A 144,179-nucleotide genomic window follows, 5' to 3' on the forward strand; every position below is an offset into this window, starting at 1 on the left:
TCATCCCAAAGTAGATTATTTTTCTGAATTGTTTTTTTATTAACTTGATTTTTAAATTGTCACCATATACTAAAAATCTAATAAATCAGAAATTTCAACATTATTGGATATATTTTAAAGATGTTTTTATATTAATAATATATGTTATGTTTTATTATTATTATTATTATTATTATTATTATTATTATTATTATTATTGAATTAAAAATTTAAAAAAATAAAATAAAGGCCACTGATTCAATGCTTTATTCAAAGTTTTATTATTAATTATTATTATTTATTATTTATTTATTTATTATTATTTTCCCCTTTTTCATTTTTGTAGACTTTTTTAAAAATTCTCTCATATTTTTTGTTCTTTTTCTTTAAAAAAAAAAAAATATATATATATATAAAACTTCCAAAAGAAATAGATTTAATGTGCTATTAAATAATTCAGATTCAGATACACAGAGTTTTTATTCCCTTATTAATGTTAGATCTGAAGAAGGCTTTAGTTTCCCCATTAACATCAGTATAAAACTATTTATTTTTATGATTTTTTTAGTTGCTGCCAATTTGTTTAAATCTGGTTAAATAAGCCATCAGACAGAGAGATATTTTTTATTTCAGAGATAGATAGGATGAAGTGAAAGCAGATATTATGTGTAAATGTTTTACTGGAATTATACATTGGAAGAAAACAATGACACGTGTGTAGACGTGTTTCTTGTACGTTGTGTTAATAAAGGTGAAGGAAACGTGACGTTGTTAAGATGTTCGATTTCAGTTTTTCATTCAGAGCTGATTAAATGATTGTTGTTGTTGTTTGAGTCTCCTAACACTGCTGGGTCGTCGCAGCAGGGGGATGATGCCCACGCAATCTACCGATCACAAAATCCCTGCTCTGTAGTCAGCGGGGTCTTCACTCTAGTTTCAGAAGGCATCCTGATGCCTTTTTTTTCCCCACAACATCATGCTGACGTCCCCTCTGATAGAGAAACATCAGTCATAGTGAACATAATGCTCTACAAATTTCCCTGAACTTGAAAGAGGGATCCCAGCATTGTGATGGTGGTGGTGGTGGTGGTGGTGGTGGTCTCACGCTTCTCAGCTTCGTACCTTCGGGCGAGCCTCAGATGAATCTTTTTATAGCCTCCGACGTGTTCTGAAACTCGCTTGGATAAAAGGTCAAGCCGTGAAGTCAGACTGTCAGCTGTCTGCTTGTATATCTAGCCAGAATATGAGATCATGAAAACATGCACATGTACTTTTTCAACTCACGTTTTTTTGGGAATTTTACATTATGTTACGTTTTATTTGTCTAACACTTTTAACATTTGGACTTAAGTAACATTGAAATGATTTAATGTTCGTTTTATCAAGTAAATATCTGACTCCACTTCGTAACCGGACGAATAAGTGGATGCTGTGACTGACTCCAGCCTGCAGGATCTTAGTGAAGATGTTGGAAGCTAATAGAATTCAAATCTAATTAAAATACAGGCATCAGGAACAAATCGAGTTACACAATTTGGGTTCATATATCCGACATTGATTTGATTGAGCGTTTCCAAAAATGAATAAAATCCAACCTAAACCCGGACTCGAAACTCGGGTCACTGGTGTCTCTGGTGTCGTGAGGCAACATCATCAGATCACATTAATACTACATGAAGTTACTCATTCTACAGTAAAAAATAAAAAAAAAGAGTCAAAACATTAATTTAAAAGTAAAAAAAGAGAAAATAAAATGGCATTAGCTGTACAGAACAGAGGAAAAAAATTAACAAAGTATTAAAGAAATACGGCAGGGCTCAGTGGTAGGTTTCTCGCCTACCGTGTGGAAGGCCCGGGTTCAATTCCCAGCCAGTGGCCAAACCCCAGCCACTAGATGCAATGCTGGTCCCAAGCCTGGATAAAAATGGGAGGGTTGCGTCAGGAAGGGCATCCGGCTTAAAACCTGTGCCAAGTTGTCGTGTGGCGACCCCTCACACACTTAGGGAGCAGCCGAAAGATCAACAACATTAAAAAAAATACGGCATCAGAAAGTGTTACACAACAAGACAACAACTGATGAACTAGTAAAAACTAATGCATTAAAAAACTGACCAGTACTAGTACAACCAATGCAACTGCTTTTACGCAATATTTTAATAAAAACAAAATGGAACATAAATCACAGATGTATAATATGGTGCTTTTTACCAGTTTCTTCTTCTGAAGCCTTTATTAAATAATTATCTTCCTTATAATAGTTTTTTTCCTTTCTGTCTCAGAAATTTGACCCAGGCTTGTTGTTTGTTATACGCCAGGATGCGATAAACCAATCAGTGACTATCGATGTCTTGAAGCAGAACCCTAGAGCGTGAGAATTATACTTGCTTTTAATTAATCGTATGTAAAACAGCTGCCGTGTGAATCGTTTCGGAGCCTCGCCCGTGTATGTCCTACATGTTTGTGTAGCGCAATACCAACATAATCAGTAAAATCGAACCTAAACTCAGACTCGAACCCAGGCTTGCTGGTGTCCCCGGTGTCGTTTGTAACATAATCAGATCACGTTAATAATACTACACAAATCTCGTCATTACATCTGTCCCATTTCTGTAGACACTCACTGAGCACTAACTCTAACTGAGCACTAACTCTATCTGAGCACTAACTCTGTCTGAGCACTAACTCTAACTGAGCACTAACTCTATCTGAGCACTAACTCTAACTGAGCACTAACTCTAACTGAGCACTAACTCTATCTGAGCACTAACTCTAACTGAGCACTAACTCTGTCTGAGCACTAACTCTATCTGAGCACTAACTCTAACTGAGCACTAACTCTAACTGAGCACTAACTCTAACTGAGCACTAACTCTGTCTGAGCACTAACTCTAACTGAGCACTAACTCTAACTGAGCACTAACTCTAACTGAGCACTAACTCTATCTGAGCACTAACTCTATCTGAGCACTAACTCTATCTGAGCACTAACTCTATCTGAGCACTAACTCTATCTGAGCACTAACTCTATCTGAGCACTAACTCTATCTGAGCACTAACTCTAACTGAGCACTAACTCTGTCTGAGCACTAACTCTAACTGAGCACTAACTCTAACTGAGCACTAACTCTGTCTGAGCACTAACTCTAACTGAGCACTAACTCTAACTGAGCACTAACTCTAACTGAGCACTAACTCTAACTGAGCACTAACTCTATCTGAGCACTAACTCTAACTGAGCACTAACTCTATCTGAGCACTAACTCTAACTGAGCACTAACTCTAACTGAGCACTAACTCTAACTGAGCACTAACTCTATCTGAGCACTAACTCTAACTGAGCACTAACTCTATCTGAGCACTAACTCTAACTGAGCACTAACTCTAACTGAGCACTAACTCTATCTGAGCACTAACTCTAACTGAGCACTAACTCTAACTGAGCACTAACTCTATCTGAGCACTAACTCTATCTGAGCACTAACTCTAACTGAGCACTAACTCTAACTGAGCACTAACTCTATCTGAGCACTAACTCTATCTGAGCACTAACTCTATCTGAGCACTAACTCTAACTGAGCACTAACTCTAACTGAGCACTAACTCTATCTGAGCACTAACTCTAACTGAGCACTAACTCTAACTGAGCACTAACTCTGTCTGAGCACTAACTCTAACTGAGCACTAACTCTAACTGAGCACTAACTCTATCTGAGCACTAACTCTAACTGAGCACTAACTCTGTCTGAGCACTAACTCTAACTGAGCACTAACTCTAACTGAGCACTAACTCTGTCTGAGCACTAACTCTAACTGAGCACTAACTCTAACTGAGCACTAACTCTAACTGAGCACTAACTCTGTCTGAGCACTAACTCTAACTGAGCACTAACTCTAACTGAGCACTAACTCTGTCTGAGCACTAACTCTATCTGAGCACTAACTCTAACTGAGCACTAACTCTAACTGAGCACTAACTCTAACTGAGCACTAACTCTATCTGAGCACTAACTCTATCTGAGCACTAACTCTATCTGAGCACTAACTCTAACTGAGCACTAACTCTGTCTGAGCACTAACTCTAACTGAGCACTAACTCTAACTGAGCACTAACTCTAACTGAGCACTAACTCTATCTGAGCACTAACTCTATCTGAGCACTAACTCTATCTGAGCACTAACTCTAACTGAGCACTAACTCTGTCTGAGCACTAACTCTAACTGAGCACTAACTCTAACTGAGCACTAACTCTAACTGAGCACTAACTCTAACTGAGCACTAACTCTATCTGAGCACTAACTCTAACTGAGCACTAACTCTAACTGAGCACTAACTCTAACTGAGCACTAACTCTATCTGAGCACTAACTCTAACTGAGCACTAACTCTAACTGAGCACTAACTCTATCTGAGCACTAACTCTATCTGAGCACTAACTCTAACTGAGCACTAACTCTAACTGAGCACTAACTCTATCTGAGCACTAACTCTATCTGAGCACTAACTCTAACTGAGCACTAACTCTATCTGAGCACTAACTCTATCTGAGCACTAACTCTAACTGAGCACTAACTCTATCTGAGCACTAACTCTAACTGAGCACTAACTCTATCTGAGCACTAACTCTAACTGAGCACTAACTCTAACTGAGCACTAACTCTATCTGAGCACTAACTCTAACTGAGCACTAACTCTAACTGAGCACTAACTCTATCTGAACACTAACTCTAACTGAGCACTAACTCTAACTGAGCACTAACTCTAACTGAGCACTAACTCTAACTGAGCACTAACTCTAACTGAGCACTAACTCTATCTGAGCACTAACTCTAACTGAGCACTAACTCTATCTGAGCACTAACTCTGTCTGAGCACTAACTCTATCTGAGCACTAACTCTAACTGAGCACTAACTCTATCTGAGCACTAACTCTATCCAGCCTTCAGTGTTACAAGTTAATGCTTGAATTACTGAAATCTGTTTCGATCTAAAAACTCCTAGATAGATAAATACTCTCGAGTAGATCAGGTCAGAGTTTTCCAGCATGACACGTAGATCATGACGACGATCGCAACTACAGTGGAATGTTCTAATACAAGAAACAGAGCTCAGCATTGCACGAAACCACCGAACCACCATTTTACATCCAGATTTGTTTAATACTCCAGATGTATGCAAAGTACGCAGGAGAGTGTTCGAACAGGCTTCTGCTTCCTGACTCAAACCCAAAGTCACGAGTCAGTAATGAAGTAGGTTCCTTTGCTTTGCATCCGAACTGCAAGATCCCAGCTTGGACTGTTTAGCTAGAACAGCAAAATCTTCCATCTAAGGAATGTTCTGAATTCAGAAACGCCTGTTTGAAGTTGTTTGGAGAAACAGCTGTTTGGGAACTCCTCCCTGTCCCGAGGAACGTTCTGGTTGCTTGTAAACGAGTCTGACCCTCAGTCCAGTTCCACCAAACCACTACATCTTATAAATCCACTACACAGCAAGAACCAAACATGGCTTCCATCTCCTCCTTGTACATTCCCAGCCGTTGTGTTCCGTAAACCATCTTGTTTGTGTTAGGTTAACAGGAAGCTGATACATTGTGGATGTGAAATCATTTGAGAGAGGCTCTTGAGGATCTCCATGTGACGTGTCCATGGTTCCTCAGCCAGCTTGTGTGCGGGCCTTCCCATGTTTTTGATTTATCTGATTGTTCAGAGCCATCTGGTCTTCTTCATTCTTCTCACAGCACTGGGATGTGGAGGAAAGCCAGCGGAGCGTCTCTGTGCTGGATGTGTACGCTGCGTCAGTTTCTGTCCTCGGTGTCTGGTTCTGATCCGGTGTTGTGTTGTAGGGAACGTCTCAAACATCTCAGAAAGGTTAGGTGAGGTGACGTCCAGACCGCAGGTGGATACCAGGAACTGGGAGACAAGAGACGATATCTAGACGTGCGTGTGTGTGTGTGTATAAACTATATAAGCTAGTACAATAAGATTGTGACCAGAATCAAACTTTTCTGCCCAGAACAAGCTGGACTTTAACGTCTCCGCTTTTAAGAAATCATAAATATGTTTCACCCAAACAACACGGAAATGTTTTTTCATTAAGACAGCTTCTTTTTTATTCTTGTTTAGGTGTATGCAAAGATCCAGTTTCACAAACACAGCTGTAAAAACACCCGATCTGCAGGAAGTTGTCTAAAACCTGCGGTTCTGAGCATCTGATCCTCACGATGCGATCAGGATTACAAATAGTTTCACTCTGTAGTGTAATGGAATCAGTTCTGTTTGTAATCAGCTGGTAAAATCATTTATTAGCGTTATCGTTGTAACATTATTTATTACATTTAACAACTGTAATGCTGCTATTCAGTACAGGAGTTTGTTCCCTTTTTCTACCCATCCCGAGGCATCTAGAGATTGTGTTAGCTCCAGTAGACAGAGGCCAACCCTGCGAGGATCCTGAGGCATCCAGAGATGGATTTGGGATCATGAGGATTTGGGTATTCAAAGCAACCCTATGTGGACGTAAAGGATGACAACAACCTCTTAATTAATGCACACACTAACATTCTACATATGCTGTATCTGCAACACACAACTGACTGTACATAACTGCAGAAAGGACATTGTCCATATCACACTCTCCGGTGTCACCCAAATGAGGATAAGGTTCCCTTTTGAGTCTGGTTCCTCTCAAGGTTTCTTCCTCATACCAAAACTCTAAGGGAGTTTTTCCTTACCACAGTCGCCTCAGGCTCGCTCACTAGGGATGATTTTGTCCATCTAGGACGTTTTTTGTTTCTTATGTTCTGCAAAGCTGCTTTGAGACAATGTTGATTGTTAAAATCGCCATACAAATAAAATCGAATCGAAAATTGAATTGTGTTCAGGGAAACTCCAGAAACATGGTGGATGTACCAGTCACCGTCAGATCTGCTCCTGTTCTCATTTCTCCATCCGAGTGACACACACGTTCATTCTGAATGAGTGAAAGCTGCACCACAACTGCCTGAATGAGCGAAATCCTGATCACCACAATTGCCGCGTACCGATGTTCTGCGGCTTTAATCTAAGGGGATTTTTTTAAACATGTGTTTGGAAAATGAAAAGAGAACCTGCTCTGAGATGAGAGTGAGAGGTCAGGAAAGTGTGGGCTGGTGGGCTGTGATTCACTTCAGTGGCCCTTCACTGGCCTTTCAGTGAAAGTAGTCCAGCATTGCTATGGTATACACACACACACACACACACATTCAGCAGTGAAATCACACCACCACACTAACTGCTATTCTACTCCACCTGGGTTCACCTGCGCCAATGTCATATTCGCCACTCGCTCCTCTGTGAAGGGATGCGACTCTGATACACGGAGAGAGACATCGGGTTTCATCTCCACTGAAAATGTCACAGACTTTCATAAAACACTTTATCATTTATTATTTCATCATGTCATGGAGTTCCAAGTAAGAGAAATTGTCCCTAATATTCCCCGGGACCTTCTTCATTATTAATTTTTTTTTTTTTTTTTTTTTTGGCTGAAGGTCACAACACTCACACTTGACCTTTGCTGAACTTCCTTTAAGAAGTGTGTGTATGATGATGCGGTGTTACCGGCTTTACGCCACACGCTGCGTCGGATTATAACCTGGTTATAATATATTTACCAAAGCAATCATCAAACAAACAAAAACTTTAAACTGAAGATGACTGAAATGTCCATGTTGAGCTGATATTTGTTAAAAAATATTTATTCATATTTACTTTCTGAATAAATCCTTCTTTTTAATTTTTTTTTCTGTTTAATTTTCATCATTTTGACCTTAATGAAGATAAATAAAAGCCTCAGAAATGACTGATGAATGCAAATATTCACAAAAATTTAATTTCTAGTTGATTTTTTTATTATATTTTTATAATATATTTTTATATATTTATTATACTGTATAACTTTATTTTATTATATAACTTTATTTTATTATATAACTATTTTATTTTATTATTTTTATTTTCTTCTTTTTATCAATAATTTCTTAAAATGTAGTTTAAGACAGTAGTAGCAGCGATGTGATCGAGTAAAATTGAACGTTGCTCATAATCTGACATAATAGTTCTCACTCTGTGTGTGTGTGTGTGTGTTCTAAACCTAGGTGCTTTAACCGAGTGCTATGATGAACTGGGTAACCGCTACCAGCTCCCAGTCTACTGCCTCTCTCCGCCCGTCAACATGATCGAGGAAAAGAGCGAGACGGAGACGCCCGAAGCCCCCGAAGCCCCGCCCACCGAAGGACACGAGTGCCAGCTGCGTCTGCGTCTCTCGACGGGTCGTGACCTGCGTCTGGCCGTGCGCTCCGGAGACAGCGTGCTCTTCATGAAGCGCCGTCTGCAGGCTCAGGAAGGTCTCGAGGCATCCAGTCAGCGCTGGTTCTTCTCGGGTCGACCGCTCAGCGACCGCATGAAGCTGCACGAGCTCAACATCTCTAAAGACTACGTGGTGCAGGTGATCGTCAGCCAGCCGCCGCCCGTGGAGAACTGAGGCGCTTCTTCCTGCGGAGACTCTGATAAACATGGGGGAAAGAGTTCTGTGTAGAAGGTCGGAGATCTTACCTGGAGAGGAACGAGGTTCCTGTGAGCACGCTGCTCTAAAGAGCCACAAGCCGTCAGAAGATTCATCAAGTGCTTTCTCTTCCCTTCTTTAGATTGTTTTCTTCTTCTGATGCTTATATGTCTGCAAGGCAGACCTGAAATATGGACGTCTAAATCTCCAAGGCGCTCTGACAGACTTTCCTACAGCCGGACCTCGTCTCGGCTTTTAACGAATCACTTTTTTTTTTTAAATGTTTTTTAATGGAAAACTCTCCTCCTGAACTAGATAGGGAATATACCAATATATAAAAGAAGGAAGTTCTAAATCTTAATTTTTTTTTCTCCTGCTCTTTGGAGTCAGATTGGAGTGCATTTAAACGACTCTGCACTGTAAAACAATCCTAAAGTGATTAGCCGTTTTCCTTTCTTTTTTTTGAGGTTATGCAAAGGGAACTTGTGGTTTTTTTTCCCCTTTGTGTAATAAATCAGCTGTTTGACCTTTTGTCTAAATTTGGGCCCATGTGCTTTGACACGGGGGAAGTGTCTCCGCGCTCCATGCTGTACATCTGTTACCGTAGCGTAGATGAGATGCAAGATGACGAGAATCTGGTCGTTCCGCCAGGTTTCCATGGCACCGTCCTGTCTCTCTCTCTCTCTCTCTCTCTCTCTTTCTCTCGCTATTTTTAAAGCGGTGTAATCACGGACACAGGGGCCGAGGAAGAAAGAGGAAGGGTTGATCGACTGTCTCGGCACCGAAACAGGTGCTATGACGACAGAAAAAGAGACGCTAACGCGGTTCACCTGATTCACTCTGTTTTGTTTAAGAGGAGATAGCGAGAAAAAAATAATGATGGCTTATTTTAATGATACAGAATGCGTTTTTAATTAAAAACGAACGTTTCTACTCCATTGTTTTGTGCTTTCTGGGTTATTCTGATTGTGCTGGGAAATCTTACACGTATGCTCGGGGCCTGCTCATGGATTCGACAGGGGTTCTGCTCTGGTTTTCTAAATAAAGCTGGTTAGCCTTGATCGGAGACAGATCTCTGCTCATTGAAACTCTGTGGTCAGAAAACCGCTTCGTTCATAAAGCAGAACTGAGGGAGTTTCTTTTTAACTGGGCTGAGAGAAACGTGTCATCAGGAAATCGCCTCAAACACGTCAACCTGATACCTGATTCCGAGGACAAAATACTATCCTTAAAACCTTTAGAGCTTATAAGAACCTCAAAACACAAAATATGTATATTTACTCCAAGAATTTAAAGTAGTGTGTTAGATATTGAAACGCATCTTGAGTAGCTTAGTACAGTGCTTGATTTGCATAGGTGTTTTGACATCACCTGGAAGCCCCGCCCCCTACCCATCATTTCACATAAAACGATGTTATGGTTACTAGTCTTATTAGAAAATGTATTTTAATAACATGTAATTTTCTGTTTACTTCACACGTTACTGTGGAGTCACCTGAAAATTCCACCATCCGAATGAGTTTTTCCGTGCTTGTCTCTGCCTACTAAGCATCTCCTGACTACACAGCTGCACTGACCATAGTATTATAAACAGTGGAAAGTTTTCCTGGTTTCAGTTCTGGAATATTAAATTGCTCGTAAACAGTACATCACGCGTACGGAATGATAAACCACTCGTTCTCATACACTTTCACAGACTCATTCATACACAGCAGAATGTTTTGGCTTTTAGAATGTAGGAGGAACCAGGAGAACCCAGAGGAAACCCATGTGTGTAGAGAAAGAACAAACGAAACTGTGGAATCACTGCTGTGACACATACACACACCTTTACATTTTTCCTTTTAACCCGAAAACAAATCTTTCATTGCCTTCTTACGTCATTATTCTTATGTCATCATTACACACACACACACACACACACACACACAGCAGCTTGGTATTTTACAGAGAAAACACAAAACGTCTTTTTCTTCTTATGGAAGACATTATATTCTATAAACAATATTTTATAAACATCTCCTTATTTAAAAAAAATGCAAAAAAATCACCACATCGACGTCTGTAAGAGTAACTCTGTTGAACAACAACCTGCTGTACAAGACCCTGTGTGCTGTCAGAAGCCGTTGCTATGGAAACAATAAAGCATTAATATTAGCGTTCATGTTGGACGAGCCGGATGGAATTACTGCTACTGCTGTGAGAGGAAATTGATGCACACCTTGTGACCAATCAGATTCCAATGTTCACAGCAACACACTGGTTTCGTTCCTTTAAGCAATTTAATTTAAACTCTTAATGAATAAAGGAAAACACCTCCGGATTGGAAACCATGAGCAGTGATGATATTTCCATGATTAAAATATCCTGTGAAATTTTTGTAATATATATATATATATATATACCCTACGGCTGATTATCAGCAGACGCCAATGAACGACGTGTAACAGATGAACGAGGTGTGACAGACGAACGATGTGTAACAGAGGAACGAGGTGTGACGGACGAACGATGTGTAACAGAGGAACGAGGTGTGACGGACGAACGATGTGTAACAGAGGAACGAGGTGTGACAGATGAACGACGTGTAATAGACGAACGATGTGTAACAGACAAACGAGGTGTAACAGGTGAATGCCGCATAACAGATGAACGAGGTATAACAGATGAACAACGAGTAACAGATGAACGACATGTAACAGATAAATGACGTGTAACAATCGAATGACGTGTAACAATCGAACGACGTGTAACAGGCAAACACCTCTTAACAGATAAACGAGGTGTAACAGACAAACGACATGTAACAGACGAATGATGAGTAACAGACAAATTAGTTGTAAGAGATGAATCAACACGTAACAGGCAAATGCCGCATAACAGACGAGTGTGGTGTAACAGACGATTGATGAGTAACAGACAAACGACATGTAACAGATGAACAACGTTTAACAGTCGAGCTAGGGTGTAACAAACAAGCGACTAGTAACAATGTGTAACAGATGAACAATGTGTAACAGGCGAACGCCACGTAATAGATGAACGAGGTGTAACAGACAAACAACGTGTAACAGACAAACGATGAGAAACAGACAAATGAGGTGTAACAGACGAACGAAGCGTAACAGGCGAATGCCGCATAAAAAAAGAGTGAGGTGTAACAGATGAACAACTAATAAGTGGCGAACAATGAGTAACAGACGAACGAGGTGTAAAAGACGAACAATGAGTAACAGACGAACACTGCATAATAGACGAACGAGGTGTAACAGACGAACGATGTGTAATTTAAACCGAATATGAATATGTGTTTGGATTGAGATGTGCACCGAGGGAGGGGGTGGAGTAGGAGGAGGGGCTTAGGGGACGGGATCCTGCAGGGTTTTATTTTATACAGTTTGTTATGAAACGTTGGGTCATCGTTAGTAAACGCCTGGTTCAAAGCTCCACTGGGTTCAGCGAGCAGTAACTACTAGAAGCTAAATAAATTCCAAATAAAAAAAATGAACAAACAGAATTACTAAGCAGATGACCGGCGAGATTAGAGGTGTCTGAGCTGAGACTGAGGAAGACTCCATGCCGTGTTGACAAGCCTGGCATTGACTCTGGCTAGATTTTTTTCTAGGGATCTGATATGGATTTTGCAGGAAAAATATCTAACTTGTCTTAGACGATTGTCCATCTCCAGGAAGAAATTTAAACACTAGAAACTAGAAGCCGAAAAAAAATCTTTTAGCAGCTCAAACCTTATAAATGTACTTCATAAAGTGCCTTTTATCTGAAAAGTGAGTGACGGTCCACCTCATGCACCTTTCCAGGTCAGAGAATGAGGTGAAGATACGATACACTGCTAGAGCCAAGGGGGATATAACGATACAATATCAATATCCTGATAAATCCTTAGTAATGTGGATATTTTAATCCAGACTTGATGAAGTAAAACCTTAAAATTGTGTCAACATGCCATCTTCTTTTCCTCCTCTTTATTAGTGAGTCTTTAGGCACTTTTAGGAGCTCACGTTATCTTAGATGTCATGATACGATTTTCTTGACATATCGGCCGTCTCTCTTATTTTTGGGGTCGTTACATGTATAAGAAAGGTCGCGCTGAAGGAACCGCTGACAAAAAGAGTTCCAGGGATTTCCCTGAGGTTGTCTAAAAGTGTCTGTTGAAGCCCAGAGTTGATGTGAAGACCCCCTGAAAACATGTCATACAGTGATTCTTCCTTCAGCACTTTCACTCCTGCTCTTGTGTAAAAGTAAACAATATTCGTGACTTCCCCTGCTTGTGTGTGTGTGTGTGTGTATTTAATCTAGTCTTCATTTACCTTCTTATGTAATTATTATTGCTTCCTTATTCTGCCGTTTTATCAGACTTTTTTTTGAGTTTTATGACATTTGTGGCTGATTGATTAATGACGGGAAAATGTTTGTGTGGAATTTCACACATGCCAGCTGGACGCAGTGATTTCTGACCCTGTCTTTCCCATCTTCGAGCACAAGCACCAAACAGAGAGCAAACAACCCAAACAAACAGACTTAAGGGCAGGATTGCTTCATCTGTCTTACATACCATTACAAGAAGTAGTAACAATGGTAACAGCCATTAAAACAGAGAACTGATACCATCAAAAGCCTGTGAGACACTTTGAGCATAATAAAATCCAGCGTTCGATAAATCAATAACGGAATTTGTTATTAATAATATACAAAAGAAACTCTTCTTCTAGGCTAAATATCAGACTAAAGTGAGCAGAATCATTGCTTACCATTTATTTCAACAAGGTTTTTCATCTAAAATGCGAATATAGTGTCCCTATGAATATAAAGTACATCATCAGACTCTCTTTATGGTTTTAAAGCCCTAAAGAGACCAAATCGGTATACTTTGAGAATATAGAACTTCTCTCCTGAAGAGCTAGCATCAGTGGGTAAATAAATGTCATAGTGTCATAAAAGTAAGTAGGTCATATGGGTTGAAAATTCCGAACGGCTGAAGGGGTTTGGTTTTTTATTGAAGCTTGTTGTCAATGTTCCTCATTATCTTCTATATTGTTCTGCTCTGGGGATTTTCTCTCTTCTGTCCACCTGCCTATAAATTCTGGTGAGTTCACTCGGCTGTTCATGGTGAGCTCAGGTTTCTGAAACCTCTTCGTGTTTAGACAGAATAAAGCAGAAGGTAGGAAGAAAAAAGGTAGGATTTATGCAATGGAGTTTTTTAATATTGAGCTTCACTGCTCTAAACCTCATATTTTTCTTTTCTGCTCTTTAATACATGACGAATAATTAATTCTGTGTCTGTTTAGATGAATTTGATTTATGTCTTCGCCTTTCATCTGATGCTGCTTCGTGTCGGGGAGAGCAGCACGCTGTGGGTTATCAAGCCTAACGGTGACTACTAGCTTTATTTATTAGATTCGATTTATTAGACTAGATCTATAATCAATTTATAATCAGTAGAAAGCAAGTAGAAAGAATAAAAGTTTTCAGGAAATTGTCAGAATGAGCCATAAATTATTGAAGTTTCAAATTCAGGTTCGATTTCTTGATCATTTAAACCATATTTTAAGTGTAAAACAGTGTAAAAACCTATAAAAAATATATATATATATATATATTTTAAAAAATGACTTCATTAAAATTTACTTTAATAGATAATTTGTTCAAAGTTCTAAAATAATCCATGATGCAGTTTTACTTCAGGTTTAGAAGGATGGCACTGACCATCAAGTTTATTCATCATAATCAGTATAAATATATTTATAGATTAAGATATTATCTTATCCCTGGACTTCGTTCCTTGTTCGTTGCAGTCATTGCTCTGGAAGTCAGCGGAAACCCGATGGAGCAGAAGACCTCGGTGGAGTTGAGCTGTGGAGATCAGTACGAAGATGCTGAGATCCACTGGAGGAAAAATCAACACAACATCCCAGCCAAGGGGAACAGTATTACAGTGAGTATCGAGGCCATGCTGGGAGGAAACTTCACCTGCCACAGTGCCTCAGGAGAACTTCTGAACCACACGCTGGTGCTGGTCAGTCCACTGGACTTTGAGAAGGCCATTCTGCTGCAAAACGAGAATGAAGGTAAATAAAGACGGGAAAAATACACGTTTTTTTGTGTCAAAATCTTCCTCGCTTAGTAAAATGTCAAAATGTTGCAACAAAACAGATTTTTTTATAATTATCTAAAAATGTCTCATCATTCAGTCTCTGTAAGTTTGCTGCACATTCGTTTTGCCAGCAGTTAATCAGAAATAAAATAAATAACTGACTAGCTTTAGATTAGGTTAGGTGCTAGTCTAAACAGGTAATAGCAAATGAAACATGCTATTAAAACAGGCTACTTAAATGAAATTGGTTTAAAGTAGCCATTAGCATGTTTGTAAAGCTTTCCTCTCCACACCTGAGGTAAAATGTTCTTTATTATACACGAGTCATTGTTTACTTTAGCATGGGAAGTTCGGGTTTACCTTCCACACTAGTGATGTTTGTCTGTTTTGTCAATGAATCTTTAAAGTGAACGAATTGTTAACGTTCGCTTCCATTGGTTCAATCATTGAACGAAACAATGGCTTACTGATAACGTTTTTTAAAAAAATCATGTGCGCCACCTAATGGTGTAACGAGGAAACGTGTATAAAGGGTTACTGAACAGATATAAGATTAGCAACAAGCTATAATATTACTACAAGGTTGTTATTATTCCCTCCTGAATATTTAGTGACTCAGTTTCACTCAAATTAGTTTACTTATTAAGTATCATTTCATTCATTCATCTAGAATTCGTCACCTGCATAGCGAGAAACTACAGCGGGCCGTTTCACTGCTCTTGGAAATGGGATCCTGTGAGGAACGGCATGGTGGTGTTTTTCAGAGCGCTCCGGTAAACCAGATTGAGATCGTTAATCAAACTTTGATTGATATTGTTAATCAAACTTGGACTTCATTTTGCGTCCAAGTTAACGATTTTTTCTGCAGGAACTCGAGCGATATTGACTGCTCCCTGGACGAAGATAATGGTGGACTGACCTGTGAGAATCTGCAGTGTCCTTTCTCAGAGGAGGTGACTCGCATTAACCTCACCTTACTGGTCCGAAACCAGTACCGCTTAGAGGAGCACCAGAGGACTTTCTTCATCCATGACATAAGTAAGAGCTCCGTGGCTTGATTTCTTTCTGTTTTCTTTCAGAAAATGTTTAGCATGGTAAGGAACGTCAGGTAAAAGTGTCCTCATGTTGTCATGTCATAGTATTTCCTATCCTGACATTCTTCTTGATTGTGCAGTCAAACCGGAGAAAGTCGACATCATCAAGGCTGAGAACAATGAGTTCCAGTGGGAAGTCCCCAAAACATGGAACCGCCCATGTACGTTCTTCCCGCTGCGATATGAAGTGAAAGTGTTGTCACATCGCAAGGACTGTGATGACGCATCACATGACCATCCAGATGTAAGTGTATCTTCTAGACTATGATGCAATGAGAGGAAATGATCTAACTGAATGATCTAAAAAAACAACAACCCTGATCTTGTCTTAGAGCCTGTACTTGAATGAGACCCATTATAAAGTCTCCAACAAGAAGAGTTACACGTTCTGCGTGAGAGCTCAGGACACCTTCACCAATAAGGTCTGGAGTGACTGGAGCCAGCACAAGTGAGTCCGGTTTCCATTTCTTCCTTCTTTTCTTCTCCATGGATTGATGTTTAGCTCATGTTCACCTCAACCTCTCCAATGAGAGATTTCTACAGTTACCACTATGTACAATGGCGGTGAGCAGAAAAGCATCTCGTCACCAGGTCAGTTCCTGTTCTTAATCTAAGGAGAGGAACCCGGCGGGATCTTCTGCAGTTGCTGCTTATCCACCTTACGAGATGCTTTTCTGCTCAACACGGATGTAAAGACCGATTTATAGATTTAACCTTCCTGATTCTCCTCTGACGTCTCAGAGGTGCAATCTCTTTTTGGCACCAAATCTAGAGAGGAAAGTCCTCCAGACGATCTATGAGATGTGTTTCTGATGGATTTTTTTTATTCGTTGAGGCGCTGCAACACGATTGGCTGAATGGATAATTGGTGTATAGTTTTAAAAAAATCCCTGGTTTATAACATACTCTTTTTTTTTTAATTTAAGGGTCAGCAAACAAAGATCAAAAAAATAAAAGGTGAGAATAAATAATGACAAACAATGTTATTCATTCCTGAAATTATAATAATTATATTTTTTTATTACACCGCATATATCACTTATATACTTTTATGTTTTTCAGGGCAAGAAGAACGATCCCATGATTTTCCATCCTGCTACTTTTGTGCAATAAAGTGATTTTGTTTTATTGCTTTTATACTAAAGCAGTCTGCTAATATTTATTATTTATTAAAGAACGATACATCAGCAACCTCTTTATTTTGCCTTGAAGTTATTGACACATGGTTTGGCTTGTACATCATCCAAACAAGGACAAAGTCTGGGTTTATTTCCAAGCTACAAAGTGGGAAAAAATCACGGCTAACACGAGTTAACGATGTATGCTCAGCGATACAGCTACTCACAAGATCTAAAGTAGAAACTCTTTTAAAGTTGATGGTACTTTGACATGATGTTTTTCGGCATGATGTTCCCGGTTTTTGACATGATGTTCCCGGTTGGAAAATTCTCCAAGTAGGAATTCCAGGGTTGATGAGTCATTGTATTTTTTCTAAGTGGGAAATCGGGAATTTCCAGGTTATGAGATTTAGATAAATGTGTAGATATAGAAGCAGCTGTGAAGGAGTCGTTTCTATGGAAACGGATTATTATACACCAGACATGATGCTGTGTCTGAGTGTCCTTAAAGCTTCTACAGTGGAAAAACTTTGGGTTCTAGATCGAAGACGTATTTAAGAAACGCTCAACATCAGTTTTTATTCCCAGTTTTATTGATATACTGGAACTGGAGTTGCATCATGGACTCATGTCAGTGTTGTTGGAATAAAAATGAGCATAAAACCACCACGAGGTGAACTTCCACAACTTTCATTTTTACTATATACACAAAAACAAAGTAATAAAAAAAAGTCTCAACCCCCCCCAACAAAACAAAAGCAGACTGTTTGTTCTTCTTATTTATTTGATGCCAAAGAAACAAACGAGTAAAAAAAACAGACAGCAGATCAGCAACCAAACACTGAACAGAAGAAACACTATTAACAAATGATTAAACAATCAATAATAAACATATCGATAAACTGTAATGATGTAAAACACTCGAGACACCATATCCTCCAGACTGCTAATGAGAGAGAGAGAGAGAGAGAGAGAGGGAGAGAGAGAGAGACAGAGACAGAGACAGAGAGAAAAAGAGAACGAGAGAGAGAGCAAGACAGAGAATGACAAAGAGAACGAGAGAGAGAGACGGAGAGAGAGAGACGGAGAGAGCAAGACAGAGAATGACAGAAAGAGAATGAGAGAGAGAGAGAGAGAGAGAGAGACAGAGAGAGAAAAAGAGAACGAGAGAGAGAGAGAGAGACAAAGAATGAGAGAGAGAGAGAAAGAGAGCAAGACAGAGAGAGAGAGAGACAGAAAGAGAGAACAAGAGAGAGAGAGACAGAAAAAGAGAGAGCAAGACAAAGAGAGAACGAGAGAGAGAGAGAGAGAGAGAGAGAGAGCTTATTGCATGTTTGTTTTTTGTCATGATTAAGTTTGCTATATTTTTTACTTTCGTTGTGTTTAAGATTGTTTTCCATTTTATTTTTGTGTTTTCCATTTTGTTTCATTTTTTAAGTTTGCTGTCGTTATTTTTCAGTTTTGTTATGTGTTATTCCTCGGATTTTTAAAAATTTTTTTATTTTGTTTTTGGTTTTCTTTGTGTCTGGGTTTTTCGTCATGCGGTCATCATGTTTTTGGTTTTCTTCATGGTGTTTATTTTGTTGTCATGTTTGTAGTGTTGTTTGTTCGCCTTCTTGTTTTCTCGTCACCGTGTTTTCCGTTTTGTTGTCATGTTTGCCCTCGTGTGGGTTCTCACTTTCTGTTTTCTTTTTGGTTCTTTGTGTGTTTTCAACATGACACATGATGGCATGTGAAGCTTTTCCCAGACTTCCACACACACAAGCCCTACACTGTGTGCAATCTTCAGCACACACAAATCTTCAGTTTCTCCTGCAGAGTGGAAGCTGAAGAGAAAAACCTGCTTCAGATATTGTAAGGAGGTGTGAAGAAGATTTGTGGCTGAAATTCTACTGGTATCAAGCAGGACGTTATTATTATTATTATTATTAACAACGGAACAGTTTGTTTTCAGTGAAAACATCAGATCAGAGGATGAAGAAGGGAAGATGGCTCTGCTTGCGCTACACTCGCTGCTTATTTATTCAGCACACAGGGGAACTGTACAGGTGAGTGTTTCAGGTCTTTTTCCTTTCCAAGACGGAGAGAGTGTAGAGGGAGAGAGAGGGGGAGAGAGACAGAGAGGAAGAGAAAGGGGAGGTATTTAGCATCACTTGTTCTTGAGGATAAATGCTCCAGCTGATTCATTGGCTCTGCTTCTTTGAGAGGTACCTGCAGGGGTCAAAGGTAAACATCATCATAATCACCACCACCACCACCATCTTCTTCATCTCCACCACCACCATCATCATTGTAATCTCCATCACCACCTCCATCGTCATTGTAATCTCAGCATCATCACCACCACCATTATCATCCTCATCATCACCGCAATCTCCATCACCACCACCATTATCTTCCTCATCATCATCATTGTAATCTTCATCACCACCACCATAATCTTCATCACTACCACCATTATCATGAATGCATCATCAACATCACAATCAACGTAATCTCCATCACCACCACCATTATCTTCCTCCTCCTCATCATCATCGTAATCTTCATCACCATCACAATCATCGTAATCTTCATCACCACCACCATTATCATTACTGCATCATCACAATCAGCGTAATCTCCATCACCTCCACCATCATCATCGTCACCATCATCACCATCAAAATCATCGTAATCTTCACCACCACCATCATCATCACCATCAAAATCATCGTAATCTTCATCACCACCACCATCATCATCGTCACAATCATCGTAATCTTCACCACCACCATAATCACCATCATCATAATCTTCTTCACCACCACCATTATCATCGTCATCATAATCATCGACATCACAATCAACGTAATCTTCATCACCACCACCATTATCACCATAATAATCTTCATCACCACCATCATCATAATAATCTTCATCACCACCACAATCATCATCACCCTCACCATCATAATCTTCATCACCACCACCATTATCATCGTCATCATAATCATCGACATCACAATCAACGTAATCTTCATCACCACCACCATTATCATCACCATAATAATCTTCATCACCACCATCATAATAATCTTCATCACCACCACAATCATTATCATCACCATCATCTTCATCACCCTCACCATCATAATCTTCATCACCACCACCATCATCATCAAAATCTTCATCACCACCACCATTATCATCACCATCATCATAGTCTTCATCACCACCACTATTATCATCGTCATCATCACCATCACAATCATTGTAATCTTCATCACCACCATCATTATCTTCATTGCATCATCCTCATTATCATCACCATCATCATCTCATCCTCATCACCACCACCACCACCATCATCACAATCATGATCATCACCACCATCACCATCCTTGTCTAATCTAATACATGGTGTGATTTCCATCCAGCAGTTTGTTTGAGGTGTTAGCACCTACCGTTCCCAGTGCTTGTGGTTGAGACCTGAAAAGTCGTCCAGCTTGGCGATTTCCTTCAGATATTGAGACAGTTTGAGAAGCTCCTTGTCTTTCTCACGGTTTAAGTGAGCCTTCATAAACGGTCTAATCTACACACACACACACACACACACACAAGAAGAGCATTATATTTCCGTATCTGATATACTGTACATCAGTGTATGTGTTGAGCTGTGGATCGGCTTCTCGTACCTTCAGTCCATTTTGTGGATTCATGAGAAAGTTCCTTCCGATGTCGTCGAACATGATGGTGTTCTTTCTGTTGTAAAACTCGCTGTACTTTCCCCAGATCACTCCGAGCGGCTTCACCTAAACAGGACAGAAGGACGTGTGAAATGTGAATGTGAACCCTGTGTGAGTGTGAACTCGGCTAAACAGAATCCTGGGGTTGTGTAGTCGGAGGTTCCACACTGCTCCTACTTTCTCCGGGGTTAACACTGAATCCTGGCTCTTCATAATCTGACGTTTCACACTCTACATTCCTAAACCCTGGATTATTCTTCTTCTTATTTGCGTCTCAGCAGTCCTAAATCCAGCACGCGGCCGCTTTAAATAACGGCTCGTCTCACGCTTTTACATCAGTGAGGAAAATCTGTGGCTCTGCACCCGAGCAGATTCTGTTATCTTTCACAGCTTTATCCTCTTTTTTGCTCTTTTCAAGTTTGTCGTCTAAGTGACCAGCCGTTCATTCATCGATGTCCGACTCGCGCTAATTTTTCAGTGTGATGTGTTTCCGCCTCGCTACGCCATGCACTTCCATGATGTTGGGCGTTTTGCCTCCTGACTCTAACTACCGAGCCGTTTTTGTTCAGTGTTGTTCAGCTATGTCCTGGTTTTCACCTGATATGAGGCTGAAGCGTTGTTCAGTGTCTGATTGGGTGTTTGTTGCTAAGCAACAAGCCGTAACATTATAACAGCGCATGGTTTCACACTGTACAGGTTCATTACCGCGATGTGGAGTTTACACTGTAAAAGCTTCAGAGTTACATAAGCTACATCACCTCCACTACGCCTCTCTTAGGTGTGTGAACTGTGATCATGGCTCCACTGTCCAGCATGAATGTGATCTTGTAGTTAGGATTATCGGACACACCCAGCTCCTGGAATAACACACACACACACACACACACACACGTAATTCTGAGATTTCAACAACCTTCCTTTTATCATTCAGGATCTAAGATAATTTTTCTGTTATTCAGGACAAACTTGATGATTATACGCACTTTCATTTTGGCGTCAATCCACTTCATGCTTGTTGCAGCTGGAAAGGAACCAAAGCGATGGCAAAAATGTTCAGTTTGGATTTTTCATCCCTCAAAAATAATTTATTTAAAATAATAAATTATCAGGGTAAGTACTGCTATAAGAGTCAGTGGGAAAAATATCGCTGATCAATCACACCGTGTATATCAGTCACATTTTCTTTCTGTAGCCAGAAAGACTTCATTACCATTGAAACAAACGTTAGAGAAAGAAAATGATAATCAGATGAATTAAGTCGATTAAAAAAGTAAAAGTCGGTATGCGACTAGCTCAACAATCTGAACAGATTTTCAGTGAGTTGCAGTAACAGCTGGACGATGAGAGACAATAAAATATCGATATCATGATAAATTATGTTACAATGCACTTTTCTGAGATATCCTGGATATCAGGAATTATTTTATTTTATTTAATAATGATTTAATATTATTAATATGATAATATTAATAGTGTAATTTTATAAATCATTTTATTTATTAATTGTTGCAAGCAGCAATATTGTTGATTTATTGTAAAATATAAAATAAATAAATTTTATTTCTGCATTCATATATTTAATAAATAATTTTTTTTTAATATAAATGTATAAAATACATTTTAACTCTCTCACTGTTTTGTTTTTTTTTTTTTACACTATTTTGTCTGTAGAATTTCCTTCAAGAATCGTGTTGATATTTTTTTTCATATGTTTCTAAAGTTATGTGAAACTAAACCCTCCAAACATTGTGGAAGTCTTCATCACTCACACCAGATGACAATGTCGTAATCCTCGTACGCAGACGTGAGGAACTCGTGCAGGAACGGCCTCATGAGCTCCTGCCCCGTCTCTGCACACGACTTATGATCTAAAAAGAGAAGAAAGTTTTACAAAGCAACAAACACAATCTCAGAGCTAGATTCATGATTTCTGCAGGATGTTTGCTGCATGATCTACTGCAGCCATTTGCAGAAAATTGATACCATTATATATAGAAATAAAACTCAATAAATGTGTAAGTATATATGTAAGTAAGTATTTAATTACTTGAATAAGACTTAAGTAATTATCTAGGTAATTATGTAAGTATATATAGTTTATGTGCATGTACACCGAGCAGGCATAACATTAACATCCTAATATTTTGTTGTTCCCCCTTTTGCTGCAAAAACAGCCCTGACCTGTCGAAGCATGGACTCCACTAGATACCTGAAGGTGTGCTGTGGTATCTGGCACTGAGATGTTAGCAGCAGATCCTTTAAGTCCTGCAACTTACAAGACTTAAAGGATACTTTTGACAGATACTGACCACTGCAGACCGGGAACACCCCACAAGACCTACAGTGTTGGAGATGCTCTGATCCAGTCGTCTAGCCATAACAATCTGGCCCTTGTCAAACTCGCTCAAATCCTTACGCTTGTCCATTTTTCCTGCTTCTAACACATCATTTGAGGACATCACTTGCTGCTTAATATATCGCACCCACTAACAGGTGCCATGATGAGGAGATCATCAGTGTTATTCACTTCACCTCTCAGTGCTCACAATGTTATGCCTGATCGGTGTACATAAATAAATAAATAAATAAACAAATATGTATGTAAGTAGGTGAGATAGGAGGCAAGATAAATGTTTAATTAGTTTGTATACAAGGATATAAGTTAGTAAGTGTGCGCGTGTATATATGAGTATGCATGTATGCAAATGAGTGTGTAAATAAGATTGTATATACATACGTAAACACTATATAAACAAGTAAGTGTGTACGAATTTAAGTAAGCAAATAGCTTAATGAGCAATTAAGTAAATAGATAGATAGATGGAACAAGCCTATAAACTACACAGGTGTTATCTGTATAATTTACTAAGATCAGAAATGATAAATAAGCTCGACTCGTCCCGTCTCACCGAACAGCGTGTAATCGACGTCTAATACGAGTAACCTCTTCCCCTCTCTGGGCGGGTTTAACTCCTCCACTTTGTACTCTTTGACGCGGCGTGCGATCTTAGCCAGGTTCTCCTCTCTGCGTGAACATGTTTAGGTGTTTATGCAGGAAGACACGGTGAAGCTGTGGCATCACGGCAGATTAACACGCAGGAGATCTGGATGAATAACGCACCTGTTTTCCACCTCGATCACTTCCTCTTCAATATCAAAGTCGTTAATGACATCATCACATTCAGGGGGAGGGGCCAGGACATCTTCCTTCAGAGGGAGAAACAGAGGAGAGAGTGGTTTTTTTGTATTATTCTTTCTTAGTGGAGCATCCAGTAAATTTTTCTTAAATTTTTCTGTTGTAATCAAACTCAACTTTTTCGTCATACAAGGTGTGAAAAATCCTACCAGACTTTCCTCTCTGCTGCCCATCATCATGATCTTGGTGTTGGGTTTAAGCTTCAGCAGGCCGAGCTTCGTACCATCTTCAGCAGGTTTCCCTGTAAACAGTCATCACATCATGTCACTATGCAGACCCTGAGACAGCTCTAACCACTTAATCGTCTCTATGTGACATAAATCTAAAATAATTTGATTTGAATTTTTTTCTTGTATTAACTGATGCTGTCTGGAAGCCCCGCCCCCTTCCCGTTCCCAATTCCCTTCATCTCACACACTCTTGACTAGACTTGCGCAAACAAAATCTATTAGTGTGAAACTAAAATTTCAGCTGACTCAAATTATTTCAGGGCCAAACAGACAATAACAACACTTTCCTGATCTGAAAAGATCACTCGTACAATGAGGCGTCAAATCAACAGTTTATAGTTAACACCTTCAGACACTTCAACTTTGAAATCGTCGATCATGTGGGACATCAGACAACCGATTTGTAACAGAATTACACTGAAAATGCACTGTTTTGTTTGCACAGTATTCAGTGATAGTCTCTGCCTGGTAAGCAGCTCCCGACTGCATGGACAGTAATATTGTTACCCCTTCCCTATTCTCCTTAAACCTGAAATGATCATTTTAGTGGCTTAATTTTGTCTATCAGCTCTCTGTGGGATTAAATAGTTTATCCTGAACGGAAAACATGTCGCTGATGGATGATGCGAGATGGTAGAAGGTGAAATAGATATTATCAGGTGTAAAGTTCATACATATAAGGACTGAATGGATACTAAAGACTGAAGGTATTTGTAAGAGTTTTACCTCTGATCTTCAGGCCCAGCAGTTTCTGCCGTTCGGGCAGGACTCCAGTGAGAGATTTAATGGACTGTTTCAGGTCCAGCACAGTGTCGTCTTCGGACAAAGCGCTGATGGAGTACTCCTGTCCTCCCCACTTTATTATCACCGACAGAGACATGATGGGAAAATCTGTAGAGGAGAAAAACAACAATAAACTCAGCAACTAATCACTGGCTTCAAACACGATTCAGGCATCAAGCAAGCACTGCCCTGTCTCGGGTGTGAACTGATCTGGATATAAATCTAGCTGGAAACATGCATGATGTGTGTTTAATAAAAGTCATGCATTAAAGGGTGAGGAGCTTGTGCACTGGTGCTAAATATCTACATGATGTTCTTATGAGAAACAAGTAAATAATACCGTTTTACAGGATGCTGGGTCACCTTAAAGAGAGGTTTTCACCTGGTAACACAGCAGACTCTCAAATCTGGAACACATATAGTATAAATAATCAAAGCATCACTGAAACCGAGACACTTTTATTTCAGAGTGATGCTTTAACTAGCCAGTTAGTGGGGTGTTTTACGAGCTCTGCTGCATATACATTCACTTTCACATCGAAACATACTATTTTTTTCTGGACACATCGCTATAAGGACAGCAAAGTGATAACGAAATGGAGCTAATTGTCTGTGCATTCACATATATAGTTGCTTGCTAGCTACCGGCTCAATCCTAAACGGCTCACTTTACTATACGAAGGGCACTATAATTGGTGCGGACGCCATGTTTTCATGCTAAAAAAAGGTCTTACGAGGAGTTCAAAGGATGTGATTTGGAACACAACAGCCGCTTACGAGTAACCATTAAAGCGGGAACGTCCCCAGTTTTTTTTAGAATTCATTAGAGACTACGATTTATTATTATTATTATTATTATTATTATTATTATTATTATTATTATTATTATTATTATTTCACTTACATCAAATAGAACCCATTCTGGAGATTTCCATTCTGGAGCATGTTGTTCTTCGCGCTCCGGCTTTCTCCATTTATTCAATGCTACATGAACTCGATACCGCCACCTCCGGCTTGGAGGGGAATTAAAATTCGTTTTGCCCTACGAATGTTTATTTATTTATTAATTAAAACGGCTTCCCTTTCTATTTTTTTCTTATCTCCTGGATTTATAATATATTTCAAATATTTCTATATAGATTTCATTCCATAATTTGCTCCTTTAGTGCTTGGAGAACTTAAAAAACCACGCGTCAGTATTGTGTCATGGATTGTGTTCCGCATTTTAAGTGTGTGTATTTAATGACTTTTATGATATAATGGATATATTTTTTCATTTTATGTGCAAAATCTTGTTCTTTTTTAAATGTTTTTTTATTGTCAATTATACAGTGAATGATTCTTCTTATTAACAATTATTCAAAATTATTTTTAATAAAAAATAAACATATTTCATCATATAAATAATTCTTCTAAAATTATAATTGTGTTCCTTCCTCTCACTTTTTTACAAGCACGCACGCACGCACGCACGCACACACACACACACACACACACACACACACACACACACATATATATATATATATATATATATATATATATATATATATATATAATTTTTTTTTTTTTTTTTTTTTTTTTTTTTTGAGGACTTTAGGCTTGTCGAGTGGTTTCCCATAATTCCTAGCCTGAAGTGAAAGCTGAATTCGAGTTACAGAGAGATCAGTGCGCAACTTTTACTCGCTGGAAGCTGTGTTGTAGCTGCAGATATATTTATATACTTCTGTATATTTTTTCCTCTAAATATGTGTGACCCTGTGGCAGAGTACACGGACCGTCTTCAAAACCAGGTCAGATTTACATTTAAACTCTTGTAGCATTTCTAAAGAAAGACACTATCTGTTTTCTGTATTATAGAGTGTACAAGAGTTTCTGATGAAACACTGGTTACACCCGAAATAACTTCCTCTTCTTTGTACGAGTGCACTACTAAGGATGCAAGGAACGCGCGCGTGTGCACGCTATGTAGTGCTCAACGCGGTGATTTAGCATCGAGCCTTTTGAAGCGCACAACGATGGCAATCGAGCTTCATAACCGTTGGAGTGCTTAATTGTTTTAAAAGGCTTGATATTTCTTTTTCTACATTCGCAGGATATTATTGTTTAATTTACAAACATGGAGAAGTTGCTCAAGCTGAGAAGGCTAACCGATGAGTTAGCTTTCGAAACCAGTTAAAGCATTTCGTACTAGATAGTATGTAAGAATAGTGCTATACTAATAGGGGCTCGTTATGAACGCGTACTACTTAGTACGCTAGTGTGTAGGGTTAGCGGGCTGTACAGCCTCGTGCTTCCTTAGGAAAATAAACCTAATATTGATTAAAATTGATGCTTTTAATATAAAAAATTTATTTATTTTAAGAGTGTACGAATATATATATATTTGTTCGTGATTTTTTAATTTCTTTTAGAAATGACTGTACATAATGTCCTGACTTGAGGTTTGAAGTTAAGCATTAAATGTACAAAAGAGTCGAAAATTATGACACACACACACACACACACACACACACACACACACACACACACACAGAGGTCATATGGGAATGAACTAGAAATGTTTTGGAATATTCATAAACGAACAAAAAAGGAAATGTTCAGCGTCTTCAATATTTAGCGTTTAAGATTTTCATTATAATTATTATTATTATTATGATTTTTCGTTATTTCTAAAATTTCTTAAACTTCTATTGAGGGACGTTTTCACGACGGAGGTGATTCTGAAATCAGTGTAAATATTTCTAAGACTTTTGGACACAGTTGGTAATAAAGTATTAATGAATAATAATGTGCAGGTTAGAATCGGTGTAAGATTCTCCTTCTCTTTTGGTCCTGACAGGAGAAGGAGATTCAGACTCTGCAGGCTGAGGTGGAGAACCTGAATAAGGAAACGGAGTTGACATCACCAGTGCTGGAGGAGCTCAAGGAGGAGAACACCAAGCTGAAGTATCGCCTTAACGTCCTCAAAAAGGTAAGTGCTTTACGCTCTGAACTGTTTTAATTTTGAGGGTGAAGTGTTTGTTTGCTGAACGTATTTTCCAGCACTGTATCGCGACAAGCTTCGCTTCTTGGTTTGGCTGATAAGAAACGAGGACAGGAAAAAAAAACAAGTCTGAGATACTTTCGCTTTTTGTTCAGAGCAGGATGTGGCTTTTTCTGATGCAACAGTTTGTTCATAATACATTATACTCACGCATTCACTCACTCCATAACAAGAATAATAATTATAATGAAGATAAGAAGAATAGCTGTGGTGTTTCTCCCTGTGGAATGCTCCTGGGCTCAGTTATCTTCAAGGATCTACATGTGATTATTCTGTGTAATGTTTTAATCCCTAAATTAAACAAGGCCCTGAAGATCATCAGGATCATGAGTTTATCACATGACTTACGACTAACAGATGAAGAAATTCTGTGTAGGCGTCTGGAGGAAGATGTTTGAAATTCAAGGACCGCTTTAATGGATTGTAAAACCGTATCCCAGTGAGTTTCATGGAAAAGGATCTTAGGTTTTGTTATTCTGATTGCAAATAAATGCAGGGAGTTTAAAGATCTGATGATTCGGATCGATGAGGCCGTTTATGAGGAAGCGATAGAAATGACTATGTTTACTTTGGTGTGTAAGTCACTGAACAGGTTAGTGTGGTAACTCTGATCATTGTAAAAAAAAAAAATTCCCTTTCTATATAATATATAAAAGTAGGTCATGGATGGATGAACGGATACTGGGTCAATTTAAATCGGATCGGATTCAGTGTCTCGAATCGTTGAAATATCGACAAATATTGAAACTGGGAGCGTGAGATTTATCTCTCCTCGTCCTGTATTAGTCTGCATTGTACAAAATGACATAATCTAGTACTGGAGGATTTTTAAAAAAAATTGCTTTACTGTCTTTGCAGAAAGTTTATTTTAGTGAATGGAAACTGATACATTTATGTTGATCTTTGCTGCTTTTCCAGACTATGCAAGAGGAGAACAGCTACAGCAGCAAGAGCATGACCAACATCAACCAGAGGCTTCAGGATATCTTTGGCTGTGCCATCAGTGTGGCTTACCCTGACCTGGAGAACCCGCCGCTCACTGTCGCACCCAGCCAACAGCCCAAGTTTGGAGATTATCAGTGTAACAGTGCCATGGCCATGTCTCAGGTCAGTCACGCGGAACGAAGCATCCGAGAGTGAGCGCTCTAGAGAGAGAGAGAGAGAGAGGGATGTAATGGATGATGATGATTTCTAAAGTTCATGTCAGAACCCTGGTGTTTTAAGTGAGGAAAAAAATAATCCACGATTGTTTAATTAGATAAGTGCCTGAGCAATAAAGTGGCATCATTCCACATCATTTCTCATACGATGCCTATTTTTTGATTAATTAGTTTATGTTTTTGTTCTCTTCCCAGTTGATGAAGGGAAAAGGGCTGAAGGTCAACCCCAGAGAGATCGCCGAGAAGATTTCCCAGAACATTCCAGACAACGAACTGATTGAGAGAACAGAAATCGCCGGACCAGGTGGAGTTAGAAGACGAGATACGAAAATACAAACGTCAGAATTCGATGTAGGGAGTGAAATAACGTTGTGTTGTTGCAGGTTTTATTAACATTCATCTCAAGAAGTCGTTCGTGTCAAAACTTCTGACCAACTTGCTTCTCAACGGGGTTCAGCCTCCAGCTTTAGACAAGAAGAAGAAGGTTTGTTAAAAACGTTACCTGTAACCTCATCTCGTCTAAATTCTCCAGATGGATATATGTTCAACAACACTGATGTGCATAAGTATTCACCCCCTTTAACATTTACATTACAGTCTGATCTGAAATAGACTTAGTAGTCCTGATTTTACACAAACGGGCCCAAAGATATTGACCTGATGAACAAAAGTCAGTATCATTTGCAAAAATATTTCTTTTAGCGCGGTTAAAGTGCTATACGGATCAAATCGGATTGAATCGAACATTTCAGCAAGGTATTTTTACGCCGTTATTTTAATTCTCTGTTTTTTTTTTTTTAAGGTCGTCATCGACTTCTCCTCTCCAAACATTGCCAAAGAGATGCACGTGGGTCACCTGCGCTCCACCATCATAGGGGACAGCATGTGTCGTCTCTTCGAGTATCTAGGCCACGACGTCTTGAGGTCAGTCTCGAACCCGACTCTTTGTGGATGCTGAAGTAGCACACAGAGCCTTATTGGAATTTTTTTTTCCTGTAGGTTGAACCATATTGGAGATTGGGGCACGCAGTTCGGAATGCTCATCGCTCACTTGCAGGACAAGTTCCCCAACTACCTGAGCGTTTCTCCTCCGATTGGAGACCTCCAGGCTTTCTACAAAGTAAGCTGCTCTGGGTTCAATCGTATTTTTCACAGTGAGCTCTTCGGGAATTAACGCATTACAGCATTAGCGCTGTTGTTAAATCCAGAATGAGCATGCTGTAGAAAAAAAAGGTAATAATAATTAATAATAATAATAAAATAATAATTGCATTTAAATATACATTATAATAATAAATATTACTACAAGATTATTAATTATAATAATAACTTATAAAATAATAAATATTATATGTTATGCTTAAAAATATATATTTTTTAAGCTATTTTTTCCCTTTCCTACCTGCATAAAATCTAAACAAATTCCAGTAAATTACATTTTATTCTAAATCTCAATTTGTAGAAATTTGCACTGTACAGTTTGCCTGCAAAAATAGCTGCAGAAATGATCCTTATAAACCATATGTGTGTTAATTACACATATCTAACTCTATAGGAGCTTGCATGGGGTCTCGTTTACATTTCGGTGTTAAAACCTAGAATTGACAGGAAGTTCGTTGAGATTTGATGTATGCAAATGTTCGAAATAAAATAGCAGACGTTTGCTGGATCTGTAGGATAAGTATTCACCACTCAGTACCTGTACAACCAGATTTGGCTGAAATGACAGATGTCTCAACATCAGGTAATTTTTTTGGTAAAATTGCTGAGACTTGACTCTTTGTAGAGTTCATATTTGGTATCAGGACACCACAGAACCTCAAAAAAACACTTAACCCTTTTCCTGGACTTATTTTGATAGCTCCCTAACAAACTCCGGGTCTAATCATTTTACTTCTGATGCTGACTGGTTACACCAGAGCTAAATTATGAACTGAGGGCATGAAGCCTTTATTATCGCCACACATACATTACAGCACACTGGAATTCTTTTCTTCGCATATCCCAGCTGAGGAAGTTGGGGTCAGAGCGCAGGGGCAGCTATGATACAGCGCCCCCTGGAGCACAGAATGTTGAATGTTGGCCTTGCTTAATTGCCCAACAGTGGAGCTTGGTGGTGCTTGGTGGGCTTGAACAACAACTCGCCTTAACCACTTGAGCCAATTATGAGCTTTCTAAGCATTTAAGGTGCTTTAATTTTTAATTCTGTGTTAAAAACTTGGTGTGGAAGCGTGAGGAGGATTTGAGAGAGAATATCGTTATTGTTGTCGTGAACACTAATCCATCTTCTCTCACCTTTTCTGTCTCAGGAGTCTAAGAAGCGCTTCGATGAAGACGAGGAGTTTAAGAAGAGGGCTTATCAGTGTGTCGTCAGGCTGCAGAGCAAAGAACCAGACTTCATCAAAGCCTGGAATCTGATCTGTGACGTTTCTCGTCAAGGTGCGTTCATACCAAACTCCAAACATCGAACCCCCCCCTCCCCCTGCTCCAACATCCGGGACATGCCTCATCTAAGGTTGAGGGGGAAATTTCAAACAATCACATTGCTAGTAGCGGGCATCAGGGCCGCCCCGGAGCTGAGGGAGAGACTCGGACTGTTTGGAATAATTTCATAATTCAGTGTCTGAGTGCTGTTTATCTAAATGGATGGTTGACCTAATACCGTGAGACACCTAACAGCCTCGCGGTGAGATGAGATTTATTATATGCTGCGTCCTCCGTGATTGATTACGGCGCCCGACTGCGAGCATATTAAAAGATGTAGCATTTATTCATCTGTAGCGGGGAATGTAAACAGTGAATAATTTCGTTTCGTCGTTAGCGCTTCTCAGAAATCAAACATCCAGGCGAGCCTTTAGGTTTTTTTTTTTTTCGTTTTAAGAGAGATAGCCGGTTTTCAAGTCCATTTCACACAAAGCTTCAGGGCATCAGGGTTGAAACTAATTACATGGAGGGATGAAAAATTGCTGCTTGGAGGCACAATGAACTCGGACTTGTAGCTCTTTTAGCTCTCTTTATTTTACTCAAGGTGCTACTAAAAGCTTATTGGCCCAGCTGGCTGTTTTATTTTTATTCTGGACGTGTCCACATGCATGTGGAGTGTGTTCACAGAGACACAGTCTTTCTTTATGAGCATATGGGTTTGGGTTTTTTTTTTCCATTTTGGATTTGCAGCAAGTTAAATTATGTCCATATCACAAGGTTATATACAAGCTTAGCTCCGTGTTGAATAAATGGATCTTGTTAAAAACTGAGAAAATGTAATTCAGTGATTCAGAAAGTCGATCCTCTTTCAACCCATTTCGCTTCACAGTCCACAATAAACTCGTCCGAATTCCCCGAATTTAACACGCTGCTCAAAGACCTCTATTAAATCTCCAGAACACATTGTGAAAGACCTTTTAAGGCTAATTCGCTCTGTCCATCCACCGTTTCAGCGTCTCTATCGGACACAGATGTGTCCTAGCAGCAGCAGCATCGACTTCACCCGGATCTGGATTATACTTTCTGAACTCTGAAGGGCAGAGAAGACCAACGGCGTAATTCTATTTCTTGATTAAATCCTTGACAAGCTGGGATTTTGGGGGAACTCTTTCCCGTTAATGCTTTAATCAGACCGAGCGCACAAATAGAGACTTTACCCCGTGAAGGTCAGTGGGTCCGTGTTTGCATTCGTGTGCGCTTTTCCCTGGAGGAAGCGTCAAATCCTGCCTGGAAATCCACAGGCACTCGCTTTGTTAGATTTCCCTAACGTCTGCCTGCTGTAATTAAGCCATACTGTCCCTCGGGGTTGGTTCGATTTATTTATATATTTATTTATTTATTTTTCTCTACTTTTGTTTCCGCAAATGTCTACGACAGAGTTCCAGAAGGTCTACGACTGCCTGGGGATCCATATTCTGGAGCGAGGGGAGTCGTACTACCAGGACATGATGACCGAAGTGGTGAAGGAGTTTGAGATGAAAGGTGAGTGGAAAGGTGATGCTACAGGTGCTGTGTCTGTGTCACGATTTCATCTTTGCATTTACGAGATTACAGACGCCGATGTAAGTATATTCCTTTATATTCCCAACTTTACATCAAATGGCAACTTTGGCTTTTCTATAAATAATAGCTAATCACTGAGAGGTCCTTAAATATCTAATAACCTTAATAAATATCTAATATCGTAAAAAATACGACCTGCTGGAATCTCACTCCTGCTGTGGATCATGTTATTGCTGTCCAGATGCCGGACGTTTTATCGTGTGAGATGATTTGTTCAGTTTATTACAGACGTCCCGGTAATAAACTGATGCAATCCGAATAGGCGGCTTTAGTTGCCATAGCGACAGCGAGTCTGTAGCTGTTTAGCGGTATTGTAAATGTAATGTAAGTTCTAATAGTACGTTATATCTCAGACTTTATGTTGAACGTGTAACTGAAAGGGGTGTGTAGAGAGAGCAGTGGCACCTGGTAACGACTCATAACCGTGTTAAATTCTTACATTCTGCCCAGCATGTTGAAGGAAAAGAGTGTGAAGTTACAGTGTGTGTCCATTAGGGGGCATTGTAGTATTAAGATTCTCCGTCTCTCTTTCTCTTTCTCGCTCTGTCTTTCTCTCATTCTCAGGCCTGGTGGAGATGGATGAGGGCAGGAAGATCATATTCGCCCCTGGTCAATCTGTCCCTTTGACGGTGGTGAAGTCGGACGGCGGCTACACGTACGACACGTCGGACCTCGCCGCCCTGCGCCAGCGCCTCTTCGAAGAGAAGGCCGACATCATCATCTACGTTACAGACAGTGGACAGGTGCGTTCATACCACCTCTCACCTGTCCACTAATGTCCGACCGATCATACCGCCTGGCCGGTCATAAAGCATCGCCAGATCTACTCTACATGTTTTTATTTCTTCCCTGATAGGCTACGCACTTCCAAATAGTGTTTGCAGCGGGCAGGATGATCGGCTGGTACGACCCCAAGGTCACACGTGTGGAACACGCAGGATTCGGAGTGGTTCTGGGAGAGGACAAGTACGTACGCCTTCGGCTGCTGACGTTCAATAAATAGGAAAAATAAAAACTTTGGTAGACGCTTTATTGCCGTGCGGTGTGTTCATATTTCCTTAATGCACTCTTTCCGTGCCACAGGAAGAAATTTAAAACTCGCTCGGGGGACACGGTCAGGCTAATGGACTTGCTGGACGAGGGTTTGAAGAGATCCATGGACAAGCTTAAAGAGAAAGAGAGAGATAAGGTGAGCGCTTCGAGGCACGACGGAGAGGAGAACACGCGCACACACACACGCACACACACACGCACAGGCTTATTCGTTCATCCTCTTTTCTGCTCTTTTCTATCCACACTAAATTCCTCTCACAGCATCCCACTTTACTGCTTAACCTTTCCTCTGCTTTTCCAGCCGTTTGCTCCAAACAATATCGAGACACATCAAATCAAACGAGAACAAAATGCAGACTTGCTGTAGAGCAATCGACTCCTTAAAACCTGCGGCCACTTCTCTAATAACTCCTTCATACCTCTGGGATGCAGTGATGATTTGAGGGAGAAAAAAGTTCCCTATTCTTCTGCCTCCTTGTGGCCTGATCGCTTATATTTACACCTTCCCTGAAGCAAGAACGGTCGTGCAGACAGAGGCTAATTTCTCAATTTTATTTCATGATCTTCTTCAAATAGGGACCACTTTTATTTGTTTATTTATCGATTGATTAATTGATTGACAAGCCCCGAATTTGGTTGATCTCCCACGTAGTAATTAAGACATTATTGTTACATTTCCAGGCAGCTAAGACATAGATCTGTGCTGGCACATGGGGATTTTTGTTTGTTGATTTTTTTCAGTCAAGTCAGGGACTTTTTTATTTTAACATCAGTGCTTCATCGCTTACTCAGCATGAGTGACTTACTCATTCGCTGTATGTTAATTTCTGATTTCTACGGTTTTTTTTCTTCATGTTCCAGGTTCTGACACCGGAGGAGCTAATCAAGGCTCAGCGTGCCGTCGCTTTCGGCTGCATCAAGTACGCCGATTTGTCCCACAACCGCATCAACGACTACGTCTTCTCCTTCGACAAAATGCTGGACGACAGAGGCAACACTGCCGCTTACCTGCTCTACGCCTTCACACGCATCAAGTGAGCATCTCTCTCTCACTCTCTCTCTCTCGCTCTCACTTGCACGGAATCGATGGCTGTAAGCGAGGTGTGCAGCTACATTCATCCTCGAGCTAGCGGGAAAGGAGCAGTCTCACTACGGCTGCTCGATGGACCCTTTACAAATCAATACCTCTCACAGGGAAACTCTCTCCGAGTGTGTGTGTGTGTGTGTGTGTGTGTGTGTGTGTGTGTGTGTGTGGGGAGCTGGATGTGGATGCTGGGTAGTTTGTATAGACAAACATTTCAGATATTTCACTCTAAAATATGGACAGGATTAAGTATTGGCACCCCCAATGTGCTTTCAATGTGTCTATTACATTGACTATTTCCTGGACCGCTGTTTTTTTAAAATAATAATATAACTATACAGAATTACATTTAAATAAAGCATCCTTCACTTCATGTGAAAGAACATTATGAATATTAATGGTGACTGGAGCAGGAACATCATAATATAGATGGAAAAATATTGAAAAATAATTCTAATCTCTATTCCGATCTCCGTTCTCATCAAGTTTATTTGTTGTGTGACCGGCAGGTCCATAACCCGGCTGGCCAACATCGAAGAAGCAGCTCTGCTCAAAGCCGCCGAGGCGTGCGAAATCCTCTTGGAGCACGAGAAGGAATGGAAGCTAGGCAAGTGCATCCTGAAGTTCCCCGAGATCCTGCAGAAGATCCTGGACGACCTGCTGCTGCACACGCTGTGTGACTACCTCTACGAGCTGGCCACCACCTTCACCGAGTTCTACGACAGCTGTTACTGCGTGGAGAAGGATCGTAAGACAGGTGAGGCTCACAGCGTGGCTGTGAAAACCCCAGCGTTAGGTGCTAAAGACAAACCAGATGGACTTAATAGGTTGTTTGGGCTCGATTAGCGGTAGTGGTGTTGCTCCAAGGAATTTTTACTGTGCACACATGCAGGATGTATATTTCCTTATTAGAGGCAGACTCGACACGTGGCTTTGCTTGCACGTGAAGAAATAACTGGAAGGCATCGATGTTGACACGTTAAACACGTTTTACGCCGTCATCGTGATTGTTGTCATTAACTCAAATTCTAATCAGGTCATGTTTGCAGATGTGGTGCTGTACTGAACCCCACCGACGTAACGTCGCGTCAGAACCCCCGGACTCCGGTTCGGCCTTCCTCAACTCCTCTAATTACATTGTCTCATTAAGAGACATTGATGAAACAGGCGCTTTTAATCTAGACGAATGAAAAAAGAGATTAGAAGCACCGCTGAACTGTGACTAGAAATGATTGGAAAAAAAAAAAAGTTGCATTGAAAGTATGGTGATTAGATCTTCTTTGTGAACTTTGTGAAGATGTTAATTAACGCTGGAGTGGAGACTCGATGTAATCTACTCCTCGTGTCACTATAGAACACGGTGCTCAGCGGTCAGATTGTTGTCTAACTCTATAGCGCACCGTATAGAAGAGAATACAGATGAAACCGTTGTGGTGAAGGTATCCGCCTCCTTCACTAGATGGCACCTCAGAGCCAGAACGTAAATCCTGCTGGGCTCTTTTAGTCATCTTGTAAATATTTATTGCTTAATTCATTCAGCAGATTGTACTAATCACTTTGAATGGTATCAGTTGCTGGAAAGAATGTCACGCACGGTTTTTTTTTTCTTTCTCATCTAATTATTAAAAATTATAATTGAATAATTTTTTTTTTTTTTTTTTTGGGAATTTGTTGAGGCAGCGAAGCAGGAACTTACCATTCTTCTTGTTTATTTAGTGACTTTTCTGTGAGGCCGCCTTGCTTACCGTGACTGTTCTTCTTCCACAGGAGAGGTGGTGAAGGTGAACATGTGGAGGATGCTGCTGTGTGAGGCCACGGCTGCCGTCATGGCCAAAGGCTTCGACATATTGGGTCTCACCCCAGTCCAGAGGATGTGACCTTCTGTAATGGATGTCCCGATCATGTAACCTTGCAGCCAGATATTATTAACGTTTATACTTTGAACCAAATAAAACACGATCGGCTTTAACGTGTTTTGGTTGTGTTTCTCATTTATCTCAATCAGAATAGCTTTCCAGAGATTGAGCGATAGACCTGTCAGGTCAGAGCCACCTTTACGATCGTGCAGAGCTGCTCGGTCTTCAGCTTCCCCGTAGAGATGGATGCGAGCGTGGTGAAGGTGATAAATCTAAAAAGGCAGCGCTTATTCGTGTATACAGTTATGTAAGCTTGTATAATTGACCTGACATCCTTTTAACGTCGCAGTGCAGCGCTTACCGCTTACCGCTCATACACACATCAGGAGGAGCAGAATTTTTCTCCGATCCTGTCTGGAAATTTCCAGTTCCAGAAACACTTCCAGTTCCCTTTACTGTCGAATCAATCCATCCTCTTTCATATAATTCTTACAAAACATGCTGAAATTGCCACCACAGCCGCTTGCTCAGGGGCTCACGTGATCAACGGGATTTTTTTTAGCAATCGAATCTTTCCATTTAGAAGGTGACGTAGTGGAGAAATGCAACAAAACAGTATTTTATTATGTACATGCAAGTACAGGTCATTTTACTGTCCGTTTCCAGATGAAAGACATTTACTCTACAGTTCTGGAGTTAAGCATAAAGCTTTCTCCAAGTTTGAACGAATTGTAGATGATTAATGCCGCGCCTCTGCCTGATCATCTGTACGGAGATTAATTAGCCAGATTTCATTTACTTTTTTTAATTCTTTGCTCTTTACGTGTCCTGATAAGTAAGTGTGCGATGCAAATTATAGATTTGAAAAATAAACTAATTACTTTAGTGGAGCTGAAGGTAAATATATCGGGTTGTTCGTTCTTATCTTATTATTAGCTGCAGCTCTTGAATGTTTTTTTTTTTTTTTTGTACGTGAGCGGGTGAGAAAGTATCTTAATGGAGATTAGCTTTAAGGTTGTTGCTATGAAGTATCACTGAAAAACATGAGCAAAGATCAGTCAGCGTTTTTCACCAATGTTCATGGCAAACTGGAAGCCCCGCCCCTTTCGGTATTAATGATGTCATGTCTTATCTTGATTGTTTTTTGTTTTTGTTTTTTTTGTTTTTTTTGCTTTTTTTTAAATCACTTGCTGATGCTAAGCTGTTGACTGGAATAAATGAAGAAAGTTTTATGTCCGTAAATGCGAAATAAAATCTATCAATATATTTTCCACCTAGCTAACGTTTTATTTTTATTTTTATTTTACAAAAATGCCATTTTCTCAGGAGTAAAATGATTAATTTGCCCTGCAGCAAAATGTTGATTTATAAAATTTTAGAAAGTGATTAAAATGATTTTTTTTTTTTATTTCCACTAGCTTCATTTATGATGCTTTAGTGTCCTAGCTCGCTTTGTCCTAGCTTCATTCACATAGAAAAATAATAATCTTAATTCTGAATAATCTTTTAATAATGTATGTGTGTGTTTTTAAATGATGTATTCTACACAGTTGGCTCTGTATGAAAATACGATCTTTATTCAACATTTTACTCCATGCATGTAAACCATCTAATAAACATTTCATTCAAATGCATGAAATTTTTTTTTATATATATATATATATATATGTATTTTTAACAAAGAATGCACTTCAGTAGAGCTAATTAGCTTAACAGGTAGCCTAATGTGGCGTGAAGAAAAACAGAATAAAGCAGCTCGGCCAGTCCGAGGCATCTTTAAAGGTTTAGATACGTTTAAATAATCTCTTCTGTAACATTTAATAAATGGTAAATTATATTAAGTCATCATAAAAAGATTTATAAGTCCATTCAAATAAATCATTTTTAAATATGTACCAATACATATTCATACGGCAGCGGAATTTGTGAAATTTAGTGAAACGTCATTAAAGTTTGTTAGAATATTCTGGATCACATCCCTGCCTTCTCCGGAGTTGTCACAAATGCTTCAGAATAAATATGCGAATATTTGTTATGGTTTCCGTCATGAATCGCTTTGACGAAACCAGTGGCGAATCTTCCCGCTGTAAAATTGTTTAACAAACAAACTTCATAAAGTCCAAATGTGCAATAGTTTTACATTCTGGCAAAATACTACAATAATACTTTTGAACAAGTTTTAAAAGCCCTGATATTTGACCACTTTGATTTGCTCGACTTTATAGAGCGTAGTAAGGCCCGATCGCGACTCTGTTTACTAACAGAAAGTTATTATTGCACCTAGTGGTCAAACAAAGAAACTGCAAGCGAGAAGCGCAAATAAATAGAGGCCAATTGGGGCAAGAATCATGCTGCCCCATGCTCACGATATCAATATATTTATCAGAAGACAGGATAGATAATAACCTGGTTGCCAGGGTTGCATATTTTTATTTTTTTTTTACACCAAGCTGAGCCTCCAAGATTTTATTTAGCGCAAATAATTGATAATAAATCTAAAAATATTCACAAACTACGGTTCTGCAGATGGAGTCGGCCTTTTTCAAATCAAAGTTGTTGTTTTTTAAGGTGTTGTAGATGTACATGTTGCAAAAACCTGGCAACCCAGGTTCATTTCATGGAAACCCACATGCTGTATAGAAAAGTTCTGCTTTACCAAAATCTACCCTCATGAGCCGCAGCCGGCGTTGACCTTTCCACATCACACACCATGGAAGCCCCAAAAAAGCCGATTTTCACACAGCCACCCAGACGTCCTTTCGCAAACCCTTCGCAGCTGTCAGAGACAACATTCGCTGTGTGTTAGCTTGTGAAACGGTCCTTCAAATGGGATACGACATTTCATTACTCTGACACTCTTCCTTGTCAGTCTTGATAAGCCAAGCAGACCGACTGTCCTGGAACATCTCATCCCATCATACGCTTGCTCTTCTTCCTCAACTGGAATCTTCTCTGCATTACAAAAGCTCTGGATGTGTCTCCTTTCTGGATGTGGCTCCTCATACGACGTAATGTTTTTTTTTTGTTTTTGTTTTTGTGGTTTTTGTTTTTTTTTTTACCTCATTTGGCTCCTCTGTGTCCTTTCATAGCTTGGCATCTTTCATCTTGGGCTTAAAGGAGTCTTTAATTGCCACCAGGCTGTGTGAAAGCAGATGCCCACCGACTTTATGGTGCCACTCCAGAGATCGGCCCCTGATAAAGAAAGACAGTTATATTCTGCTCCGTACCGGGACTCTTGTGAGATTTATGGGCCATAAGAGCCTCGCACAAAGACTAGTTTACTTTCAATTTCCTCCTTAGCTAATGAGATCGGCCCCATTAGGCTCACAGACGATGTTAAGCAGACTTAAAAGAAACAAATAAACACTAGAAGCTGCCATTGCCCTAAATGAATGTCGACAAATCTTCTACTTACCGCATTTTTTTGCTTTCGGCTTTAAGAATATGAAGGTTGTGTGGAACTCGCAGGCTTAATGAATTTAACGGTTGTGGTACGGATTAATTTAATTAACAACCAGCGCTGGACCTGACACTTAGTTTCAAGAGTAACGCGTACACTGCAACACAGAGATAAATATATATCTCTTCCTGTACATTCCCAGACCTGCCAGCTAGTCTGTAGACGCCTGTCAAAGCAGCTAGCGCAATATTTTCAAATAATTGCTCCGGGTTTTTTTTCCCCACCATGATAGGACACGAGCCTCAATTTTCTCAACAACGTCTTTTTGGATCGCGTCGTTATGTTTCATTGATTGTACAGAGCCATAGTTTGGAATGAGTTATGCAGTAAACAAATTGATCTCCCGAGAAAATACAGGACGGATTTTTCCTGATCTTGCATTATTTTCGCTCATGGAGATCTGCCAGACTCACCTGGTATCCATGCACCAGAAGTGTGTGAGTCGTGACTTCTTTGTCCCCGTCGCCTCCACCAGGAACATGCAGCACAGTACTTGGGCTGTAACCCCCCGGCTCGGTGCGTCAGCGTGGTCCACTGAAGTGGCTGCTACGAACAGAGGTCCTGATGAAGGATCAGACCTCCACGTCCTGCAGGTAGAGGGGTCAAGAAGTGCAGGACATGAGTGTACTGTGTGTACTGAATAACAGCAGCACTGTCACTGATCTGAGTTACTGAAGTTACTCATCTGGAAAAAAGGGGAAACATTTAAACATGATCTCCTCTTAGAAAAACAAAGCTTTCTAAGATATATGGCTGGTCGTAAAGTGCTGGCTTTAAATGTAAATTGTAAAGTATTTTTGTTTGGTGTTAAAGACCAAGTAGAAATGGAGAAATAATAGGTTAAATAAAAAAGCACAAAAAATATATGTTCATTTTGATATTCTTATGTTCAAAGAGCCCCAGACAGCTAAGGGTTAAAATGTTAAAAACATGCTTATTTCTACTAATAGCCCTGAAATTGCACGATAGTTACTCATTTAATCCTTGTTTAAGGCTCTGAGATTTGGACTTGCATCCTTCTGATCATCAACCCAAACCTTGAACTACTGAGCCATCCCTTTCCAGGACACATTTTAGCCCGCCATGTTTACTAGCTTTTTACTTTGGTGGTGTAAACATCATGAGAAGAAACTAAGCCTGTGATTTTGATGTGATGTGATCTTCTCAACCCTCCTGCTGACGAGGTTTATGTTATTTATTCACTCTTCATCAGTAGTTTTATTTCACTGGGATTTGACCTCACAACCAGAACCTTTAATCACAGAGCCACCTCATCCTGACACACCCTGCTGCTGGATCAGTACCTCAAAAGCAGATGTTGCAGTGGTGGTCGGGTGCCAGCCGCCTGCAGGGTGTACTGGTAGATCTCTGAATCCTTGTCCAAGGTCTCGACCTCGCTGTGCAGGAGCTCGCTCTGCCACTGGTCGTGTTCTCTCAGGACACGATGAAAAACATCTTTCTGTGGAGCGTCCACTTCTACTGTCCCTCTCCACAACGCCAGTGGGTATCCATCCTCCACCTGTAACGTTTCCAAAACTTGAGCGCTCCCACCTCTCTGTGGAACATGTCCGCTCTCTTTGTGCTTTATAATTCCTGACCACTCACCTTTTTAAAAGCCACATCCACATGATCCAAGGTGGAGCAGGTGACCCAGCTTTTGCCCTTCTCCCTCGCTTCCCTCAGGAGCTGCTGGACCGAGATGTCTAGCCGGGCGCGGTCCGCTAGATCGGTCTCAATTGTGTTTAAAGCAGAGCCTCCATCCACAATCCCGTCTTCGGGATTCCTATCCAGCCAGTAATGTGGCAGCTGAAGGAAAATGAAGTTTATTCTGATTAGTGAGTGATATTTAATACAAAAAAAATCTGTAAAATCCTTAACAAATCCATAATAGTATGCAAGCAGGACTAATGATAATCATCTCCTTTACATTTATCAGATGCTCTCATCCACAGCAAATAAAAATGATCTTAAATTAATCACATTCTTTATTCATTTTTCAGCATTACAGATTCAAGCCAAAGGAAAGACAGACTACTTTGCTCTTCTAACATCATAAGATTTTATGTTTAATTAGTATTTTGGAACATGTATAAATTAATGAGCAATCTTCTGGCTGAAGTCTGATATAAAATGAGTCAGGACAAATGTAAAGCTTTTAACACAATCAGGGTACTGTTATAGATAAAAAAAAAAAGTATAAAATCCCTACAAGCAAGAAAGTTTTGAAAGAAAGTTTTCCAAGACGAGGAGTCCAAAAAAAAGAACCCTGAGTCAGTTTTTGTAATCAACACAATATCTCCTTACAAAATAATAAGGCATAACATTATGACTACCTGCCTAATATTGTGTTTGTCCCCCTTTTGCTGCCAAAACAGCCCTGACCTGTTGAAGCATGGACTCCACTAGATCCCTGAAGGTGTGCTGTGGTATCTGGTACCAAGATGTTAGCAGCAGATCTTTTAAGTCCTGTAAGTTGCAAGGTGGGGCCCATGACTTACAGGACTTAAAGGACTTACTAGACTAAACCGTACTTTGATAGAAACTGACCACTGCAAACCGGGAACACCCCACAAGAGCTGCAGTTTTGGAGATGCTCTGATCCAGTCATCTAGCCATCACAATTTGGCCCTCCGTCAAACTCGCTCGAATCCTTACACTTGTCCATTTTTCCTGCTTCTAACACATCAACTCTGAGGACAAAATGTTCACTTGCTGCCTAATATATCCCACCCACTAACAGCTGCCTTCACGTCACCTGTATATATATATATATATACGAATAGCGAATACTTTTGGCAATATAGTGTATATATATATATATATATATATATATATATATATATATATATATATATATATATATATATATATATATATATATACACTATATTGCCAAAAGTATTCGCTCACCCATCCAAATAATCAGAATCAGGTGTTCCAATCACTTCCATGGCCACAGGTGTATAAAATCAAGCACCTAGGCATGCAGACTGTTTTTACAAACATTTGTGAAAGAATGGGTCGCTCTCAGGAGCTCAGTGAATTCCAGCGTGGAACTGTGATAGGATGCCACCTGTGCAACAAATCCAGTCGTGAAATTTCCTCACTCCTAAATATTCCACAGTCAACTGTCAGCTGTATGATAAGAACGTGGAAGTGTTTGGGAACGACAGCAACTCAGCCACGAAGTGGTAGGCCACGTAAACTGACGGAGCGGGGTCAGCGGATGCTGAGGCGCATAGTGCGAAGAGGTCGCCAATTTTCTGCAGAGTCAATCGCTACAGACCTCCAAACTTCATGTGGCCTTCAGATTAGCTCAAGAACAGTGCGCAGAGAGCTTCATGGAATGGGTTTCCATGGCCGAGCAGCTGCATCCAAGCCATACATCACCAAGTGCAATGCAAAGCGTCGGATGCAGTGGTGTAAAGCACGCCGCCACTGGACTCTAGAGCAGTGGAGACGCGTTCTCTGGAGTGACGAATCGCGCTTCTCCATCTGGCAATCTGATGGACGAGTCTGGGTTTGGCGGTTGCCAGGAGAACGGTACTTGTCTGACTGCATTGTGCCAAGTGTAAAGTTTGGTGGAGGGGGGATTATGGTGTGAGGTTGTTTTTCAGGAGCTGGGCTTGGCCCCTTAGTTCCAGTGAAAGGAACTCTGAATGCTTCAGCATACCAAGACATTTTGGACAATTCCATGCTCCCAACTTTGTGGGAACAGTTTGGAGCTGGCCCTTTCCTCTTCCAACATGACTGTGCACCAGTGCACAAAGCAAGGTCCATAAAGACATGGATGACAGAGTCTGGTGTGGATGAACTTGACTGGCCTGCACAGAGTCCTGACCTCAACCCGATAGAACACCTTTGGGATGAATTAGAGCGGAGACTGAGAGCCAGGCCTTCTCGTCCAACATCAGTGTGTGACCTCACAAATGCGCTTCTGGAAGAATGGTCAAAAATTCCCATAAACACACTCCTAAACCTTGTGGACAGCCTTCCCAGAAGAGTTGAAGCTGTTATAGCTGCAAAGGGTGGACCGACGTCATATTGAACCCTATGGATTAGGAATGGGATGTCACTTAAGTTCATATGTGAGTCAAGGCAGGTGAGCGAATACTTTTGGCAATATAGTGTGTATATATATATATATATATATATATATATATATATATATATATATATATATATATATTCACACACAATATTCTGTATATTTAAGCTCATGATTCATCTTTATACTATATATTTACCCCATGGGTGCCTGTAATTCTAGTGTTGACTCTTCCTATCATTCTTTACTTAACAACCCACAGCTCATCATTACATGGATTTCATACGAATATTTGAATGACATTGGCTCGGCTCAATTGAACAGTCTTCATGTTTAATGTACGGCGTTCAGCCTTAAACGTTGTTAATGTACATGTTGGAGACCGACGACCGGAATATCGCTTTTTAATCGAGACTCTTTTCTAACCAAGCAGAGAAAAGTGCAGCGCTGGAGGTGACGTTTTATCTCCACGCCTTCATTACCTTCTATTCAGCGCTGACCGAGGAGATAAGAGAGTAAATCAGCTGCTACTGGAAGAAGTACAGGCAGAGATGTTCTGAAAGCTTCGAATCTACTTTAATAGTTTAGCTTTTGATATGAATTACATTTCTTTCTTTCTTTCTTTCTGTCTTTCTTTCTTTCTTTCTTTCTTTCTTTCTTTCTTTCTTTCTTTCTTTCTTTCTTTCTTTCTGTCATTTAGCTCAATCTCTCATGCATAATAAGAGAGACTGCGGCGTTCCAGAGACCTTGATCTCATGTTTCTGTTTTTTTTGTGATATGTATGATGATCTACATCTATAAAAAAATGATAGAAAGATATATAAGACTGTTGAGTGAGTAGGATCCTCATTGGACATGAAATAAATTTTTCTTTTTTGAAAATGTTATGGAGTACGCAGGAATGACAGATGGTATGCTTATAACGAACTTTAATGTTATTGTACAAAAAATGACATTTATGGACATATTGGACCCACATTTATGCTTTAATATTTACATATTTACAATCTAAATCTAACAGATCAGTACCTGGAACAGTTGTGTACACTCCGTCACCATATGCGCCAGCCCTTGAGTAGCAGCCAGGTTCTCACTCAGATCTCTCTGGTCTGGTCTTCCCAAGCTATACTTCCTTTGACCTGCCCTGTGTTCAAAATACAGACAAAAAAACAAACAAACAGGAAATGTCATAAGTATGCTCCACAGCTCTAATAATTCTAATTAGCATTGTTCCTTCTTTCTGGCTCTGCTGGGAAAGAGAGAAAGAGAGAGAGAGAGATGATATGATAAAAGCTTATTGTTCCCCTTTGGAAATGTTTGATTTGTGCTGCAGGTTCTGGAGATCTTGTCAGGTTTGCATTAAAACAACCTTCAGTCCAATCCTCTTCTATTCCTTGTAACATCACACTTAGTGTGTTTAGTGACTAAAAATATCATTCCATATTATAGTGATCATTTGGGTGGAGTGTGATCATCATAGTGTGATCACCCTCCACCCAAAACCCTCAGCAGGAAGACCGAGCCGGAAAAGAGATTACAGGTTGGACCGCCTGGATGTGTTTACTCTATGGAGCTCTGCCGGTGACGTCATTACGATCTCCACTTCCTCTCTCAGCTCTTATCATGGCCCGTCATCTCCAAACACGGCATGTCTCGTGGGAAGGAAGTGCAAGCATGGTGGACATGGCGAGTGTAATGTGCAGCGTTTCCAGAATTAATTTATATTCATTTGGACCTTTATGAAAAAATTTGGCTTCTGTGTCACCTCAGATTTGATACCTCTGTGAAACAGGAATTCACGGATGATCGAGTTAAGATTCTCATATTTTCAACAGAGATCTTTCCCAAGATTAAATCAGGTTTGAAATCATTCTCTCATTCATTCAGCTGCTGTTCTGAGATGAGATTTACGCTAAAATTTGAAATCTCATTTATCTTGGATAGATTTAAACCAGATGTGGTGTTGCTCATGAGTTAACGCTTAATCATAGAAGTTGGACATTTTAACTGCCCTAAAGTAAGGATTAGGGAAAAGGCAGTTACTTCCTAATTAAAGAAATACAGCTGGCATCTGAGAGAATCGCTAGATTGTTAGACAATGGTCAATTTTTAAAAAATATATATGAAAAAACACAGTAAAGACCTGCTGCTGGTGCTGTCTCTCTTGAGGACGTTGAGATGGAACAGCGATGGAGCCAAACAAACAGCGATATTGGTCGGAGTCATCTGGTTTTCCTCCACACAGGCCACCACTTCATGGAGGAAGAAGAGGAGGCACTGAAGAGCTTCTCGGTTCTCGTCAGGCAGGATGAAGATGGCAGCCTGGACTGCTGCAAACTGCTGATCCTTTGGGAAGTCTGTGGTGGATGAAAGGATGACTCAGTGAAAGAGAAGTGTATTTCGGAAAACCTAATGACGCTCTGTGCAACATTAGATACAGTGCAGATGGGTCTGCTTGGGAATGCCTACACTGGTAGATGTGCAGGAAGCTCTCGCACAGCTTGCTGGAAAAAATGGGTTCGGGTAGGTCTCGGAAATATTGCTTTATCATGTCGGCTACATCAAACGCGGACTGGTCCTCAAAGGAGAAGCCGTCAGGGTCAGCCTCGATCATGTCTCTTAGATACTGGATTCGAGATTTGACCCCAGATTTCCGGAAAAGGCCAACCTGTTGAAAAAATGAAGATGATGTTGATGATAATTGCTTTTAGACTAGTCAAAAGTTTCTTCTTCTAGCATGATCTTTATTATTGGAGGACGTTTCTGAGGACCCCACCTGATCCAGGCATTCAGTCTTAAGGTACTCCATTGCTCTGAGGATGCTCGGGGGCAGCGGTTTCCCTGACCGCTGAACACTCTGAAGCAAAGGGACACCAAACACCTTCCTGTTCTTGTGCTCCGAACCCTTCATCTTCCTGTAGACTTTCGGAACTGTCCTGCGGTGGAAAAACACACGATGTTCAGCTGCTGCATATCAAACATGACTGTAATAAATGACAGGAGAAAATTTTCCTAGTTAGTATTCAAGTCGAGTCTTTTCCTATTGCATAATGTCCTTTGAATCTCGTTTGGAAAGCTTCGCTAAAGCTGGTGAGTGTTCATGTTTGACATTTCATTTGTCTGTTAGAGTGTGCTCTTCTTGACTTCCACTTACTCGAGTGTTTAAAGACATGAGGAAGCTGTTAGGAAAGAAATGAGTTAAACAAATACAGATACAGATGTGAAAATCAAAGTGCAGCAAGATTTTTCTTTCTTGATAGCAAACAGACAGATCCTGTAGCATATGAAGCTTTCAGATTTGTTGTTTGAAGGACAAATAAACATTAAATTAATTAACATTTAGGTTTCATTCATTTCTGCTTAACTCATGAAGGTTTCAGTGAGGCTACTAGTTTGGTATAGTTAGAGAAAGACCAATTAAATGTCTATTTTTAATTACACAACCTGAAAGAAATAATGGTTTGCTTTTTGGATGAATTTGAAAGTATTTTTTTTTAATGATAAATTTCCTTGGTAAAGATTTTTGCTAAGTTCTGATCTGCTCAAAAGCTATACACCTGAAGAGCAGCTTCTTATTATTTGATCCAGATTAAACCAGCTTGAGTCTCCGATTCTAGGAACTAGCCCACCTTTCCATCCAAACAGTAAATTTAGCCATTTTCATCTAATGTGGCTCCCTTTGATATCAGAGCTAGCAAAGCTTTTCATTAGACTTTCCTTTCCATTTCGGCCTAACGCTCTTTAACATCAAACCACACATTTGAATTCAATTAAAAAGACAATATCGGTATCCTCTTCATTCCATTATCCCAATGATGTTCCACTACCGGCTAAACATGGCACAAACATCTCTTGACTTCCTGTGGCTTTGTAAACAGCAACTGATATTGTTCTTTAGAAATTAAAAGAGAGGAAGAAGTCACTGGACTGCAGCAGACAGGACTTATCTAAAATCTAGCATCATACACAGAACTCACTGAGCTGAATACTGAAAGTGTGTGTGTGTGTGTGTGTGTTGTGTATGGATAGGGAACTTAACAAGGTTATTTCTTTTCTACTTAGCCCAATGGTTGTTAAAACTAATAGACCATTACTTTCCCCTCAAAAAGTCAATTACGCTGTCCTTTTTGCCTTAAGCAATCAGTTTTACTCCAGTTTCCGCAAGGAAACTTATAACACTGAATGTTTTATTATTCCTTCATTGTATTTCCATCCATCTTACACCCTTGTGTTTACTTATCAAGCTCAAAAATGCTCACCGAATAGATGATGGATTGTTCTGAAACTTCATGCCGACTGCAATGCGTCGTTTAGACAACCGGCACTTGCATTCATATTCATCATATTCTTCATGTTAATCAAAATCATTAAGGGACAAACTGCTCAGCAGTGGGTCATGACTGTATATTTTGGTGTTTCAGGATGACGTTATTATTAATGACATAGCCTCAAACAAAAAAGTCGAGAGTCTCTCCCGATCCTGTATGCTACGTTCGATCCTGTAGGCTATGATCGGGTGCTTTTTTAACCAGTAACCAGGTAACACTGTTGACAACATACTGTAAAATCATCTGGCATACAATCCATCAGCTTAGAATTAAGGAGCTAGCTATGAAAATGAGACAAATGCAAAAGCCGGAACACGCAGCAGGGTGTAGGGAAAAACCTGAATGTGAAAGGAAAATGGAAAAACAAGTTGTCGGCATATTGACATCCTCAAACGGTGTGTTATCATCAAAAGAATGCAATACCAGCACCGTGAGTAATTCTGTTCCTCGACAGGAAGTGGTATTGATACTTGAGTGATGCTTGAGTCTTAATGAATAATGATGTTTGCAATTTTTATGAGTGTCATCTGTTATTGTTATTGTTTGGTGATATTAACCCTCATGTTCCCAAAGTGAATCACTCTCACTCTGGAGGTCTGGAACAAATGGAAGTAGAAGGATTGGTTACTGTATGTTAGTGTGGTTTTGTGACTGAGTGAACCGGGTTGATCTGAATAGCCTGGTAGTCATGGTAACCAGGTTTGCTATTAGTACTTGAGAAGGAAACAATCAATCCGGAAAGCTCCAGTAGAGCTGAAGGCAACTGCCCTGGAACTATGGTTACATACAGTATAGGTAAATTTGTCTAGTGAATGGTGTGTTTCCATATGTTAATAAAGAATTAACCTCTGAACCCAGTCTACATTTTATTCTTTAGAGTTTCCTGCATTCTTTTTATCTTCCTTTTCTCATCTTACCAGTTCCATCCTTGCTTGCTGAAGGGCGAGTGTTTATCCATGAGGACAGTCAGTCTGAGCAGACTCAGTCTCTGCAGCTTTGAAACACAAGGAGCAAGTTGGGAATCGATGGCTCGGGTAGTGGGGCAAGGTGTTGAGAAGATCTGTTCACTGCACCAGTAAAGTTTCTGAGCACTGAAATATACAAAACCAAACAGTGTTATATGCTATTGCAGTTTAGCACAGCAGATTTTCCAAAAGGTGGTGGTGATTTTGTATCTTACCCAGAGATTTGCACCGTATTTGACAACTCCTGTGAGATTTTGTTGCAATTTTGCTTTGGGCCATTTTGGCCCGTTTCACTCTGCTCTTTGATCTCAAGGTGGATGTCAGTCAGAGAAGATGGGGAAGGAGAGTTGGAATGGGAGAAATCTGAATCACCATCTTCAGGCAGTTTGTCTGTCCATGAAGTGACCAGTTGCTGTAGTCCAGTAATACGTTCCATTACACTATCCAAGGCTGAAAACACATCGTCATCCATAATTTGCAAATGATCTGGGACGTTGTCGTAAATGCTAGCACGATGGTCTTGTACCGCCAGAGGACTGCATGGTGGTTCTTGGTCTTTGGACGGACTGCTTCGACATCTACGCCGATGGTATCCATGAAAGCTTCCGGTCCTCCAGTTGACGGAGGTGTTATCAATGGGTGACGTCACAGTATTGTGCAAAATGGTCGGAAAAGTGCCTGGCTTGTGACCATGTGGAATCTCAAAGATGGTGTTACCATTGAGACCGTGCTGGTTGGGTTGCTCTTGCTCACAGACTTGTTCTTCTGCCTTTGATTGAGTGTTCTGTCTTTTACAGTTACTACGCACCTTGGTGATTGGACTGGGTGTACTGACTGCACTGCTGTTCTCTGAGGGACTACTGCTGGAGCCATATGGTGGTGCACAGGACAGTTGGCTAGATGTCTTATCTGAGAGTCCTGAAAGGCTCAGATGGTGAAGTTCCTCGTGCTTGTCCTGAAGTACAGGACTACCAATGACTAACCGTGGTTTTCCACCTTGGCCGTGGGGCCATAGCGTTGACCCTCGGAGTCTGAGCTTGTCCATCTTGCGAAGAAGGCTCTGACCCTTTTTCAGGGGAGGCTTCTCACGGAAGCGCTCTTCACTGCTGATGTTATGAGGCTCCCCGGGAGATGGAGGTCCACTGTATGAGCTGTCTGGAGACAAATTTTTGGAGGTGAAGGAGCATCTAGAGGAGCTCCGGCTTGTCTCAGGCTCCTCAGAAGTTTTGAGTGTGGTACCACCGCAATCACTGTCTGCGCTGCTTGAGCTGTGCATGGACAGAATCTCATGGTGCTCACTGCTGTCTGATAGAGATGCCTCACAGCTTTCAGACCTTCTCAGTCTTGGGCTGTCCACAGATGGCAGAAAGTCCATACCATCTGTACGTATCCAGCGCCTACTCTTCCGGTCGTAGGACCATTTGGGGCTGATGGCACAGGGCTCCACATCGTCATCAACCACACCCTAGATTACAAAATAACAAATGATCCCAGGACATGTCAGTAGGTCCTTTTTGAGGATAAAGAAAACAATGTTTGTTTCGTGCTGTGAAGATTCATTCTCAACATAAACTCACTCTTCGTTTGTATCTGCTCAGATCCAGCTTCATCTCCATACATTTGTTTAATGTGTTTAGTCTCCTGGGTGCAGAAAAAACATGAATAAATACTAATAATAATTTCTTCCAAATACAATCAAGAAAAAAACATGCACTCACCTGCAGAGAGAGTCTAATGTGTCACTGTCCAGGAAATCATGGTCACTCTTCACCCAGTCTATATCAATAGGAATGTGGCAATCTAGATGCCAAACAGAATTACAAGTGAAAACATTGTTTGCTGTTCATTTGTAAGTGTGTGATTGCTGGAATTTTCCAAATAAATATTTACTTTTGAAAAGCTGTGCATACTGAGGGAAGCCGGCGGCTCGGAGCCAGTCACAAGTCTCCTTTGCTTCGATTTCTGAAGAGAAAAAAAATAAAGTGAGTCATTTCTGATTGCTCTGTTTTCACCTGGCAAACATTAGCGATAGTTTAGAACACGAAAGAATCTTTAACTTTCTTATAAATTCCCATAGATTATTGTTGTTGATGTGGTGCCGGATAACCTAAATCTCGTTCATCTCTCTATTTCATGGTGGACGGAGAACCAGAGAAGCAGCCAGATTACCTCGCCTCATAACTCTGTTCATCTGCCACCCATTTACTTTCACCTTTTCTGATTCTTCCCTAACAGAGCACAGCCAGGAACAGATGGTGGAAACAAATCCTTTCTTCACACTGGCTGGTGAGCCATAAAACCTCAACGCCTGGGGCGCTTTCTGTCTTTCCCATAGGCGACTGGAGGGTCAAGGGAAGACAGCTGGACCGAGAGCTACATAGCGCAGATGGCTCCGTTATGTAAACAGTCGGAGGTTTTTTTTTCTTCTTCTTTTGCAGCTCGCAATGCAAGAGCTGTATGCTGTATGTACAACTATGCTGGATGTGGCTGCTGGGTGTAGCTTCATTCTACGGAGCGGACTTTTTCACCTCAAATGATCTGAACAGCCTTAACAAACAAAAAGGTACAGCTTAGCCCGGGCACAGAAACGGTCAAATACGGAAAGAACAGGGATGTACAGTATATACAGCGTGGGAGTAACTACTGTAGCTATGAGGACAAGCTCCCGTGTTGTGTCTCCAGCATATGAGAATGTCATTGTAGGTTTGTCCAGCAGCATTTTGCTATAACGCTAATGCTTGAGCTTATGCAAAATACGGGCGCTCGTGTGCTCAGTTGTTGGATTGGAATTTACAAACTACCTGTAATGTTGCCAGCCACCTTGAATCACCTTGCTAGATGCCATAACGTTAGCAGGTGTACCCCATATTAACTTCAGGCTACGTCATATTTTTAATGTATTGAAATGCTTTTTCAATAGTCACTGAGGAGAAGTGACTTTGGGCTAAATCTCTCTCTCTCTCTCTCTCTCTCTCTCTCTCTCTCTCTCTCACAAACATACAGTCACTTTGCTTTCATTCTGCACAAAATGTCCTTTTCTGTTTGAGAGGTCAGCTTGGCAAGTACACACAAATTATCCAGCAAAGCAGATAGAACTTTGCTGAGGTACAGAAATGCTGCATGTACAAAAAAAACCCCCAAAAAACAAAGCAAAAAAAAGAACAACATTTTCTCATCCTACAGCAAGATGTTGTAAAATTCTAGTGTAAATATTGCAGTAATGATATTTTAAATATGACAGAAATATAATACAGAATCGCACAACATGACTAATTAGTTGAAACAAGCTCATTTTCAGAGAGCGAGAGAGAGAGAGATGGAAATTATTACTCAATAAATCTTAATAATTAAGGAAACAGTCTGGAGTCAGAGTGGTTTGTGGAGTAATGGAAGTACAACAAAGGATTGTATACACGAAGAGTGTCACGTTTCTGACCTACATGTTTGATCTGCACTGAAATCGCTCGCTGAACCATTTGCAATTGTAAATAATCAAAAACTCTGACTTTGACCCCTCACCCTGGAGGAAGATGTTTTCAGTCCAGTTCTCTTGCGTGCAAATCATATGTGAGATGGTATCACATGTCTCTCCTTTCATACAGCCGCTTCCTTTTCTAAATACTCTGGGCGGCCCTACAGGAAGTCATGCTTTTTTAGGGTTTGGAAGCTGATAACAGTTGTAGCGTGCAGTTCTTCTCCTCCCAGCCTAGAAGCCTTTACATCAAAACTTTCTGAATGGCCAGGGAGGGTCTTGGCTCATGGTGATACGTGCTCCCATGCTGCATGCTCGCTACACATACAAAATAAACAATTCATTAACAGCCATCAGCGGAGGTTCAGCCGACACGCTCAGAGATGTAGACGAGGGGTAACGATCAAGAGTCCATCTTGAAGCCATCTAATAATCAACGCTGTTCTTTGCAGGATCGGAAAAAATGCTACGACTGATTTCATGACTAAGACAATTTAGTGAAGAAGATGCAAAGCAGATGTTTCAATGACAGGGAAGAGAATTCAGAGCTTATATGAGATGTTTTATTTGATGTTTTTAGGATTTGGAGCGGAAACATGAATGAAAGCTCTGTGATCCAAAATTGTGAATTTTCAAAATAATGCTTAGACTCCAAAATAACATGAGAAGGTAAATTCCTGATGTGGTCAACAGCTGATTTTTGCTTGTTTTTATAAATCATCAAGAACTCTGTTTGTAAAAACTGGTCCAGATTTAGGTCTAAAGTGACTCTACCACAATTTGCTAATTTTCATCAAGAACCCTGACCCTCACTAATTGCTGTCGCGACCTTATACTGTATCAAGAACGAGGTTCAATGCGACGTCATAGTGAAGGATAGAAGAAGACAAACATCTTAATTATGGCGACAACTCGTTGGCTCATTGGCTCCTTAATGGTCTGGTGAAAACCCTTGATGTGGCACAGAGGAGTTTTCTTTGAGCTGTATAAATATATAGGACATTTTCCATGCGCTTTGCTTTCCAGCTGTTTCTCCTTCTCCTTTCTCTTTCTACCTCATGTACAATTTGATCAGAGACGAGTGCGATTTGGGTGCAAAACAGCCGCTTTTTGCTCTCGCCAGGTCTGCTAGGTAGAGAAGCATTAGGTCATAGGTGTAATTGCTTGCATGCCCTGTTGATACCGCTGGTTGCTAACAACACTCTCTTGAACAAGCGCCAGTGGTGCTGTGGAGGAGCTCTGGTGCTTCTCATAGCAAAGAAAACAGCCTCAGTGAGGCAGGGTTTCTAATTTATGAAGAATGTATAACATTTATGACGATCACTACACAACACGTCAGCATACACTCGAAGTAAAACAAACTGAGTGTAGTATAAATGCAGCGCAATGGCTCTAGGTATAACTGAAATAATGTTTATTTTTTAAGAATCTTCCCTTGTGTGCATTAAGCCACACATTTATTGGATAAGGATTGAACATTTTTAACCAATTTAAGGAACTCTTTAGGTTTATTAAGTCTTTTAAATTGTTTAAATTGCTTCATTGAGGCATAAAACATTCCAAAGTTCGTACAAGCTCCTCCAGTAAAAAATCAATAATCTGTCTAACATCCATTCTGAAACATTTTCAGAACATTTACATGCATTTGATTCGCCTTTTTAAAATGACTACTGAATTAAATAAAATTGAACAAACACTAGCAAAGACAAACAAAATGTTTCACTTACTTGTAATCAACATAGCTGTAGAGTTAACTCCAAACTCAGTGTGTTGCCAGTTAGAAATAAATTACAGAAGTGTAATAAATAGTTTATAAATAGTCATTAAAAGCATGATACAAATAATGTTCAGTTCACAAAAAGGAGCTAGCTACTTCTCTTTTTCAGACTGATGATATCACTGGGACAGCATTTCCCTTTCAGTGGACTAAACCACTCAGTCACTGAGAGGGTGGTTCCCATGGTGCATCAAAGGCACAGGTTACAGTTGTGTTCGAGCTGCTCAAATATACTTCAGGCCTTCGCTGTCCATGTGTTGTACGTGAGAGTGTATCTGTCCTTTGAAGTGGATTGAAAATGTAACAGCTTATTCATGGGGACTTGTATAGCAGACGTGTCTCTGTTACCCAAGTGTGAGAAAAAACACTTTTTAAATGAGTCGATTTGTATTGAAGCTTGAAAATGAATGAAAATCGCAGAAGAACTGAAAAACGCTGAAATACTGAAACTTGCTAAAGTACTGAAAATTGCTGAAATACTGGAAATTGCTGAAAAACTGAAAATCACTGTAATACTGAAAATTACTGAAATAGTGAGAATCGTTGAAATACTGAAAATGGATGAAATACTAAAAATTGCTAAACTAGTGAAAATTGCTAAAATACTGAAAATCATTGTATTGCTGAAAATCGCTGAAATACAAAAAATCACTAAAATACTGCAGATCGCTCAAGTAGTGAGAATCAGTGAAATACTGAAAATTGCTGAAGTACTGAAAATCGATAAAATTCTGAAAATCACTGAAGTAGTGAGAATCACTAAAATACTGAAAATCGTTTAAAATACTGAAAATCATTGTATTGCTGAAAATTGCTGAAATACTGAAAATCGCTCAAGTAGTGAAAATCACTGAATGTCTGAAATACTGAAAAGTGTAAAATGTTGAAAGCTTGCACAGATTTTTATTTATTTATTTATTCATTCAATTTAGTTTTCCTCTGTTTTTCAGTTTTGTATTGTCGAAATTTTGTAAACGTATCATAAAGGTCGGTCTTTAAAAAATAATATCGCATATATTTTTGTCATCTCGCCCATCTCTAGTAATCCCTGTCCTTCTCCTGACCACTGCTATCTTCCCCAAATCTTTCTATGCTAGGAATCTTTTTTTTTTTTTTTTTCCAGGCAGTTAACTGCCACGTCATTCTGAAGTTAACAACCTATTATTTCTAGATTGACAGATTTCATATGCCATCAGACATCCTCCAGACGCTCTAAGTGCCAAGTTGGCAGTTTGTATTGAAGTTTCCAATCAATCTCCTCTCTACACGCTGACACGACAGGTCAACCTCTGCGACAAATATATCAAACATTTCTTCAGAAAGCTTTTTACGCGTTCATAAATGGATGGAGAGAAGTCCGATGCACTTTTCTGCACTTCTCTTTGAGCCAAACTTCAGGCTTTTGATGTAATCAAACCCCCGAGAGAGCCATTAGTGCTAATGGGATATCAAGGACTCGATCCTAATGAAGCCTCGGAGTCGAAAACTATTAGCTGTGATGGGCTTCGTCGATATCGGTGTGAGAGCGTAAGGGCGGTTCGGACGTTCACCTCGGCTCTGCGGCTGTGCGAGCGGGTCGGATGCGGGTCACGCACGTAGGAGGTTTATATATGCTGAACACGTTCACGTGACTTGCTGTGGAAGCGTCAGTGGCTTTAACGTGAGATCTGCTGTGCTGTGGGTTATTTTGATGGTTGTACTGCAGGATTTTAGGATATTTGATGGAATAAATGTAGGAAGTGATGCACTTTTTTAGTCATTATTGTTTAAATTCTTTCATACCTGCATACAAAGAGAAAGTATCATAAGCTTAGTATCATAAGCAAGAATTTCATAAATTTCCTTCTGTTCTGTCACAGATCTGCTTTCACACATTACATTTTTAAATTTTAGATATATTTTTTCCCCTTTTTTTCTTGTATAGTTAAATTTATTTATTTTATTTTTTTTTTACTGTAATTCTTTTTTTTTTAATGAATTTGAATTTCACTTGAATTTTATCCGGGCCTTAGCAGTACATAAAAAAGCTAAAACTAATCACATACAAACAAAGCTCATTTAATTACTTTTAAAAAAGCATGCTAATTTAACTAAAGTTAAAAAAGCACAAGTTAAAAAAAATAAAAATAAATGAAGGCTAATTTAATCAAATAAAAAAGCATGAATAAAAGATAATTTAATCAAATCGAAATATAAATAATAGCTAATTTATTCAAATTAATCACAAATCCTGATTACCTACAATTACATTTTATTTTTTTCTGGACTGTGAATGATCTTGTGTGTTATATAAACCTGTCGGCGTCTAGCAGAAAGAGACAGGACTCAGACGTTGACAGTGCAGAGCGAACGGAAAACATGACATGAGCACTGGCTCCATCGTGTCCACCAGCGAGTCCCACCCTTATTGTGTGTGAAGTCATTTGGCTTGCAGGACACATCCCTCTCCTGCTTCCTTTTCTCTTTTTCTAACTCTAGTTTTAGCTCGAAATGTTCTGCCTTGTCAGACCTTTAGCCTTTATATCATGCAGAAAAAGCACACAGGAAAAAAAAACAGGAGATATGAGATTTTTGAAGTTTTCTCTAATCCATTTTCTGCAAATTTGATCGGATTGTTCTACTGGCACTTAAACATACTTTATCAACACACTAAACAAAAAAACAAACAAACAAAATCCCACAATAATTTAGTAAGATTAGTCATTTTTAATGCTTAACACTATATTCCTTAGAATGAAATAATTCATTATTTATTTCTTTATTGGTTGGTTTCTTTTAAATGCTTTATAAAATTGTCCTGAAATATTTTTTACACCAATTTGGACGGTTTTGGATCGGTGTACATTTACGTCATTCGATGTCATTACGTCGATTACGTACAGATTAAATACAAACGCTTATTTGATTTTTGCTCCAAAATCAAAGCAGAAGAAGAAGAAGAAGAAGAAGAAGAAGAAGAAGAAGAAGAAGAAGAAGAAGAAGAACAGCAACAACAACAACAAAAAGGCATTGTCATGGTCAGAAAGAACTGATTCAAAACTGAAAGACCTTTGTGTTTTTCTTTGCTTCTTTGTAAACATTTGAAGGCAAAGCAGACTAGCTCATTGTTCTGAAACCTGGGGAACCTTATTATAAAAACAATTATGTATTTATGGAAGTCAGTGGAAAGGCTGCAAGTTATTTTTTGTGACCTCAAAATAAGAAAAGTTGTGTTTCTGAGATGAAGATCAGCATCGTCGTACTATATATTGTTTTTTTTAATGATTCTTCACTAATCCCATCCTTTTTCTGAAGACTTTGATCACTGTTTATGGATGGATAGATAGATAGATAGATAGATAGATAGATAGATAGATAGATAGATAGATAGATAGATAGATAGATAGATAGATAGATAGATAGATAGATAGATAGATAGATAGGCCCAATTCCATTTCACCGTAGCTTAAGCCACGATCCCAAACTGTAGGTCTTTATATGTATTTTTGACAGGAAAAATTTATCGAGGCTCGTTCATTTCATAAAGAACAAGGAGAAAAAAAGATTCATATAATCATGTAAAATTCCATGACCTTTATCAGCCTTGAGGTATGCCTTTGGAGCTGAATTCAGATGTTGTGAGGGAAGGATTGTCCTCTGTAGAAATATCAGGGATTATGTTGCATGATTGTAGCTTTTCCTCTAGAACTGTTCGGAGATTTTGAGCCGTATCATGGCTTCAATTGACTCGGATCCACATTTGGATTTAGAGGCTGCGAAAAACTACAAATCGAGGTCACTTTTAAAAAAAATTCTGTAATGTTTTTATTTTTTTTTTACATTTGGCACTGAACGATGAAAATAGATGACAAAAAACAACATGGACCATTTTATTACACAATATGTGCAAACAATATGTGAGGAAGCTTCTTGGATAAAGTTACATCCTGCTGTCATCCTTTTATTTTTAAACTCTTTTCCCTCCCGCCAGTGGCCAAAAAAAAATGGAATTTGCTCCTGTTTTTCTTGTGTCCATGTTGATGATTGAATGTCTTTGTCATGTCCCTCTCCACAGTGATGGTTAATATGAAGCTCACATGAAAGTAGACACTCAGGACTTTAAGAATTTGTAGTGTTCCATAAATATTTCTGTTTTTAGCTACTAGGCACAATATATTCATAGAAACGTTCCAAAAAAACAAAAACGGTTATTTTTTTCCACAGAAATGTTTATATCTTCAGAGTAAATGATGATATCAACCCTATTTCTGCTCTCTAAGATGCTCCAAGTGCTTATTCATCTAAAAAGTAGCTCATTTCTGATCTTTAACCACTAAAATTGTGTAAGGTTATCCAACAGAGGGAGACGTCTAAAACACACTAAAAGCAGAGTCCTGACTCATTTTATATCAGAATCACAGCCAGAACATCATTCATTTATTTATACTGCATTAAAATGTCCTGTAAGTCAATTAGGCTGGTGTACTGGTAAAAAAAAGGATTTAAATCAGAATCATCTCTCAGCTACAATACACTGTGTTGATTTATGAAAGGAAATTAGCTGGTAGGTTGTTTTAGGATTCTTAGAAAAGGTGCTAAGGCTCTTCTTTCTTGATTTCTGAGTAAAATCTGTGATGTTTCTGAATTACTTGAAACTGAATTAAAAATGAACCTGGCATGAGTATGGAGCTCAAACGTAGGAGGAACCTACGACTAAACCTGACTAAACCTACTGACTGCTTCTGGAATTTTCATCTCCACATTTTTTTAACTCAGAGGCAGACGATTTAATCGGGAGAGTGCAGCATGCTTTACTCCCAGCCCTGCTTATACAATTATGTGGGTGAGTTATGCCGGATTTATTTCAGATGCCCACATCTGTCCTAGCTTTTCAGTGAAGAGAGAGAGAGAGAGAGCGAGAGAGAGAGAGGATGAAAATTCAAAGGCAAGGCAACAGACTAAACAAACAACCAAACGAGACATGATTACAGTGAAGTGTCATAACCTCCTTTAAAGGAAGAGCTCAGCTTTAAAAGAAATTAAACTGCGATGTCAAGTGCCCTGATAGCAGAGGCGGCTCGTTCTGAATAAAATTATAACTCACCATTTTCATCAACAAATCGAAACGAGGAATTGTTTAACCCTTTAATACCAGAGGAATGGAAATGGGACGTTTTCAATCAGTATGAATAACGATGTTCAGGCTGCGAGTGTGATATAAAATGAGTCAGGACTCTGTTGGCTTTCAGTGTGTTTTAGACGTGTTTTTAGCTCTGTTGGATATCCTTACACAGAATTTTAGTAGTTGAGGATCAAATTTGAGCTGCTTTTTAGATGAACAAGCACTTGGAGCATCTCAGAGAGCAGAAATGCATTTGATATCAGCATCTACTTTGTAGAAAACAATAACCGTTTTTATATAATATAATGCCCCTAGTAGGCTAGCGAAAAACAGAAATAATTATGAAACACTACAAAGTCCTGAGTGTCTACTTTTAAATGAGCTTCATATTAACCACCACTGTGGAGTTGGACATGACAAAGACATTCAATCATCAACATGGACACAAGAAAAACAGGAGAAATTCTTGCCCCCTTGTATTGATGTTATACTTGCCACTGGTTTATATAGGACATTTTTTCATCTGGAAATTTTGGAACAAATCCATCGTTATAACTAACAAAATGTCTTCAGATCCATCTCGAATTTCAACTGGAGATGGGACATCATCATCACCATGATGAATTTTTAAGATCGTTTCAGAAAGCATCAGAAGCATACCATGAAAGAGACTTGAATGAAAGTATAGATTTCAAAAAACCCTGGCTTTATGGATGTGACATTTTGGCAGTATGGATGTGACTGGTACCATATATCTGATGTATAAACAATGCTTTTTTCTTGCTGGAGAAGTTAAACATTCTGAAATATAAACGAAAGACATGAGTGAATAGAATTTCCTTGATATTCCATAACATGTATACGTTTTTTGACTTTACTAGCATCCACTGTTTTTACTAAAGGACACTGAGGTTCTGTATGAAGGTGAGAAATTAAAGCGTCTCTGTTTGGTTTCAGCTCACGTTAAAATGTCATTTTGAACGTAATAATATTATGCATATACAGTGTACAGGTATATTTATGATGTAAAACCAGAGAATGACAGGGTGAAATATTGCGCTTGTCAGACGGTGGAGCTGGAATTAATACTGAGCCAAAATAACTGAGTTTTCTGAGAGTTTCAGTCAAAAAAAAAAAAAAAACTTATTTCAGAGCTAAAGTAGTAGCTTTGAGTTCTGAATACTGATGTTTTGGTATTTACTCTATATGCCCAAAGCTGGTATGCAGATTTAGCAAACAGTTCAATCTTTTCTATTTACCTCACAACCAATCAGCATCAATACAGAGCGCAGGGTCAGCCATGATGCAGCACCCCTGGTGCAGGGTGGGTTGGGGGCCTTGCTCAAGGGCCCAACAGTGGTAGCTTGGCGGTGGTGAGGCTTAAACCCTGATCTTCCAGTCAGTAACCCAGAGCCTTAACCACTTGAGCTACCACCACACCACCACGTACTTTTGCCCATATAGAGTACATAAATAACGTCAGATTTGAATTTTCTCATTGTATGGCTAGGTTGTTTTGCTTCTTTTTAGAAATAAATGGTTAAAGTGTGAGTAATTCTGAAATAAGATGAATTCTTATACATTTGGTTTATTTTAATCTTACAATATGAAAGAATAAATAAAAAAATTGGACTCTATTCAGGATATTGTCACTTGTCATTTGTTTGAATTTTGTGTTTGATTTGTTGTGTTCGATTACATTGATTAAAGTGATGTACACCTGGACAATGTGCAATAGTTTTGGCACCTTTGCTGTCTTCACATGTCGTGCGAGTGTTGTGAACTGTAAAGACCTCGGCACTTGGCCCCATGCTTTCCATTGTCTGCACGAGGTTTTCAGCTTGACTGTTTATGTTATATAAAAGGCTCGGAGGGCTATCTAGCCTGACCCGTTTCCTAAGAGACAAAGTGAAGAGCGAAGCGACGCCAGGTCGAGGCGTCATCGGAGGTTCGTGTGTGACAGCAGGACGACGATCTGTCCAAGGGCGTGTTCCTGTGGATGGTGTATTTTTATTTTTGGTGGGTGAAAGTGAACAAATTCAATCTGGCCTTCTGCTCATGAGTCTTAACAAAGCTATTTCCTTTTGCTGGATGAAAACACACACTCCAAGAACCGCCTTCCTGACTTCCTTCCTTCCTTCCTTCCTTCCTTCATCCATCCATCCATCCATCCATGCTGCTGTCGCAACTCCACACCTCAGCAAAGTGGAGCTGATAACGTTAATAACGTTCCACCTTTCTCTCTTGTCCTTTGCAGAGGGCAGAAGAGAGGGGAAATTAAGAGTGGGAGACATATTAAAGCCAGCACTATCGCTATCAAGATAATCCAGATTGCTTGGGGGGCCTGGATACCCTTTTGTTACTCCGTTGTGATGTGGAACGAACAGTTTCTACAGAACTAGAGGTGCTAGCTAATAGTAAGATAGCAGAGCCAGAAGCACTAAATGAGATTCAATTAAGTGTGATTAGAAATCGCTGTAAGGTTTATTGATGATCTGTTCCACTGTACTTCTGGTTTTCACTGAATTTCACCAAATATGATGTTGGATGCACCAGAAAATCTTATGGAATTGTTGTTATCATTTGTTATGATTTCTGACTATTTTGTTATATCTGGAATGTTCACGCCCACTATGAAACGTTTTTGTTTTAATTCAGGTTTGAATATATTATCCATATTATGCTGAAATGTTCAGAGCTAATGCTTGACAGAAAAATTCAAGGAAATACTCCATTCCTGGGATGAGATGTCACTCATAACTTTCATACATTTCATCAACACCCATGTCACAGTAATTTATAGTAGTTACTGTCTAAGAACTGCAGATACCAAATAAACTACCTCCTCCCATTTTTTTTTTTTTTTTTACCAAGAAATGCAGGAAATGTCATTTCTCCTGTTTTTGTTGATTACTAAATGTCTTTGTCTCCAAGCTCTTATGAAAGTAGACTCTCAGGACTTTCAGAAATTCAGGAAGAATTTGTAGTGTTTCATAAGTATTTCTGTTTCTTAAGCTTACTAGGGCCAATTATATTCGTAGAAAAGATCCATAAAAACAAAAACACAAATGATTATATCTTCAGATGATGATATCAAACCCATTTCTGCTCTCTGAGATGCTCCAAGTGCTTGTTCATCTAAAAAGCAGCTCAAATTTGATCTGTAACCACAAAAATGCTGTGTAAGGTTATCCAACAGAGGGAAAAACACACGTCTAAAACACACTGAAAGCCAACAGGAGTCCTGACTCATTTTATATCAGACTCACAGCCTGAACATCATTCGATTCTTTATACTGATCGAAAACGTCCTGTAAGTCAACATTATAAAGGGTTAAGAAACTAGAGATCGAGTAACGCTTTTTTTTTTTTTTTTTTAGGAACCATCACATTACGTTATCCAACTGTTCCCAGCGATAAAGTCTTTGGAAAGCCGGAGTGCGTAATCGTTAACTCTGCCAAGCTCCCACAGTAGAGGAAAGAGTGTTTGTGTTAGGATATCCTCATGCCAACAATGTTTTCTTCACTCTTAAACCGAAAGAAATAGAAGGCGGTAATCTTGGTGTACGTTGCTGAAAAAGTCATAATACTAAACTTCTCCATGTTCCTGTTCTCTCTCCACTCTGCCAAGTCTTATTAATCAATGACTTTTTCGGTTCTTTGGAGCTTCGGAGCAACTTTTCCACTTATCATTATCATTGTGGTTCTTTTCTGTTTTCTTTTTCAGTGTCATGGCCACATCATTATTTTTATGAGTCTGGTAAAAGGCTATAAACTCTAAATAAATGGATCTTTTTTAAGATATTATCATCAGTTCTTCTCATTAACGCCAATAACTGGCTCTGAAAGTAAAACAAGGTGAAGGACGAAAGCGCTTACACGTATTATTGATTTGTTTCATTTAAAAATTTTAGTCACTGTCGACTCGCACGAGTGGAAAAAAACGATATGGACGGTTAGGAAAGTCTATATCGTATGTAAGTCTATGCTAGGAAAGAAAGATATATTTTTTTCTTTTTTTTCTTTATTATTATTAGTATTTATTATTAGTAGTAAAATACTTTTCTTTTTCCAGTAACAATACCAATACCAAAGCCTTGAGTAACAGATACTAGCGATACAAACCAGATATTTTTCTTCGAAAACTTCTTGAAAATTTTTTCATATTTTTTTAAGAAAAACAAAGAAAGAAACAAAACCATAGCTTTCAATTGTACATAGTAAAATGTATGAAAGTTTTAATATAATAAAATGTTCAAACCATATCTACACAGAGAAGTGTTTCTGAATGCATTAAACGGAGCAGACAGGCATCAATTATAAGTTTCAGCCTGGGACATGTGTTACTGAACCCGTAACAAGTTGTATGATGAATTCTAGATATGACTCCAAAACTTTGAGACAGTTGAGAAACTACAACCTGAAACACTACAGCACACTACAACTTGAGACACTACACTACAACCTGAAACACTACACCACACTACAACCTGAGACACTACACTACAACCTGAAACACTACACCACACTACAACTTGAGACACTATACTTCAACCTGAGACAATACAACACAACCCACTACACTACACCACAACCCGCTAGACTACTCTACACCCTGAGACACTACACTATAACCCGAGACTCTACACTACACCCCAAGACACTACACAACCCGAGGCACTACACTACAACCCGCTACACTACACTACAACCTGAGACACTACACTACACAACCCGAGGCACTACACTACAACCCGAGACACTACACTACACAACCCGAGGCACTACACTACAACCTGAGACACTACACTACAACTCGAGACACTACACTACAACCTGAGACACAACACTACAACCCGAGACACTACACTACAATCCGAGACACTACACTACAACTTGAGACACTACACCACAACCCGAGACACTACACTACAACCCGAGACACTACACCACAACCCGAGACACTACACTACAACCCGAGACACTACACTACAACCCGAGACACTACACTACAACTTAAGACACTACACCACAACCCGAGACACTACACCACAAGCCGAGACACTACACTAGAACCTGAGACACTACACTACAACTTAAGACACTACACCACAACCCGAGACACTACACTACAACCCAAGACACTACACTACAACCTGAGACACTACACCACAACCTGAGACACTACACCACAATCTGAGACACTACACTACAACTTGAGACACTACACTACAACTTAAGACACTACACTACAACTTAAGACACTACACCACAACCCGAGACACTACACTACAACCTGAGACACTATACTACAACCTGAGACACTACACCACAACCTGAGACACTACACTACACTACAACCCGAGACACTACACTACAACCTGAGACACTACACTACAACCTGAGACACTACACTACAACCTGAGACACTACACCACAATCTGAGACACTACACTACAACCCTAGACACTACACTACAACCTGAGGTACTACCCTACCCTACACTACTCTACACTACAACCCACTACACTACACTACAACCCTAGACACTACACTACAACCTGAGGCACTACCCTACCCTACAATACCCTACACTACAACCCTAGACACTACACTACAACCTGAGGCACTACCCTACCCTACAATACCCTACACTACAACCCACTACACTACACTACAACCCTAGACACTACACTACAACCTGAGGCACTACCCTACCCTACAATACCCTACACTACAACCCACTACACTACACTACAACCCTAGACACTACACTACAACCTGAGGCACTACACTACAACCTGAGACACTACACTACAACCCGAGGCACTACACTACAATACAACCTGAGACACTACACCACAACCCGAGGCACTACACTACAATACAACCTGAGACACTACACCACAACCCGAGGCACTACACTCACTACACCCCAAGACATTATACTATAACCCCAAGACACTACACTACAACCTGAGACACTACAGCCTGAGAGAATAAACCACAACCTGAGAAGCACATAACAGATGTGTGGAGAATTTCCAAACAGTGTAGAAGAATTTATAAATAATGAGTAAATAAATGTGAGAAACATGTGAAGTGGTGTGCTGTAAATCAAACACCTGACACATTTTATTTTCATAATTATCACACAATTAAGTTTTATATCACATATTAACATTACGGGTGTATTTCTCTGAGTGTGCGGTCAATTTCATTTAACAAAATAATGAAATTTAAAAGATTATCATTACTGGTTGCACTTTGACTCCATCTTTTACTCAATCTGTTTAGAATGACATCATTGTAACTGTAATGGGATTATAATAATTACAGAAGCCGCTCCATTAACCTCTGCGATGAAAATTTACATATCATTGCATTGTAATTGTATAAAACTGCGTTAGATAGAGATGTTTTTCTACTCGTGTTCAACTGAGAGCATCAAGTGACGGTTCAGACCATGCAGTTGTCCTTAATTGCAGATAGAAGCAGATTCTCAACAGTATAGAATAAACAAATATATCTGTAAACAATACAGAAGACAAGAAAAGTGTGGAAATGAAATGAAAGCCTGCCAAATGTGCGTATCGTAGAGAGCGATTTTTGACAAATAAAACTTGATGGCTTGAATCGAGGACAAGCTAACGTTATTAAATAGATACTCATACGCCAAAAAGAAATGCTTACAAGTCTGTTTTTAATCTTGTCATGATTCAATTTCTCTAAATTAAACTGAACACGTTGTATTTCACTGAAAGGCCACTAGAGGGCAGAAAAGACTCTGATTATATAACATGGTATAGGCGATCACAGTTACATAGATAATGAAACAAAACCCCGGGAAATGTGTGTATCTTGTGTTTTATAGGGTTCAGACAACCAAGCATCCAAATAAAACGTACCCGTTTGAATCGATTTATAATAAGGTCATTTTATTAAATTAACAAACGTGTGTATTGTGGCTTTATGGAGTTATGAGAAAGATGAAAAGATGCTTCTTGGTCTCCAGAGAAGCTTTTCAGATTATTCGGCTCCTTACGTAAAAGATTTTTCCTTAAAAAGGAATCGTAAACATCTCTCATTAATCTCTCATAAGGTGTAAATATTTGGCACATCCTGTCCTTTTATACGAGCCGTGGGTCTGGTATGTCGTGTCTTTGATGTTTGTAGGGACACATTCATTAGGAGAAAGACTAACTTTAAAGTGCCTCACGCTACAGGAATGTTTATAGACGTAACACTCGTCAGAGAACACAGCGCTGCCAAAAAATGTCTTTTTCTCTAAACATAATCGACATAATCGCTCTGGGGACGTCTCTGGCCTTCTCTATAATAGGTTGGACATAATGGTCAGATGATGATTTGTGAAGGAACGCTGATGACACGCAGGAAGCGTCGCTCGAACTCCTGTGATCTTGCGCAGCGATATCGCCTTTTATAGCTGCTCGCCTGCAGAGGAAATCCTCGCCTAATTAACCAAGTCCTGCCCTAAGGCCCTTGAGTTAGCACTTTCCGGTTCGGTCCCAAGGAGAACGCAAGACACTGATGAGGAACAGATGGAATATATAAAGGTAGAGGTCAGAGGATCTGGTTAATACACACCGAGAAGGGCACGAGAACACTGAGGATGTGTTTGTATTCTTCTCGTCGCATGTCCTCGTGTCTGATCTTGGTCCTTCACACGTCGGACCTCGTTTATAAATCGTTCTCCTCCCCGATGTACATGTCACTTCCTAAATGTAGGTTTGACAGAGACACAGCTCTTCCTGTAGCTCTATAAACCTTTACCCAAGATGACTGAACATCACTGAAGATCTCCTGGACATTCTTCTTGGTGATTCATAATCCCGTATTGAAATGTTAATGGAGAACCATATTTAAACTGCCAATGTTTTAATATACACTTCGGCCAGATACATTAATTCTTGGCACTATATTTTTTTCTTCTCCTTTCTGAACGTACCTGGACGATGTCCAAGGACGGACTTTGCAGAAACGTGGCTAAATTCGGCTTCCTCGCTGAAGATGATGAAAGGCGTGATTCAGATCGTGACACGATATTTAACACGCTTTTAAGACTCAGAGGGAGTGAGACGGGATTAGAGCGGCTCTCGATGGCTTGCTGTGTTTTACGGAGCTTTAGGGTAAACTTCATGAGTGCGAATGTGCCGATAATTGCGTTGTCATGGTTACGTGTGATAGTAATCCTGACATCTGATATCTTTCTGTTGTGTACGGTATTTACAGTACTTTAATCCACAGAATAGTTTTCTTATTCAGACCGGAGGAACCCAAGCAAAGGCAAACTCCTTAAAGTAAAAATTTAAAACCCCTTTTTGATCAAATGGAATTTATCGGAACTGTCACCTATTAAACATAGAGACACAATGCTAATTTTCTATATTTTGGTTTTAGTACAACAAAGATTTTACTTAAACCTGTTTATATTTTACTGTGTTACAACTACAGATGGCATGATAACCTTTTTCTTTTTTTTCCTTTTCTGATAAAGATAAAGAAACCATGAGTATCAGCTGATATCGTTACTCATCATTACTCGTGTTTTTTCAAAAATGTATGTATTTTTTTAAACTTAAGCTTTAAAAAGTTTTATGTATTTATTTATTTATTATAGATAATAGCATTCTCCTCTGAATATTGCTGAGTTCTCCTGATTTTGTGTTCAGTTCTGCAATCTGATGGTCAGTAGCTGAGGCTGGAGGTCAGATGCTGAGTTTATCGCCCTCTTCCGCCCCCTAGTGGAATAATAAAGTCTTTTAAATTCATTTCTTATACTCTCTTTCTCAGAAACATGGTGAGATCTACGGAGATGCTGCATTATTATCTCTCTCGTCTTATCCCAAAACCTGCTTCTCATCTCAGATACGTATTCATGTGATGTTGAGAAACAAGGACCTGCTTCCAGAACCTCTACACTGTGCTACTGTAATGTGTTGCTTGCTCTCTGAGGAACATTCTTCATTCTGCGTCATCACCAGTAACAGAAAGTGTGAGTGTATGGCTCTTTCTAAAGACTATGTATTTCTACATCTTGTGTTTTGGTACAGTGTGTCAGTGTGACTGAACCCATCAGGGTTAAAGGTGAGATCATTCCCAGACCCAAGCAGCATGAGACCGCCTTCATCTTTATCTCAATTATTCTTTAACCCTTCCCTTTGTTATCTTCCTGCTATTTCTACACACACACACACACACACACACACACTAGGACAGTTAGGTCAGAACATCTGAGAGGATGAGGCCATTCTGAATTGATGCTCCTATTGATAAACATTAGAATCTGAAGATTCTTCAACATCAGAGACCGCAGATCAAAACCAACACGGTTCCTGGATCCTGACTCTGAATGCTGCTGAATTTCTAACACGATGCGGATGGAAGATTTATCGTTTTGCTCCAAAGGATATATCAAATATCAAGACATCTTAAATATCATCACAGAATTTTGTCATGAGAGACTGTGCTTGTTTTCTTTTATGCTTCTTCATTGCAAATACTGTTAGATTTTCGGATCCTTTATACGTTTATAAGACTCTTGAGATGAGATCAGATGCCATACGTTGCAGGAATGGGTTTAATATCACCACCTACTTTGAAGATACAAACATTTGTGTGGAAAACTTTTCTATGAATATATCACCCTTAGTAGGCCAGGGAAAAACAGAAATACTTATGAAACACTACAAATCCTTAAAGTCCTGAGTGTCTACTTTCATATGAGCTTCATATTAACCACCACTGTGGAGTGAGATGTGACAAAGACATTCAATCATCAACATGGACACAAGAAAAACAGGAGCACTGACATTTTTCAGCATTTTTCAGCGTTTGTCCTGTTTACTGTGAAAAAACGTATTTAAGTACAGCACTAATTATAAAAAATTTGGTATACAGTCTGATCACAGCGAGGATCATGTGTGTGTGTTGCTGCTGGTACTGAACCGCAATTGTCTGCTGTCACTCAGATTAGAGGACAGTTGTGTTATTATTCGGAGTCGGATGCGTCCGTCGGGTTGCCATGTGTTTGTAATGATAGCTGAAAGCTTTTGCACAACAGTCACCATCATCATCATTATCACCATCATCATCATCATTATTATTATGTCCAGGGTTGCTGTTTGCAGAGCCACCGCTGGGTCCGAAAATGCGATCTGAACTTTGGGATTAAAGGTGATGTAAAAAAAAAAAACTGATGTGAAAAATGGAATTTATTGTAACCCTGTTATTCTGGCAATATACAAAGTTAATGAAAACATCAAAACACCAAAACATCAGGATCAGAAATGATATTTTTGGGCACGGTGAGCTTTAATGTAGTAGAAAAATGCTAGACCATTGTGGTGTAATGCGTCCGAATACATCTCTTACAACAGAATACTTTCCTTTTACAACAGCAGACCATTGCTCAAGAACCTCTTTCACAACATTGCCCTAGCGAGCTTCAAAATAAGAACCACATTTATACCATTTCTTTCTTAAATTCATCAAATAAATATATTTTATTTGTTGAGTCAGTGCTCCATTTTTATTGACACCATTCCCTGTGTACATTTGGTGATCTCCTTTTCATTTTAAAACTAGTAAGATAAAATAGAATTCAATTAAAAGCAAAATTTTAACATTGTACTTTAATGGGACATGTTTGTCATTATTCCTGATGAATTTTCTCCATCGTTAGCTTTTCTAAAGCTTAATATGTAAATATGTAAAATCTGATCAGATATTACTAGGTGGTTCCAGAAAGTTCTGCAGGACGACTGAGGACCTTAACCTGAAGTGATGTAGCTGAGGCTGGGGAACTCAAGTTCAGGAGGTGAATAAAGTGATGTGTGTTTGTTGTTATAATTTGTGAATTAGTGAAAAATGACTTCCAGAATGCAGTTTTTTCCTCTATATGTCTCTTTATATGCTTCAGTCTTTTCATTAACTCGCTGAAAAGCAAGTGATCAGTTGCAATACATTAATGCCAGACACTTCAGCTCATTAACTAGCGACACTCTGAGACTAAAGCTGATAAAAAAGAAGCTTGAGTTTGTTGTGTCCGAAGAGATGGAACAACTTAGCGATGAAAAAAGCTTCCTGTCGGAACAATTCGACGAGTCTGGCTTTGATGAAAATGTCAAGCTATCCACTGCGATTGAATATCGCTATCTGTTAAAGATCACGGCATTAAAGCGATGCTACACGTGTAAACAGCAGTCAGGTTCGACTCAGTGACAAAAATCTTCTGTTGCCACTTTCCAAAAATGGCAGAGAGAGTCAGAGGAGCGGTTTAGTCATCGGTCAGAAAAGCCGTCCGATCTGCGACTGAGGCTGGTCATGCTAATCCGGGGATCAGAATCATCTCGAGATGGAGTTAATTAGCAAACACTGACTTTGAACAGAGATGTAACACAATGAATGCCTTTGTTTGCAAAATGCTAAAGAATCTGTGTGTTTATTTGTTTGAAGGATAATTGCAGTAAAACATTTACATTTAGCGGCTAATAACGTATTTGTCTGATCATATCCAACTGATGCTAATCTTCAAAACGTCCTCATTTTAAATTCTGTTTAAATACGAATGTGATGGTAGTGCAGCTCACTCTGCCGTTTTATCTCCATAGAGTTATTGCATCTAGTGGTTAAACATGTGAACTGCAAGTGGGAAGTGATAATTAATAGAGGCCCATCGGGGCAGGAATCACTCTGCTCCATGATGAGGGGCGGAGCATGATCTAGCAAGATCTGGTTTTATAGACAAATTACATCGAAGACAGAGGAAGAAGAAGATGATGATGAAGAAGAAGAAGAGACATCTCTCAGATCTAAAGCCTGGGTGTTTTGCGCCGTTCTATTTGCAGCTCTTTCGTGTGGTTATATAAAATTTCTTTAGACATTTTCTTCTCTTATGTTTCTGGAACCTTCTTTGTTTTTCATTGGCTGAAGCTTATTAGGGTGTGGCTTGGGTGAGGTGAGGTGAGAAAGGGGGAGGGGACAGTTTTTAAATGGTTGAGGACAATAGGATATGTAAAACTGCAGGATGAGAGGAATTCATCTGCTCAGGAAGAAGATTTTTGTTTTCAGGCCGGTGAACTTCTGCTTCCATGCACAGGTGAATTTTGTTCCTGTTTCATTTTTGGATGATTTTTTTTGGAATTTTGGAAATATGGCCTTGATTTTCAGACTTGTGTTTGAGAACTGTTTTGGGTTTTGTTGGACATTAAGGGCTGTTTAGTGAAGAATTCAAGTTAAGCCAGACGTTTTGTTGTTGTTTGTATGTCTTTGTGTACCAGCTTTTGATTCTTGAAGGTTTATCTTTTCTATAGAATTTGTTTCTGCCATGTCGGAGTAAATATTACACAGATAAAATCTCACAATTCTGACTTTAATATTATGCAGCTGAAGTAGATTTTCTTTTACCTGCAACTGCAAATTAATATTCAACGGTTTTACAGATTTCTCACACTTCGTTTGATTTCATTATCCACCAAAACCACTGCCAGGTACAGCTCTCCTGTTCGTCCTGGACGAATCCTGCTACATGGAATACTTCAGGTAGGTTATATACAACACAAAACATTTTTTTTTCTCCTCACAAATGTCTGTATCTTCAAAGTGAATAATGATATCAAACCCGTTTCTGCTCTCTGAGATGCTCCAAGTGCATGTTCATCTAAAAAGCAGCTCAAATTTGATCCGTACCACTAAAATTCTGTGTAAGGTTATCCAACAGAGGGAAAAACACACGTCTAAAACACACTGAAAGCCAACAGAGTCCTGACTCGTGTTATATCGATTCTTTATACTGATTGAAAGCTTACTGTAACATGAACCCTAATGTAGTGGTAAAAAAAAAAGTTCATAATAAACGCCGACTGAGAGACAGAATGATGCCACTGTGTGTGATATTAACTTGCAAAAAGGTGGCGTGAAAATAAATCCTAATTACTCTCAAAATCAGTCACAAACAAGAGAGATGTATATCTCACAACTTTCCAGTATGTGACTGAAGCTAGAGGAAGAAGAAAACTAAAAAACAATATAAATTTTGGTGAATAGAGCCAGTTTTTCTGCTTTGTTACAAATATCTGAATTGCTATGAAGCTGATCTGTGATTTGAAGTGGAATTCTCCTTATGATAAACTTAATATTGTGTCTGTTGTCATAATGCAAATGAACTTTTATGAATTGAATTTCTTGATAAAGAACGACACACAATGTCGGACGTTCTGCTGCTTCATTTTAATATATATATATATGTGTATATGTGTGTGTATGTATATATGTATATTATATATATATATATATATATATATATATATATATATATATATATATATATATATATATATATATATATATATATATATATACACATACATACACACACATATACACATTTGTGTGTACACAAGTACATACACAGGCACATACACTATATATATATATAGTTTTCAGCTAAAGAATTTTTTTCGATCCTTTTACAAGCATTACCCTGGTGGTCAAAAACATGTCCATCATCACTGTGTTATACTTTATCTAGGGTTCTTCAAGCTGCCCCTAGCGGTGCGGAAGAGTAGAATTTACATCCTGGATGCATGCACCACTTACTGTATATCACCTTAGACAACCATCAGGGCTCAGAATCAGGAAGCAATTCCATCAAAATAAAAAAAATCAAAAAATCAAATGATTGTCATAACATCTCCAGCACATCCAGGTCCTGTTCATGCACGACTCCATTAATGATAAATCCTGATTAGGTGAGAAATAAAACAGAAAGTGGTTTCTGACAGCTTCAGGAATGAAGCCAGAGACGTTTCCGAACATTTGGTCCTCACAACAATTACTGTTGATTACTTTACACAGCGAGAATGAACAGAAGAAACATTTCATTAAAACAATTTAGGAAGCAATCTGGAAAAAAAAATGGAACTACATGCACAAGGAATTAACGCTCTAAACTAGACTAGAGTGTAGATCAGATGTCTGAGTGTAGAAAAAAATGTCTGTATCAGATGCTGCAACAAGGATAAGGATTAGAACTGGATTTGGTTTTGGAGCTGGGAATGTTTACGTATGAAAGGACAGGTTTGATTTCTGTTGTTGAGAACTGATTTTATTATATTTCTACTTTATTCTTTAAAAAGAGTTTAATTGTGAAGTGCTTTGTTAAATAAAAAAACAGAAGGCTTAATATAAGTTTTAAATGATAGAAGTGTGATTATTATTATTATTATTATTATTATTATTATTATTATTGGCACAACTATTTCAAAAATCATGGCGTCCCCTGGTGGTCTGCTATTACCACTAGCAAGAACAGTCCCTGTCTACAAAATACGGCAGAAAGTCTTTCCTTTCCAACAAGAAATCAAGTGCATTCAGAGAGAGTAAACAAATGGCACAGCAACCCTCGTGGTCACTTCATTTACTGATTAAATGCTCGCCTCATTGTCTAATTTCAATGGCGTAATTGATAGGCTGGTCGAGCTGTTTTTGGAGATCAGAAGAGCATGTTGAAGTTGAAACATTACCCTCCTCTTAAACTTTGTGGAGAGAGTCAATAGGCAGGTCAAGTGTGTCAGGAAAAGCCAATGCCAGACAGAACTTTGGAAGCATTACAACTTATAGTCCTTTAACTTGATTAATAGCAGCTCCTTTGATTTCGTTTTTTTTTTTATTACTTGGTATTGCTCTCCTGTGCCAGAGAGGCACATTTGCCGAGGGAAAACAATCCATCCACTGTTTATATATATATATATATTTACGTTCATAGGAGCATGTTCGTGGAGAGGAAGACTATAACCTTCCATACCATCTCTTCTGCATCCAGGATCATGTTTTATGCCCTAAACCAAAAAAAATTAAAAGAATCAGTTTCTTTTTGCTTCCTTTTGGTCTTCTTGCCAGGTTGAGAGAGAGAAAAGAAGGATTAAACAGAATCAGACCGAGAGAAATAAAAGAAAAAAAAAGTCTTGAATGGGTGAATCAGTTCTTAAAGCATTATTGGGCCTCTCATCTCTTATTCAGGCTGCAGTCACGGTTTTGGCAGGAGGGAACGCTGCCACTGCTGCATGATAGATTCCAGGACTAAACAGAGCCGAATGAAGTTTCAAGGTGAGGAGGATTTTTATTAACTGGAGGACAGGATGGGCTAACTCTGTCGTGATGACGGTTAGCGTTAAAGCTAGTACGGGTGCATATGTGATTCATCCGTCACTGCGATGCGGAAGACTCTGTTTCCAAATAAACCACTGTGTGGTTACTGTGAAGATCATCCTTCTTCCTGTGTGCTTCTTTATTCAGCTGTATTTTTATTTATTTATTTATTCATTTTCGTATGTCTTGGTTTCGTCCAAGTTCTTCTCATATTTCTCAACTTGGCTTCATGCTCTCTCACCACGTGAAATTCACCTACGCAAACAGAGCACCAGGCATCGCATTGCATTACGAGTCTCTCTGACTTTTTCTTCCTTTCTTTTTTTTTTTAGATGCTCTGAGCATCTAGCTGCAGTCTACACTTCATCAGGTTTCACACTGAGAAACTCCATTAGCAGTCTGAAGAAGCATGGCTTCCATCAGAGCCCCGAGACAACGGCTGAAGAATGCTAGCCTCGGGCGCCTGTGCCGGGTCAGTCCTGTTTGTAAACGCAAGATGTTCTAGCTGCGCTGACCACAGAGGAGGCTAGCTACCAGCGTTTCATGGCCTTAGGGTTAATGTACTTCATTATGTCCTGCCAGGATGCGCTCTTTTACGCTTTGGAAGAGAGTTGAAAAGATACAGAGAGGCCAAAAATATTGGGTTGATTTCATTGCGGAACCAAAACGGAACTTTTTGTAAATGAGAGACTGTCAGATAGATAGATAGATAGATAGAGAGAGAGAGAGAGAGAGAGAGAGAGAGATGGGGAGCATCAGTTGAATTACAAAAAGCTCTGCAGCACTGCTAAGTCTGAATTTGTGGCAATTAAGAAGTTTTTACTGTTCTAAACACTTGCTAACAGTTCATTAAACTAAAAATGCCAAATATCAATTTCTCTCTATCAGAACTGGCCACGTTCGATTTATGCTGCATTCAGTTAAAGGCTGTAACTCGTATCTCGACTAGAAAAAAACGACAGTGTTGCTCAATCTTCAGTTCCCACTCAGGAACTTAGGAGGGTTTCATTACCCCTGAGTTCAGCAAGTGACCTTAAATCAACATGGCTGCCTACAGCATGAACTTTTAAAACGAGTTCTGTATTTACAGTATTTACACACATTAGCTGGCTAGATTGTTGCTAGCGAAAAAAAACCCAACACAGAGAGCACGTCATAGCTCGAAGGATGAAAACGACAGAAATTCAGAGCTCGAGGACGTATTTAACAACTCGTCTTTTAATAGCATTTATCTGTTTAAACCTGGATGAATGAAAAAAAAATTTACTTGGCGCTTTGCATAAGTATTTACCCCCTTAACATTCTGAAGCCTGAAATGGTTACATTTGGATTATAGCTGAAAAATCTACACAGAATAGCTCATAATGTCGTAGCAGAAGAAAGCATACATTTGTGTGCTCGTGTAAGAACCAACTCAATTTTCAAATCTCTTCTAGTCTTTTATCGTGCATGGTTGATGCTCCTGGTCTAAACAGTGTTTACTATTTATCTATTTTTGCGAAGATGTAGACAAATACAGCTACAGGAAATCTCAAGGGAACATCCATCCATCCTGCATGAAGAACTTGGAGTCTGTAGAGATGACACATGTCTTTAGAGTGAAGGAGGAACCTGGAGAACCCTTAGGAAACCCTCAATGAGAACATGTGTACTTCTCACACACACACAACTAACAACATTCTAAGAAGTATCTCTAACCCTGGATTTCATAAAAGAATTACATTTTTCATGTTCCACACAAGGAAACAAACATATTGGGGACTAAAAAATACCTTTTATCCAGAGTTTTCAGTGTCTTAATACAGAAGCATCCATCTAACCACGATATCATCAGCTACTCGGCCTGGGGTCTTTCCACTGAGCCGACTTCATGTTTACACACAAGTTCTATTCATCCTGAGCCAACTACAAATTGGATCAGATATGTAAGGTGACCGGTTCCTCCATGTTTACCCACATCTCTCTCTCTCTCTCTCACTCTCTCTCTCCCTGGACAGATTTACACGCCTTCAGGCTTTTCTCCACCATATTACATTCCAGTCAGCTGTTTTATTTTCCCGCCTCCCCTCCTGACCTGCTTACCCAGCACTACTGGGCCCTCAGCTGACCCGAAATGGGAACGCTTCTCGGGCCATTCTGAATCCATCACCATGCCGGCCCAGAGCCTCATTTATTTATTTATTTATTTATTTACTTACTTTTATCTCAGGGAAGTGGAGATACATGCATTCCATAAGGGAGCTGGAGAAAGATATGAGAGAGAGAGAGAGAGAGAGAGAGACTACAAGGAGACGGAGAAGCGAAGAATCAATGGAGGAAGAGGGAGGGATGCAATAAGCAAGAGAGAGCGCGATAGGGCTAGGGAGGAGAGACTGAGATGGAGGGAGGTATGATGGTGCAGATAAGGAGGCGCAGAAGAGAGATGGAGGTAATAAATCCAGCTGGGAGACGGGAGCAGCACAGCAAGTGCAGAAAAGCAGAAAGAACTTTAACGAATTTTAACGAGAGTTAAATTGCGGTAGGTTTTCGGGGAATATATGTAAATGACGCAGGTGTGTGGTGTTGATTAAATACATTTATATGAACTCCATGTGAACTGGAGCGCAGGGAGAACCGATGGTACCCATATTATTCTGTGTTCTCAGAACTTCCCTTTTCTTAAAAAAAAAAAACCGGGAAAATCCTTTATTAATTGTATTTTGTGACTGAACCTAATAATAATAACTGACATTTATATTGGTACTATGTCTGAACATCAGTCGAGAACCGTGACGATTCATCATCCGCTCTGAAAGTCTCACGATACGTAGTGTAGTTAGTGCTATCTGAATATAAGAGCAGATAATCCAGTGTGGAAGTTGAGGATAAGTGTCCTGGACCTACCTCAGTAAAAATAACATAAAACGAGGCGTCGCTATTAACTCATCAACTCCATCTAAAAGATTTGCTACTTTGCTAACGTGAACTAACCAAGCCTGTTTGTTTCTTTGCTAACACCAGGTTCGACTAGCATTTCTGCGTAAATCAGCCAGGCACAACGTCAAATTCTAGCTAATGATAAAAAATTTCAGGTTATTTAAAGGACGATTGTTTGTTTCATTAGCACACCAGGTTGCGCTAGTCACCGGGACGAACGCTGCTTTCAGGTGAAAATGGCGCAGCTGCTTTAAATAAGTAATAAAGTGTCATAAAAAAACATTAACATTGATTTTCAATACATCAGTTAAAAACGTTTATTTTGCAAATTTTTATACTCAAGTAGCAACTTTTTGACTTTCCCTGGAGTAGATTTTATGGCTGGATTGTTTTATTTTTAATTAAGGTTTTAAAACATTATTTAAAAACAGAAGCCAGGACACAGCACAACACACACACACGTACGCACACACACACACACACACACACGGACCTTCTTTTGTATTCTGCTCATTACCAAGCTGAACAATAAATCTGAACAAAGAATCCCAGAGCATCAGTCCACACTAAAATGAAGCAGATGAGCTCATGTAGAACTCTGGTCTTTGGTCTGTTCACTATAATGAGGGAAAAACATATCCATGATATCCATGAAACGATGTGTTTCCTGAGAACATCCCACACGTCTGGAACAACAATAAAGGACTTGCAGAGACTCAGGTCTCTGTTCAGGGGTTCAGATGTACAGGTCTGTGATGAAAGGCTTTGAAGCACAAAAATAAGGTTTAATGATAATATAATAATGAATATTTAACAGTACGTTCCTTAGATATCATCATCAAAAACTCCATTTTTATTATTATTAAGTGATTGGAAGCAGCTGATATGATAAAATGTTAGACGGAATTTTCAAAATAATTAGCAAAACATTTTAATGATATGTTATTTAAATAATATGTTAATTAAAAAAAAATTCTTTGTAATTGTACTAAAGATACTTAAATATTTTGGAAAATACATTTATTTATATTTTTGTTTTAATGTTTATTAATGCTAAGCAAATTAATGAAACTATTTATTTATTAGTTTATTTTAAAGCTCACATATTTTCATATTTTATTTTAAACCCATAAATATATCCTGATGCACATTATTCATCATAGAGAATTTCATTTTTTCCATTATAGATTCTAGATATATGTAGATATATAGATATATGGATAAATATAAATATAAAGATTTTAAACTTTAGTTTAAACTAGAGCAGGAAGTTCAGTTTCAGCTCTCAGCCCTGATGGCTGACTCATGGAACATCTTTCCCTTTTTTTATCAGCATCATGAACATTTACACCTAGAGCATGAACGTTTATGCTGATCACAGATACACAGAATGAGTGATCGGCATCAAAAACACATATTCTGTTATGAAAAGAACAAACTTGTGTTTTCTTTCGACATCACTCTAACTGACTAACTGATTTCAGGTGTTAGGAGAAATGACCAAATGGATGAACTGAAGTGTCTATAAAACCTCTCGCTGTACTGCAACATTCTTCAGTTCCCTTTAACTGTTTATAAAAAAAAAAATGAGTATGCGTATGGAAGCTGGCCAGGAAAACCTCCTGAGTCCTTTTAAGTGCTCGCTTGGCACGTGCACGAGGGAATGCTTATTGAGCAAGGAGAAGAGCTTCTTTATAGCTCATTATTTCTTTTTCTTGAGCTGTATAAAAGATTATGGACCTTCGCTTCACACACATGATGGTAATTAGATTGCTTGCAGGACAGAAAATGAAGCTTTGCTTCATGTTAACGGTGTGGCTGCAGATCTAAAGCCTCCACGCTGAGGAATGAGTGACTGAGTCCTTCAATCTCACACCTGCTTACCAAGGAGCAGTATATGAGTCGTGTTGGGAGAAGAAATCAAGACGGTGTCGGAGGAAAAAATCACTCATCGCCTGAGTAAAGACTGAGGACACCATTTACTCGACTGAGTAAAGAAAGAGAAAAAGATGGGGTTTTATTTTCCTAAAAATACGCCACATGTAAGAGGGCGGTGGTGGCTTGAATGGTTAAGGCGCTGGGTCGTTGACCGGAAGATGGGGGGGTTCAAGCCACAGCACCATTGAGATGCCACTGTTGGGCCCTTGAGCAAGGCTCTTAACCCCTCTCTGCTCCAAGGGTGCTGTATCATGGCTGACCCTGCACTCTGACCCCAAGGATGGAATATGTGAAGAAAAGAATTTCACTGTGCAGTAATGTATATGTGACAAATAAAGGCAATTTATTTTATTTTATAGCTGGAGATTCTGCATGAGTTGGAGTCACTTGGGGGTGAAGAGGTTCACAACCGGAGTGTTCTTGAAGAGCAAACCCAGTTAAAATATCAGCTTCTGTTTCATAAGGAAGGACCAAAGTGCTGATGAAGAATGCATGCACTGTTGGCAGGTCAGTTGGTTGCAAAATAATTTTATAAACATTTGTGTTTGTGTGGGTTATTTTTGTGGAGCTTTGCGGTAGTGAGATGTTCGGCCGATCGAGCTAGCTAGCGGTAGAAATGCTGTAAGATTTTCGTAGACAGTTTTGATGTTGAAAATGTAACAGCATTTCTACCACTCGCTACCATCAAAAGGTATGTTTTTACATTCAGACACAAGCAGGATATATGTAACGCTCATGGGACCAGCAAAGACCGAATACAGCAATACTTCAAGTTCAGAATGAACTGATATTATCACCCATGAACTCTAATTTCTAGCAAAACACCACAGCCTACAAACATGGCTACAAACTTCCCACAACACACACACACACACAGACACACACACGTCCCCCAGTTACACCAGTGTTCAATCAGCCACACAGACTTTCATTCATTTAGTGCACTGCAAAGTATTTGCTCAGTTTATGCTCCGTTTCTGACACCAAGTGTTAGATTTGTTTCTGCCTCTCGATTACCTGTGTAATCCTTCGTAATCACTTCATGACCTCTGCCTGTTTCTTTTCCCCAACGTTTTGAACTGTTTGCCTGGTTGTTTCATTAAAGATTCTTTACATCTACATTTGGCAGCATTTGAAGTCTCCATTAGTGAATACATCGATACTGGATTAGAAGGTCACAGACTAATCATACCGTCAGTCTCAAACTGTTGGCTGGAAATACAGCAAGAAGATCAGCTTTTTAAAGTGTTAGTTTAAGTATTTTAAGGAAGATGTCTTGGATGTCCGAACAGTGAAGAGTCTTGATGTGTACCTTGGTTGTACCCTGAGAGATGGTGGGATTAGTCGAGAAGTGCTACAGGATTGGTGGTGGAGGAGAGCAGTTTCAGTCTTTACCTGCATTTGCATCCACTTCTGCTAGTTTTTCTGTGACCTTAATGCTACCTTACAAACCAATGAAATAAAATAAAAACATATCTCTACCATATTTCCAAATATGGACCTGCAGTGAAAAATGCATTTATTTATTAGAACCACTGCTCCATTCACTGTGTACAGAGAAGAAGAAGAAGAAGAAAAAGAAGAAGAAGTAAAAGAAGGAGAAGGAGAAGAAGAAGCCTTTCGAAGAGAGCAACATCTCTCTGCTGGAGTCTCAATACAATTGCAATTTGGCTCATTTTTAAAAGAATAACTGAAATGCAGGCATTATAATGAGATGCTGAGATTATAAGGAGTCCATTTTGACTTGTAGCAGCTTCATCTCGTCACCTTCATCACCTTGGAATATAACAAACCTCAAGATAAAAAAATAAATCTGCTCTGATTAAAAAATGATTAAGTGTCTTCTGCTGTCTACTCCAATCATCGTTTTGCTTGAGTTGTAAAAGTCCTTGTTTTTTTTTGTTTTTTTTAAAAAGATAGATCCCGAGCTCATTCAGTCACATTCCAGTTCCAGAAAGTTCCACCGTTGTGGTTAAGATTGATATTGAACTTGATTGATGTATTGATGTAGCTGAGCTTGAGGAACTGTAGAAGCTCAGGAGGTGAATAAAGCTGCTGGGGATGATATTTGGTGTCACTGTATATGGGAAAAAATGACTTATTTGCCCCCCTCTTTTTTTTTTTTTTTAAAGGAAGGTTAATGGTTCATGTTAAACATAACAAAAACGTCCGGTTCAGACCACGCCCCCTTCCAGATAAGGGTAGAGATAGAGAGAGCACGATGCAGCTCCGGATAACGGATGAACAGGATGTCATTTAAATGACACATTCAACATCAGAGTCATATTGACTCAATTGCCAGTGAGAGAAGGAAAAAAAAAAAGAAAGAAGAAAAGATATGGAGCTGATTGACCTGGCTTGGCTTTCAATCACGGGTCATCAAGACACACCATTTACAAAGGCACTAGTGTGCAGCGTCCCTGAAAATGTGCTGATTAAGAAATTGATTTAATATCTTCAGGGCAGGATTGACAGGCTGCTGTAGAAGTGCTGGAGCAATCCATGCATAATGGAAAGGGGAAAAAAAAAAAAAACCTTCAGCTAAGGCCATTATGCAGGATAATCATCTCGGTCTGAGAGAAAACGAGCGAGTCGAGAGGAGGAACCATTGTTGGAGATGATTTAAAATGAAGGAAATGAGGTATATAAAGGAAGGGAAGTCATAAACAGGAAGATAATTTGTTGGACCTTTCTGCTTCTTATAGAGGTCAGTGTGTTTATGAGCTATTAGCCTGTGGGCTTGCACCAGTTGCACAGCAGGATGCAATCGGTAGTCTGAAAGAATTTTATTAAACTACTCCAATTTCAAAGAAAGGTACTGGGAAATTCCACAGCAAAGAATTACCTGGACTTCCATCCTTATGGAACTACATCCTCATGGAGTCATGGTCTGAATAAAAATGTTTCCAAACAACACAAGCTTGTTGTCCGGAATTTTCCAGATTTCCCATCACAGAATATTCTCTCCATTACCAATCTACATGCTACGCTACACTTTATAACTATATTTTAGCATCTCTGGTGTTCATTTTTGTCCTGCAGACCTTTGAGTATCTGAGTATAATATAAAGTGTCATAAAATGTTATGAAAAATGGAACGAATGTGAGGGCATCCACCAAAGGAGGGAGCCGCCCAGGGAAAGTCGGCAATTGGGGAAAGAGGGGGATAATCAGACCAGAGACCTGGGAGAGTTTTCTGTTTTTTCTGGTCTACATTTATAAGAAAATATTCTTGAAATTCTAGAAAATCTAGAATTTACTCCTGTATAATCCTGTGGATGGGAACAATGTAGAAAAGGTCTGTCTAGGAATTTCTGACATATCTCAAATCGTTACCAAGAATCAAATCACAATGAAATGTAACACATCGCTGTCTGCCCTCTTCTGCATACATTCACCCCAAGTGCTGCTGTGATTGACAGGAGTGAGACAGTATGCCCCTCCCACCCAAACGGCACTTTACTCTATATTTTGGGATTTCTTTTGTTTTAATGCAAAGTGAAATCTTGGGCTGTATCTCAATCTGCTCACTAGTTCACTAGTTAGGTGCTGATCAGGGAGTCGGACATTTTAAGTTTTGCTCTCGGTCAATCAATCGCAAAATCCTTCCGCTAAAAAAATGTTGTCTGGATTAATAAATCCCACAATGCACTAGAAAAACATGTAGCATCAATGCTCGCTTACTATGTTGCCTTACTTCAAACTAGCTCTATTTTCTGAAGTGTCTCAACTTAGAAAATAAAATAAGATAAATAAAACAAACTCTCAGGTGACTTGCAGCTCTCAAATATTTACTGATACACGTTAGCCATTTTTCACTACAAAAGTCGAACGACTTTTAAATGTTTAAACGTTTTTTAAAAAAATCCGCTAGCCTACAATCCTTCTTGAAGGAAATGATATTTCACAATGTATTTTAAACATCGTATGAACATAACATCAGAGATATTGATCCTGCCCGCTGATGATAAACTGCAGCGGTGAGATATATATGGATATATATATATATATAGGAGATATATATATATATATAGATTCTCTGGAATTCTACTTCCTGTGACTTCTTTACATATCCTACACTAGCAAAGTAGTTAATGCAGCGAACACACATGGCTGCCAACAAAAAGCCAATAAGAATAAAGATTCCAGGAATTCCCATTGGAGAGGTTTTATTAAAAATGCTTGGACCCCTGCGATCAACACCAGCGGCTGTGTTTTAAATGATTAGCTTCATAAAGCTGGATATTGGAGACCGTGCTTGGAATAAGTTGACGAAATCCTTGCACAATATTGCCGTAAAGCTATATAATAATAATAGTAATGACAAATAACTTCAGGGTTCTCATTCTGAAATCAGATCTCATGCCATTTAACGCTGGTGTTTTCTGAATAGCTGTGAAATCGATGCTAAACTTCGATATCCGCCGGTTCATCTTGCGCCACGATCCGTCCGTTCTCGCCGCCACTCTCTGTGGTGGATCTCCAGGAGGATTTAATTCTCAGGTGGAAAATGTCTTAACGAGCCACGAGCCACAAGACTCCAGTGTTAAGTTGATATCGATAGCCTCCTGTTAGCGACGATCTGCTCGCCGACAGCGTGGCGTGACTACGAGATGAATTTCACATGTGTAACGGATCAACCGTCTCTGATAAAACGCTTCGGAGAAAATGGCAGATATTTGAAACCATTCATGCAAAGAGACTCTGAGAGGAAGAAATTTTTGAGGGGACAGTTTTCTTTCTTTCTTAAAACGATCATAGCTTTTTCAGAGATTCTTTTTTATTGTTGTTGTAGCCAAGAAAAATGTGAAACCTGACCCCATTTCCTCCCTCGTTTTCCCCCAGCTGTGTATGTTTCTTTTTCTTTCTTTTTTTTTTGAGATTGCAACATCTGGGAAGGGTTTCTCACAGTAATCTCTCCAAGCTCAGGGGCCTGCTCTGCATCATAATAGCGCTCAGCCCCTTTCTTTCCTCTCGCTAAGCCCACCATTTAAACACACACACACACAGCTCTGGTGCATGAAATGAGGTAATGCTTACATGATGTGAGAGAAAAACACAAATTGATCAGCTTTCTTGCAAAAGAGTTAGGCCGGGATTACAAAATAGTCATGGACACAAGCAGCAGATAAGGTTCCGTCAGATCCAGATGTTTACTTTTTATTCTTTTTTATTTTTTTCCCCTCGAGCAGTAACGTTCTCTTTATGTTGGCTCTTATGTTCTCCAAAGCAGCCTGGCAACTGCATCACAGTGCATGGAACCTCATTTGGGTTTATTGATCCAGATTTAGTGTTTTGCAACAAAGCCTCACTTTTATTGGTCTCTAGAGAGCTCTTGTGGACCGTTTGGAGTTACTGCACCTTTTAGACGCTGTAGCTGGGTCGATGTTGATGTTGAGGAACGTCTCGAGCTGTTCAAGACCATATCTGTTATGATGTCTGGGGTTGTCATGGGCGTAAATATTTTTAAAAGGGAGGAGAGGATAGGAGAGGAGGAAAGAAGAGAAGAGGAGAAGAGAAGAGAAGAGAAGAGAAGAGAAGAGAAGAGAAGAGAAGAGAGGTGAAGTGGAAAGAAGAGAAGAAGAGGTGAAGAGAGAAGAGAAGGAGAAGAAAAGTGAAGTGGAGAGAAGAGAAGTGAAGAGGAGAGAAGAGAAGTGGAGAGAAGAGAAGAGAAGAGAAGAGGAGAGGAGAGAAAAGAAGAGAAGAGAGGTGAAGTGGACAGAAGAGAAGAAGAGGTGAAGAGAGAAGAGAAGGAGAAGAAAAGTGAAGTGGAGAGAAGAGAAGCGAAGAGGAGAGAAGAAAAGAGAGGTGAAGAAAGAAGAGAAGGAGAAGAAAAGTGAAGGAGAAGAAAAGTGAAGTGGAGAGAAGAGAAGTGAAGAGGAGAGAAGCTAAGAGAAGAGAAGAGAAGAGAAGGAGAAGAGAAGAGGAGAGAAGAAAAGAGAGGTGAAGAGAGAAGAGAAGGAGAAGAAAAGTGAAGTGGAGAGAAGAGAAGAAAAGAGAAGCTAAGAGAAGAGAAGAGAAGAGAAGAGAAGAGAAGAGAAGAGAAGAGAAGAGAAGAAGAGAAAAGAGAAAGAGAAGAAAAGTGAAGTGGAGAGAAGCTAAGAGAAGAGAAGAGAAGGAGAAGAAAAGAGAAGTGGAGAGAAGAGAAGAGGAGAGGAGAGAGGTGAAGAGGAAAGAAAAGAAGGGAAGGAGAAGAGAAAAGAAGAGAAGAGAGGTGAAGAGAGACGGGAAGGAGAAGAAAAGAGCAGAGAAGAGAAGGAGAAGAGGAGAGAAAAGAAGAGAAGAGAAGGAGAAGAGGAGAGAAAAGAAGAGAAGAGAAGGAGAAGAGGAGAGAAAAGAAGAGAAGAGAAGGAGAAGAGAAGAAAAGGAGAAGAGAAGAGAAGGAGGAAATCAGGTTCTCTCACGCAAACTCAAGGCCACTTCCTGAGGATCTCAGAAGTCTTTTTTTTTTTTTTGGAATGATCCTGCTCTTGTTTCAGCACGTGTCAGAATCATACAACGCAAACACTTGCAAATATATGCACATCATCAATTCATTTATTCTGTAGTGTCACCTTTTAAAGCCTGGTGGTATAATGAGGTTTTTAAAAACTTTTTTTTTTTGTTTTTTTGCTGATCAGCTCAATCTATTAGGTCACAACTTGGCAGAAGCAGCGATAAACTTTAAGAAATTGCACAGACAAGCATTAACCCAGCGACGCTGACATCCACAATTATACAACAAGGACAAATGATTAATTCAAATTTCTTACTATTGCAAGCAAACCATCACCTTCTTCCTCTAAACGTTTGATTAAGCAGCTCAGGACCAACCCAGCAAAAAAAAATCAATTGATTTCATACACCAGCTTTTCACCTGATAGACGTTTCTCACGTGCGCTCCTCCAGAATATATCCCAAGCCTTATTGGTGGAGTCCTTCACATGCTCGCTGAAGGACCTCCGTAGTGGAGTTTTGGGCGTGTGAGCCATATCCGTGTGCTGTCCCGAGAAACGCTCTTTCCTCACTCCATCTGCCGAGAGACGCGAGTGAGTTCGGGCAGCTGAGCGAAGAGAGAGGAGGAAAGTTTCTCTTCCAAGTTTTCACCACTTGATGCAAAAAGTCTGCATGTAATTTGGCGCACGCTTTCGTCCAAAGCATGTGAGAGTGTGTGAGAGTGAGGGAGGGAGGGGGAAAAGAGAAATGTTTTCCTCACACACACACACACACACACACACAGACACGTGCACAAACTAGGGGTCAAAGTCGCCTGAAAAGGAAATACGGGGTTGAGTTAAACCAATGGCTTCAGAGCAAGAGATGCTTCTCCATCTGTACAGTCATAATTAATACACACACACACACACATACACATACACTTGCCTATCTGCAGAATGCTGAGATAAATATTAAGGTAGAGAGAATAGAGAGGAACTGGATGAATAAGCGTCTGTCGTCAGTTGTTTGGTCTCGTACATCTTCCTCTTTCCAAAGCAAAAGCAGAAGTTTTCTTCTAACTGACATTTAAAGTCTCCTGTTTTCACATCAGTTGCATTACACGAACCATGCCTTCTTTCTACTGAGAAAAAGATTACTTAGGAAGCTTCAAGCTGAAAATATCTGGATTTTAATGTTAAATTCCATACATCAGGGTTCCCCAACCTTCGGGGGTTGAAAGGGGGAGCTCATTTTAGCGTGGGTTAGCTTGCAGACTAATGCCGAGTTCACACACTGCACAATTTTCAGAGCGGTCAGATCATGGTTGTTTTCACGCTGCACGACTATCTGGGGTAGCATTCGGTCGCTGCTGTGTTCACAATGCACGATGGATCGGCGACAGGAGGTTACACACTGCATGACTTCACAATAGGAAGAATCGCCCACAACTCTGTCTGGTCCACAAACTGTGTTTCACAACCGAACGCACGCGAGAAATGATAGGGAAATAACGTAAGATCAAGATCACACATGAGACCAGAGTTCTCACGCGAGACTGGAAATGGAACCACGCAAAAAGTTCGCGATCCAAATGGTCAGTGCGGGGAACAAGGATTGTGTGTTCTGCAGAATTAAACAAATGAATAGTTTTGCAATGTGCTGCTGCTGATGCGGCTGGTCAAGCAAATGTTTCTGCTTTATTTCTGTTTGATGCTTATTTATTCTGATATAACTATATTTAAGACTTTTTTTCTGATAAAAACCTATTAAACTAGAATATTGTGCTCCAACTGAAGCCACGCTTGCTGATATTGTGGTCTATAACTCCTCCCTGAACTGACCGCTCCCCTGTATCTCGCTATCTCATCGGCTGTAGGTCATCACCGTGGTATTTTTCAGTCAGGACTCCTTTCACACTGCACGACTCTGAGTCGCCGACAGGTCCAGATGTTTAGCACGGCAAATATTTAATTTTTTATTGGCGACTGACTCAGTTCGAGTCTTTGGTCATTCACACTGCATGATTGTCACTCACATGCACAAGCTCCGATTTGCCTAGATTTGTCGGTGATTTCGCAAAATCAGTCCACGACTGAAAATCAGGGCTGATGTATGGAAAACCTGAGTCAAATGCAGGAGTAAGGCACGGGCGGAAGTGGCAATTTTTTAAAAATATAAAATACATATAATTTTAAGTTATATATATAAAACTATATGTTGTATATTGTTTCTTTGCAGCCCAGTGGTTGGGGACCCCTGCCATACATGACACCTTTGAGAGAAATGTAATTAGTTCAAGGAAGTGTCCAAGATTCCCAATGCAAGAGCGGAGTAACTCTACATTTAACAGATTGCAGGCGACATCCTCACGCCTCCATGTGCCATACACTTTAGTATTTTGGATATCTTTCAAATGGATAAGGTTAAAAAAACATTTTATGGTATATTATGGTATAATATTTATGGTATATTTAGCTAATGATCGCTAGCTAGAACGTCACTGTAGGAAACCAGTTATAGTTTTTATCGCTCTGAGAGCGTTTACTTTTGCCTGGGAATCAATTTTAGCTTCATTTACATCAAATTTGTGTTTAGGAATAAGATTTTTGGAAACACATTAGCTGTATTTTGTTGTTTTATTTAAAGCTAAATCTAAAACAGATCATTGGGGTAAAATTATGTTTATTAAATATATATTACGGGGGAAAAAATTGTGTGTTTTTCAAATTTGATATTTAAATACTTTCGCCAGCTTGCAGTCTCCCTAAAGTCACACACACACACACACACACACACAAACACACACACTTTAAGTTATTTTTAAAATATAATTGTACAAATGTCACATATTTTTGCGGATACTTGTCGCTTCCTCCCGCGATCTCACTACCTGCATCAGTATCACTTTACGTCTCACACCAGCTGTGTCTGTATTTCTGTTTGTCAAACACATGATCTGTTGTTCCAAATCTTTTTGAGTATTTATATTCGCTCATATCTCTTCTGCCGTGATAAACATCCCTCACACCGAGCTCTGACTTCTGCGTCAGATAACAGACTGAGCTGAAGACTCAGAGATTGTCATGCCAGTAACTCGCTGTGATGCTGTGAGCCAATTTTTCCATCGTGTTAGTCAATTTCCCATCATTCCACTGCATATTTGTCTTGATACTCGATGTTCTGGATTTCCGGCGGAAATTTGAGCTTGGTTCATGTACTTTTTGTGTATTTAGTAAAGGTTTATAATCCTATGCGGAGAAAAACGGGCAGTTCAGCTGAACAATACAGTAACATCCTCACATTTACGTTCCTTCTTGGATTTGAAAGCGTACAGATTGTATAGATCGCGCTGTAAAGTGGTCGGATATTGCGCTATGTGGTGCAGAGGTCTTGTTTAATCTGTATTATAAGTATGATATGGAATATACATGTGCTAGTGTGAGTAAGTTAACAGGAAGCTTGTACAATAAAAGCAGAAGATTGTGTAAAATATTAACACAGTGCAGTTTAAGATTTAATGGTAAAATGTGCAAGAGGTCAGCGTGTGTGTGTGTGTGTGTGTGTGAGCCACAGTGGGTGAGTTATTGACAAGCCTGATGACTTGCAGATGAAAACTGTTCCTTCACCATGTGGTTCTCGACTTTCCCAGAATAGCCCATGTAGCACGTACGCTCCGCATCGCTGTCATCAAACCCAGGATATCGATATTGGACTGATACCAGCAAAAAAAAGTTGGCTCGGGTATCCAAAAGACGAAAAATAGAACAAGTTCGATCCAGGTTTGTAACAAATATCATCTGAAATATCAGAGAATTGCATGTGGTGCAGGTGAAAGTAAGTCAGGTGATGATGTCATCGTCATGTGACCTGGTGGTAAGAAAAACCTGAGATGTGCAGCAAAGCTGTGTAGAAATGCTGCACAGTGAAGGAGCCTTTTTATTTGTCGGTTTGGGGCTGGTATTAGAATCGGAAATGAAAAACCCGGTGTCATGCCATCACTAATTTAAATCGTGTCCTAAATTCACCTCTAGGGGGCGTTTTGAAGGTGCACTTGAGGTAACGAATTTGTGATTTGCTGAACAGGAAGTCGGCCATGTTGAGTTTTACTAAACAACAATTTGATCATTACGGTGAAAACTTTCCATAGATTTTCCAACCAGACTTTAAATTTGAAATTTGTAAATGTTTAAATCATAGCACACATTATCCGCCTGGCACCTTTTATAATAATAATAATAATAACAATCATTATTTTTTAATCGTCAGTGTAACTCCTTCTGCTGCACCATCACTCAGCTAAACACACCAGTGTGATCATTACACATGCTACAAAAAATTAATAAATTCATATTAAATAATAATTTCACAGTTTTAAATAATATTCCAATATGTAATCTATCACGTAAACAATATTAGACTAGGGACTATAATATATCTGCTGTTTTTATTCTCCATAAGTGATTGATTTTTAACTGGATGTGAGCCTCAGAGCAATATAAACTCATAAAGCTCAGGATTCTCAAATACAATGCTGGCTCCAAGGAGGCATTTCTTTAAAAAAATAAATAAAAAAATGCTGAGTGCAGCTTGATGTGCATTTGATTAAGTTTACATGAAAAATGAAATGCACGGTGGAGCCTGAACGCAAGACCGTTATATCCGTGGATTCACTGAACCGCGATGCATCAGGTGTCACTTTATCGTTCTCGGATTTTTCTTTTTTTACATGCAAAATTAATAAGACAGGAAGATGATGTTTATTATTAGCACCTGGGTGCCTCTGGAAGAGGTGGGTTACTGTAGGAAACCACGCTGGTGAAGCCTGGAATGAATCTCGGTACTCAGTAGAGGCTAAGGAAATATGCTAAATGGAAACAGTGTGATTATAAACATGACATGTTTATGCAGTTTGGATGGGAAAAGGACGGGGTTAGAAATCAGTCTGACTGTATTAATAATGTTAAATCGTGTCATGTCTTTATGATTAACATAACATGCTGGTATTATAGACAGGAATGTGGAAATGACATCTTTCTTTATAAAATATGTTGGAAAAAAAGTATTCCAAGAAATTCTTATAGATGTCAGTTATACAGGTATGATGGGATATTTTAACAAAGAGTCTAACCTTTTTTCTTTTTTTAAAGAAATAAACAATCCCCCTGTCTTGTCTAAACGTATAGGGATCAATTGCATAGGAATCTCTGGTTGTGTGAACAGACCTTCCACTTTAATACATCTCTATGCCCCTAAAGACTCACTTGTTTATCAACTTCCTCATCAGTGGTGTGTCTCTTACTGGCAAGAATTAATTTAGCTGATAATGGCCTTGTTCTCCTGAGGCTTTCTTCCATTTATGTGAGAAAAGTGGAATGAAGCATGATTACAGGCAGTGTCTCTACTCTCTCTCTCTCTCTCTCTCTCTCTCTCAATTCTATTTTCTTTTTTGTTCTTATAATCTGTTGAGCAATGCTGAAGTGAACACCACCTCCATTATTATTATCAACTGTTTAAAAGGAAAGCTAGCCAAATACTGTCTGGGTTCCAGGAGCTGGCTTGGTACGATAGCTAACTCTTATTAATTCATACACATTTCCCTTACACATTACCTACCCTGAGCGTTACCCACAGGCACTAACAGCTTGTGATAATCGCTAATCATACCGTAAAACTTACTGTAAAACAAAAGATTTGTCTGGTGCTAGTCTAGATCACTCAGCTAGCTAACCTCTAACCCAGATGTTTAGCTGTGAAATGCAGATATTTCCCTAATTTGTAGATCATTATCGTTGTTTGAAGCATTTAAAACTAAAGATAGCTGATCTTTAGTTGATAACTAGCTAGATATCTAGCTGATAACTGGGTCATCCGGCTTCACTGCCTCAGACATCGCTGCTCCTGAAAATCAACATTTGTTGTTTAAAGATTTGATTTTCCAGCAAGAATCTGCTCTACTTTCATTGGATCTTGAAATCATATTTGCACATATCTGAATAGTCTTCCAGGCTTAAAGCCATTATTTATTTTAAAATTCATAAAACAAGAGTTTTAGTTTGTTTTCAGTGCCATCATTGGTTTCCAGACTCATAAATTGTCTTGACAAACTAATTCTAATTCCACATATTAACACGTTTCAGATAATTAATATTTATATTCTAATTCATATTAATAGGTTTTAGGTTTCTCTGGTATTGAATTGTTCTTATTAAACCTTCAGACGAACAGATTGAGCAAGTAGTTACTTAAACACAAATAAAGCAGGCTATGTAGAAGGAAGGAAATCAAAATATTCACAACAGAGTTCACTTCTCCATTTTGATTTAACACATCAACATCAGCTTGGATTTTTTATTTTTTTTTTTAAAAAATGACCAAGATCTGTAGTGACAGAATTCTGCCCGAATTCAGTATTAACACCACACCCAAGTCCACTCTGAATACCGTCCCTATAAGCAGGAGAACAAACCCAATGATGGTGGTGATTTTGCCAAATGGCAAAAGTTGAGATGTTTCTTTTAAACCCTGATTAGTGTAATTTAGTAGATGGAGGGAAATTAAAAAAGGAACTCATAATTTTACTCAGTATTTCTCAGCACGCTAATGTCCAGTAAACGTAAACAGCTTATCCAAGATTTATTGCAAATTCAAGGTCTGTTTACACCAATTAGTTTCATGCCAATAAGATGGAACACAAAGTACTGAAAGAAGAAGTCAGTGCTTTAACTTCCCCGTTTTTAGAGACGGATCATTCAAATAGCAAATGTAACGGGAAAGCATGCTGACTGGGGTATTTCTGGATGGGGAAATCCTGATGATACAGTGAAATCGGCTTATAATGGGGAACTGGCTCCATGAAGGAATGTTTGCAAAGTGAAAAAATAAAAATCTTCTGTTCGATGAAGATTAACGTTGATTGCACAAAGCTAGTTTTAGATGGATTAGAATTTGGTTATGTATACATAAACAGAACAGTGAAGTTCTTTATCCTGCATCACAGCCTAGTTTGTTGCAGAGTGCAGGGTCAGCTGTGATATGGTTCCCCTTGGAGCAGTAAAAAGGTTAAAGTTCAGGCAGCTTGCTGGTTCTTTGTCCTGAACTTATGACCTTTACGATCAGTAGCCCAAAGCCAGAACCACTGAGCTATCATTTCCTCATCCGCTAAGCAAAACAAGGTTCCTCCATAGTTTTATGTCAATCTGTCATTGGATTCTTCATCCACAAGGACAAACCAAACACCCTCCAGACTGCTCGATGTGACCTTTCATAAAAAGTGGCCTTTTGTAAGAACTCTTTGATGACTGTGACCTTAACACGACTTTTCAGTGGCGCGACAGATCTTTAACATTTCATTGATATTTGTAACTGAGGTCAGTCTCATTGCAAGAGCTGCTTGCTGTCAATGTCATTAAAAACCTCTGGTATTTAACTGGGATAAAATCTCACCCATAGGCACACTAGTACACCTTCCACCAGATTACTAGACTTTTGACTTTATGAAATTTGATCCCACTTTTCATTGATCCCACGTCACTTGCACTCCAAACTTTCTGAAATTCAAAATGAACAAATTTTTAAAACTAGTTTGTTGTAGATCTGAATGCTCCTTGTCCATGGGTAAGGGGAAAAAACGATACAGCTACTTTTAAAGACTTCTCCTTTTCCATTCTGCATTAAAGCTTACCTTATTTGGAATTTATTTCAGCAAGTCTCATGGACACTTCAGAAACACTTAAGCTCCACGTAGAAAGAATCAATACTTGTGACGAGCCGGTCTTAGAGCCAGTGACAGCTTGAGTCAATTGTTTTGTTGTTACGATTTTTTCCTTCTGGCTTTCTTTTTCTGGTGACTCAGGGCATTCCTTCAGTCACACTGACAAGCAGCAGAAGCTTCTGTGATTTTAACAAGTGAAAGCGTTTATGCCAAACCAATGGATGAGATACGGGAGCGATGTGTCAATCCCCGTTGACTTTGAGTAACTTGATGCACTTCAGGGAAAAGTTTGCAGGTGCAGACAGAGAGACGGATAGAGAGATCTGTCAGAGTGATTCAGTCAGCACATTTAACACCCCCCCCATATTTTCCTCCCATTTCACACCTTCGAGCTACCATCTACCATCACATGACAGATAACTTTCAAGACTGTTCCAAACCTCCGAGATGGCTCAGTGGTTAAGAAGTTGCACTGCTAATCGGCAGGTTGTGAGTTCAAATCCTAGCCCTACCAATCTACTGGTGCTCTTCTGGAAAGTGCCCCAGCAAAACCATTAGAAGGGTGTACCTGATACAGAAAAATATGCTCTTCTTAGACCATAATGGCTCTCTTTTGCCTTAAGCACTGAATTAATTAAAAAAGCATTTTGTTTCCAAGAGCACTGCCGTGGAGTCTAGGTTTCTCATCCTTGAGCCAATCTCCAATTAGCAGGGAATCACTTCCAATTGTTCCAGTTGATGCGGGAGTATGATGATCTTTGGAGATTCTCATGTCTGCATTTTATTTGATGATTACAGTGATATCATCAGCACATGCTGTTTGTCTCATCATCACCAATTCTCTGGTCCTGGGGCAAGGGATGGAAATGCCAGTCATGGAACCTTTTTCTTGGGGTCATCAGCTTTTCAGTCAGTGCTACAGAGTCTAGTGTTCCACTACTGACTGGAAGAGGTCTTAATTACTTTCAGTAAACATCGGTGTTTAACATTTCCAGTATGTATGAGACAGACTTTGGGTTGTGGCCAAAGGTAGTGGGAGTCTTAACAAGACTTAATCCTGATTGCTTTTGCTTACTGCTGCAAAGCAAATCCAGTGTTAAGATCTTAAAACAAATTGTCAAAGCACATTCCAGGAGCGGCCTGGAATGCAGTCAGGCTGCTCAGCATGGAGAACCTTTGCCAACACCATTTCCAAGCGGTTAGTTAGGGCTTGGAGAGGATCTTAAAATTCACAGGTGCCAGTTCATCAACCATCCCAGATCTCCCGTCTTAGGGAGGAGAATCACAGCTGCTCTTCTGCAGCTTTTTAAGGCCAAATACTTCAAGAAATAAAAACAGGGTATAGGTCTGCTAATTAAAGGCCAGGGATCTTTCCAAAACTATCAGTCTGTCTGATGTAGTCCTGGTCATCTCCCAATCAACTGCTCTTGAGCTGAGGCAGCGAGGTTAAAGGACACACAGCTCTCCAGTTCACTCCTACCTTTATGTGATAGATGTGGCAGAGCTTGTAGTAGGTGGTTTGTTGTTGTCTCGTCAGTGTGCTTTTTTATTTAAAGACAATGGATGTGATGTAATGGCTTGTTTATCTGGTAGCTTTCTGCCGTCTAGGAGTTTTAGGCTGCAATTTCTAATCAATCCTTTACATCCTCTCTCATCCACTAGGTTCTTTGGCAGTAGACAATGTCTTCTCGTAAACCCTTATCGAAGCTCTTTTTTTATCACTCTGATTCTTTAGTGTCTTCCTTCAGTATCTTTTATTTTGTTGTGCTGTGGACTCCTGACTTGAGTTTTGCCAAAATCTCACCATCAACTGATGGACTTGACAGAAACCATGACTTTCTCTCTCTCCAGGCTTTCTAAAAAAGAGCGAGGGAGCAGGTCTTTCCTGGAGAGAGCTACAATTAACACGCCACATGGTACTTTCTTGTGGAAAGCTTTTAAACAGGCAACTTTACAAAGAATCTAATGCACATTCTGGACCAGTCTTTGGGAGAGAAAATGTTAATTAAACAATCAAAGTAATAATCAGCGGTGTCTCTGATACCTGTGTTTACCATCTTGAGCTGTCTAGACCACGTTAATCAGCACGTATTCTGCACTTATATCCTTGATTAAAAAATCCATTGAGTGTGATTTCTGTCATCAGTTTAATTTCAGTAGAACTTTGTCGTACTGTATACTCTGGTCTTAATAATAAATAATAAAGTTGGTACTGCTCTGGTATTGGTTTATTCATCACGCTCATCAGTGGTAGTGTTTTCAATTCCGTTGCGCATCGTATTAAGTGTACATTTAAAACAAGAATAAATAAGAGTGTAAATATTGTTCTACTTCCTGTGACAATTCCTGTAAATCGAATGGACTCTCCAAGTCCTCATAACTGTGATCTGATTCTTTAGGAACTTGTTCCTCACCGAAACAGAGATTTCGTCTATTGCACTGAGTTACTTTAATTCCCTCATCTGATTTCTTAACCACTTGGTGCTTTTAACGTTTTTATCCTAATCTCAAAGGTTGTACAAGTAACCTCTGGCCCTCTGTGATTTTCAGCAGATTTCGTCTTATTGCCACTTTCAGGCTTATATGTCTCTGGACCATTACTCAGACAAGCCTGTTTAACATGTCTGTTTCACTGCAAATAAATCATTTAACGCAATCTGAACTGACAAATCCAGCAGATCGTGTTGCCAGTTTGGTTTCTGAATGATGTTTGATTTCTGGTTTTGGCAGCCAAGTGGGATCGTTCAGACTGTTTATCAAAATATATACCAATTCAAAGTTTGAGGTTTTCCAATGCTGAGTTTCTGACATATTGTAATGGAAACCTTAAGGGATCAGCTGAAGCAGCTTTTATCCATTATTCCTACAAAATCTGGAAGCTTTTACTTATGGAAATGTGACAATTGACAAATTCATATATTAAAAAAGCTTTCAAAATTAGCTTTTGATTAATACATTTGGTCTTTTATTTATTGTTTTCTCCTATGTATTTACCATTTATATTATCCTAATTTTACACTTTTACTTTTTTTGCTGATTCTTCTTGTTCTTGATTTGTTAAATTTTGCTCTTTAATGAGCTTGTTAAAGGAATTAATCACACTACTCTATTCCAATAAGCTTGTCGGCTAGTGAAAAAATATATAGATATATACAGTAGCTGTGTTAATATGCAACACAAACATATCTGTTCATGGCCCTGCGTTGCTGGTTTATGGGTAGCAGCCAGACGTCAGCAAAGCAAATTCCTGGTTCCCGGGAAACATTTGCTTTGAAATCAGTTTTTTGATGCATCCATGACGGGGTTTCTGCATGGGTTTTAACCCGTCTAAAAATCTATTTCATACACTAGAGATTATATTAGATATCTTGAAAAAATCAAATGGAAAAGCAGAAAAATTCTCACCTCCAGCATTCCTCACAATGCAGAGAGAGAGAGAGAGAGAGAGAGATCAGCCAGCCATTTGTTTATTCCCTGACCATCTTGCTGGGATTCCTGTTCTTGCTCCAGCACGGGATGGCTTGTCTTCTCCTGCATTCTCTACAAGAAGGATACACAAGCATCTTTTCTAAGCTTTTGTTCAATAATGAGCTTAAAACCACTGATTTCTGCTTTGATCAGAACATGAAGTTGCTTTTGGAATACTCTTATGAGTCATCCATCACAGGAACGTTTCAGTAAAAGATATTAACAGCTGTTTTTATGCTAGATACGAGTCACGCCAGCTCGAGCTGTACTGACCAAGAATGCAAGGAGTAACCATATATTCATATTGTTTAAGATGTAATAAACTATTCCACCATTTCCTGTACAGAAGTGCACACACATGGACATTCTTGCCTAGCCAACGAAAAAGACTTTTTTTCCTCTATTGGCACAGGACAGCAGAAGTAACACCATAAATTCCTTTCGGATCCGTTTTCCATAACTGGCAACTCTAAACACTGTGGCAGAAGTTCCTGGCTTCTGCCGTGTGTCACTCTGAAAGCCCAGATCTTCTGCTCTGCATCTTTCTCCCCCCCCCCATTCCACCGTGCTGATGTCTATGCAGAGACAGTGCTCAGGCTCAGTCTGTGATCTCGAGCACATCTCTCCTGATGGCTGTTTGTCCCCGCTGGCTGCCATTAATTGCACTCGAACAACACTTCATATGGACGCATTTAGAGCACGCTGATGGTGTGAAATGCATCTATTCGAGTTCCTCTGCCTCTAATCTTCGAGATGAGTTGCTGTTAGTCTAAACCAGCCATCTATGTAAAATAGTCTTAAGTACTGTTTTTGTCTTTGCATTACTTTTCATCTGTATTCCTGAAACACTTGGTTGCAGTGAACAATATACCATAATATGACTAACACACAGTGCAACTTTCTCTCTGTTCTTTGATAAGCTGCGAGAAGTAGACAGATAAACAGAGCGCATACTTGCCATATTTTGGACTGCAAGCACGACTCGCACCCAGTGGGGAATTTGTGATTTGCTGTGCTGTTTTAATAGCTACTCAAACCAGAGGAGTAAACATAGTGGTGGTGGTGTGTGTGTATGATATGTGTAGTCTGATGAAGGTCATCAGCCCTCTGTATGAAACAGCGCTGGCTTCCTGTGCTGAGGCTCCTCACAGGCTTTAAATAATTCAACCATCTTCATGCTGCACAAAAGGTGCCCCCCTGCCCAGCAACTTTTCAAAGTGAGCGAAGCTGCATTGTCAGCAAGGTCTGTGGGTCATCAGCTCCTACCCGATTCGCTGCTTTCTCCCGCACCTGCGGGGGCTCGGTTTAATGCTCCAGGCCTGGCCGAGCTCAGATGATGCGGTTTACTCTATGACAAAAATCTCATATTCTACAGATTAGGTTCCACCTCACTTTGAACTGGATGTGATAATCCTCAATGATGCTTACACAGCGCATCTCGACTCCACCGTAGATTTTGGTGTTGCAGGACGACATCAATAATAACATAGCCTCCAGCAAAAGTCGAAAGGTTTTCACACTTGACTTTGCTTTGGGTGACTATCTCGAGTATTTTTAGAGTAACGCTGTAATAAGCAGACGAGACTCTGCAACATAAAGTCATCAAGTCTAGAAGTTTTACACCTAGTACCTTTGTTCAACTGTGTTCCCAATAGCAGGTGTGTTTCCTGAAGAGCTAATAGCATTAATCAGGGTTGCCAGGTTTCAGTAAAATATCCATCCACACATCAGATCTGAAACTAGGCCAGAAACTTCAAGCATTGATGAATAAAGATATATTTTTCTCAGCCTTCGCATTGGAAACAAGGTCACACATGCATTTCTGACATTATCCTTTCCACAATCCCCCTTTCCTGCTCTCAATCTTCGGAATATATCTTACAGAAATGGTCCTGTATGTCACAGATTTGATTCTGATTATTTGCTATAAAATCTTGGTGACCTCAAGTATTTTTGGGACAAGCCCAAATTAGAAACAGCAGCTATCCAGTCCTGAATGGGCTTCTATGTGTCCAATAGGAACATGTCTAAAGATAAAGAATTAGTCACTCTATCTCTAATGAGACAATTATAATTTAAAATGAGAAGATTCACATTTACTAAATGGCTGCCATATTGTATATGATGGGGTTTTGTACAACCTACCCTTACGTTCAAACCCCTATACAGTAAGTACACTGTATCTAGAGTCAAGATATTTATAGACATTTATTTATTAGGGCTGGTCTGTCCTTAAAAAAATATTCACATTTCTTCAGTCACTTCTGGTATGACTTGATCCAGCCCTTAAATATTTGTCCTTTTTTGGTCTGTGTTAAGTCTGACAGCTTGTTTTTTTCCACATCCTCAAAAGACATTAAAAAGCCCAAGACATAAAGAAGCACTGTAATGCTATAATTAGGTTTAGGGGAAAAACACCATGCTGACTTGGCCCAAGATATGGTGTGATAGCTGATCTGAGGACATTAACATATTCTTAAAAGAGTTATCTTTAAGAATCAGTGAGTATAAACAATAAATTAGATGTAAACAAACCTATCACTTCAAATCCCGGATTGCGGCTTAAGCTAAACTTTTTTGTGAAACTGTTTATGTCTTCTTGAGGAAAAACAAATCTCATTTTCATTAGCTTTTTTAACGGAGCAAACACGGCTAAATTCTCATTCACATGCCTGGCCACATTTTTTATTTCAGAACAAACTTGCAAGAACCTAAAGCACTTCCCTGTAATGTATTAGGTACCCAAGGGCATTTAGTATGAAAGAAGACATGATTTGAAGGCAAGCTTAGAATAAAAAAAGGAACCTTAAGAAAGACATCAATTTCAGTGCACAGTTTCTATGATGCAGGCATGAAAGTGTCTGAGCTTCAGTAGATATGACCATATTTACACGCCTTCCTCTATGAATTATAAGCAGTGTTTGCAGCTGGCACAATGTTGGCTGGATGACCTTCTGGGTGTGCGCTTCCTGCCTCTGCTAATCCAAACCTGTCAAATAAGCAGCGATATTATAAGACATTAAGCGTGAAATCAACCATCAGCTTTCAGGATGCACTTAATAAATGATTGCTGGCCTACAGACATGTGATTAGAGATACTTAGTGATGATAATTTGTTGTTATTTGTTGCGATTTTATTTACAGATTACACCCATGTGCTGGAACCCACTATTATCAAAGCTGTATTTATTACTGAGTTCTCAGAGCTGCTCTTGTATCTGAGAAGATTACTGAAGACTCATGCAGCCAAACTGTCATCATTCCGCATCCTCAACTTTTCAACAGCTTTCAACCCAGTCATCCTCATAATTCTTGGATTTTATGGTACCGTCTGGCCATGTTTGGTTTTCACTTGAAGGGAAGGTTATATCAGGTGACCTCGCGGGGATAGATATTTGCTCCATGCAGACTGGTGCCCTACAAGGCTCAGTGCTTGGTCTTCTTCTTTTCTTCCTCTGTCCTCACTCTCTTGGTGAGGTCATATCATCACATTGGCTATGCTGATGACACTCAACTCATCCTCTCCCTCTCTTCTTCAGACACTCATATCTCTATATGGTTTAGTTAAGTCTTATTCGGCTGTTCAACCCTGGAGATGCACCTCCCTGCCCAGATCCCAGGAATCTCAGATCTGTCTCAGTCATATCAGTTTCTAAACAACATCAGTGGATTTGTCCGTTGCTTCCTAGAGACATCTCAGGTGCTTGTTCAGTCCCCTACCATTTCAAGACTGGACAACTGCATATTTCTCTTGGCTTTTCTACCTTTGTACCCAACCTGATCTCTGTAACTGATCCATAATGCAGCTGCATGATCTGAACCTCCCCTCATTACTATGCTACCTCCATTGGCTTCCATCATTTTAAACACTGATTCTTGGAAGAAGCTTTTATGGCACTGTGAAATTCCTTTTCAGAATTTGAGGTCAGAGCACAGGGTCAGCCAGGATACAGCACAACTGGAGCAGTGAGCATTAATCACCTTGCTCAGGGGCCCAACAATGGCAGGGTGGTGGCTTGAATCCACAACCTTCTGATCAGTTACCCAGTGCTTTTAATCACGGAGCCACTACTACCCCCTTAATTGCCACTGATCCTTACCTACAATGCCAAAAACGGACCCAACTACTTTAAAGCACTCACCAGACCCTCTTTTCACCCAACTCCATCCAAGCCTTAAGCACAGCTTGATTAGACCCACCATCTTTCAAGGTATACAGCAGTTCCATGTATCAATACTCTTCTTTGTCCTGGCACCCAGATGGATTGACCGTCACCTGGCTGTCTAAACAGCTGAGTCACTGGCCATCTTTAACCGAGGAATAAAGACCATCCTCTTCACCAAGTACTTGAATTACCACCTCCACCAACAACATTTTTAGACTGATTGTACTCTTAGTCTTTGACCTAGTGAACTAGCATGAGGATGCACTCTGGATAATGGGATCTTCTAAATGCAAATGTAAATGTAAGCCTGACATTTGAATTGTTCAGGAAATAATTCTGTGCTGATGGTGTCTCTGTGTATATATACCTTGTAAATGAAAATTACCTCTGTTTAGCGTAACCTAATGCACTGTGTGAACCAATCTTCCACGCATCAGAAAGACATTTCGGCAGATGGCGACATGAACGAGCAAATGCTTGGAACAGTCAAGTGTTTGCTCTGGTACAAAGAATGTAAACAAGCTAATTAATGAAGACCCCTTGAGATGCTTATAAAGCAGGGCGTTAATGAGGAATACTTGGGAAACTGCTTATAAATCTACAATGCCATGAGCATTCAAAATTCACTGAAGTTCACTGGATTAACAGGAAGGCAAGTGCCCCCGGGCTTGGCCTGAGACCAGCTAAACCCTGACCTTCACACAGATACTGTACATTTTATAGGTTTGTGCTCTGAGTATGCGGCTCAGCAGTCAGCGTCTGTTCTGAGAAATTTTTATCAATCTATTTGTGTTGAACAGCGAGTTTCTCCCTGAAGACCCAAGCAGGAAGTTATGTTATATATTTCCGTGGTTCATGGCGCTTTGTAAATAAATGTCTCTCTTTGACACTTGCAATGAAAGGGAAATGGTACTACCACTTGTCACTACATGGTGAAGTGTAAATCAGGCAATTACAGCAAAATCTAAACACACATTTTACCTTCACTAGTGGAAAAGTGGAGAGTTTGAGTGTTCCTGTATTATTCACTATGCTGACAGCTGGTTATTAGTCACACACCTCATCCGAACTGCAACTTGACATTTGTGAGAAATAAACAAATGTCCTTTTTTGTACTTCTGACAAACAAGCGCAAAGGAGATGCTCTACAAGTATGATGCTCAAAATAAACCACGAGTGGTCAGAGTGAATAGAAACTGAGTAATAGGAAGTATGATTTAGCATCAATTACACTTTAATGGAGCAAGAGTAATGAATTTCTTTCTTTCTTTTATTTTTTTTTTTGGTCAGTAGCCAGATTTTTTTTTTTTTACAAGGCTGATATAATATATGATATATGATATGATAATGATATAATATATATATTGTCAGGAACAGCTGGACAGTTCCCTGCCAGGCCCAGAGAGGGCGCTGGCAGGTGAACCTTGGAAGCCTGCTTCTTTGTGTGTCTTTTGTTACGCCCTTCCTATTGTTCCTATCCTAATTGTGTCACCTGTATCCCATTAGCCCTAATGTCTACCCCTATAAATAGGGATCCTTGTGTTTGTGTCCTGGTCCATGATTGTTATCTGTACCGTGGTTTCTGTTGGGGTTTTGTTTGCTAGGTTCCATGTCCAAGCTAAGGTCTAGGTTTTGTTTAGTTTAGTTTAGTTAACCACGCCATGTCTAGTGTTACGTTTGTTTCCCTATGTCGCGTCTTAAATGTAATAAAAGCAGTGCTTCGCTGAATCCTGCGCATGGGTCTCATTACACCGTGTGCTGGCGTGCGCACACACACCACGGGCGTCTGGGGTCGAGCCCCGCATAGGGCAGGGGTCCCAGACGTGATAGATAGATAGATAGATATAGGGTGGGGCAAAAAGTTTGCCCCCTCTCTGTGTACAGCTTGAATGAGTGTACATAAAATTCACACAGTTAAACAAAATTTCTTCTAAGAGTTCTTTGTCCTCTAACAAGCTACCAAAAAGTCACAGCTTTACGGATTCAGTCATGGTAGCTAAACAGTAGGTGATAACGAACTGATGAAACCCAGTATTATGCTTTCAAATAATGAATGTCACAAAATGAAGATTAAAATGAATAATATTAATATTAAATAATATTAGCAATTTTGGGCAGCACGGTGGCTTAGTGGTTAGCACTGTCGCCTCATTGCAAGAAGGCTCTGGGTTCGTATCCCAGGTTCGAACAGGCAGGGGCCTTTCTGTGTGGAGTTTGTAGGTTGTGCCTGTGTGGGTTTACTCCAGGTACTCCAGTTTCCTCCCACAGTCCAAAAACATGTACATTAGGTTGCTTGGAAATTCTAAATTGCCCATAGGAGTGTGTGTGTGGTTGTCTGTCTATATTTAGCCCTGTGATGGACTGGTGAGTTGTCCAGGGTGTACCCCTGCCTTTCGCCCAATGTGTGCTGGGATAGGCTCCAGCAGATCCCCGTGACCCTGATTAGGAATAAAGTGGGTATGGATGGATTAACAATTTTGTTAATAATTACACAAGCTCATTAACTCAGGGCTATGGTAAATATAAAAAGTGCTATATATTGCTTTTGTATAATAGATTTATAAAGAAAAATATAGTATTGAATCCCTGGCATTTCTGACACTCCAGTATAATCTAAAAATTTAATTTTTTTGCTCAGCTAGCAGAAATAGATGCCAAAGAATCCACACTCAGTGTGTCGGCTAGCCGTCTAGCTAGCTCACAAAGATTTCTGCATTCCTGTTATCTTCATCTGACAAGCTTTTATATCTGATTTCAGAAGAAGTGTACTTTTTCATGAAAAAAAGTATCATTTGCGATGTCTGATGCTAACTCTACACTAGCGATGGTGCTAGAGTTGCAATTTTATACACAAACAAAACAATAGCAATATACAAATTTAACCCGGATTATCGGGAGCTTTATTGCTCCATAGATACAATAAATCTCACTTCTATTTTATCCATGTGTTTAACAAAGGTGAGATGGATTTGAGGTTGTGCTCACGCTGCTTTAATCTGCAGCAAAGATACTCGAACTTATCTTTAATCTTCATTTCCATTGCTTCACGCTGAAATATCCAGAGATTTTAAGAGTCTGCAGCCAGCAGTGCAATATTGCTACCGAGTGACTCGCAGGCAAGGACGTAACTTATGTAATGTTCCACATGCCAGATGGGGTTTCATGTAAGTTAATAAAAAATTCCACTAATAGCTTTATGACTCAGCAAGGGGTCTGATTGCATCAGGTGTTGTAATTATTTTTTAGCCGTATTCAAACAAGCCCCTCATCCCAGGAAGTCTTTGGGAAAGTGATGATACTCGCCGAAGCTCGACGTAATTTAATGTCATCATCAGTCACACAAGCCCTCTAGTGGCGTGGCCTTATATCTACAAAATCAGGTATGAAAAGTGCCTTCTGTCATGCGGTTAAACTGTTTAGAGGCTTAATAGGATTTAAAGCAGGTAGCGGATATGTTTCCTGTCCTTGTTAACGTCTCATTAAAGGTGCAGTTTGTTGTTTTTAAAAGTCTGTAATAAATGTAGCCTTTCAAAGATATGACAGATTCATAAAATTGTCATGACATGGGTCTGGCTAGTTAATTTTATCTTGGACAGAAATATTCTTTAGAGCTTTGCTTGTTTTCCATAAAAGGCAATTAAAGGTGGAATCACCAAGTCGTTCCCTTATTTCTCATGTGCACAAATAAACTGGAAAATATGTAGGATATGATAAAATAAAAAATGACCGGTTTCATCTACAGCGCGAGTTTTGGTTTGCTTGTCAGTCAGTCAACACCAAGGCTGCTCTCTACCCGCTGAAGATTGCTCGAGAATTGCTCCTTTAAAATGCTCAGATATGGAGTCGTTAAGGATTTGCAAGCTATATGTAGTGTTATTAGTGTTGCATCGCTTTCACTTCATTTAATTTGTTCCTCTTACCAACTGTAAGCACATGACCATATCCATGCAGTAAAGAACAGCCTGAATGTGAACTTCCTGTTCATGTAAAGGATGTATAATGACACTGTAATGTAGCGTCCAGTCCAGCAGCTTGTTTTGAGTGGAACACAGTTGATATAAAATCAAAAAGCAACAAGTTTCTTAAAGAGCTAATATCATTCATTAAGGTTGCCAGGTTTCTGATAAATTCACACCTCAATCTAAAAACAAGCCTAAAGAATCTCAGACACATATTTCTTCTTTTTCTCAGTCTTTGACTGTGCACAGGCATTTCTAATAGACAAAACTCCTTACCCCCCTCTTTAACCCTCTCAATCTTTGCAAGATGTTATCCTAATAGAAAGGATTGTGTACATTATTAACACTGTCTGCACTTACACTTTGCCTTTGTTTGCAGAAATTTAATAGATTTAATTGAACTAGATTGTGGTGGCCGTGGAGTGTTTTTCTTTTCCCAGCTGGCTGAATTTAACATAGAAAATGCAAACATGGCAACCCATAGGTCATAAACTGCACAGTCTGCAGCTCCTACTCCACTGAAAATGTTGGGGCAGCATTGCAGTTCATGAAGCAAACCACAAGTAATTCAATGTAACATCATTATGTATCTGTTAAACAACAACATTTTAAAAATAGTTAGTCACTCGAATGAGGTAATTAGCATTTCAGCCACATTTAAATTGTATTGAGATCTTAATCAGGACTGATGTTGATGTGTTGATGATCCTTTAGTGGGCAGAAGTGCTGACTCGGTCTCCACCAAACTCATCAAACCGTGTTTCTTCCAAGAAAGGAGAATAAAATGGCACAAATAAAGACTTTTTTTTAAAGGACATTTAGAGCCTTCCATCTTTCTGTAGCTCACTTTAGAATCAGGATCGTGGGGTATAACGAGATAATATGGACCAGCCATATTTGTTTAGGAATTATCTCTATTGCAGAGGACTGCCTTCAATTTTGAAATCCATCCATCCACCAAGAACCAAAGAACTTACACGAGTATGTAATTGAATCCAAATGTCTACATCATTTACTGCAAAGACAGATACTTGAGGTGAAGACGGTCCCATTTGAATGCCTGGCATACAGCAAAAACTCTTCCAAAGTTCTTGCACAAATGAGGTTTTCTAGTTAAATTAAAGACCAAAATGGTTCCTTCTGAACAGAATCGGATTAGCGCGTTTGAACACAGGAGAACACAGGAGAATAAATATGTCCCAATAAAACCAGCAACAAATTGTCTTATCTATAACATATGAATGTGCTGACTCACGGAAAACACTTTATAAAAGGTTACATGTTGGTTACGAATTGGGCCTTGGATGGTAAAAATTGGGCTAAATATTTGTATGACGTTCATTCAGTCATTGATCTGGTTCACATGTTTTACTCAGGGTGGCAGTGGATCCAGAGTTACTTATCCCCTGGTCACCACTCTGTTGCCTCATTGCCACAAAGCAGCTTTACAGAAATCTATAAATTCAGGATATCAATTTTAATGTGATCCGTAATCAGTGAGCCAGAGATGATGGTGGTGAGGAAAATCTTCATGAGAGCGAAAAGGGAAGCTGTCCTCATCTGGGTGACACCAGAGAGTGTGATTATAAATCATTAATCTTATAGAACTGGACAAAACGTGGGATTGTGTAGTCATTCTAGTTCTAACATTTTCTGTTTTGTGGATATTAGGAAGAACTGGTCACTGGTTTCTATCAAGTAACTATCCACAGTCTCCATGTGGACCATCCTGAGCAGCAGTGAGCACCTCCAAGTGATGATACTTAGGGCATCAGGATGGATCAGGCAGGTCCGGAAAGCAGAAAAGGTCAGGAACACTGGGGATCTCAGGAGTAAACTGTGTAACTCGACACGGTTGTTAGTGTCTAAAGAAAATATGGCAGTACACAGAACCTCTCTAGACTCCAGTGAGTTTTATAGCTCTTAAGCATGTGTGAAGGTGTGATGTTCTAACCCAAAACCTTTGACTTGTCTGGAATCTTCTAAAAGTATGAATCACCAAATGGTTTCCAATTTCTTCACTTTGTTGATGCTTAACATAGGATATAAGACAAACATGATTCACACTACCTCATTTGAGATAAGACTCAATTGAAAAGGGTGAAACTAAACATAATTACGCTGTAAGTAAGTATCAGGATTGGATGAAAAAGAAAAGAGCTTGGCAATCTGGATTGTTTAATGAAGTGAGTTAATATCAAAACGATTCCATTTCCTGCTGGTAAAACGGTGAGATCCTGTTCTGTAACCAGGGATCGGGATGTCCTGTTTACACTTTGTCTCTGTGCACAAACTCCAACACACAACCATAATGTCATTTCAAAAATGACACGTCATTGATAAAGCAATAAAAGCTGCATCAAGATATTGGTAAACTGTCATTTAGCGAGTAATGGGTTCTTTCATGATCCCCTGCTATGATACAGAGAAGATAATTATGGCTGCTTTGCATTCACGCTGCCAAAAAAAAAAAAGAAAGTCCAATAACCTTGTTATGCTGATTTATAGCCTGGAAACCATCTACACATCTTAATAACGTCTTCCGGGATCACAGAGGCTCTTGTGTATATAAAGTGCGTTAGAGTAAATTTTCAAACCACTGGCCGAAAGCGTCTTAATGCGTGTCAGGAAAGCTGGGAAAACCTCTGCTAACTCGTACGGCACATAACAGGGGATTAGTCCTCAAGGCTTTGCTTTGCTTCACCAGATTACTGCTGCTGTCCTGCTAAGCTTTCTGCCCATATCGCTGTGTTTATTGCAAATGCACCACATGGGCAGTGACCCTGAAATACGCTCACCTTTGGGCGTATTTTCTAGATTTTTAAAAAGCTTACATAATTCCCTTAACCAATACCCCGTATGAGAACAGAGGAAGAAAAAAAACTCAGCAAGTCTTTGTGTTGAGATGGAATTCTGCCCCCTAATGGTAAGAAAGCAGTAATTGAGAAATCAGACATAATCCAATCCAATCCGTTCTTTCTGATGCAAAGTGCTTTTATTCCAATTCATGATGTTGTTTTCCCACAGAATGATTTGCCCCATGCTGGGAGAAAGAAAACATGAAAAGACAACATAAAAATAATTTGTATGGCTGCCATTTTATTTCACAGAACTCGCAGCAATAATGCTTACTTCTGCTTGTCCAATAACAAATACATCTCTAATCACTGCTGCGGATTGAGATGTTAAAACATCCGTTAATTTTCTCTCAACTGGTGCTTTGTGTTTATTTGCTCGTTTGAGGATGAGGTTGTGGAGAGTGGATTTGAGGACGCTTCTGGTTATCGCACAACTCAAGACATCAAAGACATTCTGATTTAAATCAAATAAATAATAATAAAATATAAGAAGTGGGTGGATCTGAAAATATGGTTTCACTGCAGATTATTTATAACTAGAGACTAATATTTTATTGCGTACTACTTATGTGGTTCACTGTCACAGAATTTCTGGAGATATTCTGAAAAATAAATACATATTCAACTTTAATTTTGTTACAGAGTAAACATACAAATAATGTATTCAAGCAAATTAGTGAGCCAATTAATAGACAGTATGTGCAAATTTTTAAAAATTCAGTTTTCAATCATAATAAAACAACCCGAAGTGTACAAGATATTTAGCAACAACGTCTGAAACAGTGAAGACCCATGAGCTGACCCGATCAGCTATCTTCACTACATCAATCACAGCTCAACAGTCCCACCTGCAGGAACACGTAGAGGTGAACTGTTACCTAGCTATAAATGAGTTAAATATAGCCAGCTAACGCTGGCTAATTAGCAAAACTTGCCGTACTTCAACATGCTTTTGGACAGAGTGCATCCTTTCTAGGGAGGTAATGGCGACACCTTGCTTTATCTTTGTTTACTTTTTACAGAGGTAGATTTACGGATCGCTATAGCGCTAACTACATTGTGTATCGCAAGAAGATCAGATAACGAGGATAAAGTGCTAAGCTTATCTATGATTCGAGTCTTAAATGAATGTACATGTTTGTTATTTACTGTATTAATTAGCATGTAGAAGTTAAATCCAACTTGCTGTGAAAGAACAAACATGAATTAAATCTAGATCATTTGTATAATTTACCATCTGCAGAATCAAAAATGTCCTTCAGGAAATTTCCTACAGTATATTTACAGATCCGTGTCAATTTAGCGAACCGAAATCTCCGTATGGATCAGCAGGCAGTCTATAGGAACGTTCTAACGATAATGGAACGAAGAGTAGCTAAATCTTCTGGCTCTCTATTTAAAATCAGGACCTGAATGCCTTAGCAGAAATGTTGCATCAGCAGTGAGTGAGGATGATTCATACGATTATTTATTTATGCTAATCCAAACGCCGCGTGCAAATACCGTTTACTCCAAGCCGAGGCAATTCTGTATGTTCTCCAGCATCCAGAACTCAGCACGAGCTCTCGCAGACTGTTGACAGATGAGCTCTGAAGTGTTGCCTTATCCTGTCTCGCCATGCTGCTTATGTCTCTTTTGGGAAACGGTTCTGGAATTGCCCCAGGACGCCCCGGGAGGTATCCACCTTTATTTATTTATTTAGTGTTATTTGTTGGTGTTAAATCTCACTTCCAGCTCAGGAAACAACTCTACACTGTTTAGAGGTGGAAAAAAAAGTACTGTGGAATTAGAGTTAAGTGAAATGTTACTCAGTTATACATCGACGAAGACAGCAGTCAAAAGTCAATTTCCATTAAATACGTGTATAAAAACTGTTAGAACATCATTTTTTTATTAGATTGTGACTTAAACTTAGAACGTTTTTGCCTCAAACGTCATTTTAGTCTCTTGTCGCTCATATGCCTGACTAACACTAGGCTACATTCGATGCTAATCTGACCTGGAATTAGCAAAGAAAACAGGCTAACCAGTGAATATTCGCTAACTAGTGAAACTTCTGCACGCTTGTAGACGGAGTTCATGCCTTTTTGGGAGGTAAAGAAGTTTTCTGAGGATTTGTTTACCTCAGCGATTTTACTGAGTGACTGAGTTAGCTAACCTGACGGCTATAGCGCTAACAGCATGAAGCACAAGGAGATTAGTGCATCTGACGTGATTGGTGTGACTCTTGCTAGTTTTTTTTTTTTTGATTGGATGATGTCTAGAATCTTCAGTAGTAAGAGTTCGATTTCATCAATTCATTTTAAATACTTTTCCACTCCATCTTTCCCTTATATTACTCTCTCTCTCTCGCTCTCTCTCTCTCTCTTTATCTCCATTTCTCCCCACTTCTCTCTCCTTCTCTTAATCTCTCTCTCTCTCTCTCTCTCTCTCTCTCTCATTCTACATTTCTCTCTCTCTCTGTGCATGCGTGAGCGTGAAGGAGCGATTGGAGTGGCGTGAGCGGTTTGCGAGTGCTTTTCAAACTTTTTTCCGTCTTTATGTGTGTTAGATTTACATTTTTGTGAGTGTTTAAGTGGAGTGTTAGGTGTTTTGTGTGTGCGTAAGCGAGTGCGTGTGTGTGCACGCGAGTGTGCTTTTTTTTTCTCTCGGCGAGGGGTGAGCCTGCACTCGGCACTTGTTGCGCTGAGAGCATGGTGAATCCGGAGAGTGTGTACGAGTCTCTGACATGCCGGCATGGTGTGAGGATTGTGTGTAACGCCAGTGTGGAGGAGTGTGTTGTAGCGGTGGGTAAAGTGGTTGTTTACAGCAGCATTTTGGCTGCGTCACGAATGAACAACGCAATTGTGATCTTTTTTAATTCTGTGGAAAAGGCAATTGAAATGGTTAAAGAAAAAGTAGTGATAAATGACTCCCTCATACCGGTGCTTCCTCTCAGTACTCCATCTAAAAAAATCATACTGTCCAACGTTCTTCCATTCCTGAAAAATGAGGTCATTGACAGAGAGCTCTCCCGCTATGGGAAACTGGTCTCCCCAGTAAGAAAAATACCAGTGGGTAGCAAAGTACCAGAAATAAAAAACTCCAACATTGTGTCTTTTAAGAGGCTGGTGTACATGGTGCTTAATAATGGTGTGGATGAGCTAGACCTGGTGATGAAGTTTCGGGTTGACGGTTTTGATTATGTTGTGTTTGTCTCAACTGATGCTGGCATAAAGTGTTTCAATTGTGGTGAAACAGGGCATTTGGTCCGGGCATGTCCAGAAAAGCTGAAGCTGGAGGGGGCAACAGACAGGCACTCTGCACAGGCCGAGCCATCAGGCCATAGAGATTCTGGGGAAGGTGGGCCTGTTGTGTCCACTCCCCCTGTGGCTGAGTCCGTAGCCGTGGTTTCTTCTGATGTGTGTCCTGTTGTGACCATTCCCCCTGCGGTCAGGACTGGGCACGGTGAAGGTACCCCTAATGCTACTGTGGCTAAACCCGCAGGGGACAAAGCAGGAACGACTGAGCCTGCGCTTAGTGGTGAAGGTATGGGTGAAACAACACCCGAGCCCCAAGCCCAGGCAACCCAGGAGGAACCGGAGACTTATGATAGAGACAACGGAGGTACTGATGTTGATATGGAAGCAGAACCGGCTTTTAAAGTCCCCACTAAAAGGAAGAAAAGGTCTAAGAGTAAGAGCAACAAGCAGGCAAAAAAAAGTGAGTCAGAGCTGGAGGAAGAGAGTGATGACTGTTCTACTGACTCCAGCCTATCACAAGTGTTGCAATCTGAGGAGAAAGAGGTGGTCTACACAGCTGCAGACATCTCAAAGTTTTTAAAAGGCAATAAAGGGAAAAGGCGGTGAATCCAGAGGAGTTTTATCCAGACACAGTGCAGTTTGTGCAAGATGTCAGAAAATTAATGCAAAGTGGAGCTTTTGAAAAAAATGAGATTTACTGTCTTAAAGCAATGGTGAGCAAACTCAGAAAGAATACAAATTAATTGAAAGTAGCTTTTAGAATGTATAGCTCTGACATAAATTAAAAATGGCTAATTACACAAGCTTAGAGGTTACTTTCTATATAATGAGTGCTATCATTGCAGTAATCCTTAATATTAATGGTGCCAGAGATCCCAGTAAAGAGAATGTTGTTTTTAAGCACTTTAAGCACTGTCATTGGTTCCTTTAAGCAGAATGAAGTTTTAATCATTGGTGGAGATTTTAACTGCACTGCACAAAGCATAGACAGGAATCATCTAGAACCTCATGCTGCCTCCCAAAAACGACTATGTGAACTAATAGAGACACATGAACTGAGTGATGTATGGAGGAACTTCCACAGAACACAGAGACAGTACACATGGTCCCACTGCAAGGACAACATAATCTCTCTGGCAAGGCTTGATCGTTTTTATACTTTTAAACATCAGCTAAATATTTTTAGGTCTTGTGTTATTTATCCTGTGGGTTTTTCAGATCATTTTCATGGTACAGTGCACTTTTAAGAAAAACAATGTAAAGCCACGTAGTGCATACTGGCATTTTAATGCGGCACTTTTAGATGATGTTAATTTTAGAGAGAGTTTTATTTTCTTTTGGAATGTTTTTAGGCTTCAGAAGCCAGCCTTTACATCACTGCAAGATTGGTGGGATGTGGCGAAAGTGCATATTCAAATGTTTTGTCAACAGTACGCTCACAATGTGACTAAGGACATCACCAGGTCACTTAGAGCTCTAGAGATTGAGGTAGTGGAACTCCAGGGTTTGGTGGAGTCCACAGGAAATCGAGGCCATATTGAGGCTCTCAAAAAGAAAAAACATGCGTTGGGCGAGTTGTTGGACACAACAGTACAGGGGGCGCTGGTCCGCTCGCGCTTTAAAAGCGTAACAGAGATGGACGCTCCTTCCAAGTTCTTCTTTAGTCTTGAGAAGAAAAATGGACAAAAAAGGTTTATACATGCTTTGCGAACAGATTCAGGGGAGCTTGTTACTGATCCTACTGAAATTCGCAAGCAGACAGTCAGCTTTTACTCAAAGCTGTATGAGAGTGAGCTTGCAGCTGTGCCAGAGGTGGAGGAAGATTTTGTCGGGAATCTTCCTAAAGTAACTGAGGAGTCAGCTAGGGAACTGGACAGGGAGCTGACCCTTGAGGAGTTGGAGGTTGCAATTAACAGCATGCAGAATGGGTGGTCACCTGGTATTGATGGGCTTTCAGTCAAGTTTTTCAAGGCTTTCTGGTCAGTGATAGGGCAGGACTTGCTGGAAGTGCTGAGGGCGAGCGTATACGAAGGCAGACTGCCTCTGAGTAGCCGCAGAGCAGTCCTGACCCTACTCCCAAAGAAAGGTGATCAGACTGACCTTAGAAACTGGCGCCCTGTCTCCTTACTCTGCACAGACAGCAAAGTGCTCTCAAAAGCATTCGCAACAAGACTAGGGAAGGTAATGGAGCAAATCGTCCACTTTGACCAGACGTACTGTGTGCCTGGCAGGTCTATCTACGACAATGTACACTTGATTCGTGACATTTTGGACGTCTCTAGGCTATTGGGGTTGAAGACTGGTCTTATTTTCATGGATCAGGAGAAGGCTTTCGACCGGGTTGAACACCAGTATTTGTGGAGGGCGTTAGAGAATTTTGGGTTCAACTCCGGGTGGGTAAAGTTCGGTCCTGACAGTTGCACCAACTGTCCCTGTTAATGCTTTTATCTGTATTTTAAACCCAGGGGTCACACATGGGTGTCCTTTTTGTTTACAGAGGGAGACAGTGTTTCATGCTTTTATGGACTGTTTTAGGCTTCGCCCACTTTTTAATGTTTTAGTGAGTGTTTTTAAGTGTCTTAACACGGTTTTTACCCCACAGGTTTTTATCCTTAGTTTTAAATACACCGGAAAAGAAAAGTTCAAGTGTCAGCTGGTCAGTTTTATCCTGGGCCAGGCGAAACTGGCCATCTACACCAGCAGAAAAAACAAAGTGACAGAACATACAATATGATGTTACTGTAATTTTTCAGAGACATTTATTTATGTATTTATTTACCTTTATAAATTGATCTCTTTATTTATTTAATTATTTATCTATTTATTTATTCACTTTCTCATGTGAGTGTGTAATGTGCTGCTAAAGTGAACAAATAATTGGATTTAATAAATGACCATCAAAAGTCAAAAAGTCTCTCTCTTTCTCTCATTCTACATTTCTCTCTCTCTCTCTCTCTCTCTCTCTGTTTCTCAACACTTCTCTATCCCTCTCTCTCTATTTCTTTCTCATTCTCTCTCCATTTCTCTCCCCCTCTCTTTCTCTCTACTTCTCTCTACTGCTCTCTTTCTATTTCTCTCTCATTCTCTCTCTCTCTTTCTCTCTCCCCCTCTCTTTCTCTCTACTTCTCTCTACCTCTCTCTTTCTATTTCTCTCTCTATCTCTTTCTACATTTCTCTCTCTCTTTTTCTCTCTCTTTCTCTCACTCGCTCTCTCTTTCTCAACACTTCTCTATCCCTCTCTCTCTATTTCTTTCTCATTCTCTCTCTTTCTATTTCTCTCATTCTCTCTCTCTCTTTCTCTCTCCCCCTCTCTTTCTCTCTACCTCTCTCTTTCTATTTCTCTCTCTCTCTTTCTCTCTCTCTCCATTTCTCTTCCCCTCTCTTCCTTTCCTTCTCTCTCTCTCTATCTCTCTCTCTCTCTCTCTCTCTCTCTCTCTCTCTCATTCTACATCTCTCTCTCTCTCTTTTTCTCTCTCTTTCTCTCACTCGCTCTCTCTTTCTCAACACTTCTCTATCCCTCTCTCTCTATTTCTTTCTCATTCTCTTTCTCTCTCTTTCTATTTCTTTCTCATTCTCTCTCTCTCTTTCTCTCTCCCCCTCTCTTTCTCTCTACCTCTCTCTTTCTATTTCTCTCTCTTTCTCTCTCTCTCCATTTCTCTTCCCCTCTCTTCCTTTCCTTCTCTCTCTCTCTCTCTCTCTCTCTCTCTCTCTCATTCTACATCTCTCTCTCTCTCTCTCTCTCTCTCTCTCTCTCTCTCTCTCTCTTTTTCTCTCTCTTTCTCTCACTTGCTCTCTCTTTCTCAACACTTCTCTATCCCCCTCTCTCTATTTCTTTCTCATTCTCTTTCTCTATCCATTTCTCTCCCCCTCTCTTTCTCTCTACTTCTCTCTACCTCTCTTTCTACTTCTCTCTCACTCTCTCTCTCATTCTCTCTCTCCATTTCTCTCCCCCTCTCTTTCTCTCAATTTCTCTCTCACTCTCTTCCTCTCTCTCTCTCTCTCATTATACATTTCTCTCTCTCTCTTTCTCTCTCTCTCATTATACATTTCTCTCTCTCTCTTTTTTTCTCTCTCGCTCTCTCTTTCTCCACTTCTCTATCCCTCTCTCTGTATTTCTTTCTCATTTTCTCTCCATTTCTCCCCCCCCCTTTCTCTCTACTTCTCTCTCTCTCTCTCTCTCTCTCTCTCTCTCTCTGTTTAGCTTCATTATGAAGTGAATGTTGTTATACTGGAAATGTGAATAATAATCCAGTGTGTGAAGGTTGTGTGTTTGGGGAAAATCGCCCGTCCTCAGCACTTTTTATTAACAGATCACTGCTTTGCTGTACAGTTTGTTCCCAAATAATAGTTCAGTAACTGCAGCAGTGACACTTCAGTAACACAAATCAGCAAATATCCGTCATAAAGAGCGCTACTCTATAAATCAGATCTTATTGTCATCGATGTGAAAATAATGATAAAATAACGCTAACGAGTCGTAACGTTTGTTTATTTTGCAGAATAAAAGTGGTAATGATTAACAGTTAAAATAATTAAATAATTAGGAGACAACAATTGCAGAATTATTATTATTATTATAGTTGTTATTCATTCATTCATTCATTCATTCATTCATTCATTCATTCATTCATTCATTTATTTATTTATTTATTTATTTATTTATTTATTTATTTATTTATTTATTTAAAATAAAACTGATTCACAGTAACAGATTCCAGTAGATCCAGTTGATCACATCAGATGCTTCTATCAAAAAAAAAAAAGTTTGCTACAATCATCCAGTGTATTATTTGATCATTTCCACACTCATCGGCCACTTTAATAGAAACATCTGTACCAAGGTAATGAGTATTGAACATCTCAGTGGCGCTGACCATGGCATGGCTGTTAGATCCTGATGTCCTGTTTTGCTTATTTCAGCATCTACTGATATCCCGGGAACTTCTCACACGACCGTCTTTAGAGTTTGGTATAAAAAAAGAAAGAAATCAAACCCATAAACTGAGTGGATTTTTGTGATGAGAGAGGTCAGAGGAGTATATCCAGAACTCGGTTACTCTTTACATCTCTGGTGAGCAGAAAAGCATCTCAAAACATTGGAATTTAAGCTCCAGCAGCTCCAAAATCAAGCACCAAAGCATGCTGTGAGACAAGAACAAGAATCTGAGGCTACACACATCCGAGAGAAGTCTATTTATTCAGTTCGATTGTGTTTCAGTGTCATTGTGTATAAATGTATTCAGTTCTTTGTGGCTGTAATGTACACTGCTGTCATGGCGATGCATTAATTACAACACATTAATTCGTTGTGATTTGATCGACACCCACACGGACGTTTCATAACCGTGATACCGCACATCTGGAACATCTGGCATGCTAGCCAGCCCTTTTTAATTTGTTTTCTCTGTGTTTAAAAATTTTCACGAGGAGGTGTTTTGTAACAACTCTGTAATATCTTTTTTTTTTTTTTTTTGGCAGATTTATCAGATGATGCATTTCTGTAAAAAGAAATATCCCAAAATAATAAGATTAACCGTGCAAGCTTGTTTAGTCACGACCTCCTGAAATGCTCTCGTGAGGCTCGGGGAGGTCATTAACAGAACCCTGAGATCTAAAGCAGTACATTAAAATGGAATAACTAAATCTTTACATAACTAGATTCAGCTCCTGGTGTGTGGTCATCAATAACAATTCCGTTTGCGATAAATGAGAATTAGGAACCACTTTATTTGCATGAAAAGAGCCACCTGTTCAGCCACTGCATAATTCATGATGGGATTGAATGCTAAGTGAAGCGAGGTCAGCAGGGTCACAGCCCATCTTTAATACAAACATCTTTACAAGTAGCAAGGAATACTGCTGCCTGGTAGGTAATTAGCCAGAAATTCAATAAAAAGGTTGAAAAGGAAAGGTGAATTAATATAGAAAGCAAAGTCTAATAACAAGCGGCGCAAATTCACAAAGCAGGCAATAATTCATTCGTCCTTTTTATGCTTTTTTTCTTTCTTTCTGGAAATAAAAGAAGTAGAAAGAGGTTCCATTACTGCATGGAAAATATTCAATAATAAATAAATGTTAAATAACATGAATAAAATACATTGATGGAGTAAAAGTATTAGATCCCTCTCCAAATAGATGAGAAAATATTATGCAGATTTTTTTTAATCTCATAAATGAATCATTTTTACACAAATTCCACTTTTTATCTCGGCAATAATCACAATGCCAACGCTTTTGTCATGGCGTAGCTCATTAACTAGCCTAGCTGAATTTGTACGAATGTCTCCATTACTGCTTTGTGGAAAAAAAAAAATGGTGAGGGGCAATAATGATAAGTCTCGCGTGTGGTGGGGTAGTGACACAAAACTTAAAGAAATAGCAAAATGACAGCACTACGCCTCATATTAGCAGCAGATTCGCTAATCAACATGATGGATATTTGACCATAAATCAATATCGAAGATTTAGGGGGCGTGGTTTGTGATCCAGATCGGCTGCACGTCCGAATCCCATTATCGATTGTCATAACGCCGTAATATCCGCCACACATCGTGAGTGATGAAGTGACTAACATTCTAGCATCAAGCCAGTAAACCGCATGACCTTCAATCTCACAGTTCAGTAGTTTAGAGCGCTTTACAGTTTAGAGTTCACGCTAAGAACAAGCGGTGTAATCCGGGTGAGCCGAGTGGATGTGTTCCAGATGGTGGAGGCAAACAAGAGCAAACATGAGTCTTTCAAGTCTGGTGGAGGCTACCAGGGATCAAGACGACTCCTGAGAAACCCAGTGATGCTTCAGAGAGGCTGAAAGGACTTTTAATCAAAATTCCTGTCCTTAAGCAACATCTGTGTTCCTGTGGATGATACCGATGACATGAATCAGTCGTCCAGCTGCACAGCTTGAGCTACATCTGCCGTCAGTGTACGCAAGAGGAGGCTACACCAACGGAGGCTACGTGAGAGGAGGCTACACCAACGGAGGCTACGTGAGAGGAGGCTACGCAAGAGGAGGATATGCAGGACCCTATGACCCCCCCCCCCCCACACACACACGGTTTTCACATACACACTTTTTTGGGGGGTGTGGGGGTGTGGCAAAATGATTCAATCTAGTTTTTCATCCCCGCAACCTTTTCATCACAACTGTCTGATCCGCTGTCCAATCAACCCTCTATTACATTCCAATTTTGTCATTTTCCTACACATGTTTAAAAATTCATTTTAGCTCTAATAAACCTCCTTAGCACAAACAATTGGTGTTATTTTTTGGCACAAGAAAATTCACACGTCTCACTGGTCATTTTGCAGATTTAACGATGTGTTTAGTATCTGAGGAGAAAAAAAAGTAACTGTTGGGGGGAAAAAAAAGGGATTAAATTGTTTTGCTGATCTCTTTGATGAGGCTTCCAGCGAAAACTCTTCTTCTCCTTTGTCTTCCTTGCGACTCAAATGTCATACACAAATATAACACACACACACACACACACACAAAAAATAGAATAAAAATATACACCAACCAGACGAGAGTACATAATCAGTCAAGTTAATGTATCATAAAATAAGACTAAGAAGTTCAGAGTGAAGTGATAGAGTTGTTTATGACTGAAGTTAATTAGTAAAGTCATAAAAATAAATCTCAAAAATATTTTCGATTAAAGAAACAAAGGAACTTTTTGTTCAAACTTTTTGTGTTGATAATTCAAGTGCATTGTGGGTAAATACAGCTAACACATCTACACGATCTGAGCTCAGTTTGCCTGTATAGATAGATATTTAATCCAAAATGTAATGGATCTACTGTAAATAGGTAGTTTGTGGAATTTATATTATACTATAAGGAATATTATTGACTTTATTTTGATTTTACTTTGCGTCACATCGTCAGGGCGCGGACTATGAAACGCGATCCCTGTCCAATCAGAACGCTAAACCGCATTTATGGGTGTGGTTGTAAAAAAAAACAGTGGGGGTGGAGCCAGCATCCGTATTCAGTAAAGTGACACTAATTATTCTTCTTATTCGTTCTTTATATTTTGAATAGGTTCTGCAAAACGTCGTAAAAAGATGTTAACATGACTAAAAGCTTATTAAATATTGCAGTTCTGCAGGATCCCACATGCGAGTTTCAGGGGCTCGAGCTTAAGTAAAAACCTTAACGTCGCTCGGAAACACAAAATCATTTTAATTCTCGTTTCCCAGAAGAAAGCGTTTTTTTTCTCTTCTTCTTACGGCACTGCTACTGTACACTGACGTTTATGAGCGTTTCCAATTTCCCAATTAGTCCGGATTTTCCCTCTGACTCAGTTTTATATTCATAGCATGGAATAATTTTTAGAAAAGAAATAAATCACAATCAAAGCAACGGAGCGGAAGAACAGCGCGGATAAAAGGATAACAGGATTATGGTCGGAATATTTACACAAAAAAAAACCTTTGAGATTTCTTATGACCACACTCACACACACACATTACGTCTCTTTGACGTTTTCTACCTTTATAGCTTTAGTTATATTGGAATATTTATCATTTAACTTTTTTTTGTGGGCCTATCATAGTTGCTAAGCCACACCCCCTGCCCTCCATGACCCCTCCCCCTATTTTCCTTTTGTAAACTTAATCTGATTATTACATCGCGAGTGCAGACTAAATAAATCTCACTAACTGTTCAGTATATCTGAAAATCAGCCAAAAGGAGGCTGTTGTGGCGTCACTGAGATGCTCGTCGATGTCATTCCACCGTCATGCTGCATTTCATACGCGTTCTAAGATACTGTAGACTTTATTTTTAGAACGTGTGCAGTTCATGTTCTGCATCTCAAAACAATGCGAGAGGAAGTTATTCAGTTTAATTCGTGTTTCACGTAAAACATGTCACACGTCGGATATGTGAATCGTGTAAAAGGGTTATGATGAGGGTCGCGCTCGAGCGCATCATTTAGATTATCATTTCCGGAAAGATCGTGAACTGTTCTGCACCGGATCTAAATGAAGCGCGTTGATCACTGACCGTGATTATAGCGTCCTGCCGTGTGTGAATAATACGAATTTATTCTAGGGTGTGTGTGTGTGTGTGGTTAAGCTAATTGTAAAACCAGAGGAATTCTGACACGACATGGACTTGCTATGTTGTCTAGCGATATATAAAAATGATTCTTTCGTCATTCATTACGCTTCATATATTCGTCTTCATATTTATACACATCATATCATACATATTTTTTCATATTGACGTTTATTTTGTCGACTGACCCGGAGCGATGCCAACGTCCGACCTGGAAGTTAGCATAGCTCCGAGTCAATTGACAAAAACTAATCAGGATTTTCCCATTGTCTTTTGGATTATTGCTGAAAATTAAACTCTCTGACCAACAAAAGTTGATGATTCCTATATACTTTGTTCAGCTTAACAAATAAACGCAAATCACTAGAAGTAAAATGCTAAAGTTAATCTATAATCAAACTCCAGCACGATTTCGAACGTCATCACCACTAAACCCTTTCCCTCTTTATCTGAAAGATTTTTCTCAGATCAGGATCCACTCTGTTTCTTTTTGTGGAGGTAGAAGTTTATTAGAGCGTGTTATTAGTATAAACACAACAAGGTTGTAAGTAGACGAGCTTCCTGTTCACTGCGATGACGTTTAATGTCCTCAACATCATCCTCTGTAACCCTGTTTAGCCACTTGTTAAAGAGGCTTAGTAAAGCTTTTAAAAAAACAAACAAACAAACAAAAAAAACCCAACACGAGTAGCTTATGACTTTTCTTCCACTTTAACGTCACGTGTGTTTTTTTTTTTTTCTTTTGAAATAGTCGATTTATTGATACAGTTTTGATTGCAACTCAATTCATAAATACAAACTGTACACATAAAGTATAATAAATTTAGTACAGACAGCGGACAGAATTCTTCGCATTATAATAAATGCTCTCTACATTTTGCATAGAATGTGCCAGGATCCTTTTTTCTTTCTTTTTTTTTCGTTAACATGACTATTAAAAGAAAACCAAACCAGCAATGTACGGGGAAAAATAATCAACACTGAGATGATTTCAGTTGTCACAAAAGTGGACCAAAGCAGTTTAATTTTTCTTTTTTTTCTTTTTTCCAGAAGGGATGTTACTGACGAATATATATATAATATATATATATATATATATTATATAATATAGATATTATATAGAATATATATATATATGCTACCAGTCAAAAGTTTGGACACACCTTCTAATTCCATGGTCTTTCCTGATGTTTATTTCTTTCTACGTTGTAAAACAATGCTGAAGGCGGCCGAAATACACAATAATGTCCTTTGAACAGTTGATATTGAGATATGTCTGCTACTGATGCTCTGTAAAGCCTTCATCACGGCTCTAATCTGAGGTGCTGTTACTTGGTGATTTCTGAGGCTGGTAACTCTAAATGAACTTCTCCTCTGCAGCAGAGGTCAGTTTTGGTCTTGCTTTACTGGGATGGTCTTCATGTGAGCCAGTTTCATCATGGTGCTTGATGGGTTTTGCAAATGCACTTGACAATACTGTTCTTGCAAGAACTATTCCAGATCACCTGACCTTCGTGTCTTAAAATAACAACTGACTGTTTTTTGTTGTCATTACATATGGATTACTTAAGTCCATGTGTGTTATTTCATAGTTCTGAAATCTCCAGTATTGTTCTAGAATGTAGAAAATAAATCCCTAAACCAAAAACATTGAATTAAAAGGTGTGTCCAAAATTTGACTGGTAGTGTATATATATATATATATATATATATATATATCGGGGGGAAAATTATTCATTGCTGTATATGACACTAATTAATTCTGAATAACATATTGGGGAAAAATCATCATATCTTAAACAAACAAACCAACAAAAAAACAACAAATAATTCAAATTGTATCATGCTTAATACTTTCAGCACCACTCCAAATCGTTCTACTTATTTACTTTGTCTTAATGAAAAAAATAATGAAGTTAAACTAAAGTCCTGCTTATCGTATGACTTCTCATCATCATCATCATCATCATCATCATCATCATCATTGACACTGTCGTCCATGTTAGTGTCTGAGTAAGCCAAAAAAATAAAAACACACACATCTTCCACCCGTGATTAAAATGATTATGAGAAATGAAATGCTGCTTCCAGTTTGCTGCAGTTTAGGTTTTATCTCATGCAGTGAGTTTTTTTTTCAATTTTTTTGAATATTCTAAGTAGCAATAATGCAGTAATCACACACACACACACACACACACACACACTCCTTTTTTTGTTTTCATTTTTAAATCACTCCTGAAAATGAGAAGTCAGTGCATGGCTGTAATCTCTCCTGTAACGTGTTTACTCTACAAACAGTGGTGTACGTGTGTGTATACGTCTAAATGCCTCGTCACACCTAGAACGTTAATAGGATTATGAAGATGATGATGATGATGATGATGATGGGGATCGCTCTGATGCTGTAATTCCATCGTCACATCATCGTAACTGCAGTTTCTTCGCTTACCCACAGAACGGTTTTTATGCCAAGCTCAACTAGTAATGTGGCTGATTTTCTCTTTCGTGAGTAAACCTTTCTTCTGCTTCTCGCTAAAGGCTAAAACTTAGAGATGAGATGCTGATCAACTCGTATGGAGCGATAATAATAATAACTTAATAATAATAATAATAATTTAAGAGGCCTTTTCTTTTCTTTTTGCTTTTAATTATGTACTTTATAAATAGCAATCCTTCTCATCATCGTCATCGTCATCATCATCATCGTCATCATGTCAGGCTTGCCAACTTTGGCTTCCTGTCTGGAGTAAGATTTCTGAATCAAATGATTTTATTTTTTGTGTGGAAATGAGGGGGAAAAAAAAAAATCCATATTCTTCATCGGTAATCTCGCCAAACAAGACGAAAATCTTTCTGCAAATAATGACTGAATAATAGTTAACTAGTTAGTAGCTTAGCAACCTCTACTAACTGTTTCTTATTCCTTTTGCCAAGTGTTTTACTAGACATCAGGAATGATTTGTACCGTAAAAAAAAAAAAAAAAAAAAAAAATTCTACGTAATTTCTACACAATTCAGTCATTGTGTTTTTCTCTCAGGGTTGTTTGGATTCTTTTGTGCAGACGGACGACACACTTTCCCAGCTCCAGTGACCAGCAATTTACTCCCCGAGTCCCGAATCTTACCTTACCTTACATTACAAATGATTTCAAAAGGAACAGGAAATGAGGAATTAAACCAAAGCATCGGTGAGGCCCTGATTTACTAAAAACGTGCAAGTTTTGAAAAGTCATTTATTAAGCCACGCATGGAACAGTGATTACACACATTTTTGATTTTATCAAAATTATAGCTTAATAAGTAATCTAAATTTTTCCCTGAAAATTACCTCCGAGCTAACATGGGTTTATAGCGTCGATTATTCCTTAAAAGCTTAACAGAGTTTTTCGATGGCTTTTGAAAAGAATTTTCATTCAGATAATGTTCTTCTGTATGTACGTCTAGCAACATGGATTTTTTTTCCCACTCCAATACGTCGTCTTGTTTTTTTTGTTTTGGTTTATAATCAGCATTAAACATTTTTTTTATTTTGACCTGTAAAAAAACATCCTGGATGCCTCCATGTTCATCTTTTGGCAGCAAGCTATCAGTGAATAGTAAAGCATAGCGGCGGTGTTATAGATGCTTTATAACAGTGTTATATATGCTGTATAACAAGCCTTTAGATCGGAACGTCGACGGATCTGATGTTTACCGTGAGCGGAATCATTTTGTCACTTCCTGAACTCGGGGGTTGAGGAAAAACTTTCTGGAGGTTCTCACCAGTTCATTTTTTCCTAGTCGGAAGTCGGAAGTCTGCAGTCTGAGTTACAGATTTCAGTGCAACGCTGCAACGTTTACACTTGGCCCCGCCCCCTAATTTGCATACATTCATACATTCCAAATGACGTGCAGCAGCACCACTGTTTCCACTCGCACTTTATAACCCGACTATTTTTAGTAAATCAAGGCCTGAAAGTAAATACTGCAAAAAATAATAATAATAATAATAAAGAATTAAAGAAAGGCAGGAAGTTGTTATATTTCCTCGACTAATTCGGCACAAATGAGTTCACACACATGACCAGATGGAGGAACAGGAACGTTTTAGTGGATCCTCAGAACAGAAAGCTGCACATCGTATGCGTTACAGCTGCGACAGGCAGCAAAATTCAGCTGCAGGACACTGAAAGTCATTCAGGCCCCTCTTTTTTTTGTTTTTTTTTTGTTTTTGGTTCACCTTCCTGGTTTGTTTATTGATGTTTATCATAAAAGATCAAGGAATAGAATAAAATACAGAAAACCTAGTGGTAGAACCTTTTACGTTTTTTTTTTAAACCCCCAGCAAACACACACACACACACACACTCATGTCTTATGAAGAATGCAAAAGCCAAATTGTCTTCATTTCAATAGAATTATTTATGTTTATTAATTAATAAAAAAGTTTTCCGTAACGTTCTGCCAATCGAGAGAATTTACAGAGTTGGAAATTTGCCAATTAAAAATAAAAAATCAGCTTTTTTTTAATCTGATCTGTAAGACGTAGACATAGAGCAGACGGCGTCTGCGTCATCATCATTTGGATCCTTTGCATTCTTTTTTTTTTTTTTTCTCGTATTGTAAAAATATCGACTTTCATTAGGGAATAAAAATGAAATCAACTCAAACTCCAGGATTTAGTAAAGTAAAGGTCAGTGAGATGTGCTTCTTCTTTCCACGAGTGCATTGAGCTAAGGCACAGGCACTGTTCTCCTCTTTGAACAGAGAGCGTGCATCAGGTCAGTCCCGGTGCAAGCACAGTTTTCATTGTATTTTTATTCATTTATTTGTTTATTTTTTGGGGAATAGTGAGAAAGAGAGAGAGAGAGGAAGAGGGAGAAAGGGATGACAGGGATGATGGCTGCCACCGTTCAGGATTGTCCCATTTTCATGTTTCAAAAAGTTTTCGCCGACTGGACAATATTGCAGTTGGAGAGTAGCAAAAATAAAACCCCAAGAAAAAAAAGAAAAAAAAATAGACACGAGACGCTTGTTTCTCGGCGTGATGGAGAGAATCCGCTTGACCTCAAAACTTTTGAAAGGGATGAAAAGGATGACGCGAATCCGGGAAATCTTTACAGGATGATCGTCCTTGTGGTCGAGAGGAACGGGTTTGTGGTAAAGTCGTGGGAGTAAAATGTGTGTGTGTGTGTGTGTGTGTGTGTAGCTTTATGTGCGTACGTGTTTAGAGAGTGTCTAGAGGCAGACGTTGTTGCTGATCTGGCAGGTGGACGCTGTTCCTGCTTGTGATAAGAAGAGCTTGCCGTTGGGACAGACGCACACCTCGAACACAGTCTGTCTGGTGGCTGAAGGAGACGCTTTTCCCTCGGGCAGACGCAGGAGTTTGATCTTCTTCGCATCCAGAGTGATCTGAGAAGAGAAAACATCTCACAGAGATGAAAGATGCATCACCTGGATGTAACACTGATTGTGTTAATGCTCTGAATTTAAAGAACGTCACCTCCTTCGCTTCTTAATTGTTTTTTTTTTTTTTATATAAATAAATTAAATATCAATTTACTGACATGTTTGAAGCTCACTTTTTTTCACTTTTAGGTGACAAAAATATTTCTCCTAAAATATCTTAAATTGAAAAAGACCAAAAAAAAAAAAAACAAACAGGAGAAAAAGGAGTTAAAACAGAAGAAATTGTATTTCAGAGATTAATCATGCTATAAAAACAATTCTCCAAATTCTTCAATTTTCTTGATAAAATTCTTGAGAAAATAAATTATTATCATTTAATAATTAATAACGTTACAGGGTTGGAGTGCAGGATAAACAAACACAAATAAATAAATACATTTTAATAATTTAGCTGATTCTTTAAGGAATAAACATTCTCTGTCTGTCTGTCTCTTTCTCTCCACTCCACCCGCCTTTCTCTCCCCATCTGTATCTCTGTCTGTCTGTCTTCCTGTCTCTCTCTCCCCCTCCATCTCTCTCTCTTTTTTTTCTCTCTCTCCCTCTCTCTCACTTTCTGCCCCTCCCCCCTCTGTCTGTCTGTCTGTCTCTCTTTCTTTCCCTGCATCCCCCTGCTCTCTGTCTGCCTGCTTGTCTGTCTGTCTCTCTGTCTCCCTCTCTCTCTTTCTCTCTCATGGGTTCAAGCTGTTAGTCGCAAAGTAAGAAAGAATTATTCTTAATTTTTGAAAGTAATTTATATACCAATATATATATATATATAATTTTTATTTGTATTTATTTTACTTGAAAGTGTGTTACATTGAGTTGTAAAAAGTGTAGAAATAAAGTCTCTATCTCTCTCTCTCTCTCACGTTCTGAGCGCTGACACTGTCGACTCCTAAAATATCACCTAATAACAATTATCAACAATTATATGCTTTATTCTTTGTACATGTTTATTTTTAGTCTTGAATTCCCCACATCATATCCCCTGTACATGTCCCTGTGTACAAGCTGTTACTATGGAAACAATCACGCATTAATATTAATTCACACTGGAGCTGGAACGTCTGTCAGAGTTCCGATGTTATACAGAAATTCTGCACACCCTCATATTTGAGAATTAAACCATAACAGACTAAAATACATCAAACAAATCAGTAAGTAAATTAAATTTGGGTGAATTCTAACCTTCCAGGTGAACAAATATTGTTTCTTTGCACAGTCTCGGAACTTTGATTGCCTCATTACTCCCTGGTGTAATGTAGCTGATTGTCTAGAGCTCAATGTTTTTGATCATTTTAATAATCAAAATTATTGTGATGTTGCTAAACAGCGTGGGGCTCATCAATCCATCATCAATTCTTTACAATCGCATGAAGGCTAAAAAATTTCCTGAAAAGTTACAAATAAGTGAGAAGAAAATCCTGGAGGCTAAAATCCCCCAGTGAGCGAAGAAACAGAAAGTGAAAAGGAGAAAAGTTATTACAAGACAATGATTTAAATAAGCTCCTCCAACAAAGGGCTTTGGAATTTGGAATTGGCTTCTTAATCCCAACACTTGAATATTATTGGAAAACTTTAACTCAAACACGCAGTGCGAAGACCGAAAGCTAATTTTGAGACGGATGATTCCGTTAGGATCAGAAACTGTTGCTGTACTGAACGCGGTTGGAGATTTGCCGTAAAAGGTGTTGTAGATAGAACGGGTGCACAAACTTTTGCACATGCCTCGTTTGATCAGACAGAAATAAAAAAAAAGGAAAAAATACATTTCCTCACATGCTAAGAAAGTTATCAAAGCATGATATGACCGGAGGTGTACAAACTTTTGCACCTCATTTGCTTTTTTTTTGAATGCTTCTATGTGATAGAAAGACAAAATAATAAAAAAAGACAGATATAGTTTTATTGATCCCATGAAGGGAATTCTGGAAAAAAATTCTTCTATGCAAATATCAGAAAATCATCAAATAATGATATGGGGGTGTACAAACCTTTGCACAAGCCTTGTTTCCTCTTTTATATGTTACGAATATGACTTGATAGAAAGGAGGAAAAGAGAAAAAAAAAAAAAACCTGTTTCTTCTGTGCAAATATCAGAAGCCCGAAAATCAAGACGTGAATTGACCGGGGGTGTACAAACGTTTGCACATGCCTCGTTTGCTTCTTTCCACGTTTCCACGTGAGAGGAATGAAGAAAAGAAATAACTGTTTTTTTCTAGGCAAAGTTCAGAAGTCAGAAAATCAAAGAGGAACAAAAAAGCATCATTTGCATCTGACTGTAGCGCTTTCGTTTTCATTTATTTATTTATTTATTTATTTATTTATTTATTTATTTATTTATTTATGTCTAAATGAACGAGTTCTTCGTGACTTTTATTTGCGCAGTAATATATATCCTGGACTGTCAAAACTGACCGCAGCACAAAATGTATTAAAATAGAAAAGTAGAAAAGACATTACACAAAAATGACACGTTGCTGTATCTGATGCAAGAGCGGCTAGGACTCGCGTCTCGCAGACACCCGAGCAGTCGTCTGTCAACCGGAAAACTGTCTGCAGCGCAACAGTTTGGATGAAGAAGCTAACATTATCGACGCCGCGACTCCACCAGACCAGAATGTAACTGTCATCTGTAGAACAGTCGAAAACGTTGCATGTCCAACCGACGTGAAGCGCTTTTAGCGACACAAACACTGCAGACCAGACTCTCAGCCCATCACTTCTTCCTCTCTCTCGCTGTCTCTCTCGCTCGCCGGACTCCAGAGAGCGTTATGGCGGCCGCTAGAGGAAGCCGTCCGGATATAAAAAAGGTAAAAGGAGTCATTACCGATAGCCTTGGGGAAACATTTCCATCAAATGACCTGGAACACTTTTTAAGCAGTGGTCTCAGCTGAGTCTCCAGACATCTGCTACAGAGCAAAGTTGAGTGTGAAGGCAAAGCTGGAGGGCTTTTTTTTTTTTTCTGGGACCTAATTGTACTGGAACCTCTGAGGGACCGCCGAGCAGCCGAGGTATCTCAATTCTTACAGAAAAAAAAAAGGGAGAAGAACTGCTGTAATGGAGCAGGAAAGATTTCAAGTAGATATACATAGATCTGATACAGAAACACAGAGACGGCGAATTGTTGCACATTTACATCAGACAGTTACGTTATAGCAGCTATAAACGGTCATTCTTTCTGTTGTCTTTCTTGAAAAGTAAAACAGAAACTACGGTGGCTGAGATGTGCTAAACGAAATAACAAATCAGAAAACACAATAACAAATCCGAATACACAAGGACAATCAGGAAAAGGTAGGTAAAGTTCGTGAATGGAATTCCTACAGCCGATTGGTCGAGACATCCGTCACTCAAGATATACAAGCAGTAGGAAACTGTGTACCTAACTTTATTTCTTGTACATGTGTGGAGCTCTGCGTTCACTTTAAAAACATTTTTGTTCAACTTATATCTTTTAAAGAAAATAACAAACATATATATATATATATACACTACTGCTCAAAAGTTTCACACGATCCACACGAAATTAGTCTGAATAGAAAAAAACTAGAAAAAGAACAGGACATGCTGACATGTCAGAGTTAGAAATAATGATTTTGATGGAAATGATGAATGTTTTCTTTGCCTTCATCAAAAAAAGACACCTTTTGCAGCAGTTACAGCCTGGGCATTCTGGCTGTCAATTTTTCAAGATTTCACCCCACGCTGCCTGGAGCATCTCCCTCAAGATGGATTGGCTGATGGAGTCTGCCTCCATAGCTGAAATATGCAAGTGATCCCAAACATTTGAGCGGTAGTGTATATTTATATTTATAAGAAAATAGAATTTATTCAGCGCTACTTTGAGGAAGGACGTGATTTTGGATATACTGATAGCGTATCATGGCATAAAGATTAGTGTGTCTAAAAACACACCCAAAGAACACGGGTATGTTTCGAAGACCAAACTATTTCCAGATTAAAGGATGTAAGGAGCGTTATAAGAGGAGAACTGCGTTCATGTACACGTGAATCTACTTTCTACTGCTGCAGCCTGCTGGACTTTCTATATATCCTGATTGATAGATGTCTCGTCCAATCAGTGGTAAGAATTCCACTCGCAAACTCTACCTACCTTGAATAGTCGTTGTGTTATTTCATTTTGCAATTCTTGGCCACCGTAAAAAAAACAAACCACCCCACCAAAAAAAAACCCCAACCCCTTGGCTTTCATGTTACAGGGAAGTGTAACATGAACACATAACTCTTCTGGTCACGTAACTCTTACTGACACTGGAGACTCCTCCTACAAGTTATTCAACAGAAAACATCACCACGTCATCATTAAGCTAATTTTTTTTTTTAGCTTTTTCTATTTTGGAATTAATAAGATCGTTTAATAAAAGCTTTTCATGTTAACATAACATGACCAGGTGTCTCCATCTCATCTTGACACTGGAGACTCCTTTTATATGTGTCACGTGAACATCACGTCATCACCAGCCTACTTTTTGTCTTTTTTTTTTTACTTGGAATTAAAAAGACAAAAATAAAAATAAAAAATCCATACTCTTACATACCGAGAAAGAGAAAAACTCTTCTTGTTCTTATTGACACTGGAGACTCCCTCCATGTAAACATACATGACCCACAGAAAACGACGGTACGTTTCGCTCTGTTAAACATCGTCACGTTTCTGTTCCACGTTTATTATCAGAATTAAATTTAGCTATGGAGCTATGTCCCAGTTAAAGGATCTGTTACTATGGAAACGAACAACCGCATCGATATAAACCACGTGATTTATGCCAGCTACGTTCAGTCAGAGCTTCCTTTTCACAACCCTTTCGCAACGGTTTCACCTCCAGAACCCGGAGAACCTCTAATCGCTCTTCGTAGGCCGCAGGATTTGTTGTAATTATTCCGAAATTGTGTGAGCATATGGTGATAATCTTGCAATTTCTCCAACTCTGCAACAACAAGTGTGCTTCTTATGAGGTTATCATCTCCCTCCAAATGTTGGCTCGTGGATTATGTCCTGTAATTGCCATTGATGTATAGCAGCCTGAGTGTGAAGCTCAGGGCACCACGCAGGATGAGGCAGCATATGGGATCGAGCGCCGCGATCGTCTGGATACCAACCGGTGGCAGATGGGGATGTCAGAAATGTGAAGCGGATCAACTTGTCCAAGGCGTCGTGGTTTCAGCGGTGTGTGTGTGTGTGTTTGTGTGTGCGTGCGAGGATGTGAGGATATTTTACCTCTCCGTCTTTCGACTCCAGGCGCAGGTCGCTTCTGCAGGTTGCTTGGATGTCCCCGGCTTCGGCTTGAATCTGCACACCTTTAGGAGCTTCCATGTACAGGGAACGTGTCGGAGATTCCAAACTGTGGAGCAAACACACGAGAGAGCATGAACACAACTGAGTCATAAACACACATGAGTCATAATCACACACGAGTCATAATAACACAGCTGAGTCATAAACAAAACTGAATCATGAACACACACACACTAGTCATGAAAACATACACGAGTCATGAACACAACTGAGTCATGAACACACACACTAGTCATAAACACACACACATGAGTCATGAACACACACACGAGTCATGAACAAAACTGAGTCATGAACACACACACTAGTCATAAACACACACACATGAGTCATGAACACACACACGAGTCATGAACAAAACTGAGTCATGAACACACACACAAGTCATAAACACACACAAACGAGTCATAAACACACACACGAGTCATGAACACAAACACGAGTCATAAACACACACACACACGAGTCATGAACCAAACTGAGTCATGAACACACACACACACGTCATAAACACACACACATATGAGTCATGAACACACAAACGAGTCATAAACACACACACACACGAGTCATGAACAAAACCAAGTCACGAACACACACGCGAGTCATAAACACACACATGATTGTGTTTGAGGAACAATCAGACATTGAAACACACACACACACACACACACCCCAGAAGTCTAAAAGCCGACGTAAAGATGTTTCTATTTTATAAATCATTTTCCTGAAAAAACAGAATCCTGTAAACATTTCTCTGAATTTTTTTGTCCCTCTTTTATCCTTTTATCAGTTTTAGATCGAATCCGTCTGATTGACGTCTGATCTCACGCTTCAGCAGAAGAGATCAGACTCGAGGAAAAAGCAGTGAATACGATCAACATCACAGCTTTACCCAGTGCAGGAATATTCAACACGCTGATCATTAACTTCCTCTGCTTTTCAATATTCCTAAATCCTAAATCCTTCTGTTTATTACCGATTTCAGATGGAAATAATAAACGTTATCGTTTCTATGGTAACAGCTCATGTCTATGGAATTATAGAGGGACGTGCCGCATAATCAAAAATCGAAGGCGGCTGCTACGACTAATGCCGAGTTCACACACTGCACAGTTTTCAGAGTGGTCAGATAACGGTTGTGTTCACACTGCACGATGGATCGGCGACAGGAGGTTACACACTGCATGACTTCACTATAGGAAGAATCGCCCACACAACTGTCTGGTCCACAAACTGCGTTTCACAACCGAACGCATGCGAGAAATAACACAAGATCACACATGAGACCAGAGTTCTCACGCGAGACTGGAAATGGAACCACGCAAAAAGTTCACGATCCAAATGGTCAGTGCGGGGAACAAGGATTGTGTGTTCTGCAGAATTGAACAAATGAATAGTTTTGCAATGTGCTGCTGCTGATGCGGCTGGTCAAGCAAATGTTTCTGCTTTATTTCTGTTTGATGCTTATTTATTCTGATATAACTATATTTAAGACTTTTTTTTCTGATAAAAACCTATAAACTAGAATATTGTGCTCCAACTGAAGCCACGCTTGCTGATATTGTGGTCTATAACTCCTCCCTGAACTGACCGCTCCCCTGTATCTCGCTCTCTCATCGGCTGTAGGTCATCACCGTGGTATTTTTCAGTCAGGACTCCTTTCACACTGCACGACTTTGAGGCGGTGACAGGTCCAGATGTTTAGCACGGCAAATATTTCACGGGAGTCAGCGACTCCTCGGCAATTCGGTCAGATCGTGATTTTGGTCATTTTTTGGCAGTGTGAACTTGGCATAAAAGAATAAATGCCACGAATGTTTCGTCGTGATTTAACAAAGCAAAAACGGTCTAATCGTATCATGGAACATCATGGAAGGAGTCTCCAGTGCCAACGGAGTCCTGACTCATTTTATATCAGACTCGCGACCAGAAAAATGCGACATTTGTAAAAAATGTCCCATAAACCTGTTTCCATTCCACAGGTGGCAAACTTAAAAATGGTGAAAAGATATGTTATTGTTTATTGTTTATTATGCACAATAGAACCAGAACCGTTCTGTTTTTTTGTTTGTTTTTTTTTTAAATTTCTTTTCTTTCTTTTTTTTTTTTACAAAAAAGAACTGAAATAAAAACAGAAAATGCTGAGTGCTCAGAAAGCACATCCATTTGTCTTACATGCCTGAGAGCTGAAATTAATCGTGCGGTGCGTCTTAACAGAAAAAAAAGAAAAAAAGAAATCATTTGTGCTGCGAGAGCGTGAGGAAGCTCGCTGCAGCCGGACGCGTCCCAGGAGACGAGATCGTTAACCCGCACTTTTTTTTTTTTCTGCGTGTAAAGTAACTGAAGATTTCTCATGCTAGTCTGAGGAGGTGAGATTTCTTGTAATTGCTCCTGGAACCAAACACATCTTCAGACATGAAGAAGCTTTAAAAGCCCCGGGTGTGTGTCTGAGACGGAGATTAAGGTCAGAGTAAATATTCCACTCGTTCGGAGTCAATATCTTCTCTGTCTTCCTTCGTGCTTCGAGATATTTATAGCTGAAATCAGGAATCGGGAAGGTGTGCCATCATCTCTATTAAAGCCCTTGTTATCGTTGCTATAGTAACACCTTGTTCACGCGGATGCGCTACGTCGTCTAGTCATGAAAAGGATTTAAAAAATCTTCTTGAATGAAGAAAATATGGTCTAGGATATGATCGAAACTTGATAAACTTTCCCCCCCCCCGTTTCTGGAAGGAGTCTCCAGTGTCGGTGCTCTGTGAAGTCAGTGAAGTCATTCCAATACATTAAACTATAAATTAAATATATTTATTAATATATTTTTTATTTATTAATATATTATTTATAATATAATAATATTTATTAATTATAAATGTCTACAACGCAACAAGACATTCACTAATTAATTAATTTCAAAGTGGAATAAAAGAGGAAAAAATTAGGAATAGGAAAATATTCCACTTCATGGTTGCTATAGCAACTGCTGACTGGCAAGGACGTGTTCGTATACTGGACGCTTCACATCATCTAATAATAAAAAGTCTACTTTAATGAAAAGAATATGATCTGGGATATGATGGAAGCTTAGGATGAAGCTTTCAGGAGACGTTTCTGGAAGGAGTCTCCAGTGTCGGTGGAAAGGTCAGTGAGGTCAGTAAGGTCATTCCACAGCATCCAGTGTAGCTATAAATGGCTCTAAAGCGTAACAAGACTTTCTGTAATTAATTAAAAACGACATAATGTGTGTAAGAACACAATGTGGGCCTCTACAGGGAAAATAATCCACTTCCTTATCCACATCATCCCTGCATGGATTATTTTCCTGAAGTCTATTATTCTTTCCATAAATCCAGCAAATATTCAGCTTTCAATAGTAATGCTGTTTCATAATAATGACAACAAGCTGCTGATGTAAGCGAGATCGTTTCCGTTAGCTTTCCAGTACGTTAGCCGTCGATAAAGAGCTGCATTAGCAAAGATTATCCTTATATCCTTATAGAATTAATAATCAGTCATCTCTGAAAATATATCTGAAATGATTGATGTAGTGAGCAATTGCTTTGACCACAAAAAAAGGAAAAACAAATCACGCATCATTTAAAGCTAAGAAAAAAAATAGGGTTTCCCAGCAGACAGTCGGTTTCTATGACAACGCTATGTTGATAGAAGATAATAATATAAAACGAAAATAAAAGTTTACACAAGATAATACACAGAGCATTAAACGGTAACTTCTTGTTTGTGCAAGAATTTGATGACAACGTGGCGACGCAGCTAATGAGCCATTCATCAGGGAAGATTAGCATTGTTTCCGATAAAAGAGAACGCGGTGTGAGGCTTAGCATCAACCCGAAGAGAAATGAGAAGAAAAAAAGAGAATAAAATAATAGATGGAATTACAAACAGCATGGCTTTGGATGGAGGAGTAAATAAGCTCGTCGTGTGGAGAGCGTTAAGTGATACGTGTAATTAAGAGGTAAGTGGGTGTAAAATTAGCATGGCTAGTCTGATCTGACATGAAAGCAGCCTTGATGATTTCAAATCTCCGTCGCTCATCCTGCTGAACTTCAAACGCCACTGATGTTTCATCTGCTGGATACTGATGTTCGGGCGGAGGTGAAGGGATGTTCTACAGAGTGTCTGATTATGGGGGTCTGGTGGGACGGGTGTGGGAAAATGATGAATGGATATGAAATTAATAATGAAATCATATTGATGATTTTTTATGGAGAACAGAGTCGAGACGAGGTGATTCACATTGTGCTGGACGACACAGTGATGGGAAAAATCTCTTTAATGTCCTTCGCTTTTTCTCATTTAATGTATTTAACTTGTACTTGTTAAGTAGCACCATTGTAAAGGTAAAGGTGATGAAGATGAAGGTGGTGCTGAAAGTGAAGGCATCGGATAAAGGTGTTGAAGGTGAAGGTGATGAAGGTGAGTGTGACAGTGAAGGTGGTCCTGAAAGTGAAGGTGATGCAAAAGGTGAAGGAGGTGAAGGTGATGATGACGATGATGATGATGATGACGGTGGTGCTGAAAGTAAAGGTGATGATGAAAGGGGTGAAGGAGATGAAGGTGAGGGTGAGGGTGATGGTGAATTTGGTGCTGAAAATGAAGATGATGAATGTGATGATGAAAGTAAAGGGGGTGAAGGTAAGGGTGATGGTGATGATAAAGGTGATGGTGATGGAGGTGAGGGTGAAGGTGATGATGAAGATAATAGTGATGAAGGTGGTACTGAATGTGAAGGTGATGGTGATGAAGGTAATGGTGAGGGTGATGATGAAAGTGGTCCTGAATGTGAAGGTGGTGCTGATAGTGAAGCTGAAGGGAGTGAAGGTGGTGAAGAATGTGGCGGTGCTGAAGGTGATGCCAAAATTGTGAAATTGTGATGCTGAAGGTGAAGGTGGTGATGAGGGTGAAAGTGAAGGTGAAGGTGATGATGAAGGTAAAGATGATGATGAAGGTGAGGGTGTTGATGAAGGTGAGTGTGACAGTGAAGGTGGTCCTGAAAGTTAAGGTGATGCTAAAGGTGAGTGAGGTGAAGGTGATGATGACAATGATGGTGATGATGATGGTGATGGGGATGAAGGTGATGATGATGAAGGTAGGGTGGTGCTGAAAGTGAAGGTGAGGTTGAAAGTGATGATAAAGGTGAAGGTGATGATGATGAAGGTGGTACTGAAGGTGAAGGTTGTGCTGAAAGTGAAACTGAAGGGGGTGAAGGTAATGAAAATTGTGATGGTGATGAAGTTGATGCCAAAAAGGTGATGCTGAAGATGAAGGTGGTGAAAGTGATAATGAGGGTGAAAGTGATGGTGATGATGAAGGTGAGAGTGATGGTAAGGGTGGTGCTGAAAGTATTGATAAAGGTGATGATGAAGGTAAAGATGATGATGAAGGTGTTGATAAAGGCTGATGAAGGTGAGGGTAATTGTGAAGGTGATGATGAAGGTGATGGTGGTGAAGGTAAAGAGAGTGTATGAGTGAAGCCGGCGATCACTTGGGAAGAGTTCCAACAAACGATGAACTGGACCACAATCATCACCGTTCCTACAGCTCACCTCATGCTAATCTCCTTCTGCTAGCAAAGAAAGATTTAGTCGAATCAGAACTTCTTCTAGAACAGTCCAGAGAAACGAAATTACAACTCAATTCAGCACTGATTCATCTCATTAGCTCTAGAATTGTTTCCTCATGAATTTTGTCTGAAGAATATAAATCTGAACAGACAGTGAAGCGCGGTGGTGGGAGCATCATGATATGTTTTCTGCTTCTCTGATCAAGATCTTTATGAATGCTTGTGAAATTATACTCAAAGTTCATGAGATCATGTCCTCCTGAGATCACCCTGTACACCTGTACTGTACAAATGACTGCAAATGCAAACAAGGAAAGAAAACGAGGCCTGGATGTCCTTCCAGATCAAAGGTGAATCACGTTTCTGTTTTCCTGTAGAAACCAGAAAGTGAGAGAGAAAGAGAGAGAGAGAGCGAGAGAGAGAGAGAGCGACGTCTTAGACGTTGTGTAAATTTATGTGCATTTTTATGGGCTGTGCGTTTTATTTCGTCCTTCACAATGCCTCCTAATGATTGCTATCTGCGTTGCCTGAGATTTGAAATTGCCACATTGCCACATCTATTTGTTTACGTGCTGTTATCTAGTCAGCAAAGCTCGGCGTTATCCCTCCCGCCGAGCGGAATACGGCGGTATTAGTCACGCCGGGTGGAGAACGAGAACGAGCGCAAGAACGAGAACACTCATCATCGAAACATAGAAAATGCCAAGGTGACAGACTTTACTCAGAGTTTATTTACTTGGAGTCAAACTTCTTGACGACGAGCTAATCCTGTTCCGTCGTGTCATTGTGGCCAGGACGTGATTACTCGAGTCGGCGTTTGTGCCGAGATAATGAAAGGACCCCAGGGTGAGCCTGACCTGCACATGGCACACGATGTTCACACAATTACTCTCATAAATACAGCCTGGACGGGCTCGCTCCAGACAGAGCCGGACCATTTTCAAGTGGAAACGGAGCGACGACCCTGACCCGAGGCCACCCGGGGCTGCTTCCACAACTCCTGCAGATCTGCAGCACGGCTTTTAATGATTACAAATCACCTTCTGCCTTTGGGCTGCGGAAAAATAGGAAGCGGCAGTAAAGATAAGAGATGAGCTCATACCAACTACCTCACATCCTCCATCTACAACCAAACACACTGAAGTTTCTATCTATCTATCTATCTATCTATCTATCTATCTATCTATCTATCTATCTATCTATCTATCTATCTATCCATCTATCTATCTTTAGAACAAAGTAGAAAACATCACATGAAGGCGCCTGTCAGAGTTTTTGATCTTCTTCGTTTTGTTTTGGGTTTTTCTTCTGGGTTTTCTGAACGCCTGAACAGAGTCTCTGTCAGGTGAAATTACCTGAGTGTAAGAGCCGATATTTCGACATATTTCACCGACAGAAACAATAATTATGGAAGAAAATGTGAAAATGTCATCAGTCAGAACATTTTGTTCGTTTTTTTCGTTCGAAATATAGATGGTGACAGATGTTACATGGCTCATGATGCAAATCACTTTTTATTTCTTTTTTTTTGAAAGAGTTGGGTGAGTTCCTCTGTTGTTTGAACACACACACACACACACACACACAGCTTTCTGCAGGCTCTGCAGGATCGGGTTAGTCGGATCCACTTGTCCATCTATAAAGAAGCGTTTCTATCCGGATGGGCGTGGTTTAATCTGGAATGACTCCGCCCCCTTTCACAGGGCACAATGCTCTTCTCTGACCTTCAGATTTTGAAATGTATTAAACATCACTCGCTATCTATCTATCTATCTATCTATCTATCTATCTATCTATCTATCTATCATCATCATCATCATCAACATCATCATCAATGCAGCATATTCTATCCTTTGGTTATTCCTTTATCCTGATCCAAACTGTCTTACTGTGTTCAATCCTCCTGGGAAGTTCGTATATATTCCAGTGGGGAAGTCATAATTACGACATCTGGTGCATCTGAGCTGCTTCGGTCTGAGCGAGACGGAGTTTCTGTTCATTAACTACAAAACACTACAGTACTTTTTTTAAATGTTTTTAATGCTTTTTTAATGTTTTTAATCAATTTATGACGCCACTGTAAACTTTAGCATTACACATTTGATCGCAATCAAACTGATTCTCTCGTATAGCTGATTAAATGTTAGTCAATTTGCTTGTATTTCAAAAATGATTACAATAACGGATCACGTAATAGTTGGATAAAATCGGCTTCTGAGACCAGAAAACATTCAATTTAAACCAATGTACCGCCAACTACCGCCATGTTTTCTGACTGACACGCCGCCAAACTCTGTAACCCGGATCTCAGAGAAAATCCCACTCGTAATTACATTCTAGCGGAGTTTACGTGCGTAAATATGCTCCATGAAGCCTGGTTTATATTTGGACCAATGGCAACTTGAGCAGCTCGGGTCTCACGCTCTCCTGCGTACTTTATGAACATCCGGTGGATTAAGTGATGAAGTGACACTAGACGATGCTTCGGAGGATAAACGTCTCGCTCCGTCTGGTTCAGGGATTTCATTCACAATAATTTCCAACACTGACAAACTCCTCTGTTTCTCTTTAAAACTTTCTGCCTGCCGTCATCGTGACTGTTGTCATTATTACACGGGAATGATCAAAAGTATTGGTACCCACGACAGACGTTGGAAAGCTTTTCAGAATTCTAGAATTATTGTTGTATAACTATTTTCATTTCTATTTTTCTTTTTCAGACAGTCGTAAAAGCATTTCACTATGTGGTATAATGTAGAGTTTTGTAACTGAAGAATTCAGTTTAAATCTGGTCCTCAATAAACTCCATAAGGATGCAATTTGAGATGCAGTACTACTTTTAGTGAATTGCAGCTACAGTGTCACCCTACTGCCCCCGCTGGTCATGTCAGTATTGCACTATTGCGGTGATTTCTGACAACGTGAACATACACTCCTGATTACTACAGGATACGGACACCAGCCGTGTTGTGTACATTTCCTGGTAGTTAAATGCGAGTTTAATCCCGGTTTAAGACTCTCAGGGATCAGCTCTTGTACACTGATGACGGTTCCTTCGTACGCAGATGTTAGAAGTGATGACTCTGAAATTAGAAAAGCTGAGAAGCAAGGTTGTACTTTGTGTGTGTGTATGTGTTTACAAAAAGCTAAATCCCCCATAGGCCATTTATTGCTCATTATTATCCTGCATTCAGCAGCATATCTGACCCCGCTTGCTAGCATTCTCCCTCTTGCTCAGCTTTTGGCACAGAGCTTCTCATGTTTGTTTAGTTAATGAGAATCCCCTTTAATTAGATTTTGATGAGCATCCGGACATCGATCAGGGAGCGAACTGTGTCTGTCCAAGAACAGGAGGTGCCAGCTTACATGGCCATCGATCTTCCTCTTTTCCTCACAGCTTTTTTTTTTTATTCCTCCTCAGGTCTACAGCATTAACCAACAGGGTTACAGTCTGAGTCGTGCCACTATGGAGGGGGGCGCCAATACTTTCTAAAAACAATCCTGTTCTTAAAGGTTTGACTGGTAGAGAAACCATATGATGTATGTATATGATGTACGGCCCTGTCATCCTGAGAGATTCTTTCTGTTTTGAGTTTTAATTGTAGAAAGTGAAGACATATATCAGAGGAGTCTGTAATATCGCAAGATGAGTGTAACAGGAATAAAATATAAAGGCATACAATGTTACAGAAAAACAAATAAACAACAACGAGCAGGTCGGTGTGATCCTTTATCATAGAGATGTTGCTTATTTGCAATTATTTCATTATTGCTCTGTGTAAAATCACGCATATTTATCGGCTCGGGTGGGTCATGTGACGAAGCAGAGCGTGCCAGCAAGACCATAAAAGGGCATCTACGTCACATTACTCCAGCTTCTACTTGTCTGAAGGAAGCACGAGTGGACACTCAGGGTGTGGCTAGCGACGCAGCGTCTCGTTCTCATCTCAGGGAACCGGATTACATACGTTACCTGGTGTAGTTTTTTCCTCTCTCGGAACAGTCAGACAAAAAAACCCAAACAAACAAACAGAAAAAAACAGTGTTACATAAAAAATAAATAAACAAAAAAAAAGTGTTACAGAAAAAACAAGCAAACAAACAAAAAACAGAAAAGAAAACAAAAAAACAAAACAAAACAACCAGAAAGTTGTAAACAAAACAAAAACAAAAGTTGTAAAGAAAAATGAAAGCTTATTAGTTTTTGAAGGAATCACTATCAGGGGGTGTTGATGTTGGTGTCGATGTTAGCTGATACTCAGGGGTTTGGTGTCTACGAGAAAATCAAAATCTCTCTGTATCGTTTCCACATCCAGCGTTAACATCATGCCAAGAAGCGTTTTACTGCCTTTGAGCCTGGTTACTTTTATGCTTCAGCATCTTGTTAACCATAAAAGCCACGGCAGCAGGAACACCGCGTTTACTCTCCGTCTCTAATCGGACATAATGTACAGATTTTCCTGTGAAGCCTCTCATCCTCTTCACCCTTTGCATCCTAAATGCTTCCTGATTCTTTTCATCATATTATAAAAACCCATGCTTAGATCAAAGAGCTTGTTTTTTTTTATATACATTCAAGGTCCGGTCTCTTTTAGCGGACACTTCGGTTGTTTGTCTTTGGGTTAGTAAATAGAAACAGCAGCTCTTACATTTAAAAAAAAAAAAAAGAAAGAAAAGAGAATATCTGAATCGGCCCATCCTTCTGAAGAGCAAAGCTTTATAGCGATAGTCCGTAATCCGCTTTTAGCCAAAGACGTGCGAAAAGCTCAGAGTTCTTTGACTGAAAATGTCACGCGTTCTTGGGATCTGTAATCGTTAACCTCAGTGAGGAAAATTGCTATCGACTCACCATCATTTCTTCGCAGGTACACGAGCTGAGATTTCATAACTGCATTGTTGTGGAAGGATTGACACACACACACACACACACACACACAAAAAGGAAAATTCTGGAAATTCCTCATTGATAGAAGCTTGGCATGATCCCACACACTGCCAGCATGCATTAAGATGGAAAATTTAACTTTGTTACTGTATTATTGTGTAAATGAGCAACTATCAAGAGTCTAATTCATCATCCGATCTGATCTTCTCGTGCTACACGGAGTAATTATCGCTGTAGCTGTCTGTGTGGGTCTGAAGATGGCGGATAATCCACCAGACTGTAGTGTGGAACATGAGGGGAAGATGAGTGGATGATGGACTTCTTGGACCTACCACGTAACGGGTTTCGAATAAAATCTCCTTTACCTCACACCTGGAAGGAACAAAGTTCTCCTAGTTTGCTAACACTGCTGAACTACCTTAGCTTGTTTTCTTTGCTATTATTATTTGCATATAATACAAGGCTGAAACTAACAGGCAGCTAACTAATTCTAGCTTGTCGCTGCTATATGTTAGACAAGACGTGTTTGTTTAATCGACTTTAATGTATAGCAATGGCGAGCTAGAATTTGTCTTTAACTAGCTAGAAAGCATGAACTCCTATCCTATCTTAAATAGCCCTATTAATATATATCGACTTGTCTTGGCTAATGCTAGCTAGGTTGACATGCATCGATTCCTGTAGCTAATATAAACAGGCTTTTTGCAGCAAATGATTAAAAATTGGTTATTTACAGGATGTTTTACTTCTGATTCTTTACTCAGCAATCGACATGAAGCTAATCAGGCATATGTGTAGCATAAGTTGAATAGATAAAATGATGAAAATATGACCATTTCATCATTGATATTTATTTTATTATTTATTGTTTCTAAATATTACCTTTATAAATAGCAACTTTCTCTTGAGTGCATTTTTTATTGCTGATTTAAATAAAATTCGAAAGTTTTAAAATAAAATGGAAATGAAAATCTTTATTTAAGATTCTGACTCCAGAATATTCTACTTCTACTATTTTATTTTCACCTAAGTAAAATTGCTCAGCGCTTTTCTCCACCCCAGATATCTGTTTAGTCGCTCTGAATCCATGCCAAATCCTAACACTCAGCTTGTAGCCGTTTATCAGCTGATTAGCGCTCACCGGTTTGCGGCTCATCGGTTTGCACGTGTGAATCGAGTTAAAAGTCTTACCGCAGCTCTTTGAAGGGTTCCGCTCTGACGTGTGGCGTCTCCACCGAGTTACTGAAGACTGCACCCTCTGCTCCTGAAAGCACAAAGCAGAACACATTAGCTGCGCTTGACCAACATGCTAAAATCAATGGACATAATCTCTAGAGCTACAGAATCGACTGACCGGCGCGAGGTAGAACGATAACCTCGCGCACACGGTGCTCCGACTCAACCGGCAGGTCGGTGTTACTGCCGAAACCCGGATCAATGAGTGATCACCAGTGTGATACAGTACACCATCCTCTGTGAGCTCGGTTCGTTTAAAGAAACCTGACCTCTGATGAAGAGTTTGTCTACCACCAATATAGCTATAACTTATTTTCGATAAAGAGAGAGTCTAAGCATTCTGATGGCATTGTATTTATTTATTTATTTATTTATTTATTTATTTATTTATTTATTTATTTATATATAAATAAACATTTTTTAGGAGCTGCAAAAAATTTCAATTAGAGTTCAAAAACTGCTGATGCACTTCCCCTTGTATTTACAGTACACAGATTTCCTTTAGGGATGTTCTTAAATTATACCACAGTCCGAAAACCCCAAAAAAAAAAAAAAAAAATGCAAAGCTTGCTCATGAGGGACAGATCTATCTTTTTCCAGCAATAACAGCTCCAGGTTTATCAGGAAGTTTGCTCTCCAGAT

At 39.4% G+C, this 144,179-nt stretch overlaps 6 protein-coding genes across 12 annotated transcripts in view; 3 read left to right on the top strand and 3 right to left on the bottom strand.

Moving 5' to 3' along the window:
• Positions 1-9,465, top strand: part of ubtd2 (ubiquitin domain containing 2) — an 18,443-nt gene extending 8,978 nt beyond the window's left edge. Inside the window, exon 3 of the mRNA XM_058416380.1 lies at positions 8,111-9,465. Within this exon, the coding sequence (XP_058272363.1) occupies positions 8,111-8,496 (386 nt within the window). The 3' untranslated portion in view covers positions 8,497-9,465. The remainder of the gene's footprint in view (positions 1-8,110) is intronic.
• A 2,513-nt stretch (positions 9,466-11,978) lies between these two features.
• Positions 11,979-17,012, top strand: il12bb (interleukin 12B, b). Of its 2 annotated transcripts, none has more exons than XM_058416411.1 (9): positions 11,979-13,696; positions 13,824-13,908; positions 14,331-14,603; positions 15,300-15,402; positions 15,498-15,667; positions 15,804-15,967; positions 16,056-16,171; positions 16,650-16,680; positions 16,786-17,012. In XM_058416411.1, the coding sequence occupies exons 2-8, from the start codon at positions 13,824-13,826 to the stop codon at positions 16,675-16,677; spliced, it is 939 nt and encodes a 312-aa protein (XP_058272394.1). In that variant the 5' UTR covers positions 11,979-13,696; the 3' UTR covers positions 16,678-16,680; positions 16,786-17,012. The 2 variants fall into 2 exon arrangements, with proteins under 2 accessions (XP_058272394.1, XP_058272393.1); XM_058416410.1 differs by having other exon boundaries at positions 11,982-13,711; positions 16,786-17,010.
• Positions 17,013-17,412: 400 nt separating this feature from the next.
• On the bottom strand, positions 17,413-25,773 carry ublcp1 (ubiquitin-like domain containing CTD phosphatase 1). Of its 2 annotated transcripts, XM_058416408.1 has the most exons (12): positions 25,683-25,773; positions 25,119-25,185; positions 24,722-24,886; positions 23,915-24,006; positions 23,691-23,776; positions 23,479-23,594; positions 22,339-22,437; positions 21,553-21,590; positions 21,328-21,426; positions 20,519-20,635; positions 20,288-20,415; positions 17,413-19,052 (listed from the first exon to the last, which is right to left on the bottom strand). In XM_058416408.1, the coding sequence occupies exons 3-12, from the start codon at positions 24,873-24,875 to the stop codon at positions 19,025-19,027; spliced, it is 957 nt and encodes a 318-aa protein (XP_058272391.1). In that variant the 5' UTR covers positions 24,876-24,886; positions 25,119-25,185; positions 25,683-25,773; the 3' UTR covers positions 17,413-19,024. The 2 variants fall into 2 exon arrangements, with proteins under 2 accessions (XP_058272391.1, XP_058272392.1); XM_058416409.1 differs by lacking the exon at positions 25,119-25,185 and having other exon boundaries at positions 25,683-25,753.
• Positions 25,774-26,413: 640 nt separating this feature from the next.
• rars1 (arginyl-tRNA synthetase 1) lies at positions 26,414-37,137 on the top strand. The gene is made up of 15 exons (XM_058415043.1): positions 26,414-26,571; positions 27,621-27,752; positions 28,743-28,931; positions 29,180-29,288; positions 29,368-29,468; positions 29,787-29,908; positions 29,984-30,104; positions 31,294-31,423; positions 32,846-32,950; positions 33,596-33,774; positions 33,888-33,997; positions 34,115-34,220; positions 34,946-35,118; positions 35,678-35,925; positions 36,936-37,137. Exons 1-15 carry the CDS (start codon positions 26,527-26,529, stop codon positions 37,043-37,045), a joined length of 1,980 nt encoding a protein of 659 aa, XP_058271026.1. The 5' UTR covers positions 26,414-26,526; the 3' UTR covers positions 37,046-37,137.
• Positions 37,138-38,681: 1,544 nt separating this feature from the next.
• On the bottom strand, positions 38,682-87,451 carry si:dkeyp-23e4.3 (rho GTPase-activating protein 7). Of its 2 annotated transcripts, none has more exons than XM_058415040.1 (14): positions 87,057-87,451; positions 51,716-51,787; positions 51,544-51,625; positions 51,403-51,466; positions 50,041-51,290; positions 49,778-49,951; positions 47,309-47,468; positions 47,002-47,200; positions 46,676-46,889; positions 45,562-45,676; positions 42,090-42,290; positions 41,789-42,003; positions 40,898-41,071; positions 38,682-40,216 (listed from the first exon to the last, which is right to left on the bottom strand). In XM_058415040.1, the coding sequence occupies exons 1-14, from the start codon at positions 87,169-87,171 to the stop codon at positions 40,108-40,110; spliced, it is 3,144 nt and encodes a 1,047-aa protein (XP_058271023.1). In that variant the 5' UTR covers positions 87,172-87,451; the 3' UTR covers positions 38,682-40,107. The 2 variants fall into 2 exon arrangements, with proteins under 2 accessions (XP_058271023.1, XP_058271024.1); XM_058415041.1 differs by lacking the exon at positions 87,057-87,451 and adding an exon at positions 55,025-55,200.
• A 36,399-nt stretch (positions 87,452-123,850) lies between these two features.
• The window catches only part of sgcd (sarcoglycan, delta (dystrophin-associated glycoprotein)), a 173,430-nt gene continuing 153,101 nt past the window's right edge, over positions 123,851-144,179 (bottom strand). For all 4 annotated transcript variants that reach the window (XM_058415613.1, XM_058415614.1, XM_058415611.1 and 1 more), the window contains exons 6-8: positions 143,493-143,565; positions 131,752-131,875; positions 123,851-126,473 (exon numbers count right to left, since the gene is read on the bottom strand). In XM_058415613.1, coding sequence (XP_058271596.1) covers positions 126,300-126,473; positions 131,752-131,875; positions 143,493-143,565 — 371 coding nt within the window. In that variant the 3' untranslated portion in view covers positions 123,851-126,299. The remainder of the gene's footprint in view (positions 126,474-131,751; positions 131,876-143,492; positions 143,566-144,179) is intronic.

Source organism: Hemibagrus wyckioides, linkage group LG18 (assembly GCF_019097595.1).
Source record: "Hemibagrus wyckioides isolate EC202008001 linkage group LG18, SWU_Hwy_1.0, whole genome shotgun sequence".
In the NCBI taxonomy this organism is placed as follows: domain Eukaryota; kingdom Metazoa; phylum Chordata; class Actinopteri; order Siluriformes; family Bagridae; genus Hemibagrus; species Hemibagrus wyckioides.

Bases quoted from the DNA above. Each gene is read 5' to 3' on its own strand.
- il12bb (XM_058416411.1), top strand. From the start codon at position 13,824: ATGAATTTGATTTATGTCTTCGCCTTTCATCTGATGCTGCTTCGTGTC. The intron at 13,909-14,330 runs GTGACTACTAGC...TGTTCGTTGCAG, and splicing joins GTGGGTTATCAAGCCTAACG to TCATTGCTCTGGAAGTCAGC. The intron at 15,968-16,055 runs GTAAGTGTATCT...ATCTTGTCTTAG, and splicing joins CATCACATGACCATCCAGAT to AGCCTGTACTTGAATGAGAC.
- ublcp1 (XM_058416408.1), bottom strand. From the start codon at position 24,875: ATGTCTCTGTCGGTGATAATAAAGTGGGGAGGACAGGAGTACTCCATC. The intron at 22,438-23,478 runs GTGAGACGGGAC...TTCTCTTTTTAG, and splicing joins CGTCGATTACACGCTGTTCG to ATCATAAGTCGTGTGCAGAG. The intron at 20,636-21,327 runs GTGATGTAGCTT...TGTCCTGTTTAG, and splicing joins CTAAGAGAGGCGTAGTGGAG to GTGAAGCCGCTCGGAGTGAT.
- rars1 (XM_058415043.1), top strand. From the start codon at position 26,527: ATGTGTGACCCTGTGGCAGAGTACACGGACCGTCTTCAAAACCAG. The intron at 29,469-29,786 runs GTTTGTTAAAAA...TTTTTTTTTAAG, and splicing joins CTTTAGACAAGAAGAAGAAG to GTCGTCATCGACTTCTCCTC. The intron at 35,926-36,935 runs GTGAGGCTCACA...CTTCTTCCACAG, and splicing joins GGAGAAGGATCGTAAGACAG to GAGAGGTGGTGAAGGTGAAC.
- si:dkeyp-23e4.3 (XM_058415040.1), bottom strand. From the start codon at position 87,171: ATGGCTCACACGCCCAAAACTCCACTACGGAGGTCCTTCAGCGAGCAT. The intron at 46,890-47,001 runs GTAGGCATTCCC...CATCCACCACAG, and splicing joins CTTCCTGCACATCTACCAGT to ACTTCCCAAAGGATCAGCAG. The intron at 42,291-45,561 runs GTACTGATCTGT...ATTTTCCTTCAG, and splicing joins AGTGTACACAACTGTTCCAG to CTGCCACATTACTGGCTGGA.